Source organism: Quercus robur, chromosome 8, assembly GCF_932294415.1.
Source record: "Quercus robur chromosome 8, dhQueRobu3.1, whole genome shotgun sequence".
NCBI classification, from domain to species: Eukaryota; Viridiplantae; Streptophyta; class Magnoliopsida; order Fagales; family Fagaceae; genus Quercus; species Quercus robur.
The window spans coordinates 43,264,143-43,408,321 of record NC_065541.1 but is presented as its reverse complement, the minus strand read 5'-3'; the positions used below and the strand labels follow the sequence as shown (position 1 = coordinate 43,408,321).

At 36.0% G+C, this 144,179-nt stretch overlaps 11 protein-coding genes and 2 long non-coding RNA genes across 17 annotated transcripts; 8 read left to right on the top strand and 5 right to left on the bottom strand.

Annotated features, from left to right (window-relative positions):
- Positions 1-23,775: 23,775 nt before the first annotated feature.
- Positions 23,776-24,226, bottom strand: LOC126693988 (uncharacterized). The gene is made up of 2 exons (XR_007645588.1): positions 24,165-24,226; positions 23,776-24,007 (listed from the first exon to the last, which is right to left on the bottom strand). It is a non-coding gene; the product is annotated as an uncharacterized LOC126693988 (long non-coding RNA).
- Positions 24,227-28,218: 3,992 nt separating this feature from the next.
- Positions 28,219-29,305, top strand: LOC126695615 (uncharacterized). The gene has a single exon (XM_050392437.1). It carries the CDS (start codon positions 28,309-28,311, stop codon positions 28,993-28,995), a length of 687 nt encoding a protein of 228 aa, XP_050248394.1. The 5' UTR covers positions 28,219-28,308; the 3' UTR covers positions 28,996-29,305.
- Positions 29,306-32,198: 2,893 nt separating this feature from the next.
- LOC126696321 (F-box/kelch-repeat protein At3g06240-like) lies at positions 32,199-32,804 on the top strand. Its single transcript, XM_050393083.1, has one exon. The coding sequence runs from the start codon at positions 32,199-32,201 to the stop codon at positions 32,802-32,804; it is 606 nt and encodes a 201-aa protein (XP_050249040.1).
- A 9,514-nt stretch (positions 32,805-42,318) lies between these two features.
- LOC126695611 (F-box/kelch-repeat protein At3g06240-like) lies at positions 42,319-45,602 on the top strand. The gene is made up of 3 exons (XM_050392429.1): positions 42,319-43,767; positions 44,070-44,100; positions 44,968-45,602. The coding sequence occupies exons 1-3, from the start codon at positions 42,451-42,453 to the stop codon at positions 45,117-45,119; spliced, it is 1,500 nt and encodes a 499-aa protein (XP_050248386.1). The 5' UTR covers positions 42,319-42,450; the 3' UTR covers positions 45,120-45,602.
- Positions 45,603-47,268: 1,666 nt separating this feature from the next.
- On the top strand, positions 47,269-54,422 carry LOC126695614 (uncharacterized). The gene is made up of 4 exons (XR_007646059.1): positions 47,269-47,474; positions 52,544-52,813; positions 53,383-53,887; positions 53,992-54,422. It is a non-coding gene; the product is annotated as an uncharacterized LOC126695614 (long non-coding RNA).
- A 10,447-nt stretch (positions 54,423-64,869) lies between these two features.
- LOC126695612 (F-box/kelch-repeat protein At3g06240-like) lies at positions 64,870-68,046 on the top strand. 3 transcript variants are annotated; one of them, XM_050392430.1, is made up of 3 exons: positions 64,870-66,347; positions 66,701-66,731; positions 67,801-68,046. In XM_050392430.1, exon 1 carries the CDS (start codon positions 64,982-64,984, stop codon positions 66,332-66,334), a length of 1,353 nt encoding a protein of 450 aa, XP_050248387.1. In that variant the 5' UTR covers positions 64,870-64,981; the 3' UTR covers positions 66,335-66,347; positions 66,701-66,731; positions 67,801-68,046. The 3 variants fall into 3 exon arrangements, with proteins under 3 accessions (XP_050248387.1, XP_050248388.1, XP_050248390.1); XM_050392431.1 differs by having other exon boundaries at positions 66,845-68,046; XM_050392433.1 differs by lacking the exon at positions 66,701-66,731.
- A 3,601-nt stretch (positions 68,047-71,647) lies between these two features.
- On the bottom strand, positions 71,648-77,795 carry LOC126695610 (F-box/kelch-repeat protein At3g06240-like). Its single transcript, XM_050392428.1, has 3 exons — positions 76,264-77,795; positions 75,908-75,938; positions 71,648-72,416 (listed from the first exon to the last, which is right to left on the bottom strand). The coding sequence occupies exons 1-3, from the start codon at positions 77,631-77,633 to the stop codon at positions 71,829-71,831; spliced, it is 1,989 nt and encodes a 662-aa protein (XP_050248385.1). The 5' UTR covers positions 77,634-77,795; the 3' UTR covers positions 71,648-71,828.
- Positions 77,796-82,297: 4,502 nt separating this feature from the next.
- On the top strand, positions 82,298-85,404 carry LOC126695613 (F-box/kelch-repeat protein At3g06240-like). 3 transcript variants are annotated; one of them, XM_050392435.1, is made up of 3 exons: positions 82,298-83,766; positions 84,777-84,945; positions 85,048-85,404. In XM_050392435.1, exon 1 carries the CDS (start codon positions 82,515-82,517, stop codon positions 83,688-83,690), a length of 1,176 nt encoding a protein of 391 aa, XP_050248392.1. In that variant the 5' UTR covers positions 82,298-82,514; the 3' UTR covers positions 83,691-83,766; positions 84,777-84,945; positions 85,048-85,404. The 3 variants fall into 3 exon arrangements, with proteins under 3 accessions (XP_050248392.1, XP_050248393.1, XP_050248391.1); XM_050392436.1 differs by having other exon boundaries at positions 82,298-83,741; positions 84,777-85,404; XM_050392434.1 differs by having other exon boundaries at positions 84,777-85,404.
- Positions 85,405-90,011: 4,607 nt separating this feature from the next.
- Positions 90,012-95,147, top strand: LOC126695608 (F-box/kelch-repeat protein At3g23880-like). Its single transcript, XM_050392427.1, has 3 exons — positions 90,012-91,368; positions 91,620-91,680; positions 94,913-95,147. Exon 1 carries the CDS (start codon positions 90,078-90,080, stop codon positions 91,356-91,358), a length of 1,281 nt encoding a protein of 426 aa, XP_050248384.1. The 5' UTR covers positions 90,012-90,077; the 3' UTR covers positions 91,359-91,368; positions 91,620-91,680; positions 94,913-95,147.
- A 7,818-nt stretch (positions 95,148-102,965) lies between these two features.
- LOC126695607 (NAC domain-containing protein 73-like) lies at positions 102,966-105,540 on the top strand. Its single transcript, XM_050392426.1, has 3 exons — positions 102,966-103,398; positions 103,524-103,713; positions 104,594-105,540. Exons 1-3 carry the CDS (start codon positions 103,282-103,284, stop codon positions 105,121-105,123), a joined length of 837 nt encoding a protein of 278 aa, XP_050248383.1. The 5' UTR covers positions 102,966-103,281; the 3' UTR covers positions 105,124-105,540.
- Positions 105,541-112,110: 6,570 nt separating this feature from the next.
- Positions 112,111-113,889, bottom strand: LOC126695606 (F-box/kelch-repeat protein At3g06240-like). The gene is made up of 2 exons (XM_050392425.1): positions 112,545-113,889; positions 112,111-112,326 (listed from the first exon to the last, which is right to left on the bottom strand). The coding sequence occupies exon 1, from the start codon at positions 113,798-113,800 to the stop codon at positions 112,577-112,579; it is 1,224 nt and encodes a 407-aa protein (XP_050248382.1). The 5' UTR covers positions 113,801-113,889; the 3' UTR covers positions 112,111-112,326; positions 112,545-112,576.
- Positions 113,890-124,356: 10,467 nt separating this feature from the next.
- Positions 124,357-124,758, bottom strand: LOC126696320 (uncharacterized). The gene has a single exon (XM_050393082.1). It carries the CDS (start codon positions 124,756-124,758, stop codon positions 124,357-124,359), a length of 402 nt encoding a protein of 133 aa, XP_050249039.1.
- Positions 124,759-129,677: 4,919 nt separating this feature from the next.
- On the bottom strand, positions 129,678-132,300 carry LOC126695605 (uncharacterized). The gene is made up of 2 exons (XM_050392424.1): positions 130,770-132,300; positions 129,678-130,172 (listed from the first exon to the last, which is right to left on the bottom strand). Exon 1 carries the CDS (start codon positions 132,139-132,141, stop codon positions 130,969-130,971), a length of 1,173 nt encoding a protein of 390 aa, XP_050248381.1. The 5' UTR covers positions 132,142-132,300; the 3' UTR covers positions 129,678-130,172; positions 130,770-130,968.
- Between the last annotated feature and the right edge of the window lie 11,879 nt (positions 132,301-144,179).

The following is a 144,179-nucleotide window of genomic DNA, read 5'->3' as shown; positions in this document are numbered from 1 at the left end:
TGATGTGCCATGATCCGTTTATATCGTGTATCATTTATGTATAGGTAGGATGTCTTGGGAAAAGAAAAAAATTGTCATCAAGTGTTTGTCGTGTTATCCTCGTGTTTATGTTTCCCACGTCAACTATTGTCAAAAAAACACAATGGGGGACCTTCAGGATTGCCAAAAACCTACAAAAGAGAACAAGGGGATAAGGGTTTTATCTCCTGGCTTATTTAGGGTGACCCCAATCTGACCCATAATGGATTTTTTTTTTTTTTTTAATTTTAGGAACGATCCATAATGGATTTTGTTCATATTTCTTGTCTCCTTGCACATGTTTACAAAGCTTAAATTACTTAAATTTATTTAGTTATCTCTTACATATTATAGAAAACTCAGTGTAAGGACACTTTTTGCAGGCCAAGCTCAAAGTGTGTGGGATATTGGTCCAGTGAGCCCAGTACAATAAATTTGTAGAGAGTGGGTTAAAGAACTAGGTTTTAATGAATTGGACAATGGCTTGAATAGATTTAGAAGATGGTCAAGTAAGAACAAGGAATACAGAACAAAATGAATTCACTGTTCAAGGAGGTTATTTTTCACATAAATCAATTAAACAAAGTACAGGTACAATTTTGATTGCTATAGTATTCAGTTTCTGTTTTTCCGATCCACTCTTCATGGGAGGTCTCTTACATTATATATCTCCCTCAGGACTATCTTGATCCTACACTTGTTGATCATTTGAGCTTTCACTTGAGTACCTGTCCCATCGGACACCCTCTTTAGCTTTCTGTGAGTTGTGGTTGTCAAGGCAGCACTGTTTAGAGGTCTTCTCTACATAAATGTAGCTAGGAAAGTAGCTGCAGAGTATTCAATGCAGTGGTAGCAGCTTTTTCTTGGATATTTTGGATTCCCCTCCTTTTCGTATGTTCATGATGCACGTCTCTATCACTAGAAGGTCACTTTGATCATTGGAAAACATATTTGAGCTGTACTTATCGTATCCGAGGAGATATTCCTTCTCAAATAACCTTCCTATTTGCATCTTGCTCATTAAATCCTGAGCCTGAACCGTTCTTTACCATTTGTTCCTCCTCAGACCACCCACGCTCTCGGACAAGGTCCAAGGCCCAATATATAATTTGGGCCCTTAATCCTACAATAGCTCCTCAAAACTTCGGTTTTTTCCTTTTATTCGAGAAAACTGGGGTTTTGAATTTTTAAGAGCTAATTCTACTTTATCCTTTGATTTACACGTGTGGGAGTGCCGTATTACGCGCCCCATAATTGCCGCTGACGCTTCAAAGTCCGCAAGGCGCCATTAATTGCTCCAGGTTGCACTCTATTTCCCAGATCTAACAATGAGGCGCAAATCCAACAGTTGATCTTTTTCTTGAAATTTTGAGCGGGATAACTCCCACTCATTTTCACCATCTATATAAAGCCTTGAGAGAAATCATTCACCCCTCATTTTACGAATTTTCAAGCTCTCCAAAGATCTCAAGCACTCCGACTCACTAAAACTCCACACTCCTAAGTTTCCTTAACTCTTTTCCTTTAGAAATTCCTAAAAGATAAAAGATTTTTCTAAAGGTTCAGGATTTAATACACTTGTTTTCGTAAGTATCTATCTCTTTAAACTTTCTTTTTCCTCTCAGCCAACCTCCTCGGCCATCTTTCTTTTTTAGAAAACTTCCTTCGTGTCACCTACGTTTGCTTAGATGGGTATATTTAAGCACTTAGTAGACTCTCTAGCTGGAATGGAGGGATTTAGGGCTAGATACCACATTCCGCAGAGAGTAGCCTTGCAATATTGTGTCCCAGACCAAATTCTTACTAATAGAGAAGTGGGTGAAGTTGTCATTCCCATGATTTCTTTCATAGAGGGAGGAATGACGCTTCCTATGGGTAGGGTAACTAAGGATTACCTGATTAAACATGGACTGACTCCCTATCAGTACGCCCCTAACCTATTTAGGGTCTTGGGTTGTGTAGATGCTCTCAACGAGCAAATGGGCTTGGGGCTCACGTGGCATGATGTGGTTCACATGTACGAGTGCCACAAGCTTGCCGGCGTGGGATACTATCTCAAGTATTGTTCCGACATTGTCAGACTGATATCGTGCCTTCTTAAGTCAAATAAAGGCATGAAGGATGACTACCTTATTGTCTCCAGGGAGTGGAACGATGGTCTTTACTGCCCAACTTGGGCGGGAGAGCTAGGTGGGGTACCATAAGATTAGTCCCTTTGGCAGGGGATTTAGCACTCTCAATTTTATCCTCTTTCGCTTTTAACACTTCATCTCATTTTGATGGTAGTTTTTATTGGGGTGACCATGATTTCCTCCTCGGATGTTTTTGCAAATAAAAATCACGTCGCTCCGAGACTCAGTTTCATCAACATACTAGGTCTCAACAAAGTGCTGAGATCTGAGATATTCATAAGCGAAGACAGACAGCTACGGGCCGCTCATTTAATTTTGGAATACGAGCCCTTGTCTCGCTCATTTCAGGACGCAGGCCAAGCAATAAAGGCTGGTGACCCTAAATTAAATCACATAGACGTTTCTAAGCTGGGGTTTTTGGCTCTGAGAGACCTTCCACCCGTGGTGTTACCACTTCAGCAAGTCCCTCAGGAAGTAGCCGCTCTGAGAGAAGAGACAGACTCTACACATTTATCCCTCGAGGTCGAGATAGACAAATTCCGCCTTGACGAGGGAGGTGAAGTGCCAGAAAGGCCGATAGAGCTCTCAAACTCTGAGGTCGATTTTGATAGATTCTCCGCGGCCAATCCTCCAAGACTTGTGGTTGCCTGGATTGACTCCAGTTCAGAAGAAGAAGAAATGGCTTTAATCTAAAGGAGAAGCCTGAGGGACCTTATGTCTGCCAGGAATAAGGGGGTAACTTCACAAGAAGTCCCCAAGTCCCAAGTTCCTCCAACTCTTTCCCCTTCTCCCCCTCCTCTCCCCATTGACCTCGGATTGCATGCGATGAGAGATTTGAAGAGGAAAAGGCCAATACAAGAGATTGAGGAAGGGGAGTTGCCCCCTTAGAAGGGCGCAAAACAACAAAAGACTACCAAAGATCCCAAGGACAAGAGGTTCTCATTCATGGACAGTAGAGAGGAACAGAACCTAGCCGAGGTATGCCTACAACAGCGTACTTGGTCTCCTTGGCTAAAGGTGGACAAGGCCGCCAGTCCTTGGAATGCCTCCATCAGGGAGTACCAAAGAGGTCACTCTGCGCATGTGGCTGAGGCCTTAGAGCAGCCACTCCTTTTACCCAAGGATATGGATGCTGTGAGGAAGCTGAAGCAGCATGACCTCTTCCTGTCCCTAAAAATGGACTTTGCTATGGTAAGTTCACAATTTCTCTCTTTTTACTTATTTTAGTACTAATAGGCTTTCTCGTCTATTCACATGGGGTTACAATATTGTTTTTGTGCAGATTACCCAGAAGGTCTTTGTGGCCGAGGAATGGGTCAACAGGGCTCGGAATGATGTCAAGAATGAGGCCCACCTTCACCTCAAGACTGAAAAGGCCTTGGTGGCCGCAAAGGAGGAGAATAAGGAGCTGCTCTCCAAGCTAATTGCATCAGAGAGGGATAGAAAAAGCGCTCTAGCAAGGCTAAAAAGTGCTGAGACTCAAGCCAAGGACCAGCACAAGTTGCTTTATCAAACAGAGATAGAGCTGGCTACTTCTAAGCAACTTGTGCTGGATCTAAGGGCAGAGCTGCAAAAGGCTAAAGAGGCAGCTCAGTTGGCCAAGGAGGCAACAGAGGCCGAAAAACAAGCAGCCTACAACCTCGGCGTGAAAGAAACATAAGCTAGACTGACTGAGGAGCTGGCCGAGGCATGCAGGGATTATTATGATGCCACGTGGGCAGAAGCCCTCAACATTGCAGGAGTCCCTGCAGGCTCAGAGTGGAGACAACCAGGAAAGACATACTACCACCCTAATATCCGTGAAATCCCGGGCGGCCTCCCATCTCCCTCTGCCACTACTCCTAAGTCCTTAAAGCAGCCCCTGACTACTCAAGTTGCTCTCCCTCTTCCCGTGACTTTGAAGGGATCCAGCCAAGCTGGTGATCAAGGCTAGGGGGTTGAGGGGGCCAAAGACAAGGGCAAGGGCAAGGAGAAAAAGTCTTTTTCTGAAGCCAAAGACGTTGCCAAGAATAAGGAAAGCTGCAGCAAAGATAGGAAGCAGAGGCCGAGACTAAAGAAGCTGATCCTAAGGCCAAGGACGCCCCTACCTCTCAGTCGAGCCAGAAAGAAGACCCTTCTGCTCCCAAAGCCAAGGCTTAGCACTTAGGATTTTCCTGTAGTGTTTTTTTATTTTATTTTTTATTTATCTCTTGCACTTTTACTTTGTATGCTTTGAAGCTTATCACCATTATAAATAGCGTTGAACTGTTGCTACTTTATACTTTATAAAAAATAGATAACAATACACTGCTAACAACTTAATCAATTTAACTAAGTACCAATAATATAGGAGTTTACCACATACTCGCGCTGTGAATTGACCTTTCTGCAATGAAGACCAGGTCTAAGGAAGATAAGTAACATACTTTGTAAAGAGTAAAAAGGGGCAGATATCTTTCATTCTACCCAACACTTAGATAAACAATTAAGGACTTCAACTACCTCTTGGGTGTTAAGCGTTGTGTTCTTCTGGTGTAGTTGTTCCTCTAGGTCATGATTCTACTTGGTGAGGCGTTCCTTTGCTGCTGCGAGGGTTTGAACTTGTCTCTCTAGGGCAGTGGTGCACGGTTCGTCACCTTGATTGTTAGTGGTTGTTACCATCGAATGAGTAAGTACCATGCAACTTTTTGTCTGAGAAGCGGTAAGTATGGCTTATCTCCTGTTTCCTAACAGACGGTTCCAACTAATGATGTCGAAAATCGTCAGTTAGTCGCACAGTCCTCACGTGATCAAAACAACACTTGCACAACACAAAACAAGAAGACCTTAGGAGAGTACCGGTGTGGTACCGACCAAATACCCTTTTAAGGATAAGTTAGAGAACTTTTCACAATTCTAGAGTGCTAAAACTGAGGTAAATTATGCATACCTTGTTTTCTGAGGGCCTTGGGTTTTTATAGTAGTGTAGAATCAACCTCCGTTTCTTGCGTAAGGTCTTTCCTTACGGAAATGATTATCATAAATGCGCGTATATTACAGGATCCTTCTCATGTTGAGATTCTTTTCATGCTGGGATTCTTCTGACTAGGGTTAATCGTGAGATGCAAGTTATTTCCATTTAGGATTCCTTGGAGGCCACTTAAACCATGTGAATGCCATGTGGCCTTGATACCCGTCTACCTCATGTCCGTGTGTCTTGAATTCGTCCATGTAGAAGGACTAACCATCTATTACGGGGAGGAATCCACCTGTCATGTGTCCTATTCATCCGATGCCCCCCTCTGTTGCCTTATCCCTGTTAGCCCACTAATCTAGTACCGTCAGGTCTACTTAAATGGATCTGTCATCCCTAATTTTATACTCTTCATTGTGTATTATATTTAAGTTTATGTGTAATCCTATTTCCATGGTTTTTACTTATTTCTTAAGAGTTTCAAGACTTAGTCCAATTGTGTGAATGAAGATATGGATAGACTTGATATAGATTGTTGAGTTGGAGCAAGAGGGTGGCTTGCATGGTGCTATAAGGCGATTTACATTTATATTGGGAGTGTTTATTATTTTATGAAAATTTGGATGGATATGGTTGAGTTATATTTGTTGATTACTTTTTAGACTTCAATACTTGTAAGCATTCTATATTTGTGATTATGATAATTGTGTTAGGGTGGATTGTTGAGTTGAAGCAAGCGGGTGGCTTGCATGGTGCTATAAGGTGGTTTACATTCATATTGGAAGTGTTTATTATTTTTTGAAAATTTGGATGAATATTTTTGAGTTATATTTGTTGATTACTTTTTGGACTTCAATACTTGTAAGCATTCTTTATTTGTGATTATGATAATTGTGTTGGGGTGGGTTCCTAAGTTAGAACAAGTGGGTGGCTTGAATCGATAATTGTTTTGTGGTGGATTTTTCTTTAATTATTTCATTTCTTTCACATGTTGAACATGCAAACTAAATGACAATTGTCAAGAGATATTGATTAGTTACCAAATGTATTAATAAATTACTTATGAATTTAGACTCCTTATGCCTACACTTAGGACATTGGTGTGACTTGCAAGTCATTTTCTCAAATTTGGAAATTTCATCCTGTTTTCTTAGAAGCATAGGTTTGTTTTGTTAGAGTAATTGAAATATGGACTAATGGTTGGTTTATGATTTTATGATATCATGCCATAGGTATTTATTTTGTAAATTTGTTCTATAGTTATGGACAAGAGTTGGATGGACATTAGAGATAGGACATCTGTGGAAAATAGAAATGAAGTTGCACAATGAGGATATTGATAGACTTGATATGATTTTTTTAGTATATTTAAGATTATGTGTAATCCTATTTTCATGTATATGAAACTATGTGATTTTGAATATGTTGTGTACTATATTTAAGTATATGTGTAATTCTACTTCCATGATTTTGCTTAAGTTTGTAGAGATTCAAGACTTAGTCTATTTGTGTGAATGTGGATATAGATAGAATTGATATGGTTTGTTTATTATATTTAAGATTATGTGTAATCCTATTTGCATGTTTATGAAACTATGTGATTTTGAATATGTTATTTACTGTATTTAAGTGTATGTGTAATTCTACTTCCATGGTTTTTGCTTAAGTTTGTAGAGCTTTAGTCCATTTGTGAATGAGGATATAGATAGACTTGATATGATTTGTTTATTATATTTAAAATTATGTGTAATCTTATTTGCATGTTTATGAAACTAATTGGTTTTGAATTTGTTGTGTGAATGAAGATATGGATAGAAATGGATATAAATCTTCTTTGTTTATTTTAGTTCTTGAATGTATAAATGAAAATAAGAGGTTTAGTTATACGTGACGTTTCGGGTATTAAATTTTAATGTTTTAAGAATGTATTTGGTGTTTAAATTTTTTAAGTATAGCAACTATTATTTTGTTACTCAAAATGATTTCTTCATGACCTTATTAGATACTCTTAATTTATATTCAGGGTGGTTTCAGTTTAGATCATCAATCTCCAACTCCTCATAGATCGCAGGCTTCATCCCATCAAGAAACTAGCATATAGTGGTAAATGCAATGTTTTAAGGACTCCTTGGGCTATTACATAATTGTTTTCAACAACCACATTTATTTTGGAAGTATCGTACTTTGTTTATAATATTGTCATAGTTTAGGTGGGTTTTTTTTTTTTTTTTGGTGTAGGTAGAAAAGTTTTTTGTTCAATTCAAGATGATACATGTATTGGTATTAAATATATATATTTGAATTTATGGTTAATGTGTTAGTGTGTTAGTTTGAACATTTGTTATTGTGGAATATTGATGATCAATAGGTATATTTGATCTATTACAAGCTTCCGTTAGCTATTGTTGAATTTTGAGCATATTTATATAGCATTTTTAATATTAAAAAAAAATATAATGAGTAGGTTTTAGTGACGTTTTTAAAACATCACTAAAGAGTAAGAAGAAATCCTTTTTAGCAACACTTTTAAAATGCTGCAAATAATCAGTCCTATAGTGACATTTTAAAAATGTAACTAAAAAGCAAGAGGACAAATGCTTTTGCGACGTTTTTGAAACGTCGTCATAGGGTTGATTATTTGCGGCATTTTTAAAACGTTGCTAAATGTATTTTCCTACATTATTTACAAAAATTTTATATTATTTAATGACATTTTAGGAAACGTCAATAAAAGGTTTTGAATGCCATTAAAGAGTCACATATGGTGACGTTTTTAGAAACGTCACAATAGACCTATAGCAACCGCTCTATTACGACGTTTTTGAACGACACCAAAAAAAAAAATCGTTGTAGACCATTTGTGTCTATAGAGACGTTTTATAAACGTCGCCTAAACCCAGATTTCTTGTAGTGTTTGGCTAAGTATCCTCTCAAGGGTATATTAATAGAGAGGGTGAAAGTAGAGGAATTTGGAGAATCAAATGTAGATGAGTCAATTTGTTTTTCTCTAAGGTTTCTCTCTCAAAATTCTCTCTGAAATCTCTCTACATTTTGTGGGTATAAGAGTATTTATAGTAGGGTATGTGAGAAATGGAAAAGTCATTTTTTTTGCAAAATAGGGGGTTCTAGCGACTCACCTTCACGACTGGGACAAGTCGCGAGTTCCCGTCCTGAAATAATTAACTGGCCAGACTGTCTTTTTTTTTCCTGTCGTGCTCTAGCTATCGTGACCCTTTAGATTTTTGCATGCTTCATACATGTGGCATTTTGGCGAGTCATCAGTCACGAGCCACTCACGAGATCCAGTCGCAAGAATGCTCTTGAATGCACACACACTTAAATTCTTCACACTCTCTCACACACAACCCTTACATGATTCACACCTAAATACAAGGTATATAATTGTTGAATTACAAGCAAATTTGGCACAAAATAAAGCCAACACATGGTTGAATAAATTCAACTTTACAACTATTGGTTTCAAAAGTTTACCCTGTGAGCATAATTAATTCCTTAAGTTTCAAATAATCGCTTTTGATCTCTCCAGTTTCATGGGCAGAGAGAGCGCTAAGTGTTTGCTAGCTATTGTGGAGGATCTAATGTCTAATAAAACTCCTGGTAACTTTGCACGAACCTTTAGGGATGATGAGAAAGTTTTTATTTTGCAATTGGGTTCCAATTCACACGGCAGTTTTTTAATGATCTCAGAACTCATCCATGGCCGTCGGAAAGGATTTCTCGTGGTCCTAGAAGGGAAAGCTAGTAGTGGGTGGCGAGGTTTTGGATTTCATCTAAAGAAAGCAATTGCACCTGGGACATTTGCAACCAAACAGCCTTTTAACTCTATCCTAAAACCGAGAGTGGAGAATCACAAAACTTTTCTGCTGGCAGCGACGGAGGGTGATTGGAGAGAGGGTAGTGGTAGCAGAAAAGGAAAGCAATTAATGCCGGAGTTTCAAATTTCAACCGAATCAAATTTGAGCAATAAAAGCCACGATATTCGCGATTTGAATGCTAGGAAGAAACAAGCTATGTCTAAGGCTAAATTGTCGGTTGAGATTACAGAGAGCAACAGTAGTGTCAATGACTCACCTTTAACGTTGGATGTTGGCCTAAGATTGGAACGTGGGCTAGATGGTGAGTGGGAGGTAATGTGGTCCAAAGTCAAGGAAGTGGGCCGCATAGAAAAACCCAAAGACAAAAACTTTAAGCCTATTAGCCATTTTAAACCCACAACTCCCTTCAATGCAAAGCCTAAACTTAATCCCAAGACCATCAAAGTCTGGCGGCCCAAACCAAAGCAAACACTCCAAAATGGCGAGACCCACCCAGGTAACTTGCCTTCTGCTTCGAAGAGCTAAGTCAGCAATCCTCGTAGAGGCGATGTGGATTCCACCTCGAAACTTCCTCAAGCTGACTCCCAAAGCTTGTTGAGGCTAGCCCAGTCGATGAAAGCCTCCGACGGTGCCGGTATTGACCTTATCAGCGCCGATGAGCCCGATAATGAGATTCTCGGTTCCAATGAGTCCAATACAGCGTTTCTCAGCTCTGATGAGTCAACAAACACCTCCAATGGTGAAGAGAAATTGCACCAAGACATTCGTTTGATACTTCAGGAGAATTCTGGCAATGTTAGCAAGAAATGGGGGAATTCAGAACAGTGGGTGCTTGAACTTCGATATGGAAGAAGAATGGCGGTTCCGATTCAAATTTCTCTGCCTCCAGGTGAAGTCACAAAGGTATTGGAAGAGCAAACCCAATTGGCCTTGGTCCCCTTGAAGTGTTCAGATGTTGTAGAGGTGTCATCAGCCCAAGTTGATGAGAATGAAGTGCTTGTGGAGGATTGGGCCTCAGGCACTTGTTCAGAATCTTCTGAGCTACCTAATGTAAGGGGTTTGTTGCCTCTAAGTGTGGAACCACTGGCCTTTTCTCTACCCTTGGCTATGGAAGGGCAGGAAGTGTTGGGTGTGGAGAATCCAGTGAGGAGAGAAACTTACTCTGAGTAGTTCCAAAGCAGATTTAAAGGGTTTGATAACTTCCTGGGCACATCCCTAAAAGGTTTGGAAAATCAAGCAACCACCTTTTTATTGGCTGTTGAGGCTAAATTACACCGTAGGGTTGCTTTGGAAAAAAAAGCACGTGATTTGAAGAGTTCTGGAGTGAAAGGTATTAGAGAGCTGAAGGGTCTATTCAACTTGATTAATTATGGTTCTACTTCAACTAGGCACAGTGGTATTAATAGGGAGCGGGCTCTTTCTGTTCCTAAATGAATCTGAAGATGATTTCCTGGAATGTCAGAGGATTGAATGAGGCTGGGAAGAGACTTCAAATTCGTAATTTGTTGCGTGCATGAAGACCTGATATTGTCTATTTGTAGGAGACTAAACTTTAATGGATTACTAGAGGAGTAGTCAGAAGTATATGGAGTTGTCCATATGTCGACTGGTTGTACTTGGGTTCAGAAGGTGCTTCTGGAGGTATTGTATTGATGTGGGATCGGAGGGCAGTGGAAAAGGTGGAAGAAGCAGTAGAGCGTTTTTCTATTTCATGCAGATTTAAAAATATAGGCGATCAATTTGAGTGGGCTTTTACAGGTTTATATGGGCCAAATTCGAACAAGAGGCGTAGGAAGATGTGGGAGGAACTGACAGGGCTGATTAGTTGGTGGGATGTACCATGGTGCCTAGGAGGTGACTTTAATATAATTCGCTTCCCATCGGAAAGATTAGGGGCTACAACTAGTACTCGAGCTATGTATGAATTTTTGGATTTTATCTCTCTTCATGGGCTGATGGATATACCTATGGAAAGAGGCCTTTATACTTGGTCCAACAATTCCTCTGCCTCTAGAATAGATCGATTTCTTTTCTCTCCGCTTTTGGCAGATCATTTCACTCTATTTGCACAGAGAAGGTTGCCTAAGGTACTTTCAGACCACTACCCAATTCAATTGGAGGGGGGGAGTCATTGGAGAGGTAGAACTCCTTTTCGTTTTGAAAATATGTGGTTGAAGGCGGAGAATTTTGTTGATAAAGTGAAAACTTGGTGGGCATCCTATTTGTTCCAAGGCAACCCGAGTTTTATACTAGCTAAGAAGTTGGCAGCCTTGAAGTTGGACCTAAAAAAATGGAATGAAATGGAGTTTGGCAATGTCACTTTAAAGAAACAGTTGTTATGGAACAAATTGAATGACTTAGATGTTAGAGAGGAGACTCAACCTTTAATAGCTGAGGAGAAGTTAGAACAAGTTAATCTCCGTACCGAGATTGAAAGCTTACTCTTTTAGAAGAAATTAGTTGGAGGCAGAAGTCTAGGATGCTACACTTGAGGGAGGGGGACGCAAGTACAAATTTTTTTTCATAGAATGGCTAATTCCAATAGAAGAAATAATGGTATTGAGAGCCTTATGGTTGATGGAACCTTGTCTTCTGATCAAGGTATGATTGCTGATTGTATTACTCAATTCTTTATGAATTTATACTCGGAGTAGTAAGTTGTTCGACCTTTTCCAGAAGTCTTGATATTTCTTAGGATATCCGGTGATAATGCTGATTGGTTAGATAGACCCTTTGAGGAGGCAGAAATTTTTGATGTCATACAAAATTTTAATGGTGACAAAGCACCTGGACCTAATGGGTTTCCAATGGCCTTCTTCCAAGCATGTTGGGGTATTCTCAAAATTGATCTTATGGCTGTATTTCACCATTTTTTTGCTAAAGGTCAGTTTGAGAAAAGCTTAAATGCAACGTTCATCACTCTCATCCCTAAAAAAAATCCAGCAATTGAAGTCAAGGATTTTCGCCCCATTAGTCTTATTGGGGGGGGGGGGGGAGGGGGGGTTTATAAAATCATTGCTAAGGTCTTAGCAACCAAACTTCACACGGTCATGGAAGATATAATTTCTCCTTCTCAAAATGCCTTTGTGAGGAATAGGAAAATTCTTGACCCTATGCTTATTGCTAACGAATGCCTCGACAGTAGAGTGAAAACTGGTTTGCTAGGGATACTTTTCAAATTAGATGTTGAGAAGGCTTTTGATCATGTCAACTGGGGTTTTCTTATGCAGTTACTAGAATGGAGTGGGTTCTTTGCTAAATGGAGGCAGTGGATTTTCTTTTGTATATCTACTGTTCGCTTCTCTATCTTGATAAATGACACTCCTTATGGGTTTTTTGAGAGCTCCAGGGGATTGAGACAAGGTGACCCATTGTCCCCTTTGTTGTTTGTCTTGGTGATGGAAGTCCTTGGGAGAATGTTGGATAAGGCTGTCCATGATGGTCACATGTCAGGCTTTGATGTGGGTCGTTTAGAGGGAAGATCTTTGGAGGTGTCCCATTTGCTCTTTGCGGACAACACTTTAATTTTTTGTGATGCTGATTTGGATTAGGTTTTTTTTCTCCGTATGATTCTCATTTGGTTTGAGGCGGTTTCTGGTCTGAAGATAAATTTGGGCAAGTTAAAGCTGGTTCCTATTGGTATGGTGCATAATCTTGACTTATTGTTGAATGTCCTTGGTTGTAAACAAGGTACCCTTCCAATGAAATATTTAGGCCTTCCTTTGGAAGCTAAATGTAAGGATAAGACAATTTGGAACCCAATTCTGGAGAAGATAGAACGGAAATCAGTAGGATGGAAACATTTGTACTTATCCAAGGGAGGTAGAGTCACTTTAATTAAAAGCACTCTATCTAATTTACCCACATATTTTCTATCTTTGTTTCCTATTCCTGCTTCTGTGGCTAACAAAATTGAGAAACTCCAAAGGGATTTTTTATGGGGTGGCATTGGTGATGAACCAAAATTCCATTTGGTCAAATGGGCTACTGTTTGCACTCCCATTGCTTCGGGTGGTTTGGGATAAGAAATGTAAGACTTTTTAATGAAGCTCTGCTGAGGAAGTGGCTATGGAGATTTGGGATGGAGAGGGTTTCTCTTTGGAGGCAAGTGATAGCCGTGAAATATGGTTGTGAATGGGGTAGTTGGTGTACTAGGCCTACCTAATGGTCCATATGGTGTTGGCTTGTGGAAAAATATTAGTCGAGGATGGCCTACTTTCTCTCACCACATTCTATATGATATTGGGGATGGGTTTAGGGTGAAATTTTGGCAAGACCGTTGGTGTGGTGAAACTTCTCTTACAGTCAGCTATCCTGAATTGTTTAGATTCTGCCGAGATCAAGAGGTTAGTGTGGCTGAGATTATGAAGTTTGATAATGGAATCCTGTTTTGGGATGTAAGTTTCTTTAGGGGTGTGCATGCTCGGGAACTAGAGGCACTGGCCTGTTTCATGGATACCATATATGGTGCGTCGGTTAGAGGGCTTGGTGAGGATAAAAAGTGCTGGAAATCTGTTAGAGAGAAGGGCTTCACGGTTAGGGATTATTACAATCTCTTAATGGTCCCTAATGACTATTGCTTTCCTTGGAAAAGCATTTGGAAGCAAAAGATTCCTTCTCGAGTAGCTTTCTTTGTTTGGACTGTTGCTTTAGGGAAATGCTTAACGATTGACAATTTACGAAGAAGGAAGGTTTGGATATTAGACTGGTGCTCCATGTGCAAGTGCAATAGGGAATCAATTGATCATCTTTTTCTTCATTATCCGGTTGCAATGGATATGTGGGCTATGGTGTTCGGGTTGTTTGGAGTAAGTTGGGTTATGCCGCAATATGTAGTGGGGCTTCTAGCATGTTGGCAAGGCAGTTTTGGTCGTCATCGAAATGGGTATATATGGCTTATGATTCCCCATTGCTTATTGTGGTGCCTTTGGAGGGAGAGAAATAGTTGGTGCTTTGAAGATAAGGAGAGATCCATATCAAACTTGAAGCTATTTTTCTTTAGAACTTTAATGGATTGGTTGGCTGCATTGCGGAACCAATCCTTTTCATCCTTTCTTGATTTCTTAGATTCTTATAATTTTTGTTCTTGATTGTTTGACCCCTTGTACACTCCCTGTGTACTAGGATGTTCCATTTTTTTGAGATCAATAAACTTTTACTTATCAAAAAAAAAAAAAACAATTGGATTTCTTGCATGGGGCCAAGTTTTAGTCAAGAAAGTGACCAAGGGTCCCATATATGCAACCATTAAAATTAACAAAACAATAAATATATATAAAACAGCTACAATTACTAACTACTTGATAGCTTGCAAACAATGTTTAAACTGGATTGTGGTGTTTGGAGCCTCATCATCACCCATCTTAAGTTCTTCAAATCTGGTGGTAAGCATTTGGAGATTTGTGTCCTTGACTTTCTTGGTACCCTCATAAGTAGTCTCAAAGATCTTCCAAGCTTCCTTGGCTGTCTCCACATGCGATATCGTGTGAAACTCATCAAGGGACACACCATAGAATATAGCATTAATGGCCTTACTATTCGCATTAGCTAAAGCAAGAGCTACCTTGTCCCATTCGAACTTGGCTGTTGTGGGTTTGACATACCCATTTACAACGGAATCCCATACGGATTCATCTATAGCACATAAGAAAGCCCTCATCCGGACCTTCCAAAAGGCATAATTGCTCCCATCAAAAAATGGTAGGGCATTGAGAGATTGTGATCAGTCCATCACAAAGGGTCAAGGATCACACTCAGGTATTTAAACCAAAATAAGTGTACCTGCTCTGATACTAATTGAATGCTCTAAAATGTGTGAAAACACAAGAGCTATTTAGACCCCCAAATTAAAATTACGGCTCGATAGATTTTACTCTAACTTATACTAAGTGCAAAAAAGAGTAAATGTGAGCGTATAAACAAACAAGCTACTCTAACTCATATTCATAATAACACAGCAGTAAAATGAAAGGTAAAATAGTAGGAAAGAAAGATACAAACACAAGATAACACACCGATGTGTTATCGAAGAGGAAACCGAAGAACTCGACGAAAAACCTCTCCTCCACCTTCCAAGCGGTAATCGATCCACTAGACAAGCAGTTAAGATACATGGGTTACCAAGAGACCCTCCAAGCCTAATCTACCCGCTGTACCTAAACCTTCCAAGCTCCTACTCCAACAAGGCTTCTCGGAACCGTGTCTTGTCTAGCTTTCCGGATCCCGCAATACGCCCGATTACATTTGCCAAAGTCTAGCTTCTTCCAATACTTCCCAGTAGCACCAAATCCTCACTTGACACTCTAAAAGGGTGTGGTAAGTGTTTGGGCTATCAACCTCTCAATGGTATGGAAATGTAGAGGTAGGAGTTGAGGAAAATCCACAAGCAATTGTGTAGAGATATGTGGGTATAACAATCTCTAACTCTCAGGGTTTATGGTTAGGGTTTTCTCTCAAAAGCATTCCTCAACATTTGTGGGTAATGTGGGTATATATAGTGTGGGTACAAAAAGTGTGTATCAGATAGGACAATCTGGCAAAAGAGAATGTTTCGTGAGTGTCTCGCGGGAAGGCCTTACCCGCAAGCTACTCGCGAAACACAACTGTCTCCATCCTGCCCTGACTCTTCGCATTCTAGTCATGTGTAGGGCACATGCATCATTTCGCGGGATGCTTAGTCACGAGCTACCTGTTAAAACTCTTCAGTCTTCAATTTGCTTGAGTCTTCACACACTCTCTCTCACACACACAACTCTTACAATTAAATCCCACAATAAATACATGGTACAAAAGATTGAATAAAATTATAATCAAATTTTACAAATATATATTTGGTATCTTGCCAACCCTTAGGTGTTATTCTTTTCCTCTCTCTTTGTGGTTGTGAAATTCATTTAGGACTTGTATGAAATTTTGTGTTTTTGTGTCTTTGTCAGATTACGAAGTTACAATTTTGGAATATCAATAGAGACAATGGCTGCTGCAAGTGAGATCCAAAAGAATTACAAAATTTTATAAGAATGCACAACTGCAAAAGTGTACGACATTTGTTATGGTTAAATGTGCAGAATTGAAGGTGCTTATGGAGATAAATGTGTATTTTGAAGTGGATGGAACACTTAGATATTTTTTTGTTATTGTTTGAAATAGTTCATGGATTACTACTATTTGGAACAATTTGAAGTATAGGTTATTTAATGTTACTATTTTGAACATGTTAATCAGTGCAATTTAATATGATGTTTATTAGAAACCTTGTCAAATTATGCAGTTGGCTAGTCTTTCATTTAAAATTGATCAATTGTTTATATATATTGTTATGCCCTAGAATGGTTTAATTTGCAAGACTCTTGTATGGAAGAGCATATTGGACAAAACTATGGCAATCAGATTTCAAATATACCCAATCCAATTTAGTACAAAACTACAGTGAAATCACTATTGTCTTGACTAAGATTTATACTTTGATAGTCTCACATTTTAAAGAAGGCAGGAGTTTTTATTGAACTTTGCTTTAATCAACAAGTTTGGGGTTTTACCCGTTGTACCTCTATTTTAGAGTTTCACAATTCTCTTAGTTTTATTGAGTAATTTTTCTTAATCTTGTGTTCATCATTGTGAACATAACATGTTTTTATTTCAATAAAGCAATTCTACTTATAAAAATTAAATTAAATTAACAAATTTGTAAGGTTGAATTTATTCAACCATCTAATTGGCTTTATTCCGTGCCAAATTTGCTTGTAATTCAGCATTTAGTAACCTTGTATTTAGGTGGGTTTGTTGTAAGGGTAGTGAGTGAAATAGAGTGAAGATTGCTCAAGAGTGTGCAAGAAAACAGAGACTCGCGGTTGGGACTCGCGGGTGACTCGCGGCTGCAAGCCGCCAGAAGCAGCACACGTGCCAAGCATGCTGGAAGATGAACAGTCATGCTAGCTGGAGCACTACAAGACAAAACAGGACAACTAGCCATACGGTTAACTCGCGACTGGATCTCGCGACTTAGTCAAGCCGCGAGGTCAAGCCGCGAGGTCAAGCCGTGAGCCACTTCTGTTTTGTAAAACCTGACGTTTCACATTCCTCTCCCACTCCAGTATAAATGCCCCTTTTACCCACGATTGAAAGAGAGCTTCCAGAGAGAATTTTGAGAGAGAAACCCTAAAGAAAAACAAGATTGTTTCACCCACAATCTATACCTTAGAGTTTCTTCAAATTCCTCTACTCTCTTCCTCTCCATTGTCAAATCCTTGAGAGGCATTATACCAAACCTGGTTCTCACCATCATCATCACTGTGAGACAGTTGTTTGGATTTCTGGGAAGCAGTTAGGAAGGAACCAATCTTCATTGGTTGATGCTACGGTCTAGTAGCGGAATCCGGGAAGCTAGAAAAGAAAAAGGTTCGGCGCAACCTCGTTGGAGCAAGAAGCTTGGAGGGCTTAGGTGCACTGGGTAGATTAGGCTTGGAGGGTCTATTGCTGTCCTTGTATCCCAACTGTATTTTCTAATGGATTGTTTACCGCTTGGAGGGCGGCGGAGAGGTTTTTCGCCGAGAACTTCGGTTTCCTCTTCGATAACACATCGCGTGTTGTCTTTGTGTTTGCATCTTCCTTCCTCTCTATCTTTGCCTTTTTATTATCTGCTGTGGTTTTATTTTGTTATGGCTTAGATAGTCTTTAACCAATTTCGTATTATAGCATGTGTTAAGTTTCTGCACACTAGTTGTTTGACATATTGCTTGTATTGGTTAAGTTGTAATTTGGGGGTCTAAACGTTCAAAGGTGTTTTGTACATGTTTTTGAACTTTCAATTGGTATCAGAGCGGGTACACTTGTTGTGGTTTAAATACCTAAATGTGATCCTTGACCTCTTGTGTGTTTTGTCATGGATAATGCTTTGTATGCTTCTATGGATATTGTTGATTGTAACATGCCATGTGTTTGTGAAAATGCCTCTATGAGTGTTAATCCTCATAATTGTGATGACATGTTACTTGAATCTATGGGTGTTGTTGACAAACTCTTGAAGAAAGGAGCTAAGAAGTTTCAAAAGAATTTGAGCAAGTTAGTTTGTGAAAATGATGATTTGATTGCTAAACTCAATGAATCCAACAAATTGGTTGAGAAATATAAAAAACTTGCTGAAATTTCTCTTGAAAAGATGAAAGAGTTTGAATGTTTAAATAGGGACTTGGATGCCAAACTTGTTTTGTCTAACAAACTTGTTGATGATCTTAAATCTAAAAATGAATCTCTTAAGATGCATGCCAAGTGCTTGATTGCTGAACCTGTTGCTAAAATGGAAGAAAATATGTGTTGCAATCATGTTGTGGTACCCGATTTTGTGCCTATTGTGTGTTCTATCTCAAAGGACAAATCGGTGTACATTCCTCCACATAAAAGAAATCAAAAGGTGGAGAGAAAGGTTGTTAAGTCAAAGCCTCTGTTTAGGTCTCAACCTAAGACTTTGGATAGATCTAAGTTTGTTCCAACTTGCCACCATTGTGGTGTGATTGGTCACATAAGACCTCAATGTCATAAGTTGAAAAGGGAACAAAACCATATTGCTAGATCCCTTCCCAAAAGGCCTAGTGGACCTAAACACATTATGTGTCACCATTGTGGTGCCTTTGGTCATCTAAGATCTCAATGCTCTAAGTTTCATGCTTTTAAAAGAATCAAAAGAAAAGAAAAACTTGAGCTTCTTGGAAGTTGTGCTAAAAAGGATAAACCGGATTTGAGTGAAAATAGCATGTTGTTAAAGAAAATGTTTAATGCTCTTAACTCCTTGACTATGTGCATCACCGGTTCTCATTCTTCCAACCCTCGTCTCACTTCTCTTGAGACACTCATTCCAAACAATCGTTCCGTTTGGATGAGGAAGGGTTCCTATGGTTGAGCTTTTGCTCCTTTGGTCCTTGATCTAATTCTTTCGATCTTTGTAGGACCCTTCATGCATTAAATGTTATATCTTCATGCATTTTGTGCATCTTGCATTTATTTGTATGCATTGTTTTGTTTTTTATCTTACTTTTATATTTCAGTTTTGTGTGAGTAAAAAATCCAAAACCACATAAAAAGTGAAAAATTCAAAAAGTTTGATCGTATTTGTTTGAGCACATATCACATGTGAGTTTGGCCTTGTACCTTTGTACAAATGGCTTTGTGCATTTACGAGCTTAGCTTGTTATTTTTGCACTTATATCTTTGTGGGAAAAATCTTGACATCTTTGTGTGATTGTTGTAAATCGATCTTTAAGCTTGTCATGAATGATTTGTCAATAGTCATGTTGGTTTTGATACATGCGTAGACTTGTGCTTATATCTCTTCCCACTCTTTTATTTTTATTGCTTAAAGAGCTCAATAAATGTAAATCTCAAAATGAAAGAGATAATGAGCTGCAAAAGCCGTCGCATATACTAGTATTTGACTAGGAAAAAGGGAAAGCGACTTATATGAAAGTGTATGATGCCCAAAAAGCCAAAGGCTTGTTCATCAAATTAAGATATCACAAATTTCAGGCATCGATCTCAAAATGAGGTGTTTTGATTCAAAATGATCAAATGTTAAGAATTGTAAAGAAGCCAAATGAAAAGCTTCATTGTATGTAATCATTTTCTTGTGGGAGGTCTTATATATTCATTTCTATAATTGAGATAGACCACTTGACTTAGTACTAGTTGTGTATGACTTGATTGAATTGATCATTGAAGCTTCATTCTAGACTAAGGACTATTCCACATTTGATACACACACACAACATACATGCCTAATGTTCAATGAATGTCTTATTCATTTGTTAGATTGTACTTGTCTAAATGTGATGTGTGTGTGCTCAATCATATATGGTTCAATCCAAAAACATTTTTGATCATTTTATATGTTTTTGGAAGTGATTTTTATCATTTTTTGTGTTTATGTTTAATACTTACTTTATTTTTCAATGTTTAAACATGTTCTGTTTTGAAAAACAAGTGTCAGATTTTTTGGCTACTCATTTTGGCTACTTGCGCGAGCTGCCAGTAAGCTGCCAGTTTTGGCTACTCAGTTTGGCGACTTGCAAGCTGCGAGTTTAAACTGCGAGTTCATCCAGAGAGGTTTCGCGGCTCTCTCGCGACTTGGCTCGCGACTCGCCAGTCGCGAAGCGCCCAGAATCAGCTTTTTAATGAGCTTTTTCGTGGGAAACTTGTTTTAAACCTCTCTCATTCTCTCTAAAACCCCTCTTTCAATATTTTTACATCAAAACCCAACCAATTTGAATGATTTTTCATTCCCTTAACATCTCTAAGGTAATTATAAACTCTTTTCATTAATTTTGATTCTTAGATTATGTTTTGGAGAGTTTTGTGCTCTTGGTTGGGATTTTTATCATAGGGGTTGGGAAAACTTATTTTTTTTGTCAATTTTCTTCATGGGATTGGTTTCTTTTGATGATTTGCATTGGATGTTGGCCCCTTGTGGCAAAAAGATCATGTATTAAGGGTAGATTTTATGATGTTCATGCATTGTTTCACATTATTGTTCATGGTATGCATGCTAGGTGTTTGATAAAATATCTCTTAGGCATTTTCTCGCTTGTTTGGACTCCGATGAGTACCAAACTTTGGGGTTTCTCATGTTTCCTCATTAGGAACATGTTTGGTTCATTGGTTGTGTATTTAACACACCTTGCCCCACATGTGCATTTTTCATGCATTGGTCATGCATTGCACTTAGCCACCTCTTGCACACACCTTTGCTACCCTTGTCATGCATTGGTCTTGACCTTGTTGTTTCATCCTAGCTTGTCATGTTTACCTTATGCTTTGTAGCATGTTACTTTGTCTTAGCTTTAAGTTTCATTTTTTCATTTATCTTGCACCCCTCATGCATCATTATCATTGTTCGTTCTTTCATCTCTTGCCCTCTTTTCTCCTTAACCCTTTGTCTATTCCTGACAAAAAGGGGGAGAGTATACTCTAGAGAGTATTCCGGAGTGTTTTGTCATTTCTATATGACTTTTGTGCACATCCTTAGGGGGAGAAATTCTATTTCTCGTGCACATTTGTAGGGGGAGAGATTTTCCATAGTGGAGATGCATATACCAAGGGAGAGAAGACTTTGTGTTAATTAGAAAACTTTGTTCTGCTTGTTTTCTTGTTGGCTTTATGGTGCTTTGAGTTATGCTTTGTTGTTCTCATTGCATCATGTTTGTGCTTTGGACATGCATATATCCCTCTGCTATTGTGTTTTTTTTTGAATGCATGTTCGGATGATCAATTGATTTGCTATGTAATCATTGTAGTCATTTCTATATGACTATTTTGGAGTTTGATCAAGTTGCTCATATGTTTCACATCATATTTACTTGATCGCAATTTGCTTGTTACATTATACTTGTCCTTTTATTACTTGCTTTACCTTGAGGGTCTAATGTGTTTTGTGCAAGTGTTTCAGGTTACAAGTATATATGTTCCAAGTGCATCATAGCTTCTCATCACTTTGAAGGGGAGAAACTTTATGCACTTTTAGTTTATATTGTTTAAGTTTTTATTCAATATAATGTGTTTGTACCCTTGTGCTTTTGTAAGCTTTTAGGGTTAATGTTTTATGCATAGTTTGTAGGCTTTATGGTATGTACCTTGCTTACTGCAGCCTTTATGCTATGTTGAAATCAGTACTTTAATCTAAATGTTCTGCATTTTGGTTTATGTACTGTCACTCTTGTGCCCTTGTAGAATTGTTCCTAGATGCATATGCCTTGTGTGTTATGCACTGGTTGAGTGTTGAGCATACAAGTATCTTGCCTTGTGCTTGTTAACTTGTATGTTCTTGTGTTCATTCCAAGTGTGAATGAGCACTGTGATCACTACCTTGTGGTGTTCACTTGGTTGATCAAGCCATGGTTTATTTCTTAACTCCATCTTTGCTTGATCACATATTGCCTGTTTCATATGCATTTATAATTTTCTGCTTACAATGATCATGGTGTATTGTTGTGTTTCAGGAGTATTATGTTCATATGATTCAAGTGCTTCACAGCTTCTAGAGTTAGGTGTGAGTGAGTTTTGTTCAACTGTTCCCAACTCACATGTTAAGTCTAGAGTCTGTTTTAGGGTTTTGTCACGGAATAGCCAAAGGGGGAGATTGTAAGGTTGAATTTATTCAACCATCTAATTGGCTTTATTCCGTGCCAAATTTACTTATAATTCAGCATTTAGTAACCCTGTATTTAGGTGGGTTTGTTGTAAGGATAATGAGTGAGATAGAGTGAAGATTGCTCAAGAGTGTGCAAGAAAACAGAGACTCGCGGCTGGGACTCGCAGGTGACTCGCGGCTGCAAGCCGCTAGAAGCAGCACACGTGCCAAGCATGCTGGAAGATGAACAGTCATGCTAGCTGGAGCACTACAGGACAATTGGCCATATGGTTAACTCGCGACTGGATCTCACGACTTAGTCAAGCCGCGAGGTCAAGCCGCGAGCCACCCCTGTTTTGTAAAACCTGACGTTTCACATTCCTCTCCCACTCCAGTATAAATGCCCCTTTTACCCACGATTGAAAGAGGGCTTCCAGAGAGAATTTTGAGAGAGAAACCCTAAAGAAAAACAAGATTGTTTCACCCACAATCTATACCTTAGAGTCTCTTCAAATTCCTCTACTCTCTTCCTCTCCATTGTCAAATCCTTGAGAGGCATTATACCAAACCTGGTTCTCACCATCATCATCACAGTGAGACAGTTGTTTGGATTTCTGGGAAGCAGTTAGGAAGGAACCAATCTTCATTGGTTGATGCTACGGTCTAGTAGCGGAATCCGGGAAGCTAGAAAAGAAAAAGGTTCGGCGCAACCTCGTTGGAGCAAGAAGCTTGGAGGGCTTAGGTGCACTAGGTAGATTAGGCTTAGAGGGTCTATTGCTGTCCTTGTATCCCAACTGTATTTTCTAGTGGATTGTTTACCGCTTGGAGGGCGGCGGAGAGGTTTTTCGCCGAGGACTTCGGTTTCCTCTTCGATAACACATCGCGTGTTGTCTTTGTGTTTGCATCTTCCTTCCTCTCTATCTTTGCCTTTTTATTATCTGTTGTGGTTTTATTTTGTTATGGCTTAGATAGTCTTTAACCAATTTCGTATTATAGCATGTGTTAAGTTTCCGCACACTAGTTGTTTGACATATTGCTTGTATTGGTTAAATTGTAATTTGGGGGTCTAAACATTCAAAGGTGTTTTGTACACGTTTTTGAACTTTCAAAATTAAATTCAATTAATGAAATGAACAAAAGAGGGGGAAGGGAGTAGCAAAGAAAAGGTTAAAAAAAAGTTGTATAAGCCATGGATTCTGCATTTGTAGGTAGGAGAAGTCCATGAGTTGCTTTTTCAAGTACTTGAAAATGAAGAAGATGTCATAATGAAACATGGAGCACCACCACAAACTAATAAGCGTTTAGCTTCGCAAGGGATGCACTCATCAAAGTTCTGCTTAGATCCTACCGGTTCCACGAGAGCATCATGCCGGCTTTTTGATGCTATAGGTGGCATGTGTGTCCAAGTAATAGTTAGTGACAGAAATATAGAATTGCTTTTTGAAAATGTCATGGATTAAAGAAAAATTGCAATATTTGTAGATTCCACCTCTGCTGTAAAGTAGGGATTTTTAGTTACAATGCTAAAAAATGTCACCACAGAAAGGATTCTTGAATACCAGAGAGAGCTAAAACTACTAAGTTCAATTTGCATAATTTTCAGAAATTTTCATTATGATATGGGTACTAAAATTTTTTAGCACCTCTAATTTGCCATAAAAAGTCAAGGAAATTACAAATATCAAGCAATCCATTTACACATCACTTTGGAGTTCAGAGATACATATATAAAAACAAAAGAAATTATATAATAATCCATGTCTCTAGTAAAAATCTTCTACCTTACATGAAAATTTTCCAGTCTCTTAACTACACAAAAGCTAATACATATCAAAAACACATATAGGTTTCTAAAATAGAATACCAAACTTCAAATTCTTTCAAAGCTTTTGATACTCTGGAAACACCTCCCTTTGGTCTTTGTTGATACTTCCACTTTAGTTAGGGTTCTTACACTTCTCCATGGCCCTTGGAGCTGCAATCAAAGCATATTTCTTAGATAATTTTGAATGTACATTTTACTACAGAAACAAAAATCGACGATTACGCTGATAAACAAGTCCATGATATTCAATCACACTATATATTAAGCTGACAAATTATCACACTAAATATATTATGATAACACATACCTAGCCCAATTGCCTCTGAGCCCTTTATGATCCTTAGCCTCCTACAGGAGTCGGTGAATATTCTGTGACAACAATCAACAAAACAATAAGGGAATATATTCATGGTTGAAAATGACAAATCTTCAATAATCCAAAGTAAGATATCATATCAGAACATCTAGATCAAGTTGGCAATATCTAAAATAAAAGTAGAGAATTCAATGCCAAACCTGTGTTAACATTCATAACTGGTAACATTTGGATAATCATACACAAATAACAAATTTTTATAGTTTTTAACACAAATAACAAATTTAAAGGCAATGCTTTTAAATATTAATCCTTCTTGAAGCTGAATTGGTTTGACTAATAATTCATGAACAATTTTTTTTAGAGGACATAATATTACTTGCACATTGTGAGAATTAACAGCTTGTCTTTTTTAGGATTATGACAATGATGAGGTATTCTCAATCCAAGATGATCGCATCATGCACTTGCTGCCTGCATTTTACCAAGATATGATAGTGAGGGTGTACTCTAAGAAGCCTGAACTGGTTTGTGGAAAATAAAGACATTGATTTTGTTAAGTCATTTATATAATTAGGATATTTCTTTATGACCATGAATTATATGCAAATGTTACATACATCCATACAGGTGGAATGAAAGCACAGGTTCATTCAACTCCTGACTCAAAGAAACAGTGCCAGAGATAACATAAGGAACAGGCCTCACGTAGCCAAACCAAGATCAAAAAAAAAAAAAAAATTTCCATAAAAATTTTTAAAATAAAATAAACACTTACCAAAAAAAAAAAAAAAAAAAAAAAAAAAAAAAAAAAAAAAAAAAAACATAAGAGGACTATGACGACCAATAGTAAAACTAGTAAAAAAAAAAACAATCCTTGAGCATTGGTTTTGACTTTAATCTATCTAAATCTATTAGAGCACTGACAACGTTGTTGTTAAATTCACCAAGTCCAAATCTTATGGTCACCAAACTATACCTGAGATGAGATACTATAGGAAAAAGTGTTATACCTGAGATGGGAGGAGGGAGGCGGGTCAGTGGATGTGTGAAGGGAGGATAGAGGCGGGTCAATGGTTGTGCAAGAGAAGCAGGGATGCAGGTCAGTGGTTGTCGCCGGCGACGGGTCAGAGGGAGGCTAAGGCTTTGGATCTCCAACACCAGCAGCTAGGCCCTTTCTCTCTCTGGTGCCGTCGTCGTGCATTTGTGTGAAACAAAAATTAGATAATAAATGGGTTTAATTTGTAATCGGGTTATAATTTAAAATTTGATTTCAACCAGGTCACTAAAATCTTATGTGAAAATTAGTTATTGTAATTTTTTAATTTAAAAAATGTTATGTCATTTTAAAAAATGTCAAGTCATTGTTCCGTTAGTCACGTAAGTAACATTATTAATACAACTCATTTTTTAAACTTGAGGAACCAATTGTACTCAGTTGAAACTTGAGAGACCAATTGCACACACAGAATAAATTTGAGGGACCAATATTGTAATTTCGCCAAGGATAAAAATCAGCACTTTAAAATTTATATTTTTTTGTCAATCAAAAACAATTTGGTTTCATCAAGGAACAATTTTCAGAATGTAGAATGTAAATGGAGGACAATAAATATTTGGTTAATCTAATTGGAAACTCAACTGATTTGCCGTTTTAAATATCAACATTAATGTGAAACTCCCTTCTAAAAACTTAAACCTCGGCCTTTGCCCCCTATCAAAAACAATTTGGTTTCATCAAGGAACAATTTTCAAAATGTAGAATGTAAATGGAGGACAATAAATATTTGGTTAATCTAATTGGAAACTCAACTGATTTGCTGTTTTAAATATCAACATTAATGTGAAACTTCCTTCTAAAGACTTAAACATTGGCCTTTGCCCCCTACACCCCACAAGTACTCTAGCCTAATTTAAGTGTATATTGTTCTTGAGATCCAAGTATATATTAGATGATATTAAATTTTTTGGTGATAAAAAAAAGAAGAGGTTTAAGACTTTCTTTTTATTGCTGATTTTGATTTTTTTTTTTTTTTTTTTTTGTGCAAAGAGAAAAAAGAAAGTGAGTGATTCCAGCTTCTGTGTGTGGAAGACTATGATATGCACACATAAATAAAAAATAAAATAAAAATTTATTAGGGGTACCGCATTTATTACCAAATCATTTATTTGGTGGTTGATAAAAGTTAAAGTAGCTTTAACATTTTCATTTTTTAAAAAAATATTAATTTTTATTTATTGACTAATAAGGGATACATTAATACTTTTACAAGTAAAGACACATTCTTATTGATTACTACTTAGGGCCTTTTTAGTTTTTACATTTGGGGCCTAGGACAATTCCCTCACTTACTTACTATGTAGAAGATGAAACAGAATGCACACTTGCAAATAATCAAAATGTAATTAATACTCACTAAATCACTAGTGAACTTTAGGGTTTCCTTTTCTTTTGCTTCATTTAGAAATATAAAAGGACTATAAACCTTGATATCCCTCTTTTTTTTTTTAAGGAAAAATTTGTTGCACAAAACTGAAATTGTGATTTGAATTAATAATTTTAGTTTAGCTATTAAAAAGGAAAGTGTGCAACAAACAGTACCTTTTATTTTAATGTGATATAGAGTTATATAGATGACAATCATCTGGACCTGGCCAAGACTAGCCCTATCCAATAAAGAATAACGTCCAGCCTAACCTATTAAAAAAGAAATCCACTATATAAATATGTGATGGTTAGCACCATCCACCCCCAAACCAAACATAACACTCTTCTCTCAAGTTGCATCGCACTTCATATTCGCGATTGATCTCTCCTGCAACCCATAACCACAACCACCAACACTGCAACCCATAACTGAAACCCACTAGATTGGACCACCATCGACAATTCATAAATTACTGTCAACAACTCACAAGATCGGCCATGCACTGCCACTAAAAACCCACTGAGAGAGAGAGAGAGAGAGAGAGAGAGAGAGAGAGAGAGAGAGAGAGATTGATAATAATAAAATTATCAAGTGGCCTTTACTTTTATTGGTAAAAATATATTATAATAGTTTTTTTTTTTTCACATCAATTGTACATGAAATAATAAAAGAGGACTATTTGTATAATTTGGCTCTCCTAGATGAAATCTCTACTTTTATATAATCGCTACCTACCTTTATTTTGGGAGTATTTGAAATTAATGTTGTACTCAACACACTAGCCTGAAATTTACCCCCATTGGACCATCTTTTCCTTTTGGCAAATGAGACAGTTGTTTAAGAGCATCAACATCAACTCTACTAAAAATAATGCTATTTTGAGACACAAAAATTATTTGATTTATTTTAACACACCACTTTACGTCACATCTCTTATTTTAACACATCACCCATTAAAATAACTTTAAAAAACTCAAACCTTTTATTAAAAAACAAACAAAAAAATAAATAAATAAAATTACCACCACCAATAAGCGGTAGCCGGCCAACCACCACAGTAACCACCCAAAACTCATTGGAACCCACCCAAAATCAGAGCAAACCAACCCAACCCAAAATTATCCCAACCAAAACATTGTCAGCATTGCCACCCCTTCTCCTGCAACCCACAACCCCAACCTCTAACACCGCAACCCACCTCTAAAACCAACTAAAACCCACTACATCAAACCATTATCAACAAACCATAAACTACCGTTGACAACCCATAAGATTAGCCATGCATGCACCACCACCAAAAACCTAGAGAGAGAGAGAGATAAAAGTTTTAGAACATTTATTTGTACCATCTCATTTTTAGAACAACATTGCAGCTCCATGCCAATTTTTTTGAGATTTGAAACATTTAATGTAGTTGAGTTTTTTGTGTTTCCTGTGTTAAATGCTAAAAATAGCCTCACCTGATCTAATATAGAAAATTTGAAAACTCATTTTAACCTAGTAACCGACAAGCTACAACCCAATTCCCAAGCCCATCTCTATAATCTCTTTCAAAACCCACATCAGAATTGGGCCTAACTATACCCCACCCTAATACCCCCAGACCCAAAAAAAACACGGAGAAGTCAGTCCGAACCCCTTCGAACCTTATTTTTGGTCGAACTCGGCAAAAGCATCAAAGCTCTCGAACAGGGAAACGCACGGTAATGAAGTTCACAGACTCCCCAGTAATCGAGCTCCCAGTGCGCAACTCCCTCATTTCTCTCCAACAAGACAATGGGTCGATGCACGTGGGCACTTCCGTGTGGCCCTGTTCCCTCGTCCTCGTCAAATTCATCGACCGCTGGGCCCCGCCAATGCCAAACCCTATCGACCCAAACCCTTACTCCCAACTCCTCGATTTTCGTAACAAGCGTGGAATCGAGCTCGGCGCAGGTTGCGGTGCCGGAGGCATGGGGTTCCACCTCCTCGGACTCACCGACCTCGTGCTCACCGACATAGCCCCAGTCATGCCCGCACTCAAGCACAACCTCAAACGCAACAAACCCGTCCTATCGAAAACCTTAAAGCACTCGATCCTGTATTGGAACAACCTCGACCAAATCAACTCGCTTAAACCTCCTTTCCACTACGTTATTGCTGCTGATGTCGTTTACATCGAGGAGACCGTGGGCCCACTCGTGTCCACCATGGACGCTTTAATGGCTGACGACGGTGTCGTTTTGCTTGGATACCAGTTGAGGGACCCTGAGGCGGATAAATTGTTCTGGGAATTGTGTGACAAAACGTTTGACATCGAGAAAGTTCCGCATGAGGATTTGCACCCGGATTACGCGTATGAGGAGACCAGTGTTTATGTTTTCAGAAAGAAGAAGAAGAAGGAAGAGTCGTAGATTCGTTGTCTTGTTTGGTATATTTTGTCAAATTCTTGGCTTTGCTTCCAATTCCCTGTTTTGATTTGGTTTTCATGTTATAACTGTGAACGGGTTGATATATTTAAGCTTTTTGATTGGTCAGTTCAGTGCTTGAATTCAATCAAAATGTGGGTTTTCTTGGTTCACTTGGTTTGTGATTTAAAAAACTCTCATTGAATGTGTAATTGCAATTTGATTGCGGAAAACTTCTAGAAATTTCAGTTAGTGGGGGCAGAGTGAATGAAATAGCTGCCACTATTAAAGTAAATTCCAAAGCTTTTTTGCTTGAGCTCTATCTGATTACAAGTGAAATTATCTAAAACATTCTTAAAATGTATGCTCCACGTATCAAAGTGCATTGTTTTCTATTGATACTCCGTGAATTCATGTGTTTCTGTTTAATTATTATTGTTATTTCTGTCAACACACGCAAGATTGTCAAATAAATAAACTCTTTGCCGTCTCACATGGTGAAGGATAATGTAAAATTAGCTTGGAATGTCATGTTCTTATAACTTATCAGTTGTTACTCTTTAAGTAAAGACTAAAGAGACACTAACAAATTAAACTAGAATCGAAGTAATCATGGCTTATCAAAGTTTATGATTATGACTATAAAATAATTTATAAATTTAGATAGTACATTTCAAATGGAATGGTTTGTTCCAATGTTGAATTACGGTTTATAAATTAGAAATAGAAGCAGTTTGGCACATCAGTGATTATTCTTACCTGAATGAACAACCACGACATCCGGACCTCATTGACATAGTTTGGAAGATTGTGGAAGACAAAGGAGAAGTAGAACTCTTCTTTGTTATAGCATGAACTATTTGGCATGCGAGAAACCAAAGGACTCTGCCTGGGAGAACAAGAAAAGCCACCAAAACAGATTGTAGCACGTGCATCAAAAGACCAGAACATGAGAAAATAGAGGTGGAAGTAAAATGGACTCCCATGGGTCCAGGGATGTACAAAATAAATTTCAATGGGCTGAAGTTTGAAGATCAGAGAGCATCTGGTATTGGGGTTGTGATGCAGGATGAAACAGGCTTTGTCATTGCAGCTTTGTCCAAGAAACAGCAAGATTTAAGGGGAACAGATGAGATTGAAGCGTTAGTGGTGGAAACAGCAGTCCAATTAACATGGGAGGTAGGCCTTCAAACAGCTGAATTGGAAGAGGACTCAATGACGGTGATAAAGAGCAATTCAAAAGGAACATCCAGATGAGTCTGCAATAGGCCACCTGATAGATGGGTTGAAATTGATGTTTTAGAGGTTTAGAAGAATGAAGATATGGAATGTGGTCCGGGAGGGAATGGTAGCAGACTTGTTAGCTTGTCATGCCAGAAGCGTGAAGAACCTTGTTGCCTGGTTAGAGGAGACTCTTGATATCATTATGCAGCTGAGCAGGTGAATGTTGATGCACAAATACATTCAATCAATTGAGTAATGAATGCAGAATTTATACTTAAAAAATAAAAAATAAAAAATAAAAAATAAAAAATAAAAAGGTGTTTTATGGTATCTGGTCTCCCCACTTTGTAGATATTGAACCTTAAGAATTGTCAATTATTTACCATTGCCCAACCCTGCTCCCTGCAATTGTTAATTTGAATGATAGAATGTGTTTTGCTGAGATACAAAATCATTAGGAAAATGCTACTACCAATTGTACTTCAAAATTGTACAAACTGATATGATAATGAATGTGATTAATGTTACATCAACTAAATAAATTTTTTAAATTCTTTTTTTGTTTTCTGTTTAAGAGTTGACATACAAATTTATGTAGTGAAATTTATAATATTGCTAATATCACTTTGGTAGATAAACATATGTAAGGCTAAACATGTTGAATTTGAGACAGTTCATATTATGATCGTATTCGTGTCAATGAATTAAAATTTTGTCAAAAAGCAGATGTTGTCTTCAGCTGGTGTATTTCCTTTGTCTTGCCTGGATTATAATGGAAGTTTTGTTTTTGTTTTCCCAACTCAACTTATAGCTCAACTTTGTGAGAGTTTGGGGTCAGGGGAGAGGCTTTGTTTAGCTTATGAAATTGATTTAACTTTCTAATGTCTCTGTACAAGTGATACAGTAAGAAAAAATTGATTGCTAATGCTAACTGGGTTATAGTTTTAGAATTTAGACCTGCAACTACAAGTGATACTGCCAAAGACGCAAAAATCACTTTTATATTTTTGTTTAGTACTTAAGAAACAAAATATCATCAACCAAAAGCAATTGTTGGAAGAAGAACATTCTCATTCTCACTATTTTTCATGCTTTCTAGAGTGGCATATTTATTCCCTCTTTGCGGAGTGAAGAATCCAAATAAAAAACAGTATATATGCCTGCTCACTATTGGATTTAGACACTTAATTTTTATTTCACACCTTTAAATTATGCTTTTGCTTTTGCTCATTAAAAAAAAAAAAAAAAAGCTTTTGTTTTACTTTATAATCATATGAGCTGGAGAACTGATGCCTTGCTTGGGTTCAATGCAACGCTCTGCCTTTTACAAATGGAGTCCACTTCAAAAAAAAATGCTACGGGAAATTGCAACCCCCATACATGTCTATTTTAGCTCAACAAGTTTAAAACCAGAAAAAACTGAACTGGCTTGTAATAGCAAAGTGAACCATGTTTTTGTAATGCACATAACCAAATCAAACTGAAAGTGAAACTAACCGTGAAAGTGTTGGCTGCTTGGCAAAACTCTCTCAGAATCTTCTCCAAGACTAGTGGTTCAACTTCACTCTCTTCAATTGCCTGAGAAGGAAACCATGTCAGACCATATCCCAAAAGAAATTATTGTCAAAATCCTCTCACAGCTGCCCGTGAAATCACTCATCAGATTCAGGTGTGTTTCCAGGACCTGTTTCTCTTTAATTTCCTGCCATGATTTCATCACATTGCACCATAGTCGTGCTCTCTCCAATGCCCAAAACCCACCCTACCTACTTTTTCGTCATTATGATCAGAAAATAGGGAAAGATTGCTTCACTCTGCTCTCTTCCGATAACCCATTCCCTCTCAATCTCAAGGAAGAGTATTTCACATGGCCATCAGATTTCATAGAAATGCATTGCCCACACAAGAGCTCATAAAGCGATTCTTCATATTTGGTTGATCCAACGGTCTAGTCTGTCTCTTGAATGATTCTACAGTTACTGAGGATGACATTGCTCCACTTCTATGGGAACCCTTCTATTCGTAAAGCCATATTCCTTCCGACCCCTGAATTCCCATTTTCCTATATGCCTATGCAGTATTATGGGTTTGGCTATGACCCCACAACTGATGACTATATATTAGTAAGAGTTCTGTATCTTGAAGAAGAAGAAGGTGATGATCTCAAAAATGATCAACTTATGGTTCAGATTTATACACTTGGCACTGGCACGTGGCGCAATGTTACCAACCCTGGCCCTGGTTCTCTGTCTGCTTTTCCAGAAAATCACTTATCAGTGTTTGTGAACGGGGCAGTGCACTGGATTGCGTCCATTGAAGATGACTATATTATCTATGTAATCTTATCATTCGATAGAAGGAATAATTCTTTTCATGAGATGGCTTTGCCTGGGAGTTTGGATGATGTGAATAAGTTAAACATTAAAGTTGCTGTACATGATGGGTCACTGCGCTTTTTTAAGTCCGCATTGACATGTTGCTCGTTGTGGGTGATGAAAGAGTTTAGTGTAGCTGAATCTTGGACTAAGCTATATGATATTGATGTTGGGGTAACAATATGGCAGGTTTTACAAAGATTGGTGAGGTTCTAGTGATCAATACTGTCAATGGTGAGTTGCTGTCTTACAATCCCAGTAGCCAACAGATATCATATATTGACATCCCCGCCCAATTAGCGCCGTTTTATTTGGATACATATATGGAGAGCCTTCCTCTACTGAATGTCCAAGATTGTGCTTCAGCAAGGCGGGCGAATGAATTGAATTTGTCTAATGCTAGTAAGGGCAAACGTAAAATATGTTAGTTTGGCTGTGTTGTATTAGCACTAACACAATTAATTGAGTTTTCAACAAGTTTATGTTTCTTGTTTTGGGATATGTTTCCTTAACTGAGGACTTGTGTGAGAATCAACAAAAAAATCTTGAAGAATTTGATACAGTGATCTGTTAGCTAATAAGAAGAATTTGATTCACTGTCTGATGCTGAGACCTTTTACTTGCAAGTGTTGTTCACAATGTTGTTTATATTTAATTGTTAATCTTTTAGCTTCCCATCATCTCTTAGATATTTGAGGCAATTTATCTGCCTGTGGGATTTCATAAACTGAAATTTGTTTATCATCCAATCGTACTTATATTGTTTCCCATCTGCCTGACCATGCTTGCATACACACCCATGCTCCTATGGCTATGATAATCCCCGTCCTGAAGGGTTAGTATCCATTTGGAATAAATGGAGTGTTTTAATGCATTTCTGAATTACAGTGTATAATTAGAAATTGAAGCTGGTGCATATTTAACTTTTAAATTCATCTACCATTTCCTATCCACTTCTCCCTACAACTATTAATTTGAAGGATGAATATCTTCTAATGAGGATAGAACTAATATTGGAACTATTTTAGAAAACCTTATATTAAGGGAAAAATTTTGAACGTACAACAGTTCATACTATGATTGTGTCATCCTATTGGAATTATTTTAAAAGCAGATGCTCTCTCTAGTTGGTGAATCTACTGGTCTTTTTTCTTGCCTTGTTCTCTTCAGCTCAACTTGGGTCAGAGTTTGGGGTCAAGTTAGAAGCACTGAATAACTTATCAAACTGATTGAACTTTTGATGGTGAACAATAGACTAGGAGATTGCTGAATCAAGAAACTGACCAAGTAGGACCTTGAGACCTAGTTTGTCATGATGGATGTGAACCCCTGTAACTGGCTAAGTTTTCAAATTTAGACCTACAAAAGGGGCCACCAAACTCACCAGAGCATGCATCGTCTCAACTCAAGTCCAATCTCAAATTAATTAAGTATATCCTTGCCGACAGTTCTAGAAATATTTTTTTAGAGTGGTCACTAAAAATTTTAAATTATACAAAATTTAATAAATAAATAATTTGAATATATATCAATGTCACAAAAAAAAAAAAAAAAAAAAAAAAAACACGCAAATACATGAAATATTACAATTTTTTTGTACTAACAAAGAGAATAAGAAAAAAAAAATAAAAGATAAAAGGGGAAATTACAATTTACCACCCTAAACTATAACCTAGATTACACTTTGCACCCTAAACTATTCGATTGCACGCTTTGCACCCTAAACTATGACCTTTGTTACACTTTGCACCTCAAAGTTAATTTTACTGTTAAATTAGATGGAAATTTGTAACACATAACTTGCACACGATTTTTGCTTAAGTGACACACAGTTTAAAGACAAAAACACCCTTTTTCCAATCAGTTAAAAACAAAATACCTCTTTCTCATTTGCATAGCATCTCCTACTCCCCAAATCAAAATCTGTCTAAATTCCCAATAGCTCTCATGCGTTAACTCCTCTCCTTTCTCTCATTGTTCAGTTGCTCCACTAAGTAAAATAATACTAAGCTGCAAAAAAATGGAAATCTACATCAAGTTTTTTTTTTTTTTTTTTTTTTTTTTTTTTAAATAGAAAACTATCTAAAACATGAAGTCCAGAGACAGTTTGGGGAATAATATAAGGTAGACAAGACTAATATGAACTTTTAAAGAAGTATGTCAAGATTGAATCCATTCAAATTTTTATTTTAATATTGATTATTATAGATTTTTACTGTGTTATACGTATGCTTTGACCACTCACCAAGTGTTGTAAAGAAAGCCATATATATATCTCATATGGTAGGCACGGACTGGGTTTTTTTTCAGATGTTGGTTGTATGTGTTTGTATTAATTATCTCTCGAATTTTATCATAATTATCTGTATTCTAAACAAACAAAAATATGTCAAGATGATGACCATCATGTTTTAAAGGAGCAACTGAAGAATTTTTCAAAAGAATAGAAGAGTTTGTTGGCGGAGAGAGAGCGGAAAAGCTGCTGCTAGGCACACGTGAGAACTATTGGGGATTTAGGGTTAGGCAAAATTTGATTTGGGGAGAAGAAAATGCTAGCATGTGAGAGAGAGCTTTTGTTTTTAATTGATTGGAAAGAGGGTGTTTTTGTCTTTAAACTATGTGCCACCTAAGTAAAAATCACATTCAAGTCATGTGCTATAAATTTTCATCTAACTTAACAGTAAAACTAACTTTGGGGTGCAAAGTGTAACAAAGATTATAGTTTAGGTGCAAAGCATGCAATCGAATAGTTTAGGGTGCAAAGTGTAATCTAGGGTATAGTTTAGGGTGGTAAAGTGTAATTTCCCCAAGATAAAATGCAAATTGAAAATGCTGATATGAGAATAATAAAGTGACCACAATAATTTTATAACAAATCTTATGCAACAAGTTGTTAGCCTGTTATTGGTGGGTAAAATATGTCAATATTAAACCCAAATTAGAATTAATAATAACTTACTATATAAGATTTATTGTAAAATTATTATAAAAATGTTGTGGATGTTGCATTACTCTTATATTTATTGAACTCAAATTCTTATAATTCTCAAGTAAAAGTGTTCAAAAATTTTATTAGAGTGGTCAAAATAAGTTAATTTAGTATATAATATATTTTTTTAAAGTATATATATACATTTTTTTCAAGTCAGGGTGGTCACTGAACATATTAATTTAAAATAATTATTTATATAAAATATGTTTTGCATGTATAAAATTTTTTTTTTTTGACAAGTGAGGGTGGTCCTAGGACCACTCTCACATACAAGTAGAGCCACCAATGCTTACAGGAGCTAATGGATTCGAGAATGTGTGAAGGATACGAGAATTTGACAATTGTAGGTAGAAATCTTTATTTAAAATCCAACCAGATGCTTAGATCATCCACATTGGTGGAGCCATAATTTTAGCTATATGACTCTACCAAAAGTTATTTTATCTATTTTACCTCTTATTTTACAAAACATCTAACATTAGTGGTTTTATTTTAGTTTTCAATACAATAAAATAACAAAAACAACACAATAAAATATTATATATACTACAATGAACAATTCATTTATTTATTATTTTTTTCTATATTCTTCACTATCTTCAAGCATTCACAGCACCACCACCACCAGTGTGAAACTTCTATGAGAAGAAGAACCAAATAGCTAGCAACCACACCCTAAATCAGTCGCAACACAAACACAAACACAAACCCAGCAACCCCAAATCAACCAAACACAGACCTACCACACCCACGTCAGAGAAAATAAGATAGCAGAGAGAGAGAGGGGCGGATCAAAGTCACAGTCGGAGCCAAACTCAACGCGAAGGCAGCAATGGCTGGAGGTAGAGGATTTTCTGAGATGGGTTGGCGAGCTGGCTGGGCTAGGCGAGGTCAGTGATCGGCGATAAGCAGGGGTGGGTTGAGTTGGGCGAGCTGGGTCGGTGAGGTTGGTCGGAGATGGGCAGGCAAGTGGCTAGGTAAAGCGAGAAACTCTGATTGCTGGGCTAGGAGAAGAAAATGGAGGAATGAGGAGAGAGAGGGCACAGGATAAACTAAAAAGGAAAAAAAAAAAAAAAAAAAAAAAAAAAAAAAAAAAAAAAAAAAAGGAAAGGAAATGAATAAAATATTTAAAGTAGTGTGAACACCACTGAAAGCTCAAATAGAGTAAAACACTATAATTTGTTTAGACCCCCCCCCCCCCCCCAAAAATTTTAAAAACACGACTTAATTGCTTTTACTCTAACTTATCTAAGTGCGGAACAAGAGTAAATGATACTCAATAACCGGAACTACTCTTTAAGCCATAACCACAAGCATGCAGCAACAAATATAAAGCTTAAAGAGTGTCGGGGGTGGTTTTTGCGCATAGCCACATGTCTTTGGAGGTGTGGTTTTGCTAGGCCCAGATTTGTTTTGGGGAGGTCAACCTGGAACTCGTCATTGGGCCGCATAGACCAATGGCTTCCGGTGTATTTTAAGCCTACAAAATAAATAAAACCCAAAATCTTAGAATCATAATAATAGTTGATTTATGTGTGCAACGGTAGTAGATTGATTTATTAATATGTATGTTCATCAATGAAGTATTAGTGAGATCATGTTCATTAAATAGTGAGATGATATTAAAATAGCTTGCATCCAGCGGTAAAATAATAATGAATAAAATATATTTAATAATATAAATTTGAAGATAAAATATAATGACTTATCTTCATATTTTGTAGCTCCAGCCGTAACATCAATGGACTTAGCATTTCAACAACTTTCAGACTTTACAGTTCCAGCCGTACAATACCAGTGGATTTAACACTTTAGCAGCATGGTGAAGTGAATCCTTTCATGTTAACTTCATGTTTGAAAGGGAAAAATGGGTGCAACTGGAGGGAAAGAGAGCATGTCTAGCCGTGTGCATCGATTGGTTAAGCTTGTCCCCTTAATCATGCACTTAAATGATTTTCCCCATGTAATGCCCTTTTAATTTTTAGTCAAACATGAGTGAGTTTGTGCTTTTCATAAGAATAGCTTTAAGTATTAGAAATGAATGTCTTCAATGAGAATGATTTTAATATGAAGTCTTTGTGCCTTTTAAAAGAAAGGCCTTAGTATTGATGTTCATATGTCTTCCATGAGAAAGGGCTTTTGTAGTGTATTCTTGGAATTAGAATAGCTTTAAGTATTAGAAATGAATGTCTTCAATGAGAATGATTTTAATATGAAGTCTTTGTGCCTTTTAAGAGAAATGCCTTAGTATTGATGTTCATATGCCTTCCATGAGAAAGGGTTTTTGTAATGTGTTCTTGGAAGAGTATTTTGATATGTTTTAAGATGTGTAGAGATGGTAAGAAATATATATATTGTGAGATATCATGTTTGTAATATGTATAAGAATTACATGTAGATACTTTGTTGGACATGGATCTTGTATATGTATACTTTGTGAGACATGGAGTTTAAAGATATATGAGAAGTATGTATGGGTATTTTGTGAGGAATGTATTTGTAAAATATATGGAAGTATGAGATAGATAATATGAAGGTTAAATATAGTGAATACATGAGATTATTTGTGTTATGGGTTATGTTGCTTTCTAAGAAGGGAGATTTTGTATGAGAAATAAAAAATGAGATGGAGATGTGTTTTGTGCAGCAAAAATGATGGAGTTTCAGAATAATGGAGTGTGGGAAAGATGGGTAATGGATAATAGTATGTTGTAATATGTGTGTTGTGTTGTTATCTATGAAGAGGGACTTTGTAAGAGAGATGGGGAAGTGTGAAAATGTGTATTTTGCAGCAAAATGAGTGAAGTTTCTGCATAAGAGAGTGAGAGAGGGATGGATCGGTCTCCCCTTAGTGTGTAGCTTGGTCCTCTTTATATAGAGCCAAGCTATGTAACTAGATCAGAACTTAGTTGAAGGAAAAATAGCAAATAAGGAAAACTCCTTGACAAGGTAAGTGGTTCCATTAGTAGGACTTTGTTTTTTAGCCAAAAGAAGAAAGTTAGAGGTTTTAAGGCTAATGTTATAGCTATAAAAGCTGTCAATCACAGTTTTCACAACTGAATGATATCATCCAAATGACATCTTGCTTAAAGGAAAAAATATTTGGCATTAAAGTCATGGTTTGGCTAAAAATGGCAAGATAATCTTTATGGGATCCTCTTATTTCTTTGGGTATGACAGCCAGCTGCTGGGATTAGGCATTAATGGGCAAATGACATCATTTTAGGACATGTGTCAACTTGATGGAGCTGTTTCTGCAGAAGCTGTTTTCTACTTCTGCAGAATCTGTTTTTTTGCTTCTGCTGGAGCTATTTTTGCAAAATAGTTTCTGTCGGAGCTGTTTGCAGCTTCCGTTGGAGCTATTGTTGGTATTTTCGACTAAGTTTCCTGTCTTGGAAAAAATTATATGTTTAGTCCATATATAATTTTAGTAAGTAATAGACCAGTTGGTTGATTTTTTATGAAGTTTTAGAGATGTAAATATGGTCTTTTTGTATTTTAACCAAATCTTGGAGAGTAAAGAGAGCATTTAATGCTAGATATGAGATACTAATATATATTTAGCCATGTGCTTGGAATTGATTTATATGAAAATAATAATATAATTAATATGGAATGATATAATTATATTTTAAAACTTATATTATATGGTGGACATTAATTTTTATGTAAAGAGCATAGAGAGTTTTATCATTTTAAGTGTTATGTGATATAAGGGCTTACCAAATGTTACCTATTGCACACTGACCTGTCAGAGTTTAGGGAATTAGGGAAGACATGCCAAGCAACATGATTTCCTTTATCAACTTTGAACCACTGAAGCTTTACTGAACATACTTTTTGGCCCTCCAAACCACGACTCCCAAAATTCCCCCGATGAGACTCATAAGCTTGGATCATGAGCAAAAAATGAGATGTTGTGCCATGAGCTCGAACTATGGGCCTTGATGAGATTATATCGCCATGAGTTTTGGACCATGGGCTTCGGCATCATTTTTGTGAATATGGACTCTTTTGGGCTTTAAAATAGATTTTCCCAAAATCCATAATAGTGTTGATGTGGTGCGGGTCGCCAATGAAATGAAGTCATGTGGTGTGAACAATTTGTCCTCAACAAAGAGTAAGGGAAGAGACATACAAATACAAGATAACACCGTAATGTTTTATTAAAGAGGAATTCGAAGAACTCAGCAAAAACCTCTTTGCGACCCTCTAAGTCGAAATGATCCACTAGTGAATAAGTTGGAGTACAAGGATACCAAAAAAAAAAACCCTCCAAGCCTAATCTACCTAAAATAATTAAGCCCTCCAGGCTCTAACTACCAACGGACTTCTCGGAGTCTTGTCTTCACAAGCTTCCTAGATCCCGCAATATCGTCCGATTGCATCCGCCAAGCCTCACCGGCTTATTTTGGCAAATCCTCAATACTTCCCAAGCTCCAAACCACTCTTTACACTTTGAATAGGTGTGAGTTGTATTTGGATACAAATCTCCTCTCAAAATATAACAATGGGAGATGAAATGAGAAGAGACTACAAAGATTTCTCTCTTAAGGATGTGTAGCTCTCTCTAACAAGGTCAGTGTATCTCACAGGTCATCTCGCAGGTTGGCCAAGTCACTAGTGTCTCGTGAAACACACTGACTATTGAACTTCCTCATGTGCTCCTCACATGACCTTTCGCGGGTGCTACATTCCTAAGCCAGTCGCAAGCCAAGTCACGAGATCAATTGTCTTGAACAATCTTCACCAACTTAAAACTAAACCCATTACAATTAAATTCCACAAAATACAAGGAAATAAATTAATACAATTACAACACTTTTTGTCATGGAATAAAACCAACATAAATGTTATGTGAAAAACCATAACTTAACAATTATAATAAAATACCTTTTTTTTTTAACCTTTGAGCTACAGTGCACAGCCATTTTTGGTTATGCACTATAGCTGAGAAGCTAATTCTTTTAGCTATAGCTCCACCATTGCAACCCCATTTTTGTGATTGGTAGTGCTAAAAATAGCAATATGACTTTTTAATACTACCAATACTAATGCTCTATGTGTCTATTTTACAAAGTTGCAACAATCTATTGGGGGTGGGGAAATGTCATAATAGACTTTATCCCAAAATGGTATGCTGGTATAGATTGGTACCAAGATAAACCGAAAACCGGAATGGAATTAACAATTTTTGTTCTTTTTGTGCTTGTGCAACACAAGTGTTAGTCTTTGCATAAATTACACCAACCTTCCTTTATGTTTAGCGAAATAATATTCCCCAAAATACTTGTATAAATGACACTTCCTCCTTGAGGTTTCTATAAATGCAACACATAAGTCCATATTGGGCTTTCTTAATAGAATATTTCCTTTTAAAAAAAAAGAGAAATAGAAGAAAAAAAATTCTAATGCAAACTATGAACGAAATGACACTTCTTTTCTTTGAGGATTATAAAAATGATATACATGATATACTCCTTGAAGATCTACAAATGAATATGATTTTTTTTTAGTAAAAAAAATTGAATACTTTTATAAATATTTTGCTAGTGACGTAACGTGGAAGTGGACATGGACTTAGTTATTGTATTTATAGAAACCTTAAGGGGAGTGTCATTTTTTTTTAATGGGAAATAGGAGTATCATTTATACAAATATTTGGGAGGTCTTTTGATAAATCTTAAGAAAGATTGGTTTAATTTGCCTCAATTATTTTTTCATAGTTCATGACTTAAATTGTTGTGATGTAAATTACTGGGGAAAATATTCGGTGAAACCGATCAACTATATCTTCCTCTCACATAAATGTGGATACTATATGTGTGACTCATATGTAAGTGGTATATGATGTTTCTACATCTCACAAAAAAACTCACAAAAAATGGGTCCACAAGTGAATGAGACTCATCTATTGCGAATGCTCCACTATGTGTAGCAAAAACGTGGTAAAGATTGGGTTCAGTACTTCTGTGCCTTGAACCTATCAAAATTATGATACTTGTCCATAATTTTGGGAGGTCATTTGATAAATCTTTAGAAAGATTGGTGCAATTCACCTCAAACCTTTTTCATAATTCTTGACTTGATTTTGTTGTTTTGTAACTAATGGAGAAATTATTTTGTGAAACCATTGACCTATTCATTCTTTTCACATAAATGTGGATACTATATGCGTGACCCATACGTGGGTGGTATATGATGTTTCTACAACATGCCACAAAACACACACAAAAAATGAATTCCACAAGTGGATGAGACTTATGACTTATCTATTGTGAATACTCCACTATGTGCAGCAGAATCTTGGTAAAGATTGGGTCTAGTACTCTTGTGCACTAAGCAAATCAAAATTATGACACTTATTTACTTTTGACCATGTGTCATGATCTTAACAGCTTTGATGCAGAAAAGTACTAAACCGAAACTAAGTCTTAAAAATACTATATACTGTTTTCCTATATAATCATATTCAATGAATCTCATTCTTCCTAATATGTAGAAATCATGATAATGAAGTCAAGTAGTGACATGCCCTAACGTGCGTTGGATGCTGGTTATACCTATAGGCTTACCAAAAAGGGAAAATGATTACACATGCTAGCTTCTTTTTTTTTTTTTTTTTCTTCCAAAAAAAAAATTAAAATTCTATGAATAATTTCACCAAGTGAGGCCCATTCGCAATACTCCATTTTCGTGCCATGCGTAGCAACAAGGCCTGGTGGCCCACTCACAAAAGGCAAAAACTACCCCATTTTTCCCTCCTCTCAGTGACTTTACTTTGAGGGAAACAGAACCAAATCCTTCTCCAACTCCAAAAACTACTGGTCCGACGCCTCCACTTTCTTCAATCGCCAGAGAAGGAAAACAATGTCAGACTATATGCCAACGGAGGTTGTCGTGGATATCCTCTCACGTCTGCCTGTGAAAACACTCATCAGATTCAGGTGCGTTTCAAAGACCTGGTTCTCTTTAATTTCCACCCATGACTTCATCACAATGCACCTCAGTCGAACACTCTCAAACCCCAAAGACCCACCTTACCTTCTCTTTCGTCATTTCAATGAGGAAACAGAGGAAGAAAACTTCGCTTTCCTCTCTTACAAGGACCCATTTCCTAATGACCATTTTTCCAAACACACGAATTTCGTCAACCCAAAACCCTATTGGCAACATTATGAGTTTTTCGATTACCCATCAGATTTCATTGAATTGCATTGCCCATATAAGAGTTCTAATGAATTCTGGTTCATAGTTGGTATATCTAATGGCCTAGTTTGTATGGTGGATGATACTCCCAGTAACACTCCCTATGACATTGTTCCAATTCTCTGGAACCCTTCTATTCATAAATCTGTATTCCTTCCGAGTCCTGGTGTTAGACTCCCATCTTCCTATGAGCCTATGGAGTATCTTGGGTTTGGATATGACCCCATAACTGACGATTACAAAGTGGTGAGACTTGTGTATCTTCATGGTTGGGATGAACGATCTTTTCAGGGAGAAGAACCATCTGTGGTTCAGATTTATTCGCTTCGTACCAATGCGTGGCGCACTATTCCCGGCCCTGGTCATCGGTATATCATTAAGGAGCAGTCCTTATCTATGTTTGTGAATGGTTCGGTCCACTGGCTCGCCCATGTTGGAAATGTGGATACTGATTCCGAGGATGATTACTCTGATGATGATCCACCCTGCAATGTGATCTTCACATTCAATATTAGGGATGAGGTTTTTCGCAAAATGGATGTACCAAAGTATTATGAAGATACTTTTGATTTGAACATGATGGTTGCGTTGGTTGGTGGCAAGCTTGCGCTTGTCCCTGGTAACTTTAATTTATGGTCTTCAAAAGCACGTTACTCGGTGTGGGTGATGAAAGAGTATGGATTAGCGGAATCTTGGACTAAACTATATAATATCCGTATTGGCCCAGATTTAGAGAATGTGGTAGGTTTTGCAAAGAATGAAGTTATAGTGAACAAGTATGGAACATTGCTGTCTTACAATCCCAGAAAACGAGAAAGATCAGATCCTGGCATTGAGGCCCTATCAACATCGTTTTATATGGATACTTATATGGAGAGCCTTGTTCTACTGAATGTGGAAGATGATGCTTTGAGAAAGCAGGCAAAGTCATCGACTGCTAGCAAGGGCATAAGGGCAAAGGTGAAAAGGAAGACAAAGGCAAGATAAGCTATGCTAGTTTCTCTTTATTGTATTAACACTAACACAACATCATTTTTTACACAAGTTTCTGTTTCCAGTCTTGGGCAATGCTTCTGTGTTGATAAGCTTATGTGACATAGAACTCATATGGAATGCTAATTAGAATATTTGTTTCTTAGTAATTGTATCATTATGCATCTTGTATTCTAAATAAATTTATAAAGGGCCCAGCAATATATTCATCTTCATTTTTTAGACTTGTTTTCTATTGTTAATATTGGCATTCTATAGTCTCTCACATGAGTTTTCTGTCTCCACAGGTTGGGGTCAGTTTTAAGCAAGCAGGAAAAGGTAAGTTATTAATAAACAAGTGCTGTACTTATTCTAAATAGTTGGTTATTTCTTTCCTTATCATTGACAGATTTGTTATCTTTTTATTTATTTTTGTTCCTCCTTACTATTGGAGATGGGGTGAGATGAGTCCACTCTTGTTCTGTTTTCACTCTCGAAGCATTTGCGTTGAGTCATTGACATTTCCCTCAAAGTTAGACTTAAAAGAGTAATGTGACTTGTCTCTGAATATTATGCCAAATGTTTGTGATATTAAATCTGATTACCTCCTGAGTTTATCATGGTTGGGGTCATTCTATGTTTTGAAAAGTAGGTTAAAAAAAAAAAAAAGCTTCCTATATGCTCAAGCATCTGCTTTTAAGGTTAATGCTTCACTGGTTTCTGTGAATGACCGCGTTAAATTTTCCTTTTTGAATGCTTTAGAGTGTAACTTAATTCTACAGTGGTTCTTTAATACACTACCTGTGTACTTGAGTCACCTTTCATTTTTTTTTTTTTTTTTTTGGGTATAGTAGGTAATAAATTCCTAGTTTCTAGAATGTTTTGATGTCTGTTTGTTGGTCAAATCAAACGTGTTATGTTCTTTAAGTGAGGAAAGCTGCACTTGAGAATGACAAGAAGTTAAATGGTTTTGGAACTTTGAAGAAAGTTAAAAAGGGGTAATTGTGTTCAATTTGTTGCTAAGTAAATAAAAATGCAAAAAAAAGAAGAAAAAAAAAGATTATAAAATGAAAAATTTCCACTACGTTACACACATATACTGTGAAGGTGATCTTCACTACCTTCTGGGCCTTATGGATACACAGAAACTAAGTCATCTTTGAAGGCAAAAACAAATGCTTATGAAAAAAAACATTTGGTTTACAGGTTCTGCAGGACTTATGCAAAAGCTCATGATAAAACCAAGGAAATCAAGGAAAAGAGAAGGTTCGGCAACACGTACACATACATTGCAGACTGGAGAATCCTCATCAAAGCAGATGAAGAAAGGAAAAAACAAAACCAAAGAAGTTTCATAGCCTTTGAAGCCACATCTAGGGAGACGTTTTTGTAGGCTATTGTAGCACCAAACCCTCAAATTTTCCAAGTGGCCATATGGGTAGCTGTCAGGGAAGTAGAACTAAAGGCAATGGAGATGGGTTCTACAAGATTTTGTTATCTTAGTAAGGCAAGCGGAGCTGGAACAAGCCTGGAAACAGAGTTGGCAGCCACTATGGAAACCCCAGTAGAAGGCATCAGGAAAACACAGCAGCAAGGTCTCCAAATCACTCTGTGAGTAGTACCAACAACAATCCTCACAGAAACCACTGGCCTAGCAAAACTAGCTCTTAAATGCCCTATACATGACCTACAGACAAAAAATTGGTTTTGCTCTGTTGTGCTGTGATTTGCACTGTTATTTTCTAGTTCTACATATTTATTCTATCTTGTAGTCCTGAACTTTTGTAATCTTCGTTTTTCAATTATTTTAAATGATGCAATTTAAAGTCCATTTGTTACCATATGACAACACCATTTTGAGTATGAACAAAACTTAGATACAATTCTTTAAGTGTGGTACATTAAGTTCCCAATTGAATTGAAACACATGTTGAACAAACCAATGAAACACGAAAAAAGTTTTCTTTTACAAAGACAATTAAATTTAATGCAGTTATGTGTTTGAATTTGTAAAAAAAAAAAAAATTGATAAGTAAAGAAAAAATATGTTTGAATTTAATTGAAAAACTTGATGAATTGCACTTAGGGAACTATATTTAAGTTTTATCCTTTGAGTAATGTGACAGTGACTTGTCCATTCCTCCCTCATCTTCACTAGGCATGCATGCACTCACACACCTCATAGCCTATGTGAATCCCCCCCCATCAATTACCCATGTTTGGCACTGTTTACTTTGCATACTGGTTATTTCTCACCCAGGCAACTAACAGCCTGACAAGCCTCTAATAAACCCTTTGCAGTCCAACTCTCAGTCTCTTTTATGAAGTTGCAGCTGTATATTGGTGGGAAAATGATCGTGGTAATAATTCTCCTTTGGAGGAAAATGCAGGTTATAGTAAAGACAAGTTGAACCATATTCCATGAAATAGCAGGTACTTCTGGGGGAGTATGAGATTTTGTAATCACATTCACCTAGATTATCAACAACTGCAGTAGAAGCCTTGACAGTAAAACAGGGCAGTGGAAAGCGCAATTGAAGCTCCACAGTGTGATATAGAAGGAGATGCACTCTTTGCGTTTGAAGCAATTAAAACCTGCTGTGTATCATTTTGTTGGTGTTTAATGAAGTTCATTTTAGTTGAGAATAAATAAATAAAAAGGTAAAAATTAAATTTCTAATAATAAAAAATAAAGGAGAAATGCTATGTCCACAACATTTTCACAATAAATCATATGTGGCAGGTTATTACGGGTTGTTATTGATAGGGTAGAAAAGTAATTTCAGTGATAGGTTCAAATTAGAACCAATAACAACTAACCACTTATGATTTGTTGTGAAAATATTGTGGACATAGCACCTCTCTAAATAAAGAGAATAGTGGATGAGAGACTTGTAATTCAATTAGTTGGCATCTCCTAATTTTTTCAAGACTTAACTGAGTTTCAATCACTCTTCCATTGGAATACAAATCATCTGTATCATTTTTTGTGTATCACTCTATGTTCCACCAATCACGACTTGCTATGTGTATGATTTTCTTTTCCATTTTCAACTCCAGTAATTTTATAAGAAAAGTAAAATCAATACATGACAAGTTGTGATTAGTGAAACATAAAGTGGTACACAAAAAATAGTATAGGAGATTTGTATTCCCTCCATTGTAGCTATTAAATTAAGAAGAAAAAAAGATACTCATTAATACTGACATTCTAATTAAGGTTCCATTCATTATCTCTTATTTATGACATTTCATACTTATTTCTAAACCCAAAAAAGATATACATTTACTACCGCATACATTTGGTACGATGGTCATTCCACAAGTATAAGTGTTTGTAGGATGTGAGGGATAAGAGTCGGGATTCAAGTCTACAGGAGAGTAGAATTTTTATCTTGTATTAAATAAATAAAAAAGTATACATCTCTCTCTCTCTCTCTCTCTCTCTCTCTCTCTCTCTCTCTCTCTCTCTCTCTCTCTCTCTCTCTCTCCATTGCCATAGGGATCCACTTCAACAGCCAGGTCGCCGACAGCAAAAAAAAGCCACAACCTTCGGTTGCACATTGTGCACGGACTTGAAAATCGATTGGAACGCTTTAGTTAAGAATACTTCAACTAGGATTTTTGATGCTAGGGAGTATCGCATGTTATGGCGCCATTTAGCTTATCATCACGCTTTGCTTGATACTTTCTAATATACCCATCACCCTCTGGTTAGTCTCCCACTTTTTTCCCCTTTTTATAATTTCTTAACTAGAACTATTTTATTGTGTGCAACTATATTTGAATGCTAAAGTTAAAAATTTTGGTGGGTGTAGTGGTTTGTTGTCACTATTTATAAATTTCTTTCAATTTCAATTTTTCTGAATTTTCCTTTCTTTTTTGGTTGTGCGTGCATTTTTTTGCATTCTCTGTTTTGCTGTTCCTAAACTACTTGCTATTGACCAAATCTATTGGGTCTATTAGTTGTTTTTATATGCACTAGTAGATATAATGTATCAAAATAACTACTGCATGTGTAGATATAATCTCCGTTTTTCTATTGGGTCTATTTGTTGTTCTAGAGTTTATTGTCTCACGTGTGGTTAAGGAACATACATTTTGTAGCTACATGTTTAAACCTTGATGAGAGGGAACTTTGATTTTTATATTGGATCTATTAGTTGTAGCTATAGATATTGGCTACTAAATCTTTTATGGAATAGTACTTAGCTCAAAGTGACTATTGCTTTAGATATGGAATTTTATTCAAATTTTTATTTCTGTTTTGTAGCTCCAATTGGTAATAGGTCTGCATATTTTATATTTGTGTTCATTATTTATATTGGTTCTTATAGTTACTAAATTATGAAAAGAATGTGAAGAGTTATATGATCTCCTAAATAATTCAGAATTATCAGAGCAAGATTTAACACTTGAAGATTTTGGTGATTAATTTTCAGTTGAAATCCAAGCCATATGTAGATTTTAGTGATTGTGAGTTGAAATCCAAGTCATATATCAGAATGCAATTTGGCTCCCTTGATGGTGTTGAAACCTTTTACAAAGAATTTGCAAAAAAAGAAGGTTTTGGAATCTATGTCCATACTAGTAAAAGAGCACCCAAAAGTGATCATGTAACAAGTTGTATTTATGTATATTATAGTGAAGGGCAACACAAAAGAAAAAAGACACTTGATAATTGAGAGAGCAGAAATAATGAAAAAAAAAGGACCGTACAAGTCGTATATATACACGCGCAAACAATTAAGAGAATAGTGAACAGGGGTCTGATAAATACGGACTACACACTACCAGGAAAAAAAAATCTATACACACTAATTAGCTCACCCAATCTCTCAAAAGATATTAATAACTCAACATCAATCAAGCCAAACTGTCCACCACCACAGATAAGACATTATCAATCAATTCTAATCACTAATTAGCTCAGTACCGAAGACACTCCCTACATACATATCATTAGTTTGTGTTGAGAGAAAATTTGCTCCTGAATTATCTTTCAAGACAAACATCTGAGCCGCAGCTCCATGAAAATTTCTACATCTGATCAAGGAAGAAAATGTCATTTACATATGCCTAATTCAAACAATCAAACCTACTCTACCATTGTTCCAAGACAATTCCAAGGACAATCAATCACGAGTTTGTGACCATTTCTTCTAAATAGAGCATGCCTGGGTCTGAAAACCAAGGCACCTAACACACAATTCAAAAACACTTCACCAATGATACACAGCACAAATATACTTACAAACATATATAGCAACACCAGTCCTGTGGGGTTATTCGGGTAGTGATTTATTGGTTTGAGGTGGTGACATAAACCCAAAAATGACAGGTTTAAAAATCCACCCGAAGTTAGAAACTAGAGATATGTCTTGAATGTAGCCTCATAATTAGCAATGTATCAAGGCTTGTTATCATAGGTCCATACTCCATATATGAATCCTAAGGCATAGGATTTTCATTCTCTCTTCCTTTTTGCGTTGCTGCATATCGAGGACCATTTAAGTTTAAGATATATCGTATGTGCAATAGGATGAACCTTAAGCCACGTCCTTGAAAGACCCTAATCATTAACTGATTCATGGGGTTTTATTGTTTTTTTTTTTTTTTTTTTTTTTTTTTTTTTTTTTTGAGTAAAATGGCATTATAGTATTTGAATGGGAGGACTACTAGACATTGATGAGGTGGTCCTCCATATGCACTAAATAATATTTACGATTTTAGAGTCAAATAACACAAATTTACATCAAATTCATAATATTCTCAAATTAACCTTTCACCTCACACGTGCTATTAAAAAAAAAAAAAAAAACTAAATGGTAGATTGTGGTGGACTCATGTGTGGTGGTAGGCTAATTTAAGAATATTTTTGTAAAATGGTTGTGAAATTTAGTTGTCTCCCTAGTTTTAATGTTAATTTCTTTCCATTTGTCTAAGAAAATTCATTATTAAATGCAAAGAAACTATAACAATCAAGTAGTAGTAGTAGAATATATGGGTTCAATATCAAAACTTTTTGTTTTTACCTAACATTCCTTAAATTAGACTACCAATTCACACAAACTTGAATTTGGAAGCTATAGGAAGGTAAGCAAGGTTTCTCTGTGTCTTTAGAAGTTAGGTTTCTCTCTAATTTCTCTTCACAATAGAATTAGTGTGTCCATTCGTGGAAGGTGCTTAGTATCCTAGGAGTAACACTGTTATTCCTAGGATTGTTGGGTTATTTTTTGGGGTGGGGAAATAGTTTTGAGCGAGTGAGAGGATGGACGATTTGGCTCAATCTTGGAATCGGCTCACTCTTTTGGATAGAGAGGGGCCAGGTTGTTGTTTACTTGATGATGATAGTAGTCAGAAGTTTGCCATTGTTGCAAAGTTTTTGACTAAGCGAGCAATCAACATGGAGGTCATAGCTAAGACGTTTAACCCGTTATGGAGAGCCAAGAATGGTTTCAAGATTCAGAGTTTTGGAGACCACAAAATTCTATTCACCTTTGACAACAAGGAGGATGTGGATAGAATTTTGGAAGGCGAACCTTGGACTTTTGACAAACATTTGGTGGTAATGAGTCGATATGAGAACGAGTCCCCGCTTCAAGATATAAAATTTGAGAAGACTAAGTTATGGGTTCAACTTCATGGGATTCCGATTAAATATATGACAGTAGAGGCGGCCAAGAAAATTGACAATGTTTTGGGGGAGGTTTTCATGCCGACGAACCCAAAATTATTTGATGGTGGTCATTTTATACATGTTCAGGTATCCATTGATCTGTCATTACCATTGTGTCGTGGTAGATTGGTTTCAATTGGTGAAGGAGGTAAACAGGTATGAATATCGTTCAAGTACGCGAGGCTGCCAAACATGTGCTTCTGGTGTGGGTGACTTACTCACGACGATAGAGACTGTGACTTGTGGATCGACAGTGAGGGCACCCTCAAACCAAAGCAACGTGAGTTTGGACCATATTTGAGAGCACCACCTTTTGTTACTGCAAGATGAAGTGCGATCATGGTTCCTGGATTCTATGCCAAAAAGAAGGAGATGAGTTCAGGTACATCAGGGGTTAGCAATTCAGGCCGGAATTCTGGTTTAGGCAGCGAACACACACCGGAGCAGTCATAAGGAGTAACGGCTAGCATTAATGACAGCATTGAAGCCGAAGAAATTATCTCATTAAGGCATAATGAAGTGGATGGGTTTATTAGGCAAGATACGGCTTTTCAAAACAGAGTTAATGAGAGAATTATTAGGGAATTAAAGACTCCTAAGGAAACCGAAATTGGTGTGGAAGTGAGTAATGAGGAGTTAAGTTTGGCACAAGAGTTTGGAGTGGCTAAATTGTTGGGATCAGGAAGGAATGCTACTAAAAACCCTATTCCACGTGACAACTTAAGCCAATCAAGACGTGATAATTTAAGTGGTAAATCATCACTTAACAAGTTACGTGACAATGAAGGAATTAGGGTTCACAAATCAAAGACTCCATGTGCATCACGTACCTGGGCTCGCAAAGAAAGAAGTAAACCAAGGGACAACATGGCAGCAAGTTTTCAGACACAAGGAAAAAAAAAGAATGGCTGGACTTGAGGCAGACAACTATGCAGGTTCAGTAAAACGATTTCAAGTAACCCATAGTGAAGAGAACAAATCTTTTGTAGTGGCGGGAGCTGATGTTTAGCCCTGCCAACAGAAATGAGTTGTTTAGCATGGAATTGTCGTGGGCTTGGAAACCTACATACAGGGAAGGAGCTCGTTGAAATCATTCAGGCAAAAGATCCCACTGTGGTATTTTTAGCCGAGACACTTACAGATGATGCAAGGCTAGAGTTTGTTCAAAGAAGCATTGGTTTCGATCATAGATGGGTTGTACTGAGAGTGGGAAGGGGTGGTGGATTAGTTCTTTACTGGAAAGCATCGATCAATCTGAAGGTGGAAGGTTCAGATAGATACTATATTGATGCGATAATTGATAAAAATACAGAGAATGAGTGGAGATTAACGGGGTTTTATGGGGAACCTGATACAGCAAGAAGACATGAAGCGTGGACCAAGCTAAGGGCTTTAAACTCACAACTAGGAAAGCCATGGCTTTGTTATAGGGACTTCAATGAAATTATCAGACAAGATGAGAAGCTTGGGGGTGCAAGAAGGCCTTATAATCAAATGCAACAGTTTAGGGAAGTGATTGATGAATGTGGATTCATGGATTTGGGATTTGAGAGCTCTAAATATACATGGAGTAAGCACTTCGAAAATGGGGTTTCAATTTGGGAGAGGCTTGATAGGTGTCTAGTTAATAATAGTTGGTTCATGAAGTTTGGAGGTTCAAGAGTGTACCACTTGTCATGCACTTCATCGGATCACATCCCAATTTTCATTTCACTATCGGGTTTGATCCCTCCAATCCGGAAGAAAATTTTTTGATTTGAACAAATGTGGCTCTCAAATTTGAGCTGTGAGGAAGTGGTGGTTTCGGCATGGGGTAGTGGAAGTGATGTTGGGTTGGAGGTGATATCTTGAGGAAAGTAGAAAAATGTGGGAAGGAGTTGGGATGGGAGAAAGATGTTTTTGGTAATGTAAGGGTGCAATTGAACCATTCGAAAAAGGCCCTCGCTAATTACCCCTCAATATAATTAATTTTTTCTTGGATGAGTAGCATTAAGCATTCTAACAAAAAAATATAATTGTTTTATCATTTTTTTTTTTTTTTATTGTGTGAGTTTGTCTTTGTAGGTTTTGAAAATGTCTTTAATAAAGCTTGTCAATCTGAAGGAAGGAATCTTGTATTAATCCCACGAGGAACATATATATTGGGGCCTACAGTGTTGAAAGGACCATGCAAGGGCCAAGGGAATTTCAGATCATGGGACACTAAAAGCTCTTACATATAAAACATCTACTATTAATGTTAACCATTGGATCACCTTTCAATACATAGACCGGTTGGTACTCAGGGGTGGTGGAAAATTTGATGGCCAAGGTCCCTCTGTTTGGGATGACACTACTTGCAGTAAAATTCCGAACTGCAAAGCTCTTCCCATTGTAAGTTCTTGTTTCAACGAATCCATCTTAAACTGGGCTAAAAAATGGAGCAGCCCATGATCATGTGCTTGGGCCATTTTCTTGAGTCATTCTTAGTTTTCTATATTACTATGCTTACATTTAATAGCCTTTTCTATCGGGTCATATAGCTTCACAATTCTATAATCTATATTTTTTCCCTGTACTTAAATTATGTTCCTTAAAATAAAAATAAAAATAAAAAATCTTTCCTCTTCCACAAAATAATAATAAAAAATAAAAATTACAATTTAATTTCTTTCTTACTATCTCCAATGTTTAGAGGTTGTCTAACCCCTCCCCCCCCCCCCCCCCTCTTTTATAAAAGAAGACTTATTTAGTATATTTATTTTTAGGTATATTTTTTATTTATTAAATTACTAGGTACTTTTTTTTTTTTTACAACTAATAAAATTCCTAAAACAAATCCAATTTTTTTTTTTAAAAAAAAAAGTCAAATAAACCAAAAAATTTAATTTGAACAATTTTAAATTGTAATTCTGTTTGAAATGCATATTGTTCACATTGTGTGTTTCCCTTATACTTTTCAGTTGTTGAGATTTGATTTCATCACCAATTCAAGGATTACTCAACTAACTTCAATCAACAGCAAGAATGCCCACATCAATGTTTTCGCATGCAAAGATATGAAATTTGATCAGATCCATATAATAGCACCCAAAGATAGCCCCAACACCGATGGAATACACATTGGTTCATCTAGCAATATTGAAATCATGGATTCAACAATAGCCACCGGAGATGATTGTGTATCCCTGGTTCTAAAAACATAAACATTAGGAATGTAACGTGGGGCCCGGGTCATGGAATCAGTGTTGGAAGCCTTGTTGGGGGACCTAATGAAGAAGATGTTAGTGGATTAACAGTGACTAATTGCACATTCATTGGCACTCAAAATGGCTTGAGGGTCAAAACATGGGCTAGGTCTTATGCAAGCAATGTTTTCAATCTTACCTTTGAAGACATCTTATGGATAATGTCAACAACCCAATCATCATTGATCAACAATATTGTCCATCTCACAATTGTGAAACGGTACCCAGCTCTTGTTCAAATATTGTTATGTGTTCTTGTTCTTGATTAAAATATATGTTGTATAAAACTTGATTTATCATGTTGGTGATTTTTTTTATGTACAGGATGACTCCCAAATTCAGATTCGAGATGTTTAGTACAGAAACATTAGGGGCACCTCTAGCTCAAAAATTGCAGTTGCTTTTGAATGTAGCAAAGGCAAACCTTGTGAAAAGATTGAGCTCAACAACATTAACCTAACTCACCATGGTGCTGAAGGAGCTGTAGCATCCTTATGTTCAAATGACAAAGGTATTGCTAATGGTCAACAACAACCCGGATTTTGCATATAGCACTCCTGCTTGTAGCACAATTCTTGAAATCAAGACAAATTCAAGTTTAATAATCCAACACTCAACCTACGTTCTGTTGACAATATTTTTTTGTACTTGATATTAATGCTTATCTACAAGAAATGTTGTAGCTGTGATGTATTCCACTTTCGTACTTGTAAGTGACTCTAAAATTTGATTCTAAAAAAGCAAGTTCCATTGAAACTTATAGCTATATAACCTATTTAAGGAGATGTGTCCATTCTATGTTTAATGTGGAGTAATAAATGGCTTTGTGTCCATGTAATAATATCTTAAAGGGAAAATTGCCCTAATCTCTCGTAAGGTTTTTTATATTACGCAATTAGACACTTAAGTCCTTTAATATGCGAACTATTTACGCTAATCTTCCCTAGAGTGGTTTTAAGTAGATTTTTTTTCCTTTGGTAGTGGTTTTTGGGTTTGTGTAACATTTCTAAATTTGTAATTAAAGGAGAAAACTTCCAAGTATTTTTTTTTTTTTTTTTTTTTTTTTTTGAGATCAAATATAGAAAACTTTATTAAGATAGTAGGAGTACTACAAGCTGAGTTACAAAGTGGAAACAGTGGGCCCCCAGAGAGTAAAACACAAATCTGTATTCAACAAGGCAGGGGCCACGAACTGGGAAAAATATGCCACAGTGAACGGATATGCTGTGTTTTATGTGCTGTCTTCGTGCTTGTATGTGCTATTATTTTTGTTTAGGACTTCCACATTATCAATTCATAGACTTTTTGAAATTTCTCTTGAATAGGGAATGAAATGACCAGAGTAAAGATTGAGACATCATTTCCCTACAAAAAAAGGCCTATACATGTGCTTTAAAAACACGGGTATAGCTCCTAAAAGCGCCGACTTATGTCTATTTGGGCTATACCCGCGCTTTCTAAAGTGTCTTAGGTCCATTTGGGCTATAATGACATTTTTTATAGCCAAAAAAAGGTCAGCTTAAACCATGTTTTTAGTAGCGCTTCCACATATATGTATAAAAAAAATAAAAATAAAAAGTATTGGAGAGTCCTTTGGAGTTTGGACATAATAGCAACTTATTGAGTTGTCTTAAAAATTATTTTTAGTAACGCATTTATTAGGAAAAAAAAAAAAAAAAAGAGAGAGAGAGAGAGAGAGAGAAGCATTTATTAAGTCTATGTTAGGGACATATTTGATGTAATTGGCTAATCTTTTGACAAAACACACTTTACTTGTAATTTGGTAGATTTAGAATGTGTTTAGTACTTTAAGAAACAAGTGTTTCAAGTTTAGTATTGAAACCATGCAAATCTGACCAAGAAACAAGTGAAGATTGTGCTGCTCATTAAAGCTCGATAGAATCCTTTCTATCGAGAATTACTGCTGAAGCTCGACACAAGCTATATCTGTCGAGAATTATAAAATCAGGTTTTCCATATTTGATTACACTCATATCCTTGAGTATTTGTGTGGGATTTCTTTTCTCACAACCCTAAACATATATAAGGATTATTTTAAGAGCCGTCACAAAGATGCAAAGTGATTATACATGCATATTGTGATTGGAGACGGAATTGCTCTAGTTCATCATATTCTCTGTAGAAGTTACTGCATCTTTACGCCAAGGGTTTTGTGACCAAGGAGCTTCCTGATCTTTATTGTTGGATAAACGAAAGAACTTTTCAGCCAACATCTTCCTCAAGTTGGTGTGTTAGTCACGTACTGAGATCCATGCATCATTGGTTAGTCACGTACTGGGATTCGAGCATTGAACGGAGAGATTGCTGCTACAATACAAGTCCAATTAGGTATTGGGATAAGGGTTCAATTGTAGGTTGGTATTTGGTACTAGGATTCCTTTTACTTGTAACCGCTTGTGATTGATAATAATGGATTCTCAAGAATAGTAACCTTAAATTCACCCGGTGGGGTTTTGCCTTGATGGTTTTCCCCATTTGTAAACAAATCACCTATGTCAAACTTCTTTTCCGCTGCATTTAACTTAGTTGATGATTTGTTTGTGCTACCATGCCATTGCATGTTAAATTGACTTAATTAATTAACTTTGATAATTAATTGATTAATTTACCAAAGGGGTCAATACATTTTTGGCCTACAGTCTATTTTGTTTGCCTTGAAAACTTTTAATTTCTGTCACTACAAGTATACCACAATGATTTAAAAAACAATGAAAAGGTTACGGCTTTACGGAATAAAGGGTAGGCAAAAGCAACGGTTTTGTTGTTCACATCCAATTCACCACGTGTTACCCTTTCCATGCAGCTTTTCTTACGTGTCAGTTCCTACTACAAAACTCAACGCTTTGTCTTTCTCTCTCTCATTCTCTATGTGCATGTGATTTGTTGCTCACAATTTCACAACATGCTGTTGTAAGGATTAAGATTGCAGAGTTCAGAGAACCAAAGGAACAACAACAAAATTGAAATGATGGTGTTTGATTATGTAAGAAACCTTGGTGATCAAGAACATCCACAAGTGGTTCTCACAACGGAGTTCATGGCCGCTCTTTGTCTTTGCTTGATCATCGCTCACTTGCTTGAAGAAAATCGCTGGGTTTCCGAGTCCATCACTGCCATTTTGACTATAACCTCTCTCTCTCTCTCTCTCTCTCTCAAGTTGAATTATTATATGGTTGGCCTTTTAGATAAGTTGTATTGTATGGTTGAATTTAATCTTTGTTAGATGAAGATTTTTGCTACATATTGATCAATTCTACCATATGGTTGAATTTAATTAAAATATGCATAATACTTACAAACTAAATCTAAGCTTTGTCCTTGCATATAAATTACAAGTGCTTAACCAATTAGAAAATAATTATTTTAATTAATTACTCAATAATTCTCATCAACTTAACATTTCTCTCACATTTGAGTATAAATTCTCTCCTTAATAAATGGATCCAATGTGCTGAATTTTTAACTTTTTAAATGGGTGGTAGAGTAAAAAGATTGTTCAAATTTTGATAATAAATAATCGATTGTTCTAAGAACTTCAGTTGTTTGGGTGATGAATTTAATAATTTAATCATGATTTTAATGTTGGACAATGGGTCGATGTTTGTTAGGGAAATGTTACATCTGTTATATGGTATGATCATATTTTTTATTTAAATGTGTTCGTCTGTTTTTAATTTGGGAATAAAGCTTGTTGAATTTTTTTTTTCTTTTTTGTTGGGAAAAACTTGTTGAAATTAATGTGATGAGATTGTAGAGATATACTGAGGCAGAAGGAAAGAGAAAAGAAAGAATAATAGTACACAAGAACAATTCATTTCATATTTTGTACCATTAAAGGACTTAGGAGATGAAAAATTGTTCTTATAGGAATATGAAAGTTAGAGGAGAAATATTTTTGCTTTTTAATGTGTTCAATAAATTCAATAGTAATGTGAAAAAATGGTTACAATTTTTTTTAACCTTAATAATCATGTATGTCACTAAATATGTTCAGTTTAAAAATAGAGATGCGTAGCTAGAACAGTAATCTTGTTTCTAAGCAAAGGGAAAAGTTCTCACATCCTTACCTTCAATGATGAATTGTTCTTCATATACCTCCTTCCACCAATAATATTTAATGCTGGATAATGTTATGATATCTTTCTTTTAAGCCAAACTCTTGAATGATAAAGATACAATCAATTTTACTACAAAATATTTACAAATTGACGTGCTAATGAATGTGATTAGTATCACTTTAACAACATAATAAAAAAATGTATGAATTACATTTTTATGATTAATTGATTAGTGATATATTCATAATTTGTAAGGCTTATGTAGTAATATTTGAAGTGTCGTAGCATTACTCCTCTTCAATTACTTCGGATGAATTTGTAAATATATTAAATCGCTTGACTCTTCTATATACTACAGATTTTAGGTCAAGAAAAAACAGTTCTTCCAAAACTTCCTTACTATCATATTGTTTGGGCTGGTAACATTTAAATCTTTCATTTCTCAATTCCATGTTCTATTTCCTGTGCGAATTTCCATGAATTCACTACCAAATTTCTGCAATAGGTAGACAGCTGGTGGCTATTTCCTAATCAGGGATTTGTTGGTCTGACTGCACGAGATTATTTGGGTGAGATTATTGTCTTTGTTACCTCTTATATATCTATAACATGGAACACCTTTTTATTATGCTTTTTTTTTTTTTGGTAGTTAACAAACATCACTTGCAAATGAATTTTTTTGTTTTGATTCAACCATAGGAACAATATTTTCATCAACTAAATCAACTGGTACAATGTGTACACTACAAATTGGTTGGATTTTGTAATTATTCACTTTGTTTTAATTGAGGCGGGTTGCTTTGAAGGTTGGATGTTCTATGATACTATATATTCATGTAGGCTATTTATCAAGATGAAACTACTTTGCTATATAGCCTAGTTTTCGGGGAGGAGTTGTGAATATGACATGACATCAATTGTTTTGTTTAATGCAATTCAAAAGCATGATGTTTCAAGAGTATGATGATTTCTTTTACCTTTTCTCAACAATTACTTCTCTTGGAGTCATTGTAAATCTCAATGTTTGAAATGTACTATCATGATGTGAAATCTGATTAACGAGTTCACTACAAGAAAAACAAGCTATTGTGGTGGGTTTTTTGCAGAGGACACAAAAACTGCTGCTATATGTCACATATTGCAGCACTTTTTTGAACCGCCCCTGTACATGAGATATATTGCGGCGTTTCATTGAACCCCCGCAATAAATATAGCCTTTTGCGGCATACTACAGCGGCTACATATAAAACCGCCGCAATATATGTGTTTTAGCAGCGTTTGACTTAGTTTTAGCAACATTCCATTGAACCGCCACAATAAATATAGCCTTTTGCGTGTACTATAGCAGGGGTATATAAAACCAACACAATATATGTATTTAAGCAGTGTTTGAATTAGTTATAGTGGCTTTCTATTGAATCGCACAATAGATATAGCTTTTTGTGGCGTTCTACAGTGGTGGTATACAAAACCGCTGCAATAAACTATGTTTTAGCGGCATTTAACTTAGTTATAGCAGCAGTATACCAAACTGCCACAATATATACCTTTTTGCAGTACGTTTTGTTAGTTATAGTGGCAGTTGGGTGATCGTCGCAATAGACCTTTTACGCTGTGTTTGGCTATGTTTGGTTGTAACTAGGGAAAGAGAAAGAAAAGAAAAGAAAAAAGAATGGGAAAAGAAAGGAAAAAGAAAATGTTTCTCTCATGCATGTTTGTTATAAAGGAGGGAAGGGGAAAAGAAAATAATAAAATTGTAAACACTTGATTTTGCACCTATAATTTAATCAAAAAAGATGACTGGAATGACTATCCATGTACCCCAAAAATATTATTGCATTACATGCATTAATTCATTCATTTCATATCATTAAAATGACCTTTAGGTTTTAATGGTCGCGACGGTATGCCCGGTTTCCAAATCGGACCGTCGGATCGAAAGATATTGCATGATCAAGTTTGCACGGTCAACATGCATTGTATGTGGTGAAGCCGATCACATATGATTAACTGAAATTAATTTTGATTGGTTAATGATTAAAATTAATTAAATGCATTTATGTGATTAGTGGAGTATTTTTCTTAAAGTGAGATTTGTTGCATGGGATTAAAACAAATAAGCTGATAGTAGTTTAACTCTTTTGTTGTATAGGAGAAATCAAGATGTACTTGATCCTTTTGAGCACAGATGTATTTCTAAACCTTAGTTTGTTTTGAACCCTAGTGTGTGTCTTTGGGGTTAGGCTTGTAAATAAGAATTTTATTAAACGTTTAGTTATGTAATATTTACACGAATATCTTAAGTTACAGCTAAGTTGTAATCTTGCAAAGTTCAAAATGAAATAAAGTTTCAAAGTTTTTAATCAACTTTGTATATTATGGCTTTTATGCATGGAAATAAAAATGAATACAAGAAACGAATTTTGATAAGCACTTTTAGCTTTAGTTGGTTCATGTTAGCATTGAGGTAAACTTGATATTATCATGCCAGTCATGCTCTAAATTTTGAAGTGCAGGTTTGGGTCGTGACAGTCATAAGCCATCCTTAGACAAGGAAAAGGCAAATTATCATATATGAAACCTTTAGGTAAAAACAGAAGTGCAAAGGGAAGGAACAAACACCTCCCTGTACACTCGTCCAATAATAAAAGACGAGGAAAAGCAGGCATGTGATAAATAGACGATCTAAAAAGGACATCAAATGTCCAAAGTCACCTAAGTAGTCCAAACCATGGACGAGTATACACTCAGTCATTCTAAATTCCTAAAAGAAGTCCAAGTTATGGGCAAGGAAATACGTAGCCATTCCAAAGTAAAGTCCAAACTATGGACAAGAAAATGCTTGGGTATTAAAATTGGCCACAAAAAGGAATAAAAATAAACATTCACCAAGTATGGCTCTTAATAATTTGTCCCCAGGAGTATACGACAATTTTTTTGCCACATGAGGCGTTAATTTACCTACTAAAATATCGCCCGTTTCAACCCAAGACCCCAGCATCACAATTCCATTTTTGTCTAAATTTCAAAGTAGGTAGGCTTTGAGATGCGGTATTTCATTAGTGATTCTTTCAGGGCCGTAGCTTGTCACATGAATCTGAATTTCATATTTCTGAATGTGAAAAGAAGTACAAATATCTCCATATACTAGACGCTCGCTAATGAGTACCGCATCTTTAGAATTGTAACCCTCCCATGGCATATAAGCTACTAATACATTTTTTCCCAAAGCAAGTTCGCCGAATAAACATTCAAATATGGACGAAAATATGTTTATAAATAAACTTAAGAGTAGACGACCATCGTCCGAAAACCCTTTAAAGTAATAAGCTTAAAAAGGCAATTGTATGAGATCTCGTCCTTAAACATGGACAAGATAATGTACTTGAAGAAATTAAAAATGGTCCAAAACAACGGACCCATAAAAATAAAAATAAAAAATAAAGAGAGAGAGAGAGAGAGAGAGAGAGAGAGAGAGCAAAAAAAAAAATAAAGACAAAAGTAAATTCTTTCTTGAAATTTAATTTACGGGGATAAACCACTAGGGGCAGTGCCTCCAGACTTTGAGTCATCCTTCATAGGATGAGGGATAGAAGCGTCGTCCTCGATGTTCGCATCTGCTGAGCCCGTCTGGAGTAAGGGACTCTTAGCTGGAATAGGGAGCTTGATAGAATCAAAGTCCACCCCAGGAAATGATTCAATGGCATCCATGCAGAAATTCTCGAAGCTTGCAGCATTGTTTTTGTCGAGGAGGTCAGTGAACTCGCTAGACGTCTTGAATTCCTTAATCACCTCATCTCTAGATTTGCTTAAAGAGGAACTAAGCTCATCGTTCTGCTTCTGAAGATGGTTCAGACGAGTGTCCTTCTCCACGATATCTACCTTCAGCCCCTTAGCTAGGTTCTTTAGTTCCCTCACCTCATCCTCTAGTTTCATTCTCTCCCCCGTCTTGCGGATAGATTCCTTCTCCATGTCACGAACCTTCGTCTCTAGCCTGATCCTCTCCTTACCCAACTCATAGGCTTACCTAAACGCCGCCATAAACTTGGTCATGGCCTATATTAGGAAACATGAACGTGAGATAAAAAAGAATAAAGTTCAATTTTTGTATAGCTAAGGACGAGTCAAAATACCTTGAAGAGGTCATGAATTGTAGATCATTCAAACTCCTTCAGGGACATGTCATAGCAAATGGCAATGTCTTTATCAGTCACTTCCTGCTTAAACTTATCCCAAGCAAGACCTTTACTCCTTAAGAGGGTCATTGGACCAATATTAGGAGGCCCCATAAGAGAAGGCTTGGATGGATTCACACCAGGACGAGGAAGGGAATCTTCAACCTTAAAGATTGTAGGTTTGGCCAAAGGAGTAGCAGGGTCAAGAACCCCAATAAGAGTGGTAGACGGCATCGAAGAGTCAACTTTCTGTTTCTTGTTGCATCAATGGCTGGGGAGATTACCCGTGTCTAATTTCTTAGACACCGTCTTCCTCTTCTCTGATGAGACTGGAGGGACAAGCTTTAGCATAGGCGAGGTGGGGACAAGTTTGGGCAGGAGCCTCGTCCCCAGGCTGTACAACCTCATCACCAGCAACGCCTTTCCCTTTATTCTCCTTCGTAGTTGCCATTCCTATAAATATATATATATATATATATAAATAAAAAAGGGGGGAATTGTTAGAGTCTAGACGAACTAACTAGCAAAAGTACAACAAAATGAATAACTTATGTCGACGGGTGGTAAGCTTGTGGGCCAATGCTTCTTCTGTAAGCTCAGGTCCAAGCCCCTAAGTCGCTAGACGACAAAGGTTCACCAAGAAGTAAAAAGTCTTGTCTGCAAAGAGCGCGCTTGTTGGACGCAATCTAGGAAGAAGTTGTTCAACGAGGGTTGTCTTACAACTAAAAAAAAAAACATTAGATAAGAATAATGGAACAAGCAAGACTAGTTATAAAAAGTAACATACCCTTTGGATGCAGACGACCCATCTCACCAGTGTAGGAAGGGAAGGGGTCCCTACCTACCTTAACAGGGTTCCCTACCTAAAACCCTGAGACGAAGAAGAATTTCGTCTTCCACTTTCTATTAGACGAGGGAAGGGACCTTATCAACTTACAACTAGAACCCCTGACCAAAAACTGATAGAAACCAAGGGATTGGCTTATTTCAAAGGGTTTATAGCAATATAGGAACCTATCCACAGTAAGAGGATGATTCCCATCAAAGACCTCTCTCCATAACACTTACATGGATACAATGAGCCTCCATGCGTTGGGATTAAGTTGGTTTAGACCTACACCCAACCTATAAACGATCTCCCTAGTAAAAGCATTGAGAGGCAACCTAAGACCCCCTAACAGATAAGCCTCATATATGCCAACCCTTGATTTTGGAGTATCAACCATTCACCAGGAGCAACTAGACGAGGATTAAGCTCGTCCGGAATTTGATATTTGCCCCTAAGAGAGCAAAGTCTTTTCTCCTTTATCTCCAAAGGAATGCCTACAGTGCAACAGTATAAAATGTCCTCCTCACTAGGGGAGGGGATGGACGGTTGAGTACTAGTGGACGGACCAACGAATGATCCAGATGCCACCCTCTACCTCAACTCCTCTTGGAGAACCTTTAAGGAAACCCTAGGAACCCCAAACAAGTATTGCTCGTCCGTAGAACCACTATCACTACTACTACTACTATCACTACTACTATCGCTACTATTACTCTCATTATGGTACTCGTCTATCTCCCTCTTTTCCCTATCGCTAGACAAAGACACCACTATCTCAGCCATTTTGTAAAGAGTTCTAAAGAAAAACTGACAGGCGAAGAAAAGAGAGGATACCTGATTCTAAATAGAGATGACTAAAGGCGAAAGAAGACTTCTAGACGATGCATAGGACGACTGAGGTTAGAGAAGAAAATATGAGAAATGTGAAGGGATAGGAGAGGTATTGCCCTATTTATAGGCAGCAGAGTGGGACACTGAAACGACACGAACCAATCAGGGTGCACCACATGGCAATTTTTTTGAAGAGCGAAACGATGCGACTTGTAAGTCGTTGGGATTACACCACGTGTCAACATCCAAGACATCTGATCTCAGATCACCCTGACATGCCACCTGGGGAATCCTTCAGCCAATAAAAAATTACCACATGTAAAGCCAACGGTAATATGGATGACACAAGGACATGGGGGCAACTAAAGGGGTCTAAATTAAGTTCAGGTCGTCCATGGTAGTCATCCATAACCAGGCCACGTCCACAACCTTTTAAAAAGAAGAAGCCTCGTAAGCATGGGTAAAACTTGTCAAGCAAGAGCACGATCATCCAAAAAAGAATAGTCATCCACGACACAAGGGAATGGACGACTAAACAACACTTAGCTAATTTTAAAGAAAACTTTCTAATGGTTAAATATAATTAGACCATGATTCGCCATTCCAAGAACGTGGGGAGGATTCCCCATAATTTGCTCCACTTCCTCCATTTTATCCATTAACTCCACACATCCCCCATGATGATAGTGGATCCGAACAATTAGACCCACTCCTAACTCTCTATAAAGGGATCAAGTCACATTCAACCAAGGTAAGTTCTACCATTCATAAAATCACCATCCTTGTGTTCTAGAGAGAAAAATGACTTAACGGTCGAAGGGTCCTTGGCCGGTTCACAACGGTCACCCTTGACAGTCTTTCTTTTTCTCTTTAGGTCATCAAGTCATCACCCCAGCTCGGAGCATTTAGCCTACTGATTTTCGTGCATCATTAGAAACTTTTAGAAATTTTTCAAATTTTAGAACCATTTAGGGAGATTTAACTCATTGAACATTTTAATTTAGTTTTATTTTTTTAAATCTGATACTGTGGTACAGTTGGCAATTGATGTGTCATGGAAACTTATTTTTTATTATTTCATTTGACACATCAGATTTTTTCATCCAGAAAATAACAGCAGAGACTAAATTGGTACAATACTTAACAGGTTAGGGACTAGATTGACACTATTGAAAATTTAGAGACCATAGTGACATATGATATAAATGATATAAACTAATTATGCAATTTACCTAAATAAAAATATAGGGATCAAAGTCATCAAACTAACCACGACCTTATAAATGAATGATTTTTACTAACCTTTACCTCCCCACAAACCCTCTCTCGCGCCGTCTCTCTCTCAGTGGCTATTGGTCCGACTTCACTCTCTTCATTTGGCAGGGAAAATTTAAAAAACAATGTCCGACTATCTCCCTGACGTTGTTATCTTCGAAATCCTCTCACGGCTTCCGGTGAAGTCGCTCATCAGATTCAGGTCCGTTTCTAAGACCTGGTTTTCTTTAATCACAAGCCATGACTTCATCGCAATGCACCTCAATCGGACTCTCTCAAACACCAAAGACCCACCCTACCTTCTCTTTCGTCATTACGATGAAAAAATGGAGAAAGAGCACTTCGCTCTGCTCTCTTCCAATGACCCATTCCCTCGCAACCATTTTTCCAAACACCTACACTGCAAGCTGAACCTGAGTGTCAGCAACAGCGACCCAAACCCAGGCCCTCCCAATCGGCTTGTTCTAAAGAAACAAATGAAAGAGAGAGGCTTTTTCGCATATCCATCAGATTTCATTGAATTGCATTTTCCATTCAAGTACTTGGAAAAGGAATTCATTGACATTGTTGGTTCATCGAACGGCATTGTTTGTCTACTGGATGCTACTCCCAGTAACACCGACTATGACATTGTTCCAATTCTCTGGAACCCTTCTATTCGTAAAGCAATATACCTTCCGAGACCTGCCGTGAAATTCCCATTTTCCTATTTGCCTATGGAGCATGATGGGTTCGGCTATGACCCCATTACCGACGATTACAAATTAGTGAGAATTGTTTACCTTTATGGTTGGGGTAATCAACATACTAGGGAAAATATTTCACCTTTGATTCACATTTTTTCGCTTCGCACTGGTGTGTGGCGTACTATTCCCGACCCTGGTTCTCAGTTTCATATTGTACAGCAGTCTGACTCGGTGTTTGTGAATGGCTCCGTCCACTGGCTCGCGGAAACTGAAAAAAATATCAGACTTTATTCCGATGATTCCGATGATGATGATACGTTTCGCAATGGGATCTTCACATTCGATATCGGGGATGAGATTTTTCATGAAATGGCAGTGCCTAAGTGTGTAGAATTAGTGTATGATTTGAACATGAATCTCGCGGTGCTTGGTGGGTCGCTTGCGCTTATCCCGTGCAACAGATGGAATTTAGGAGTAGAGCAGTACTCAGTGTGGGTGATGAAAGAGTATGGAGTAGCAGAATCTTGGACTAAGATGTTTGATATTGATGTTGGGGAAGGATTAGGGAGGGTGGTCGGTTTTACAAACAATGGTCAAGCTCTAGTGACCAAGGATGGAAAGTTGCTGTTTTACAATCCCAGTAGCCGAAGGACTTTGAATCCTCACATCCATGCCCAACCAGCTTCGCTTTATTTGGATACTTATATGGATAGCCTTGTTCTACTAAATGTGGAAGATGGTGCTTTGGGAAGGCAGGAGGATTCGTCTAGTGCTAGTAAGGACAAAGATTAACAGGAAGTAAAAGGTAAGATACATTATGCTACTTTTTTCTTTCTTACATTATGCTAGTTTGGCATTGTTGTATAAGCACCAATACAATATTGAGTTTTCCACAATTTTCTGTTTTCGGTAGTGGCATATGTTTTTGTTATTGATGGACTTATCTGCAGATAATCAGCATGAAACTCATATGAAATCCTAATTAGATTTGCTGTTGCTAAGTGACTGGATTACTTTGGTAGCTTTGCATCTTATATAATAGAAAAATTTTAAAGGGGCCTAGTTGTGTATTCATCTTCATTTCCTCACTTGATATCTCTTTTCTATTATAAATATTGGCATTCTGTAGTCTCTCACATTAGTTTACTGTGCTTCCAGGTTGGGGTCAGTTTTAAGAAAGCAGGAAAAGGTAAACTATTGACAAACGAGTCCTGTAATTATTTATAGTAGTTAGTTACTTCTTTGCTTATCATTGACAGATGTTGTCTTTTTAATTTTATTTTTGCTTCTCCTTCTTATTAGGGTTCGGGTGGAGGTGAGTCCACACTTGTTATGTTTTCACGCTCTTGAATCATTTGTGTTGAAATTTTCCCTAAAAATTAGATTAAGAGCTATGTGGTATACCTGGCCGCCTGGGGATACTGTGGCAAAAATATAGTGTTTTTATCAAATGCCTCCCCCCCACCCCTTTTTTTCACTGGACTTTGATTAGTTGATTCTTTTCTGATTGAGACGTATCAGTCAATGGCTTTATGTGTCTATATAGATCCTGTTCATGGATTAATGAAAATTTGCAGAAGCTCAATTTACCATGGTTAAGTCATAATACTATATGAAAGAAAATTGTCGTGCTGCTATTTCTTATGAATCCATGACTTCACCCTCCTCCTAGCACTTGTAAGAGGAAGTGCCACTTGAGCTAGAGCCCATTGGCAAATTGCAGGGGTAGTTTTGCTCAAGCTTAGTTTGTATTATGTGAAAAATGAAAAAGACTATAAAATGTAAAACTTCCACTATGTTACACACATATGCTATTGTTCTATTTCCATCTAGTAGTTCATTCTGTAGCCTTTTTTTTTTTATTTGAGTAAAGATTAGATGCGTAACACATGCATTAACTTGGGGCTACGGTGGACACCATGATGTAGAATATTTAGAAACTAATTAGGATTCTTGATGAGATATAATGCACGCTATCATTCAACATGCTTTAGACTTCTATTATTGTGCATGTGATATTAATTCTCTTCACACCATTATTAGAGATCACTTTGGCCATTGGATAATAAATTTTTCTATAAATTTAGGACATTCAACTTGCATTATTGCGGAATTAGGGCAGTTAGGGAAGGCTTAATTCTAGCTTGGAACTTGGTTTTCCCAATTTTTTCTTGAAATTGACTATCTTCAGGTATATAATTTTCTAACTAATCATTCACAAATCCTGCCATGTTACAACACTTTGGTTTTGATTGCAGGAAATTACTTGGTACGAACTGACATATTTTTGTGAAGCATATATGCAGAGAAGCCAATAGGTGTGCTGATCACTTAGCTCCATTGGGCAGCCAACTTTTGTACCCCTTTTGTATCCCATAGTTTTGACTATCTTTAGGACACTCAAACAATTAGCTACTTTTAAGCTTGTTTGAACAGTTTATTAGGTATTACTTTTTTACTTCCTCTACTTTGATCTAATATAATGATTGTGTCCTCCTATCCTATCGGAATTATGTCAAAATCAGATGTTTTCTTCAGTGGGGAATCTTCTGCGTTTTGCCTTGATTCTTATGCAAGATTGGTTTTCAACTAAAATTGCAGCCCAACGTCATCTGCCTTTGCGTTGAGGTGATAGGCACTAAAGAGCTAATTTAATTGATTGAACTTTCTAAAGAAGTGCTGAAACATGAAATTTATCAAGTATTCAAGTGGTACCTTTAAATATATTTTGACTGTAGGCACAACCAGGAATGACACTGGCTAAGTTTTTGAATTTAGACCTAGAAATGAGGGCTAAATCTGCCAAATAGCACAATTTTAGCAAAAATGCATCATGACAAATTAGTTATGTAGCATATTTTTTGGAACTTGAGTTTGAGAAATTGAGGGTCTATTTGATAATGTTGTTTTAATAACGTTGTTTATATTTTGTGGAAATACGTGTAATTAAAAAGGTGTGCAAAAATACGTGTAATGTTGTTTAAACACCAACAGTAATAAACGGGCCCTCGAGTTTGTCAAATTTGAGTTCCAAGCAACTCGCAAGCAGTGGAGCCCATATTACTTGGAAATAGAGTTTGTGCTATTTAGCAAATTATGAAGAAGCATCCCTCAATTATCTTTTAGATTTTTATTTTTTACAAGTGCTTCAGTAATTTGCAAATAGAATAGGGAAAATACAAATATACAAATAGAATAGACATTTAATAGGAAAAAAAAAAAATCTAGTCCAACATAAAATCACTTGGGAACAACTAGCCCCTATAGAAAATCTAGTAATGTTTTTAATCCCAAAAAGAAAGAAAAAAAAATCTCTTATAAGTAATATTTTCCTTCATCCTCAAAATTGCAATCACATTCACAGTGATAAGCTCTCCCCTCAAATGCTGCTAACAATTGTTTACCTTACTCAACTCAACTACATTGATTGAAACTAGAATTTGAAACCCACCAATTCCAATCCATTTGTGTGTCACATGACTAGGATGTTAGCTTCTTGGACGACGTTCAAAGATATTTGGCACATATGTGAAGTTTCAGTAGTAAATTAGTTAAAATAAAGATACATGAGGTGTAACTGCAACTACCCAAATTTGAGGGGGTTTATGTGCATTCTACTCAATATGTAATTTCTTTATTTTGTTTTATATTCTATAAATTTTATTCCATTTCTTTGTAAACTATTAACTCCCAAACATAGGAAAATTTCATTGTCTTAAATTGCCTATATCGTAAAGTGCCACCAACGCCACAAATTGATGAGAAGAACAATTTTAAACACGTCGATGGTGAACAGTGCTTGCAATATGGTATAGTCCTCTCCTCTCTCTAGTGGCCTATGTTTTTCCAAAATGCAACTTGCTTTTGTGTGGGTTCAGGGACCAAATTGGTTGTTGAAGAGATGGTCTAGTTACCATGTTGAGCTTTTCTCGGACTCATTTTCAGCTGGCCTTTTGCTGCAATATAATCAAGATCATCCGAAACTAGCAACACCAACGTGTGTGTGTATCAGCCGGAGGCCATGCAATAAACAAAAACAAAGAATTTTTGTCATTACCATAGATGGGATGGTATAGTTATGTGATTATAGCATCATTTAGGGTTTGTCTGGTTTGAGGGGAGAAGGAGCGGAGTAGAGGGGAGTGAGTAGAGTTGGCTGAAAATAAACTAATTTTGGGTAAACTCTACTCTACTACCCCTCCTTCCCCATCAATTCAAATGGACCATTAGTCCCACATATTCCTTTGGATTTTTTAGAGATTTACATGGGGTTTTGTAGAGTTTGTTGATGGATCTTGATTGGTGGGATGAAAAAGTGAGTGGATTGTTTGTTACAATTCGCATCAATGGTTGGGGGGGTGGGGGGGGGAGGAGGAGATTTTAGCCTTCATTCTCTCCATAATATATTGTCTATTTTTTTAATAATAATAATTAAAAAATTAAATGCCAAAGAAGATGTCACTTATTTTAAAATAGTCATTGTTCTGTTTATGCGCTTACACAAGAAAATTAACATATCAGATAGAACATTGTGTTTCTCTGCTCTCTCTTTGCTACCGATCAGGCAATAACAAATAAAAGGTTCTGGGTGGCTTTGGTTAAAAGCAGATAGGTATGGCATGCTATGGTACAATGTTTTGTGCGTACTAGGTTCCTCTTTTATAACTGACAAAATAATAACAGTAAGAAAGAGAATGGTTCCGTACCTTGAACAAACAAATAACTCCAACCTTAGCCATTTGATAATAGGTGCAGTACCCTACTACTTCGTACTTGAAATTTAGCAAAACAAGAAGATATAGATTTTCTTCATTTTTATTTATTACTCCCTAAATATTTCCATGAAGTAAGTACTAATCAAGAAAGTTCTTTCTGTAAGTCTTGCTTGGAGGAGGTTGGTGATCTTATCTGTTTGTCAATAGGTGGAACAAGTATTCTCATATTAGGTTTACTGGTTTTGCATTTTATTTATTTTTTTAGTTTAAATTATGGGTGATCTCCTCTCAAGAGAGAATTTGATTACACTATGGAGGTTGAAACATGAAGTATTTTTGCAAATGACCAGATAACTGTTAAGTGTTAATGAAGGCATATATGATGTAATTAGATTCCGTGATGTTAGATGCCACTGTGGAGTTAGAGCATCTATAAAGCCCTTCGAAACCGCAATGAACAAGCACAAGCTCTACTACAGTTGTGACGAAGGGAAAAGTCAATTCTTTGAATGGTGTTTGCCCCCATCAATGCGCCTTCCACTTTCGCAAGTAGGGATGATCCTGAGGAATTGTCAAGTGAGCTTCATCTAATTAGAGAAGAAATGAAAACCTTGCATGATATGGTCCAAATTAATGCAAGGCTAAAAGAACTTCATATTTAGAGGGGTTGCGGTAATTGTGTATGTTATGCTTCTATTTCCGTAATCCATGTAGCAATAATTTGAACTAGGCCTTTGTATTTTATACACGGACGGGTTGTACTAATTAGAACCCATGGATATTAGCATGAACTATGAATGAGTAAATCTCAAATGGAGGTGTGGTTATGTAAGCCTAAATTTATCTTGTAAACCTCTTTGATAGTATATTTTAAATGGACAATTAGTTTGATTACAAAAGGTCTATGTACAAAAACATGATTGTAAATGTAAATTCAACCCACATTAGTTCATTTGATCCACATCAGTTCATTCCAGTCCACTTCAATCTATCTTGGTGATGATTTGGGAGGAGAGGTTTGTGTAGAAGAATGAGTTGCTTGATTAACAATTTTGTCACCTTCTCCACATAATGTTTCTTGATAAAATTGCATTTTTCTTATATGTTATTAACGTCTTGATAGGCAATATTTACTGTGATAATGTAAAATGTATAGATGACATGAATTATAAACTCATTTCCTAACATACAGAGATACAAATATACATAACAACAAATGAACATGACAAACCAATGCAAAGAGTTCACTACATTTAGCAACAAATAACATAAATATAAAAGCGTTCAACTTTCCAATCCAAGAAATAAACAACAATCCAAGTTTATTCAAGAATTATTAAATCACTTCCTAATATACATAACGAAAAATATACATAACGGCAAATGAACATGACAAACCAACGCGCAAAGTTCACTACATTTAGCAAGAAATAACATAAATATAGAAGTGTTCAACTTAGCAAGAAAATAAGCAACAATCCAAGTTTGTTCAAGAAACAATACATATGTTTTAAACAGTACATCTAAATCCATGAAAACCAAATTACATAACCAAACAACAACAAATGTAATCAATCCTTTGGGTGCGCAATTTCCTCCATCCATGCCTTCCTCCTATGCTCTGGCATGCCCATGAACACCAGTCTATCCTCTTTCTGTTGAAGAACCTTGGTGACCTTAACATATGAGTAGTTATCAAGGTATTCGTACTGATTTAGGACGTCAATAGCTTTCGATAGGGAGTAAGGATCACCACCACCGACTGATTGAGCAAAATGCTCAAAGCTACTGCTTGCCTTTCCCCTTCTAGCATGAAACCTTTCTGTTGTCATTGCAGTATGTTCCTTTATAGTAGTCACCTCACTTATCCTATCCTCTTTCTTGGCAACCTTCTTCCCCTTGCCACTTGTATCTTGGATGGGACGTTTTTTAGCATGTTGGATTTGGTTCTCAATATTTGTATCATTCACAGTCTGAGGTAGACTGTCCATGTTTGGAGTGTAGCAACCATCACTATCCAAGTGAATAGGAACACCATTATTGGCAGATTCCTCATCTAGGGCACGCTTTTCCTCCCTGTTTGGGGCTGGTGTGTTAGAAGAAATTTGAAGGGCTTTCAAACATCCATTCTTCTGTAAGTTTGATGCTTTAGGATTTACCTACAACAAAAATGTATAAGACTAAGTCAAAAAACAGGTAATTGACAAAGATTTAAATGACATACACCAAGATATGCAAATACCAAATGCAGTAATGAACTAATCACAACCACATTCCCCCACACCTCATCAGTGCCAATAACAATCTGTGTTGTTTGTATTATCTCATCCCACCCCAACCCTGTATGATTCAACAATAGAGACCACTTGCATTGTTTTTGCCTAAGCCCATTATGCTTTTGAATAACTTTCTTAGTGACGAAATTCCCAGTCTGAGCATTAAGAGCTCTTGTGACTAATTCCCAAACAGGCCCCTTAAAAAAAATATGTTCCATATTCTCTGACTTGTTCTTCCAACATAATGTCAATAAAAATCTGTTCTATATGGAAGAGGCCACATTTTCTCATCTGCATCCTGTGATTCATGTGTCATCTAATACAAATATCCCACATGGTCATTAGAACGTCACAACCACCACATAGACAATCATGTGAGAACTCACCATGGACAATGACAACATAACCATGTGCATTTGATTTCTCTCTAGAAATCCAAGTACTTAAAATGATGCTGCACAATCCAGAGACGATACTCTCTACTCTAAAGAAGACAATTAATGTATATAATGCTATATGTATACACAAAAGGAATACAAACATTAAATTGTGGTCTGTAATCCTTTAAGGAAAAAAAAAACTACCAAACAGACTTATACATAGCAGTAAAAGAGATGATAAACCTTTTCCCTTTTCATTTTGTAATTATTCTTAAATCAACTAATAGGGAAAAAAATAGTGCAGTAAAAATTATAAACATCACAAATTTATTTAAATGATAAGCCAATTACAGTGAAATTTGTTGTGGCATTAAAACTTATTGAAACTCAAAACCACGTAAAGTTCGTGTGTGGCAAAATCCTAGATTGATCACAAAGAGGAAAAACTAAAACAGGGCATAGCCATCAAAGCCATCATTAACCCTGATAATTCCATTAAAATACAAGCTCCATGCAAGCAACAAGAAGGAAGAAATAAATAATGGAACTTCACAGAATGGGAAAAAAGGAGCTGGACAAAAACACACAAATTAAGGATCCCTATCAATTGTATGGACAAAACAAAAAGGACAATTCTTGATTTGGATCTTATGATGTTCTCCACATTTAACTATAATGGTCATTTGTATTCACATAAGATCATAAAAATCTATTTAACATTATATGGCTGAGATTGCATCAATATAAATATAAGGATTGGTGATATTATTTTAGTGGAAGAGTAAATCATGGGCCACAATTCCTTTTACAGCATTTTGTCATATGAAATAACCATTAATCAAACAATTTTGTTTAGTTGTTACAAAACCCCTCCTTTCATAGTTGGTAAGGGGTAGTTCTAGTATGGAATTCCTCTATTCTTTTAAGTCAAAAGAAAGTGTTATGAAATTTTGACAAATTTTTATTTGGTAAGCACATTAACAAAGCTTAAAACAGAGGAAATCAGCTTTTGGAAGATAGTACCACCCTACAATGAAAGTCCCTTTTTTTTGGATTTTACCTGACGATAAAAGTTGTAAATAGCTATGACAATATTTCCTAAAAGTACCTGTATTTCAATAAGTATATTGAACATTGTAAAACTATACCAAAGCTGTAAATGATATGAAGCACACAATTAGTTAACCATTCACCATGTATGACTAAAAAAGACTAAAGTTTTAATCAAATTTTAACAGGACTTCATTGTCAATGGTCCTTTTCCAAATCATGTGTTGCATGCTTATTGCTTATTGCTAACAACCTTATACATGCCTTCTACGTGTTCTTGTAAATAATACATCAGGTCCCTTATTCAAAGTTAGTATTTTATTTTTGCCCAACTTGTCTTGTTTTGCTTTCTTCTTTTCTCTATCAATTACCAGTTCCTATTTCACTATAATTCTCTGTGAATTGTTATTTCAGTTCTTCTTTTAATCTCTACAAGCTCATTCTCTATGACAAAAACACACAAATTAAGAATCCCTAAGTACGTGGGCATGCCCTTTTTTTGAGAATTAGTAAGTGTTATCAATAGACAAAAAATAAAGAACAAGAAAAGTGGGAAAAAAAATCCAAGTGTAAGATACACCAATAGATTAACCAGATGCTTTTGTTAAAATCCATTTTTCTGATCATTAATAAGCCAAGTGTACGATACAGCTGAAAGAAGTGCAGAGGTATTAGTCTATTTCAATTCTTAGAAGGGTAGGACATCAAGAAATACAACAATAATTGGTTATCAAAAAACAAAAACAACAATAATTGGCCTCATACAATTATATGGCCATCTTCCCTTCCCCCTTTCAACTACATGGCTTAATTAAAGTAAGCTTGGTATTATCTTGCAGCTCATAAACAACATAAAAACATTTCAGGCACTCCAACATACAGCTACCTATTGCTTCCCTCATATGGTGTTACAAAGAAAAGGAGAGAACCAAAAGAAAAGGAAAAAATTAAACAAACCAGTAGTTGATCACATGGGGAAAAACATAATGAAAACTAAAAGCATAAACTTCAAATAAAGAACTTTTAAAGAGCCTTAAAGTTAAAGCACAAGGAGCAAACAGAAAGAAACCCCAAAAAGAAATTATCAAAATAAGAATCAAGAAATTAGATAGAGCAACAGATCTCCGATTTCAGAAATTGAAGGCGAGTAAGAAATTAGAGGGAGAGAGAGCGCGCGAGAGAGAGAGAGATTTGTGTTCACCTAAACTCAGATGTCCGAAAACACTGCAGCTGAGAGAGATGAGAGACCAAGAGATCAAAGAGAGCTTGATAGGGAAGACCGCGAGACCGATAGATTGAGAGATCGAAGGGAGGAGCCCCTCTTTGGATGCAAGACCCAGAGAGAGATGAGATTTCTAATTTGTGTGTGCAATGAGCAAGGCTATAGTCCTCTGAGGTGAGTAGAGTGTGTATGCTTGGAGTAATGAGACTTCACTAAGTTTTCAGCAACTCCAAAAGAGTCATTGGGGCTCCTAAGTGTGGTCTAACTTGATAGAGGAAAGTCATGAGTGTGTGTCCCAGCGGTTTTATTTTTTTTACAAGTTTGCCACTGTAACTTAGTTCTTACTTCTTATAACCCGAAAACTCACAAAATGTGCTCTCAGTTTCCATGATTTTAACTCAATTTTTTGAGTAATAAGTTATGGGAATTGAGAACAAAAACTAAACCAAACAAGCAAACTTGAGGTGGCACGGGCCTACAAAATTTGGGAATTGAGTGATGGAAATAAAAAAACCAAACATAGCCTTACATACTCTTTAATCAAGTTTTAGGGAAAATCCAACACAAAGGCTTCAATAGTGTGAAAACATAACAAGAGTGGAGTTGCCTTCACCCCAATGGGCGAAGGAAAAAATACAATAAAAAGGACAACATCTGTCAATGATAAACAAAGATGTAACCAACTATTAAAAATAATTACATAACTTGTGTTGATAGCTTACCTTTTCCTGCTTACTTAAAACTGACCCCAACCTGGAAAGAAAGTAAACCCATTTAAGAGACAGCATATGCCAATGTTAACAAAAGAAAAGAGATACTCATTGAGGAAATGAAGATGAAGACACTGTTAGGCCCTTCATAATTTGTTGTTTTAATCTTATAAGATGCAAGGTTATCACAGTAATCGACTCAATTATCAACAAAAATTATAATCGGCTCAATTATGATTCCATATGAGTTCTATGTTGATTATCAATAAGCCCATCAGTCTCAAAAACATAGCCTAAGACCAGAACAAAAACTTGTGGAAAACTCAATATCGTGTTACTGCTAATACAACAAAGCAAAATTAGCATACCTTATCTTGCGTTTTTCTTCATGTTCACCTCTTCCATTACTAGTACTCAGTGAATTTGCCTGCTTTCGCAGAACACCATCTTCCACATTCAATAGGACAAGGCTCTCCATGTAAGTATCCAAATAAAATGACACATATTCAGAATGAATGTGAACATTCAAAGTTCGTTGGCTACTGGGATTGAAAGAAAGCAACTTTCCAGCCATACTCACTAGAACTTCACCATTCTTTGTAAAACCTACCACACTCTCTAAGTCTTCGCCAACCTTAATATCATATAGTTTGGTCCAAGATTCCACTACTCCATACTCTTTCATCACCCAAACTGAGTAACAGGGGACTGAAAAATCTAGATCAGTGTTACAGGGGACAAGTGCAAGCAACCCACCAAGCACCGCGACCTTCATCTTCAATTCCAACCTTCCTTCAAGACACTTAGGCACAGCCATTTCATGAAAAACCTCATCCTTTATGTCAAATGAGATGATCATATTGCGTACCATGGCATCGTCATCATCATCATCGTCACTGTCATTATCGTCCTCCGCAAACCAGTGTACTGATCCATTCACAAACCCCAAAGAGAACTTCTCTACAATTATAAACCGAGAACCACGGCCGGGAATGGTGCGCCACGCACCAGTGCGAAGCGTATAAATTTGAACTGTGGGTGGATCTGTTTCATATTCATTATGACTAAAGCCACCTTGAAGGTACACAAGTCTCACTAATTTGTAATCATCAGTTATGGGGTCATAGCCAAACCCCAGATGGTCCACAGCCTTATAAAAAACTGGGACATTAACAACAGGGCTTGGAGGAAGGGATATGGCTTTACGTATAGAAGGGTTCCAGAGAATTAGTAAAACGACATGGTCGCCACTGGGAGCAACATCCGCCAGACAAACTAGGCCATTACATGAACCAGCTATGAACAATCTGTTCATAGGGCTCTGGTATGGGGAAGGTAACTCTACAAAATCTGATGGGTATGCGAAAAACCCTCTCTTTTCCGCTTGTTTCATAAGAATACGCCGATTGGGAGGGTCTGGGATTGGGCCGCCATCGCTGACACCCAGCTTCAGCTTGCAGTCTATGTGTTTGGAAAAATGTTTAAGAGGGAATGGATCATCAGAAGAGAGAAAAGCGAAGCGCACTTTCTTCATTTTTAGATCGTAATGACTAAAGAGAAGGTAGGGTGAGTCTTTGGTGGTGTTTGAGAGAGTCCGATTGTGGTGCTCTGTGTTGAAGTCATGGCTGGAAATTAAAGAGAACCAGGACTTAGAAACGCACCTGAATCTGATGAGAGACTTCACCGGCAGCCGTGACAGGATATCGAAGATAATAACATTTGGGTAATAGTCTGACATTGTTTCTTTGTCAGCCTCAGCCAAATGAAGTCTTGGTACAAAATGCACAGACTGTAGAGGGTTTTGTTTCCGTTTGCCGGGAAGAAGGACAACAAAAAGAAGGCTAAAGATAAAATATTTGACACTTGCGGGTGGCGGGATTGTTTGTGAATTGTGAGAGGAAAAGGTGTGCCAAAATGTGCATTTGTTCCTTTTATCCAACCCAAAAGATACAGTAAAATGTCTCCATTATGAAATTATCTAGTACTTCTGTTTTAAAACTTAATTTTTAAAAAATTGAGTTTCAATAAAAAAAACTCAATTTGATGAAAATCAAGTAATATAAGGAATTTTACATGGAACTTGAGTTCCTTTCTTTTTTCTTTTTTTCTTTTTTTAGTTTGATTTCACATGATTCGATTTTCTTAAAATCAAGTTTTTCATTAAAACTCAATTTTTAGAAAATTGAGTTTAAAACATGGGCATTTTACTGAATAATTTTAAAATAGTGACATTTTGCTAAAAAGTTTTGGCAAAAGGAGCAAATACTCATTTTGGCCGGTAAAAGTGGTCTCCATGGTTATTGGTTGGCTCATGTGTGAAAAATTTGTCCAATTTTTTTTATACTTAACATTACTCTAATTTAAAAAACTGTTTTTTGCTTTTTAAATGTTAAAATGGTGGGTTTTACTTTTAAATCATGTGTCTGATAAGTGTATTGTGAATCTAGTATTATGCTCTATTTGTTTCAACATCTTTCTAGTTGTTTTTCAAAAAATATTTTTTGAAAAGCTATTTTATTTTCCTATTTTTAGTAGTGATCTTAAAAATGAGCTAATGAAACATTTTCTAATTTTTGGTGCCAAAAAATTTTACACTTCTTGTATAATTTAAAATATTTATAAAATGTATATTGTGTAAACCAACTAATACAATCAATATAAATTGAAAATCCAAGTATGAAATTGGTTTTACAACTAAAATTTTGAAAAAAAAAAAAAGGCTTGTTATTCTAATGCTGCAATAATTTGTATAATTTAAGTTTTTGATAAACTAGATAGTATCAAAATTAGTTGCCCTCCCTATTGATGTTCATCTTCAAACAATCCAATTTTCATTTATAATTTTTAAATTTTAATCAATACCAAGTGAGTGATAAAAATAAATACTTGCCTACGTCCACGTAGCTCTTGGTTTCATTTCAATAATTTCACATTGCCTCTTGGCTTCCTTCGTTTCACACGGTATGAAACATAATTGTTTTCTATAAAATTTCAGGATAAAACACTTCCTGATAAATAACCATAGTTTGAATAGGATTTTCCACTTATCAAATGTAGTTTTCTTTTGACCTGTCTTTTCTAATGCTAACAAACTCAATAAGACACAAAATACTATGTTGTGGGTTGCGTTAATTTGATATGAGAATAGTTGTGGTTGCGTTAGAGTTGGATTGTTTAAGTTTGGAGGAGTGAAGAGAGACAGGATGAGTAGAGCCTGGTTTGGATACAGCGTCCACGTTCACATTTGTCCCTCTTGTGCGTTTTCAGCGCTTTTTTTTTTTTTTTTTTTTTTAGACCAACGCCTAGTGCACTATTCATGAGACATCAACAGTACACCAAAGCATATGAACAGTAAAAAAAGAGTGAACAGTAATTTTTCACACATTTAAAAATTGTTTTGCTACAGTGTTTTCAGTTTTCAGCAAAATAAATTGTATCCAAACAGACCTTTAGAGAGTCTCCCAAACAAAGAGGAAGCAGAGAAATGGAGAAGAGCTGTTGTCTTTGCTTGAGAGTTTTTTCTCACTTCAAAAATAAAGATTAATTTATTGTTCATGTTAGAAAAGTAACAAACATTTTCTAAAAAATATATACTCATACTAAAAACTCAATTATCTAATTTCATTTTTAAAAAATTTTATAAAAATATGGTACTAAATACATTTGCTTACATCATGAGTACTTAAAACATGTGTTTTTCCAACATTTTTTAAAGTACAATTTTTTCTTTCCAATTTTCTTTTGTTGTGTTTCTATTTTTTTTTTTCTTTCATTGCGGCATTTGATGATTTTTTTATTATATAAAAATAAATAAATAAAAAATTGTCCAATGTGATTGACTGATTTCAGTACTTCAAATCAGCTTTAAAAAAAAAAACTGCAACTTTTAATAGTTGAAAATTTATATATATATATTCTCTTCTTTCAACTTTACTTTTATATGGTTCAAAAATACCTTCATTAATGAAGGATACTTTATTTAGAAATAATGTCATAAATATCAAATGTCAAATAACAAATTTCATTTTGAATTCAAAAAGAAAACTTCTAAAATTTAGAATTTTTTCCCCTTTACGCTCAAAAAAGAAATTACAGTTACTGCTCATTTCTAGGCTCTAGAGTTTATCCTTTTTATTTGTTTGAAAGATAAAAATATATATTTCTAAATTATAATAGATGCAAATTATTAACCTTTACAAAAAAAAATAGAAGAGCATCTGAACTTGCGCAATGTGCATGCTTAGAAGATAGTATGTATATTGTAGGTGGGCAAAAACACTTAAGCCCTCCTAGAATAGAGAGTCTATGTATGATGGCCCAATACAATTAATTTGTTAGAGAGTAGGTTTCCGAAGTCAACCTTGATATGCTTATATGGTTTAACTTTTAAGTGAATGGAAAAACATTACATAAATTACAATAGAGAAGTAGATTTTTAAATTAACACTTCCTCGAGTTAGGTTGAGGAACAGCAGTTCATATAATATTCAAATTTTAGTTATAGGGTAATGTTGCACAAGGTATATTTTCAATTTTTCATCCCTCTATTTAAAGGGGTTTCCTCTTCTTATATAGCTAACTGGATTGCATCCTACCCTTCCACTTGTACGGCTATTGATTTTTTTTTGGGATACTTGTCCAATCAAGGTTCTGCTAAAGGTGGTAGAATGAGCTGCAAGCTGTGAGGACACTATTCAAGAGTCATTCTACCATCAATGCAGCCAATTGAGTTGGTATAGTGCATTAAATGCGGTGATAATGGGTACTTTATCCAGTTATTTCCTTTATTCTTCGCATGCATGTCTTTATCGTCTTTCTCAGTATTTTGTCTTTTGGTCTAATGTGGCCTGCTTGACGCTTCTCGAGGAACGCTTGCTCCTTGGGCAATCGACCTCTTCGTTATTTATTCTCGGGCTCTCATTATGTATTGGGTTAGGACTAATGTAGGGATGGACCCTTCCACCTCCTCGGACTGGGCCCAAGGGCTCTATTCTGTACTTGGATCTTAACCCCCCCCCCCCTCGATACACACACACATTTGTATTTGTTGCTAATTTTCAAATTGGAAAAATGTTGTTGAATTTTTAAATTATTTATTTAACAGTATAATGTACGGTGTACCGTTCAAATTATTAATTTCGAGCATCCACAGTAGTGGAGCTAAATATTTAGCTATTTAGCTTCACCAAAAATTACTTTATCTATTTTACCTACACACATGCTGTAGCAGGGGATCTATTTTAAATTTCAACACAATAAAATAATATAAACATTACAATAAAATATTATAACCATTACAATAAAATAATATATCTCACTACCCAAAAAAACCAACCACAACCACCTCTACCATCAACCACAGTCACAACCACCACCAACACTACCACCACCAGTCCATGGCAGGAGAAAAAAAAAACCCAATCTCCAATCTTTTTCCTCTGCCACTGCCACAACCACAATCACAACCACCACCACCACCACCAGTCCACAGCAGGGAAAAAAAAAAAAACCCCAAATCTCCAATCTTTTTCCTTAGCCACGGCCATAACCACAACCATAACCACCACCACCACCACCAGCAGGGAAAAAAAAAAACCAAATCTCCAATCTTTTTCCTCAGCCACGACCACAACCAAAACCACCACCACCACCAGTCCACAGTAAAAAAAAAAAAAAAAAAAAAAACCACCACGAGCAAGCACTTCGATCACGTCGTTGAGCTAGGTTGATAGAAAGGGTGGATCGGCGGCTTGGGAGACCGAAGTTAAGAGAGTGAGAGACTGGAGTGAGAGGCCAGAGTGAGAGACTGGAGTGAGAGACCGGATAGAGATGTTCAAAGATGAGATGAGATGAGAGAGAGAGAGAGAGGCATTATTTTAATCAACTGGTTGATTAAAATAATATATATATATATATATAGCTCTCATGAACGGTGCACATCTATTTGTGGAGCTAAAAAAAATAGATTTAGCTCCACTGCTGGAGCATTTTTTTGTGACTGGGGAGCTAAAATATATCAATATACCTATAATAGCACCACTGTTGTGAGTGCTCTAAATGGAGTCTAAATCTTCTGGACCACTTTTTGTGTATCACTTTATGTTCTACCAATCACTACTTACCATGTGTATGATTGTTTTCCATTTTAAACTTCAACTATTCTATAAGGAAAGTAAAATGAAAATATGGTAAGTAGTAATTGGTGGAACATAAAATAGTATACAAAAAGTGGTATAGAAAATTTGAACACCTCTAAACGACTGTGCATCGGACAAACTTTAAATTCAAGTTTTAAATTTTACCCCTCAAAAAAAAAAAAAAAAAATCAAGTTTTAATAATGCCGTCTAATCTTTTAAAAAAAATTAAAATCTTCAAAACAATTCAAAATTTCAAAAACACACTCGAACGTTTCTGTCTCCGCATTCTGCACCAAGACATAAGGTCCAACACTCCAACTTTACTCTCTTCCATTTGTCAGAGAAAGAAACAATGTCAGACTATTTCCCAGCTGAAATTATCGTCGAAATCTTCTCACGCCTGCCTGTGAAGTCGCTCATCAGATTCAGTTGCGTTTCTAAGACTTAGTGCTCTCTTATTTCAAGCCATGACTTCATCAAAATGCACCTTAATCGGTCTCTCTCATCCACCAAAAACCCACCTTACCTTATCTTTCGTCATTACGATGACAAAATGGAGAAAGAGTGGTTCACTCTCCTCTCTTCCAATGACCCATTCCCTCACAACCATTTTTCCAAACACCTAGACTGCAAGTGGGTTTTTCGCGAACACAATCGCCGTGTTCTTGAGAAAGAAATGAAAAAGAAAGGATTTTTCGCATACCCATCAGATTTCAAAGAATTGCACTTCCCATACAGGAGCTTTATGAAGCAAAACTTGTACATTGTTGGTTCATCCAACGGCCTAGTTTGTCTCTTGAATGATACTCCTGATGACCAAACTGACCTTGTTGCACTTCTCTGGAACCCTTCTATTCGCAAATCCATATTCCTTCCGTGTCCTGGCGTTAAATTTTATCCTAGCCTTCATCCTATGCAGTATATTGGGTTCGGCTATGACCCTATAACTGATGATTACAAATTAGTGAGACTTGTGTATCTTTATGATTTGTTTGATCAATATTCGGACGGAAAAAAATATTTTCCTGTGCCTGACTTTCAGATTTATACGCTTAGGACCGGTGCTTGGCGCACTATTACCGGCCATAGTTGTCAGAATATTGCAGACCAGAGCTTTTCAGTGCTTTTGAATGGGTCGATCCACTGGTTCGGGCACACTCGAGAGCACAATGGCGATTTCCATAATGCTAATAGTGCGTCTCACAATGTGATCTTGTCATTCGATATAGGGAATGAGGATTTTCATGAAATGGCCGTGCCTAAGAGTTTGGAAGAAGTGCATAGATTCAATATGAAGGTTGCGGTGCTTGATGGGTTGCTTGCGCTTGTCCCATATAGGGATCAAGCTTTTGGCGGGTTTTGCTCAGTGTGGGTGATGAAAGAGTATGGAGTAGCTGAAACTTGGACTAAACTATTTAATCTCAATTTTGGGAATGTGCTAGGCTTTACAATGAATGGTGAAGTTCTAGTAACTAAGTCTGGGAAATTGCGTATTTATGATCCCAATAGCCAAAGGACTTTGAATCCTCACATCCATGCCCAACCTGAGTCATTTTATTTTGATACTTATATGGAGAGTCTTGTTCTACTGAATGTGGAAGATGGAGTAGAGGAATCTTTAGTTCCTCAGTTTGAATCTCTTTTCTATGGTCATTGACATCGGCATTCTGCAGTCTCTCACATGGGTTTACTGTCTTTCAAAATTGGGGTAAGATTTAAGCAAGCATGAAAAGGTAAGTTCTTGACAAACAAGTGCTGTAATTATTTTTAGTAGTTGGTTACTTTTTTGCTTATCATTAAAAGATGTTTAGCTTCCCTGCAAATTTTCCCTTTTTGAATTTCTTACACTGTAATTTATAATTCTATGCCAAGAATCTTGTAGCTCAATTGGTTAGCATTTCTTGATATTTTTAATGAATATATCCAAGGTTCAAATTCCCCTAGACCCAACTATCAAAATATATATATATATATATTTTTTTTTAAAATTATAATTCTATGGTGGCTTGTGTGCTTGAGTCATCCCCTTCTTTTTTATATGAAAAATTATTAAAATAAAGAAGAAAATCTCAGTTTTCAAAACTTTTTGATGCCTGGTTGTTGGTTGAATGTGTTATATTCTTTTGAATGAGGTAAATGTGCTCATAATTGTTCGTCACTCCTACCTCATTTACAATGCTGCCCCAGATGTGATTCTCTTGAATTTACCTTACATTTTTTAAGGCAATGCTAATGGACACAATTGCCTTGGCATCAATTACAACCTGCAGACTTAATCATTTTGTTTTCCTTGTAAACCATTTTTTATTGGTGTCATTTTAGTATGAACTTATATGCCACTTCACAAATAACACAGACTATCATTCAAAATGCCTTAAGAGTTCTATTATCGTGCATATAATATAATTCTCTTCACACTAAAATCACTTTTTGGACCCCTTCTCCCATTAACAAGCACTAAATTGAATAGAGATGGTAGCTTGAAAGGAAACCCAAGCCCTTCAAATACAGGAGGCATTAATTAGAGATCATTTTGGCCATTGGATAGTAGTCATTTTCATAAATATAGTACATTCCACTGGCGTTACTGCATAATTATAGGCTGTTAGGGATGGCTTAATTCCAGCTTGGAACATGGTTTTACCAATATATTTCTTGCAATAAACTCTCTTTAGGTATATAGTTTGCTAAATAATCATTCACAAATCCTGCCTTGTTATGACACTTTGGTTTTTGATTGCAGGGCATTACTAGCTAGGGATTGACATGTTAATGTGAAGCCTATATATATAGGGAAGCCAATAGGTGTGCTGATTGCTTAACTCCATTAAGCGGCCAACTTTTGTAGCCTTTTTGTATCCACTGGCATTATCCATGGTTCTGTATATTGACTATCTTTGGGACACTCAAAGGTTAGCTACTTGTAGGCTTCTTTGAACAGTTTATTATGTATTACTTTTGTACCACCTCTACTTAATGATTGTGTCACCCTATCGGAATTATGTCCAAAGCAGATGTTGTCTTCAGTTGGTGACTTTTCTTTGTCTTGCCTTGAAAATATTATCCAAGATTGGTTTTCAACTAAAATTGCTGCTCAACTCGGTTGGAATTTGGAGTGTGGTGAGAGGCCCTAATCAACTTATTGAACTTTCTATAGATGTACTAAGCATAAAATGGATCAAGTATTCAAGTGGGACTTTTAGATCTACTTTGACTATAGGCACAACGATAGACCCCTTTTTACTGGTAAGTTTTATAATTTAGACCTAGAAATGGGGCCATCAAGCTTGCTAGTGCATGCAGTATCTCAACTCTGATCTCACATTATATAAGCATATCCTAACATGAACTAATGGATTCAAGAATGTGCCAAGGACGGAATTTTTAAAAAATTCTAGCCAGTAGTCTTTTGGTCTTTAAATCCCTGCCTGGCTGCTTATATGTGTAATTTTACAAAGTTGCAGCTTTATATTGGTTAAAAAAATGATCATGTTAGAACCTATTTGGCATTAGCTTTAGCTTTAGCTTTTAGCTTTTAATTTTTATGTACAGCTTTTTAAAATCTTATTTTTATCTAGCATTTTCTCACTATCAAATGCTGATAGATACAATGCTTTATGTTAATGCTTTTGATGCTTTTGGGAGTGAACGATGAATAACTTCTTAGTTTGGACACAAAGCACTAATGATTATAAATTTATAATCCTTATGAAAGAAGTTCCGCAAGTTCCTTGCGGTTTACATTCACCACATCTTCATTTGCAAGATACAAAGTAGGCAAAAATCATGAATTTTCTCTTAATCTAGCTGGCCCCAATTTGGAAAGCAAACATATAGCTCCTCCATCGTTACACCTTGACATTTTCCCAAACCCTTTTTAAGCCAGCTTGAGCTTCCATGATCCTTAACAGCAGATATAGTAACCAAAGGAAGATTAAGAGACGGGGTTGATGAAAGAAGTAGCAAACATTGCAAGCATATCTTGCCCTTGTTTAGTTTGTATTTATGTCTATATATTTCTCAAAGCAGATTGTGTCACAGTCATAGTGAACGAAAGTTTGAAGGTCTGAAATGTAGGCCAGGGAAGAGCAAGTGTTGATTGAACCAGAGCGGCATACTCAAGTGAGTTCGTTAAAGAGGATCCTTGTCGAGATTGGATTTGGCATTATTGATATTAGAGAGATTGTGGATTGATGATGGTAGATGAGAATAATAAAAGATTTCTTATTAATAAAAATTTATTATTATTATTAGACTGTAGAGTAGGATATTGTTATCATCTTAGAGCATTCCCATCTGGAAATGTCATCCTATCCTATTTTATCATCCCAAAAAGCTATTTTATCAATTATACCATACCATTTTACAATACACCCAATATCCCATTTCTTATTTACATCATCCATTCATTAAAATATTATTTTCACAATCTCTTTCTCTCTCTTCCTCTCTCTTCTCTCTTTCTTTTCCCTCAGTCTCTCTTCCTCTTCATTTTTCTGGGTCTAAAAGATCACCACCATCGTAAAATCTTGACTTAAAAATCTAGCCACCACTAAGAAAACAAAAAACTAACAACCATTGTCACTCACATCCCAGCAAACCCACCACGCCACTAGCTAGCAACCACCACCACAACCACAATAGCCACCACCACGCCACCACCATGCCAACCACCAACAACAACCACCAGAAGAAACAACCACCACAAAAACCATCAATAAAAAAAAAAAAAAAAAAAAAAAAACACAAAGAAATCGCCAAAAATCACAACGAACAACCACAACAAACAGCCACTACAAGAACCACCAAGAGAAAAAAAAAAAAAAACACACACACACACACACACACACACACATACACAAAGAAACCCACAACATTGATCTCATCGACAACAAAGAAACCCACCAAGAGATCAGCCACCACTGTTGTTCTCGTTGACAACAACCACAACGTCAAACCCAGAAACCCACCATCGTCGATCTAGAAACCAACCACGTCGATCTCCAACTCAACCGCGCCACCACGTCGATTTTGCCGATCACGGTGGAGCTTCGTTGATTATAGAGTGAATTTGGAGTCTAGACTATGGTAGTGGTATTAGGGAGAGACAGAGAGATGATAGAGAAGAGGGAGAAAGAGAGGAAAGTGAGTGAGAGACAGAGAAAGATAGAGAGAGATGAGAGACCGTGAATGAGAGAGAAAAGCCCGATATGAATAAAATATTAATATAATCTTTTGGCATAGTGCTACAGTACCATCATACATTTACGATGGTACTGTAGCACTATGCCAAAAAAAATTACAATTTTTCAAGTTTAGCCTTCCGGCTAGTGAGACAAATTGGGCCTTAATACTAAAATATGCTTACATTTGGCACTTACAAGCCCAGCTGTGAATGTTCTGATTATATTAGACAAGATTGGATGAGGTCCAACTTGTTTCAATATGAATCTAAATTGAGTGAAAATGCCTTTCAGGGATCAATTAACCACTAGGCAGCTAATTGAGAGTATGTTTTCAAATAAATATTTAGATGTCTAAATTGCCAAAGCCTAAATGTATGCCACATGCTCACACTTCATATTGTATGCCACAAGCTCATGATTAGGTGTGTTATTCGCACTTCTATCTATATTTAGCTTAACTGATGTGTGCGGAATGCGGATGCTACCAATATTATTATTATGATTTTTTATTATTTGGTTTTTCATTGTGATGGAACAAAGATGAAAAAATAATTATAATAAAATAATCTGCAACATTATTTATAATTGTGGCTCTGATTTTTCCAGTGATAATTGTTTATTTTGGAAAATTAGTGAGTTTCTTGCAAATCATATTTTCCAAATGGCAAGATAAAACAATTTGTCCTAAGAGATTGTAGCAGCATTTAATTTGGGCATCACATTAGTCTTACACCAGATGGATAGATTTTGCCCCCTCCCCCTCTAGTCTAACAAGTTGCTACTTACAAAAAGACCAAAAATGGCCCTTAAGCCTCTAAAGTTTTGAGGGGAATATTTATGTGATATTGTTATATGTATAAAAATTAAAAGAATTTTTAAGTATTGAGGGGAATATTTATGTTTTGTGTTGCCCTAAAAGTCTAAACACCCCCCCCCCCCTCCCCACCAAAAAAAAAGAGATTTAAGTGTTAGACTCAAAACATTAAATAGGGTTAAGAGTTATCCATTTAACATTTTACACATAAAACAATACCACATAAAGGTTTTGTATATTTTCCCTTGATAATATGAGTTTAATGATATTTTAATAAATGTTCAATGTTATATCTACAAAGATTTTGTTGAATAGATACAGTAGTTTTATTCTTATAACTAATGCCAATCTCTTCAATTTATTCATAAAACTAAGCGCATTCATATCAATTTTTACAAATTTTTAGTTAAAATTTAGCTACAAGAAATTTTTAATACATGTTCAATGATGATAGCTATGAAGTTTTTGTTGAATAAATACGATAGTTTTATTCATTGAACTAAGAGCACTTAAATCAACCTTTTCGATTAAGATGCCATCATCGTCCGACGAAGTTGAAGCTCTTGCAGCGGTTCGAGCTATCACCCTTGCTATGGACCTCAATCTACCCTCTTTTATTGTTGAGGGAGACTCCGAAGTGGTTATTTCGGCCTTAAGGAAAAAAGAAGACTCTTTTTCTTCTTTTGGCCATTTGATTTCTTCCGTCAAGCAAATTTTAGTTAACTGTAACTGCATTTCTTTTTCTCATACCCGTAGATCGGGGAACTCAGTTGCTCATTCTTTAGCTAAATTCGCAAAAACTATTGATGGTGTACTAGTGTGGATGGAGGATGTTCCACCACCTATTTTGGATGTTCTCTTAGCCGACTTTGGCTGATGTTTTTAATAAGATGAAGATGGATTCTCAAAAAAAAAAAATAAAAAAAATCAACCTTTTCAATTTTTACATAAAATATAACTAAGATCATTCATATTAACTTCTTCAAATTTTTGGTTAAATTTAAGCTGATTTTTTTTTCTTTATTAGTTCAGTTTATTTTTCACAAACTCTGTTCTTTTATTCTCTATTCTTTTTCTTAGACCCATTTAAATATTTGTTTTATCATTTTCTAAATTCAGAAATTAAACAAAGTACCATGAAAAAAAAAAATCTAACAAAGTTTAAATGCAACTAATTCACAGCCAACATTAACAACAGTAAGCTTTTCTAATACTACAAATTTTCAAACATGAACACCTCAAACGGCAAGCTTCTCACTGTTCTCTACTCCAATCTCCGCTCAACAATCTCCACCTTCTCCCTCCATAGCACCCAAACCCATATGAAAATGATTTTTTTTTTTTTTTTTTGATGATTTGTTTTAGTTCGTTTCACAGAGTTTGTGATTTTTGGTACTCATGTACTCATCAGTGGATAAATGAAACCGGGTAGGATATAATGGAAGTAGTTGGGTGGGCCGGTCCGTTGAACAACCTTAGCCCAAATTAAACTCCTAGGTAAACTTCTTTTAGGTTTTCACTTAGCACAGTTCATACTAAGCTAAGCTAATTAAGAGCACTCACATTGAAGATGCTAAAAATGACCTAAAAGTTATTTTAACAATCAAAACACAAAAAAAAGCAAGCTATATCAACGGTGCTAAATTTAAAAAATTTAGCAACCAAGCTACAGTAAATCTTTGACACTTTATTGTAGCTCTAAAGTTATTAAAATTTTTTTTTTATTTTAATGTGTTGATGATTGTGATTATTGTTTATTGTTTAGATATATTATTTCATGGTGTTGTTTATATTATTTTAATGTGTTGAATATTCAAAATAAAATATTTGATGTATTATAAAATGGGGTGTTAAAATAGATAGAATAGTATTTTGAGTCATTAAAAACTAATTTTTAGCAATCTTGTTGTGAATGCTATACTACATGGTATATAAGTATAAGAGTACTGTAGGATTTATACTACATCCCTAACCCTAACCCTAATCCTGATCTGCACAATCTCAGATTCTCACATTCTCATACGCAGAGAAGTAGAAAAGAAAAATGTCGGACTATCTGCCGGCGGAGCTGATTGTTGAAATCCTAATACGAGTACCAGCGAAGATAGTGCCGAGGTGCAAGTGCGTTTGCAAAAGATGGAACTCTCTCATCTCTAACCCTCACTTTGCCACCACCTATCTCGCTCACAGCAAACAACGCCCATATCATCTGTTTCGTCGTTTGGACCAAGAAACCGGGGAAGAACTTTTCACTCTGCATCCTTCTGATAATCCAGATAATCCTTTCCCTCGCAACTATCACCTCAAGAATCTGAATCGTAGCGACCCGGCCTTTCATATCAATCTCCTTCGTCTTGCACAAGAAGTAAAAGACAAAGGAGGCTTCTTTGGATGCTCATCAGATTACATTAAGTTGAATTGTCCATACAAAATTAAAGCCAGATACGGCCAATACTTCCACGAAATAGTAGGTTCAGTCAATGGACTAATTTGTATGGTTGATTCTTCTTATTTTTCAATAGATGATAACTATTATCTCTGGAACCCTTCAATTAATAGATCCATGCAACTCCCACGTCCCAAATATCATGATCAGCCAAAAAGTAATTCTTTTTTTGGGTTTGGATATCACGCTCCAACCGATGATTACATATTGGTGAGACTTACGTATTTGAAGTACTGTTATTCACCTGTGGTTGACATTTATACGCTTAACACAGGTGGGTGGTGCTCTGCTAAAGCCCAGCCAAGTGCTCAGTATATAATTGATTCATTCGGGTCCGTTGTTGTGAATGGAGCGCTCCACTGGCTTGCCTACACCCCAGAGTATGCTTACCACAATTTGATTGTGTCATTCGATTTGGGGAATGAGGGGAATGAGGTTGTTTTTCATGAAGTGCCTGTACCTAAGATTTTAGAAGGTGCCCCTCCATTATCGATGATGAATATAGCAGTGCTTAATGGATTACTTACTCTACACGGAGGGCAGCCGGAGCAGTCTGTCGACCGTGGTGGCCGTGAGGATTGGTTGGTGAAGGAGCATGCTGTTTGGGTGATGAAAGAGTATAATGTTGTGAAATCTTGGACTAAATTATATGTTATTGATGTCGGTGAAAATTTTGTAAGGGTGGTAGGTTTTAAGAAAAATGGTGAACTTCTAATAACTATGGAAGATGATAAAGATAAAGGCTTGCTTTTGTACGCACCAAATGGCCGCCGTGGAAGACCTTGTACTGATCTTTACATCTCTGGCTTATCAAGATCTTTCTATTTGGATAATTACGTGGAGAGCCTAGTTCTTTTGAAGAAGAATACAGAGAAGTAAAGCCGTAAAGGTAAAGAAACATGATGCCAAATTTGCTGTCAGTATCACTATCAGTTTCAATTTTGCTGTAACGCATCCCTTGTGCTTTAAGACAGAGTATACTACTATTCTATACTCTGATAACCTTGCTTTTGATCATATAATAACAAACAAAAAGGCCTCAGTAATGTATTTATTTTAATTTCCTCAGTTAGTATCACTTTTCTAGTGGTAATATTGGGCATTCTAAAGTCATTAACATAGGTTTATTGTTTAATCCAGCTCGAGGCTAATGTGGAGGATCATTTCATACTGTCTTTCAATTAGGAGCAAATAGAAAAAGGTATTTATCAATTATCGATTGCAGTGTGTAATTTGGTTACATCTTTTCTTATTATTGGCAGAAATGTTAAATATTCTTTCTCCCTATTTCTTTCCATTTCCAGCTGGTTACACTGTTAATTTGTAATTCTTTGGTGATCCTTTAGTACATTGATTGTGTAATGGACCTTTCCTGTCTATTAGTTTCCAGTTCAACTTATTAAACAAGCGCAAATTTAACTATCTTATATATGCCCTCCAAAAAAAATCTAAATAGTAAAAAAGATAAATAATAATAAAAAAAAACAATACAATATATTCTCTCTCATGTAAGATAAAAAGAAAAAATAAAGTACGAGATTGGTCCGTCCGGAGGACGAGCTCCCAGGACTTGACCAAGAGCAAGAGAAGATCAAGCAGAGGGCCTTCCCTTCCTTCAAGTGTGCATATCTATAAGTAGTTTCTAGTATTGGATAGGAAAGCAAGACAGTGCATTGTAATGCCATTAATTAATTAGAAAGCCCGACAAAAGCTAGATAGATCGATACTAGAACTCAATTGAGGTCCCCGAAATGTTTATGTGTTCTTCCCAATAAATGAAGGGAATAACTGGATTGAAAAGGAATGAAGATTCGAGCCTATGACCAGTTAGTTAACAGCTAGCCGCTCCACCACTGAGCTAATCAGGAACCTCAGGAGATTAGAAGTTCTATTTGCTCCATAAATTTCCCACCTTTTTTTGGTTTATCCATTACTTACAAATTTTAAAAATTTTCTAATAAACCTGGAAAACTTTGAAACTAAAATTAGGATCTTTGACAAAATGGGATCAAAATAAAAAATCATTAGTATTTCACACAAGACAAATTTATTTCGAGTTTCCATTCAAAGCTTATAAAACTTCTCCTTCTAGCATCAAGCAGGTGTCGGACTATACATCGTGCTACAATTTAGCAAAATCCTGTTTTTAATAAACAATCACTAGTATCTACACTTGAGAATGGCAAGAATCAGAACGTTAAACTGTTTTACAACTTGGAATAAATTTAAAGTGATAATTATGCTAAAACTTAGGATGTGTCATGTGTGTGTATCTCAATATAAAGAAAGAGGGGAAAAAACAAACAAACTTCCACTGATGGAGTAAAACATAACAACTCCATCAAGTAGTTTACGGCTATATATTATTTTAATTTGAGTATGGATAAAGTTGGGTGGGCAACAATGAAATTACTTGGGCTACAAAGGGAAGCAGAGGTTTAATTTCTTTGCAGCAACCAGGTAGTCAAGTTAACTCTTCTTGGGGTTATTTTGAACTTCGATACGTGAGAGAAAACGTAAGACTGCCTGAAGGAAATTGTTAACAAACAAAAATTAGCTATGAATAAGGTTCAAGTGATAGCCTAGTACTAGTAGTAATGACATCCTTTACGGTGTTTTATGTTTTTACATCTGTCTTTTTGGGTTCATATTTTAACTTGGTTTGCATCTGTCTACCTAAGCCTTCTTAAACACATTGTGTCTTTGTTCGTGCTGCCAATAGTCACAGCTTTCACATCCTAAAGTATTAATACTCGGTATCTATTCAGACTAAATTCTCACAACCATGCACATTGAAATTCTTCGCATATTAACAGAACAGATCATGAACTTATTGTGAATTGTGAATGTTCTCTTGAGGATCTGTGGTGATTCAATAGCTATAGGGTGACACACATAAACCAAGATGAACAAAAGGTAAATTATTCAAAATTTTAACTCAAGAAACTTAATCTTCAAGTTTATTATATCTTATGAAAGCTTTCCAAATATATAGTAAGAGTGTGAAAAATCCCGTATGACCTGTATGTAATTGCTGTCATCACTGTTGCCAGGACCTCACCTAGATAATTTATTAAAAGAGAATTTTACACAATCAAACCTGAATTCTTTGGCTTCTATGGTTCCACATCTAATATGCATTGTTTATAAATACTGCTGCTATATGCAACATCCACCATGCATTAAGATCGAGACAATCTTGGATCAACTAATTACAAGGATGGGGAGATAGAGGAACTTATCAAGGAAAAAACAAGGATGGAGAGAATGAAGAGGATATGGTTCATAGAATAAGAGTAGCCTAGGGAAAGTGAAGAAGTGTATGGGGATTATTGTGTAACAATAATGCCTATTAAGTTAGATGAGAGATTCTATATAATTGCACTATAAGACCAATTATGCTATATGGTACAAAATATTAGGGGTGTTAAGAAGCAACATGTTTATTATATAATTAATCATAATTGATATTAAGAATACTTAGATCAGTAGGGATAAGGGATGAAGCTATACCTATAAAGCTAGGCATGACTTCTCTTGAGGAAAAAATAAGGGAGAGTCGGTTAAGATGATTTGGTCATGATTGCAATGAAGACCTCTTAATGCACTAATAAGAAAGAGTTATATAATTCAAGTTAAGAGAGTGAAAAGTAGAAGGGAGAGACTTGAAATAACATGTTTATAAGTAGTGAAGAAGGGTATGTTGATTAGAGATCAATTGAGAGTATGATTGTAAATATGATAGAATGATGGAAAGGAATACATATGGGTGACCCTAATTAGTTCATTTGGAAACATAGTTGATACCAATTTAATTAGGATCAAGGTTTAGTTGATCATTTCACTCTAGTCTACATTCCTTGGTATGTTGTGGTCGTAATTCTCAACATCTGTCTTCTCTTGACACTTGAGAAAAACGTCATTTTATTTTTGTGCTTGGGGCGTTGAACTATTGATTCTATTGAGTAATGACTAGGATGAAGGATAATTTATATGCTTAATCTTAATATTATACTATTACTTTTGTAAATGGTTTTATGCTCAGAGATCGAAATTTTGCTTCGCAGGAAAACTACTGCATGCATGGATTAGACCAGATAATTCATAATAGTCAACTAATATATAATTACGTAGCATATTCTTTTTTATGTCCACCAAATCTTGCCATCAAAGTGTTGAACTCAAGTAACTTGCATAGACCCTTATACGATAGAGCTTGTATTTGATGCCTTTTTTGTAAACCAACTTGCAAAATGTGCTATCGAGTACTGCTTTCATGTCTGTAGCTCTGGTCTTCTATTCAAGTAAAATTCCAATTATGGCCCAAGGGTATTTGTGCTATTTTATACAATAGAGCTTGCATTTGGTGCCCTTTTTTTGAACCAACCTGCAAAATGTGGTATTAACATTATTTTCTGTTTTCATGTCTGTAGCTCTGGTCTGGTCTACAGTTCAAGCAAAATTCCAATTACGGCTCAAGGGTATTTGTGCTATTTTATAGCCCTCAGAAAGTTTTTGCTGAAAAACTCAATACCATCTGTTGAGTGTATATGAATTTCATATTTGAGGATGAGCTCATTTTTACCAAATTAATTAGCTGACAGGGATCAAAAAGGTTCTTGCTGAATTAGCATTTTGTTGACCATATTAATTATATGCTTGTCAAGGTTGGGCTCTACAGTTTGGCTGCGCGAAGTTGATTAGTTTAGTTGATTAGCTGTGTTTGAATGTGAAGCTTTTACGGGCTGGTTAGGTGTAGAAAAGATGGAGGATAAGAAGGGGGGGGGGGGGGGGGGGGTTTAGAATTTTAAAACTGTTTGCAATATTAGTAATTACTAGTTGCATATTCATGTGATGCATGTCAATATTTTTTGAAAAAACAAATATAGGTAAACTAGATTAATAGCATATAGAATTAGTAAAAGAACTTAGAACATCAAATTTAAAATCTTAAGGCTAGATTGAAAAAATGAAACTATGCTCGTGTGATCACATTAATCCTTACCTTAAACCATTTTATGGGGCTAGTTTAGTGATTCTTAAAACCTTAACAAACATTAACATTTTGGAGTACTCAGGTTTTAGGGCCATGAGTCCTATAGTCACAGGTTTTAGGCCACATTAGAAAGCACGGCCTAAAAAAACGCGGCTATAGACTATGGCCACGTTTTTTTGACATATAGTCGCGTTTTAAAAACGTGGCCATAGAGCATTTTTTTTGTAGTGGGTAACTTTTAAGGGATTTTTCTATGTATATGCTCAAGAGAATTGTAAAGTAATCGAAGAGTACACCAAAAAAGAAAAAAATAGTTAGATTTCACCTGATCTAATCAATTTTAATGTGCGTTTGGTATTGACTTAAAAATCCAGCATTTTTTATTATTTAACTTATTTTTGCTACTATTCATAAATCTCATTGCACTTTTTGGTACTATTTATAGATTTTATTGTATTATTTTAGATACCTTTTAGTTTTATCTATAGTACTTTTCGTAAAAAAATTTCAATTTCAGTTAAATAAACTGTTTTCAAATAGACTCTTAATCTTACACACTATCAATCAATGCTCCATTTATGGATGTGAAAGGATCTTTAAAAAAGATACCTCATTTAAAAAATTGCCAATCCGCAAAATATTTTTCCTCATCAAACAAAAACTTTCTAAAACGAAAACCTTTTGACTTTTTATAATTGGCGAAAAAAAAAAATACATTTAATAAAAGGTATCAAGTAAAAGAGTTTAGGATAGCAAATAACCCAAACATCAGCCAATAGTTGGCATAGTATATTATTAGAAGGGTCTGACTGCAACTCAAAACAACTTCTAGTCTTCTACAATTACGTACGCCTTTTCTTAGCCACAAGTTTTGTATTGGAGTTTCTTTTGAGATGCCAAAAGATGTGCACTAATCTATGGTTTCCTTCATGATGCACATGCTCTAGCTGATAAGACTTCAATATTTTTCAGAGAAACCTGCATAAGGTACAATATGGTGAGAATTGTGATCAATATTGTTGGATTCTGGAGAAACCTCTCACCCATTTGCCGGTACTACATCTGATGATGATTCATCCAGCTCCAATTGGCCCTTAGTTACAACGAATTTAAGCATCCGTACTAAGCCTAAAAAAGTTTTCATGATAGTTAACATTGTCCACTTAGGAATTTACTTATTTCCAGTAGCTTATTAGTATAATATTTATAAGAAGATATAATTTTGGATAACTTTTATGTTTTTTTTTTTTTTTTTGAGAAACAACTTTTATGTTAAATGTGTTACAAAAAAGTTAAAAGTTAGTTTATTTTTAAAAAACTAAAAGCTAGATTATTTGAAGGAAAAAATAATAATTTTGATAAAAAAAAAAAACAAAAAGCTAACATTTTTTAACAATTCTCAAACGCACACTTAAAAAGTTTGTAGTTGTTATTTATTTATTTATTTTTATTATTGTTTTTTTCTGGGTAAGCTAAAGCTAAGTTGAAGAAGTGTAAGAACTTGTTGAATTAACTGCTTGTTTCTTGCTGTTTAAACCTTCCAAAATAGGGTAAGAAGCCTTCTATGGCATCACAGTTAACATTAGGACAAATTATATTATTTAGATTTAGAATCAAGGTGCATCGTGGATGGGATAGAAGGTAAACGAGAATAAGAAATTCTTTATCCTATTCTGCTAACTCTCTTCTTGTTGCTCGTGTTCAAGCTTGTGCTATTTACATCTTTGAAATTTGGGTTCACGTCTAAATTGGTTATCAACTATGGAAACTTAATTTACACCTTCAAGTATTATAACAATATCAAAGTGTTCCTCCCATCAACATTCATTAGAATTTTGCTAATAACCCACCTGTACCATGGAATTATTTTGGATAGAAAATAGAAGAAAAAAAATGATGTCATTTTGAGGTGGGCTAATGACAAAAATTTTGCAGATCATAACAGAGGGGATACATTGACATTGTTTTTATAGTTGAAGATGTAAATTACAAATTTTAGAATTCGAGGAGTAAATTTAGAAATTAGAAGTTAACCTAAACTTGTAAGTATATGAACTTGTTTTTAAGTTCAGGTGAAACCATTGGGAAATGGATCTAAGGCTTGCTTCATTTTGGGTCCTTATTTTAGTTACGGTATGTATGGTCCAAAGCCCAAAGGCCCCCATAATTAGGTCGAAAAAAGTTCTTGAAAAAAACGTATGTGAATAAATTTTATAGCTGTAATTTAGAGGGAAAAGAAGGGAAAAATTCGTAGGATAATGAGGAAAAAAAAAAAGGTTCATTAGGCCCTAAGATTTTATTATATGACTTTTAAGATTATGGAAAAAGTTAACGGATATCCAAGGGTATTGATTTTAGAAATTTTTATCAAAAAAGAAAAAAGTAGCTAATTTTTTTTTTAACAGCTTTTTATATTTTACATAAAATTAGTATCAAAATTTTCTCAAAATAATTTATTAACGAATATCCTAAAAGCATCCGTTAACTGAACCCTAACATTATAAGGGAAAAATGACAACTATTTAACAAATACACTAAAGACACCAGTTTATTTTGAGGTTGTTGTGTTAAGAACGACAACCATTTAACAATAGTTATTAGAGAAATGTTATATTTTCACAATAATTTCACAATAAATTTTAAGAGGTAGGTTATTATTAGTTGTTATGGATGGGTAAAAAAGTAATTTAAGTTGTAAATTTAAATTATAACCGAGAACAACTTACCACCTATAATTTGTTGTAAAAATGTTATGGATGTGGCACTTCTCATAACTATAATCATGGGTTTCAATTAGCTCATCTGATAAAATCTCTAAGGGTTAAATAAGAAATTTGGTGTTCAATTCTTATCTATACTAAAAATTGATTGATGTCTTGGACTAATCATAAAATGTACAATTATTAGAAACGGATGTCATAGATTGAAAACATTATTAAAAGAAAGAATAAATATAATCAATCTAGAGTAATTATTCAGTATTTTGACAATATATATAAAATAATAATATTTAGAGAATGGAAACTAGTTGCCCTTGGTATAAAACCAATGGTACAATTAGGTAGGCATTATCTATATATATATATAAAACCGAAGTCTCTGCTGGCACCACAATTTTTCACGTCAACACAATATTTAAAAAATAAAAAATAAAAATAAAAACATTATAACATCTCAAAACCCTAGCAACCTTACCCCTCTCTCAAGTTAAGAAATATAAAGCCACAGTTTCTGCTTCCACGTCAGCACAATATTTAAAAAATAAAAAATAAAAATAAAAACATTATAACACCTCAAAACCTTAGCAACCTTACCCCTCTCTCAAGTTAAGAAATATAAAGCCACAATTTCTGCAAACTCTCTCTCTCTCCATATGTAAAAATTCAACCCCTTTAATTTCTCTTTATATTTTTGAGGCTTATATAGAGTAATAGTGAGTTATGCTGATTTTGTTTTTTTTTTTTTTGTGTATAGATGGTCATAATACTCCGGTATTCCAAGAGAAGTTTGTGTTTTCGTTAATTGAAGGCCTTAGAGAGATAAGTGTTGCAATTTGGAACAGCAATACAAAAGACGATTTCATTGGCAGCGGAAAGTAATTACTTTGTCTCATATTTTTGTTTTTTGAATTGATTTTGTGTGTTTTTTAGACCCTTTTGGATCAATTTTGTTAATTAGGTGTTTTTTTTTTTTTTTATAGGGTCCAATTGGGGAAGGTTCTTTCAAAGGGTTACGACGACTGCACTTGGTGTCTGTATACTAATAGTGGGGGGTAAGTGCTATAAATTACTAACCCTTTTAAGTATATAATCTGTTTCTAAAATTATCTATAATATTTTGTCCTCCAAAAATTTTATCTCTTTAATTTTAGTATATTGTATTTCTTAAGTTATAGAAAGATTTTCTTTGTTTCTTATTTTCAATAATAAATCATTTTATTACAATACCGGTAATTGTTTGAGAAATTCAATATGTTCATATCTCTATAAAATAGAGAATAGTAGAAGCCAATTTTATTACAACTACTTAAATTGAGTTGACTTAATTCCGTACAATTACAAAGTATAGCATGAAAGATAATGGAATTAATTGTTGTAATTTTTATTTTCTTTCCATGTTTTAAATTTCCATGTTTTTATTGTTGATGAGAAATTAAGAGTCAGTTGCACAATATGCGTAAATTCTTCAGAAGACTACTTTAAATAGTAAGTCAATGTGTCTCTTACATTTGGGTATTAATTAGAATTATTTTCAAATGATTGTACCAATAAAAGTGAATGTGTATAAATTTTGTTTAACTATCCCGTGCATCGCATGAGTTAGCGACTAGTTATATATAAAAGAATTGAATAAATAAAAAAGAAAATCCATTGCATATGTATGAGATCATTGAAGTTTTGTGAGAAATTCAACAACCCTCTCAACTATAAAAGGGAACTAGTAGAAAAATAAAATAAAAATAAAAGAAATCATTAACGACGTCGTTCAAAGTTGCATGAGCAAGGCATTGTGCAGTTGGTACTTTGTACTTTGTAGGATATGAATCATGAGTGGGTGCTTTTGCTTGTACATTACCTTTACGCTTGGAGGAAGATTACGCAATAAAAAATGGGTTTTTATTTTATTATTATTATTTTTTAACATTTTTATATCTTTCTGCTCTGTTCAAGCTGACAATGATGTATCACATAAAAGCTACCTAACCCAATCTTATATTTTGTTTTATTTTTATTTTTATTTTTATTGTCCTTTTTTGATTAAGGATTCGGCGTTAACCTACAAAGCAAAATATTGCTGAAGTATTAAAAATTCCATAAGTTGGGGTCCACGTACGAGTTGTCTATATATGGGAATTTTGTTTTTTTCCTTTTGGCCACATTCTGATTCTCAGCAACTCATGATACACGGTGTAATTAACTAATTATAGATCAATATCCGAAAATGAAAAGCCGATTCTATTAAATTAAAAAGCTGATTAGGATCTATAGTTAGATTACTCCTTTGCTTTGTCAGCACTCTTGCATAGGTTTTTTATTTTTATTTTTTTATTATTATACTTATACAAAAGTTATTTAACAATGTGCACCTCTTTTTTCTGCTCATGTATGAAAAATCCAAGTGAACTTTACATTCATGTGAAAGAAATGTTATCTATTACATTTTCACAAGATACCACTCTTGTTTAAGACACAAAAACTTATAATATGATTCTCTCTAATTACTTTGAAACTAAATAACGATTTTTTTTTTATGAATTAAATTTAGTTTTCAATGAATCTAAAGATAAATATAATGTTATGTCAGTTAGACTGAGTTATTATTTGATAAAATTGAGTTTTAAATTGCGTGACAATATATAATCATATATTCATGAAAATTAAATCTAAAATCATGAAAAAAATATCTGATCTTGAAATTTTGTCTACAAATATCACCAAAATTTAAGAAAACTAAATGTCAATTAATGCTACAGGGTGATGGTGATAACAAACAATATTTAAATAAATAAATAAAATTCCACCCTCCTACCCATTTTAACTCAAGGGGAAAAAAGGAAAAAAAAAAAAAACATGTAATATATGTGTGCATATATATATATATATATATCATGAAATTCTACCAATACCTTGAGTAAAATGAAAAAAAGTGTTTTTATTTCTTGACCGTATGATGCTACTTTTTTTTCCTTTTTCTTTTTCACAGTATAATAGGGTTGGTTTTTTTTTTTTTACTCGAAAAAGTTAATCCATAGCAACCGTACTGAAATATGAAGTAATCATCCAGTCCGGTCCCGCAAAGCAACTTCGAGCAATTAAATTTTCAGATTATCTGCACAATTTTTTTATACACTTCTAGTTCAACCTAAAAAATAAAACAAAACAAACAAATAAACAAACTTCTGAATTTGAAAGTTAAGACAAAAAAAATCTTCTGTATTGTAACATTTCTAGACCAGGGATAGATTTAGGATTTTACATTTGAGGGGGGAAAATTTAAAAGTAATGAGTGAAGTATAAAATGATTTGATTCACATGAAACCAAGAAGAAAAATGAATAATCAAAAAAGAATTTATTTAATTATATTTTTCTGCATCGTTTGTAATTTAGATTAATCTCATTTAATTCTTGTAAATATATCTTATATGTGAAAAAAAAAATTAACATCTTTTAATACACATATATGCAGCATCATAAATAAATAAATAAAATCAGCAGTAGTGGTTCTAAATTATAAATGAGCTTAAGGTTTAACATAATATCTAATACTAGTTTCAACTTTCAAAAGTGATGATTAACAGCAAAAACTAGTCATTAATAATGATGATTTAGTTCTTCAGCAAAAAAAGAATTATTCAATCAACTATGAATTGTTATAGAGACTGCTCAATGGCTAAAAATTACCACCCCCCCCCCCCCCCCCCCCAAAAAAAAAAAACCAAAATATTCTATAATAATTATAATTTCGACAACTTTCTTTGTATCATTGGATTTTATTGATGTGATATAAACAAAACTCTATAGCATCTTTAACAAAGGCTATTAGGAAATTTTCCAAAAACACACACACGAACTCGCTAGTTAATTATGCTCCTAATTAAGTTTTAGGGGATAAGAAAAAAAAAGCAGTGAAATAATATTCTTGGGCGCCTTAGACATTCTTATGCTATATATTAACTTCTATAGCCAAAGACAATCTTTATTGAACCTTTTTTTTTTTTTTTTAAACACATAATGAGGGGCACTTTCGTTTTTAAGTACAGATTATATCTTGAGATAAAATTAAAATTAGAATGCCATAAAATGAGCTCCTAGGAATGCATCATAATATAGTTGGTTGTAGAATATTCATCAGCATAATTTTTTTCTCTTTTCTTGGTCCTTAATTGTATGACACGGCAAATTTATTTGCCATGTGAAATAAAATGGCAAATTTATTTTCCATGTGAAATAAAATGTGTCTATTCCAACATTATGAAGATGGAGAGTGGCACTGTCAACTGAGGTAATGAGAGAGCGAGAGAAATAGAGGTTTCTTGCTTTGCATGAGAAGTCTACGTGAAGGAATAGAAATTGTGGTTGGCCGCTAAATATGAGTTTTTATTTATTTTATTTATTTTTCTTATCCCGTTTTATTAAGAGTGGTATTTATATATACTCTAGCTTTATGTACACTCTAGGGCGACATTGGACCTAAAATCTCAATCTCTCTGTCATACACACAAATATTTGGTTGCCCCATCGCCACTCAAACTCTTTCTCCAACTTTTGGTTGTTTTCAAGATTATAACCCATGTTTACAAATCTAATTTTCCTTTAATTAGTCAAATTAAAAAGTACCCAAAACAACATTTATTCTTCTACAAGTTTTCGTATATATATGCAAGCACCACAAAACTTAAGATCCAAGCTACACTTTTTTATTATTCTTTCCTTTTTCAACTTGCTATATTTCTGACAATTTCATTCTCATTTTGATTTCCTCTCTTTTTATTTCTCTCTCTCTCTCTCTAGTAATTAAGAACAAGAAGGGAAAGAGGGCTACTGTATTCATTTATGCAAAGTAAAGGACTAAAAAGAGAGGAAGCATTTAATTCCTTACCAACACTCAAGAATAACATGCATGAGGGGAGCAGGCTTTAGAAGAGACAAGTTTGCTTTTCATTCCTTTTGTTTCCTTTTAATTATCCTTTCTCTCTCTCTTCCTCTCTCTATTCTTAGGATTTTGTTTATCTTGGAGTAGCAGTGGTGGAACCAAGAAAGAAAAAGCTTTATTGTGGGATGGGCACATAAGAGGAAAACAAGGAAATGACTCAATGCAATGAGCGTGGTGACAACCAAACAATTCTTGACGCAAAAAGCAAAGACAATCCGATTAGAACTTGTCCTTCATGCGGTCATCAGATCAAATGCGAAGATAAGCAGGTTTTAAAATTTACAAAAGTTTTTTATTTTTTATTATTGTTATATCATTGTTTTCTTTCTACTTTAATAAGATCTTTATGTGTTTTATGTTTTTTGGTTTGCTCTATTAAAAAAAATAACAATAGGCTGGAATTCATGATTTACCGGGGCTACCTGCGGGAGTGAAGTTTGATCCAACTGATCAAGAAATTCTTGAGCATTTAGAGGGAAAGGTGCAGTCTGATGCTTGTAAGCTTCACCCTCTCATCGATGAGTTCATCCCCACACTTGAAGGAGAGAATGGAATTTGTTACACCCACCCAGAGAAGCTGCCAGGTGAACAGTACGTTAAGGTGTAGGATTTTGAGCAAATGCATGGTGTTGTGCATCTGGCCCATGCAAAAATAAAAGTAAAATATGATAGTGTTATCATTTGGTTTTCTCAACAAACAATTTAATGATAATTTTGAAAACAATGAAACTAAGACGACTTTATGTAGCTCATTGTTTTTGCTGAATAGTTATGAATAGCAACGATTAACTATCCGGTTATATAATTGAGTTATGTGATATCAGTCTTTTAGGTTCAAATTAAAATAGACTGGTTTGAATTCCACATCCAGCGGTATTAAGTACAATTTCTTGATAGTCAATGGAATTCTTACTGAAGCCCTTAGGCACAGTCCTATATATAGGGACCTCATATTTTTATCTTAGATCATATTAGAGTACGAATAGTGAATATATTACCATGATTTTTTGAAAGAATACACCTCTACTCTTTCTGTCTTTCAAGAAGATATGGGAACACATTCAATCAATCATGTTGATGAATAAGTTAATCCATCTCTTAATTTGTTTGAAGAAACCCTCCAACTAGCATTAATGCATCTGTGTGGCATGTACAACTAGAAATGAAGAAACCTTCCAACTAATTAACCACGTAGTATATACATAGCCTTCACAAATGAAGAAACACTTCAACTAACCCTATTAGGGACAAAGGCAGTGTCTTGGACTTGGAAGCATTTGTTGAACGCTCTTTTTCCCCTTGATCATTTTGCATTATGTATGGCTTCAACAAGACTCTTTCAAAAAGAACTGAAATAATTGGGATATATCGAGTTGGCAGTTAGCTAGATTTCATGTTAATTAAAACACATAGTTAATGTATATAAATTAAAATCTCATTTGATGCTCCATTGGCATAATGCAGGAGTAAGCAAAGATGGTCTAGTCCGTCACTTCTTTCACCGACCTTCCAAAGCATACACGACAGGAACTCGGAAAAGAAGAAAGGTGCACACAGACATAGAAGGTGGCGAGACCCGGTGGCACAAAACAGGAAAGACAAGGCCAATTTTTGTCGGTGGGAAGGTGAAAGGGTATAAGAAGATACTTGTGCTCTACACCAACTATGGGAAACAAAGAAAGCCTGAAAAAACAAATTGGGTGATGCATCAATACCACCTTGGTAATAATGAAGAAGAGAAAGATGGGGAGTTGGTGGTGTCAAAAGTATTCTACCAAACCCAACCAAGACAATGCGGTTCGTTCATTAAGGAGTCCCTTTCTTCAAAATCAAATGGACAAAATGGACATGAGGATGGTAACCTTCGAACCAATGCGTTTTTTGAGTACTATAATTCTTCTTTGATAGCCTTCGAACAGGGCAACCAAAATAGAGCAAGCACTCCTCAACTACTCTCTCATTTCGCAGTCCACAATGGGTCTTTCATTTCTTGAAAGAAAGAAAGAAACAAGCTGGATGACAATAAAGAAGAATAGGCTACATATATATACTATGGAGGCGCCAAATGATGTTTCATATTATTATGCACTGATAAATTAATATATCGATATCTTTAGGAGGGACTAATAGTAATAGGTGAGGAATAAGGTGGAGGATGATTTCTGTAACCAAAGACTAGGACCCTGATTCTTCTTGGAGCAAATTGAAGATTTGGCTATAGCATATCCTCTCTCTCTCTCTCTCTCTCTCTCTCAGGGTAATTCTTGTGTATGCTTTGTACAGTGTCGGGAAATGTATATATTCAAAGGGCCATGATCCTTGTGATGGTAGTGCTGACTTTATAACTGTACAAAGACGAGTCTTACCTTTGGTCAAATGGTTATTATCTTGGGACTTTGCTATTTGATCCACACTTTGTTATGTGAAACTTAATAACTATCAAAAACAAGTGTCAAATTAATGTACTTTATGCAAAATTGACTGTTTATTTTTTAAAATTTTGGAAGTTCTTGTTCTTTAAGCACGTTTGGTCATTGGTGACGATAGCCCTTTTTTTTTGGGTGCGCGCCAATGCAAATTATGTGCAATAAGTTTGAGCAAGCCTTGTTTGCTTGATAGGGTGAAAATATATGGATTTTGACGTTAACCTAGTATTACCCTATATTTAAATAAAGGAAAAACATGTTACATATGTGTAGATCCACACACTGCTAGAGTGTGAAGTTTAAACATAGATCATAGGGGAATTTTTAATCTTGAAAATCCAAAACCAGATAGCTCTATCAGCCTTAATAAAGGATAGATTTTAGCTCCAACCATATTAGGAAAATTACATTTTACCACCTTAAATTATACTTCACACCCTAAAGTTTCAAAATGCAAAGTTAGTACCCTAAACTGTAGCATGTGTTATACTTTGCACTCAAATTCAATTCTACTCAATCACATGTGATCATGACTCTTGCTTAAGTGGCACAACCAAGTCAAAATACCCAAATGAGTCATGTGATTTGCATGTGATTGAGTTTTCTATTTAAGATAATGGCAGAATTGGCATCTAAGTGCAAAATGTAACAAGAATTATAGTCTAGAGTGCTAACCAAGCATTTAGAAAGTTTATAGTGTAAAATGTAATTTGGGGATATAGTTTAGGGTGATAAAGTATAATTTTCTCAAATATATTTGGAATTTTGGGTTTCAACCATCAATAGAAAGATGATATTAGTCATTGTCATGTGAAATGCATATGACTCACTTAATCCAACTAACCAAATAAGTTGTGTGTATTACACATGACGAAACACATGTCATCTTCCTATTAATGGTTGAAACGTAAGAGGCTGTTTAGGTCACTCTTTTTCATCATTTAATTTTCGTCACTCATCACTTAAAATACTCTACCCATTTGGCACCATCACTTATTACTCATCACTCAATTTTTTTCACATTGTTTGTGGGCCCTATACCTATCACTCGGTGCTATTTTTTTTTTTCAAGTACCCAAACTCACCGAACCCAATGAAAAAAAAAAAAAAAAAAAAGGAAGAAGGAAACCCAGAAACCCGAACCCAGTGAAAGAAGAAGAAAAAAAAAAGTAGAAACCCAGAACTGAAGACAGAACCCAGTGAAAGAAGAAGAAGAAAAGAACTGAAAACCGAACCTAGTGAAAGATGAAAAAAAAAAAAAAAAAACTGAAGACCGAACCCATTGAAAGAAGAAAAAAAAGAAAAAAAAGAAGAAGAAAGAACTGAAGACCAAACCAAGAGGAGGAAAAAAAAAGGGTAGATTGGTCAAAAGTTGTGGTTGAGTTATGACTAGTGGGTCCCATGTGTGTTTAATTACAAAAATGTCATTGAGTTATGAGTTATGCTGCAATCAAACGGACTTCTAGCTATGAATTCCACCATTTTTGAGTTATGAATTATGGAAACAAGTCGTCCAAACAACCTCTTAAAATTCCAAGCATGTTTGCAGTCAAACCATCTTAGTGTGGGCACACCTTCTATCGATAATTAGCCCCCACTAACACTCCAATCAACTAGCTTACACACGAGCCGAATCCCAAAGCTAGCGTATGAAATCAAACCCAACTAAAAGTAGGGGATCCCGTTGGCTTAAATAGCAACCAAATCCCTCTCACAAAGGACGAAAGTATTGTCATTTTGAACCAAATTCTCCTGACCTCCTATTGGAATCTTTTCAACTGACAAAGACAAACCAAGACATTCAAGTTTCAAAGTCCTGATTTAAGTCCCATTTAATCAATCCAAATTCACTGTTGATATTGGGCTAAATCATCCTCTCCACCAATAATTTTTACAGTCAAGCCTCTCGCCGGCCCTAATTTTGAAATAAACAAACCAACCCAAAATCTTTACAAGTTACAACCCATGCTCTCACTTCCAATTGCTCGATCTGAACCCAGCCCAATTCCTCCCCTAAAGTCCAACCTTTATGCTGGCCGGAGTGGTTTCCAATGAAAAGCCTTATTTGACCCATCCTCTATTGAAACCCAAGAAAAATCCAAAGGCGTCTCTAACATCCAGCCACATCTTGTGGAAAACCTCTAACCCTGCCATAACTATCAAACCTATGAACCAACTTTTCCTGTAGTAACTTTTTCAACTGATCCCCTTCTTTCAATCACAATTAAAGAAAACCGTAATTGAAAAACCAACCCTGTTTGATCAACCAATAGAGTGTGGATTTTCGGGAAGAATTGCATATTTTCCCCTTCCTTCATTTCAACCTTGGTTGTTGACTCGCCCCCATGATCAAGTTAGTAAAGCTTCCTTTTTTATTAGTCTTAATAAGATCATTAAATCTTTCCCTGGACCTTGGTTGGGTATAAGGGATTACAATACCCTACTATCCCCTTTTAATTAAGAAAGGAGGAAAGGCTTTTGCAGCTTCATCAAATGGAGGAATCAAGGTTTGGTGGATGGGGATGAACATTGATCTTGGTTTCAATGGAGATCCTTTTTACTTGGTCCAACAATGACATAGTTAAGCTCGTATGAAAGAAAGGCTGGATCGAGAACTAGCAAAAATGGATTGGATCCCAAAGCTAATCTATTGCGTGTTCCGTTTAAGCTTCAGAGCATAGTCCAATTTTCTTGGATGCTGAGGGGGAAAGTCAATACATGCTAAGACCATTTAAGTTTGAAATGGGCTGTACTAGGGACATCATCAGTAGTCGTGTGGTAGCTCGAGCTTAGAAAAAGTCTGTACAAATAACTCATGCTTATAAATTACGAAACAAGTTAAGAGCAACCAAAGCAGCCTAAGTATTTGAAATAAAAATTGTTTTAGGAACAGTCACTTCACAACTCAAAATCAGGTTGTTGTAAGGCATGATCCAAAATCTACAAAACCATGATTGGAACAGATTGAAGTAGAAAAACAAAACCAGTTAGAATCTAAGCTTCAGGATAATATATGAGAGGAGAACTACTCTGGAAGAAAAAGTCCAAAATTCAATGGTACACACTCACACAGCCTCAGACCTCAATAAAAGATTCTTTCACCTCATCTTCGTCATAAGGAGGAATGCAATTGATTTCCTCTAAGAAAGTGAAAGGAACATGCTATCCTCGGGTTATAAATTTTGTGATTTTTGAAATGCTATTGATTATGTATCAACTTTCCCTTGTCTCATTTCGGGTTTGCTTGCTTACTTTAGATCTATTTTGCTATGTGTTTGTAGACAATTTGTTTTTGTTCCTAGATCTATAAATACTCTGGCGCATAGTGTACCTTCTTTTGTATTATCTTTGGGTTATCGACTCTATCCACACTATTCCCTTCTCTCCTTTTGTTTCTTCGCTGTGAAGAGAGATGGGATTGGCACATTTGTTTTGTTGTGCTATAAAGCTTTGATTATTATTATTATTTTTTTTTTAAAGTCGTATATAATGCACAAAACTTCCACTGTCATAGGGTCTAGAGAAGGTTATGGTAGTAATTAAGTCAGCAGACTAGTTGTTGGCAACTCATGACAAAAAGATTGAGTCTTTTTGAGTTTTTAATCTAAATTTATATGTCCAAGACGAAAGCCCAAGATTTGTTGAAGAAAACCAAGAATCTACAAGTCCAACTGATCAAGAATTGCAAATTTAGATTTTCAAATCTAACGTAATTTATTTAGTCGGTTGTACACACGGGTTTTTGTAGCCTTAATGGAGAGCCTATATAAAGGCCCATTAAGCATGACTTATGAAGAGGTTAGAGAAGCAAAAACCCTAAACTTTTTAGAGTGTAAATCTAAACCTCCACCTATTCAACATGTTAGAGTTCAAGAGAAAATAGAGAAAAATCAACATGAAGTTATTGCTACCACAATGTAGATCTTGTTTGAAGCCATAAAGCAATCCAATCTTTGTCAAAGTTGCTAGTTTAAACCTTCAAGAGTTTTTCTTGGACTCATAAGTGGAGAATTCGTGTAATACAATTTAATAGTAAAAGACTATGTGGATTCATAGCTGCGTGTAGTCATGTTAGTAAGTACTACACTGCGTGTGGATTCAAAGCTGTGGTCTTTTGTTATTTCCACATAATTTACTATTTTATTGCTTTATTGGGGACATATTTAATCTATGGCAATTAACCTGGAAATTAATCTAAATTCATAACTGGTTAATTATTTAAAGTTAATTAATTCTGTTGTAAAATCAAGCACGAGTCTAGAAAAACCTTAGCAATTGTTATCAGAGCAGATACACTTTGATATGACTATTTGTTTTGAGTGCGATCCATGTTCTTTACTGTCATGGATAGTTTTAAGGACCTTACTACTCATGGTTGCAAAAATTTAAATAAAAAAGACAAATGATTCTATAGATTTAATTGATGTATGTGAAACTCTTCTTAAAGAATTACCTAAATCTTTGAAAATTGCTAAGATATTCTAGGAAGAGATAAAAAGGGTTAAACTTAAATAAGAGGCATTGGGTATATGTTTGGATGAATCAAATAGATTGAATGAGATTTTCAAAAAGAAAAATTGCCTCTGAAGTTGAAAATAACAAAAAAGAAGAATTATCTGGGTGTTAGGTAAACTAGAAAAATTTTCTACTTGAGCGCAAGTCAGTTTTTGTATCCATAAAAGCTTAAAGATGACGAAGTGTATATCCTTCCATATAAGAGGAATCATAAATAGTTAGATTATAAACCATCATGGCTCAAAATTACAATATGCTAACATGTTACCTATCGTAATTCATCTCTAAATCTTAACATAATACAACCAATCTTCAAATGGCTTAGCCTACAACTTTTTTCCCATTCTCTAGCTTCAATTAACTTAGTAACTAATCCATAGTTCACAAGATGAAGATCAAAATTACACAATAGATAATGAATCTTTGACATGATAACAGAAGACGTCAAGGACCTTATAGTTCAATGACATGACATGCTCTCATTTATTAGGATATAACCAAGTTCAAATCCCCTCCCCCCCATATTATCAAATTATCAAATTGAAAATTGACAATTGACAATAGAAGAATGAAAAATGAGAATGCAGAGGTTCAAAATACGATGTCAATAATTAAACTCAATAAATAAATAAAAATTAAAAATTAAAAAATAAAATAAAATATATAAAAACTCTCTCTATTATTAGGAGCACAAATCTAATAGAAGCAAGTAGTTTAATGTGATAATAGCTCACAAAGCCAGACATAATTTATCTTGAAATAACCTTTTAAAAAATTACATTAGAAATTCCAAACTTCCAATATCCCCACCAACATTAAGATGAGGTCAAATTTTCACCATCAATTTTCCAATGGGCCAAGTATATACCATATGACTAGGTTCCAATTCCTCACAAATCACCATCACTTCAAATGAGGCCAAAATCCCATTTGCCATTTTAAATAAGAGGTTTGGCTTACCTCTAGTACTTTTTAAAAATGAATTTTTTTTTTTAATGAAAGATTGTCACATCACCCACTAATTAAATAAAAGGTGGAGATTATGACTCACTATCACTTGTCATTATATATTTAAAATAAAAGGACATGTCCAGTTAGAAAGGTATTAGAGGAAAGCCACACCCTTAAATGAGACTAAGGGTCCATTTAAATTGAACTTATTGTTGCTGAAACTGAAAACTGAAAACTGAAAACACACTAGCAAAATTATTTTTAAATATGTGAATAGTATCATGAGACCCATTTTTAATATTTTTTAACTCGTGAACAGTGTCAAACAGTATATGAACAGTGTTCAACAGTGTATGAACAGTGTTCTTGTCCCCCTAAAACAAAAACGGTGCAGAAAAAAAAAAAAAAAAAAAAAAAAAGTAAAACGCAAACTTGACTTTCAGCTGGATCCAAACCGGCACTAAGGGTCCGTTTGGATTGAACTTATTTTTGCTAAAACTGAAAACACTATAGCGAAATAATTTTTAAATGTGTAAATAATGCTGTGGGACCCATTTTTAATGAAAAAGTTGCTGAAAGGTGTAATTTGTGGGTCCATGAACAGTATACAGAAGCACTGTTCATAGAAAACCTGGTCAACAACTGCAACTTTGGAAAAAAAAAAAAAAAAAAAAAAGGAAAACGCAGAAAGAAAAAACGTGGACGCGCAAACGCGCAATCCAAACACAATCTAAATATTGCCATCAGAATCCAGATGGATCAAAACAAATTAAATTTCGAGATGCTTAAATTCATGTCTAAAGAAAAAAGTGACAGGTAGGAGCAATAACTTCACAAGCATACTCTATAGAATTTAGAAATAAACAAGAATTAACCTAAAAATTCCAACATGAGCAAAGCATGATTCATTAACTTCAACTAGGAATACAAAGGCACATAGGTGAAACAAATTAAGTGCGGCTTTTTTTTTTTCCTCATATTTTTTGGTAAGTTATACGGTGGTATTGAATCTGAGTACACCCTCCACCTTTCTTTTTTAAGGACAAGGAGTGTCATTTGAGATATATATAACTCATTATCAACTTCTGCTAACAAAAATGAACTTAGATGATATATTTGATTTATTTACTTTGGAGTTTTGATACAACTCTTTCTCATAAAATAAAATAAATAAAAATTGATACAGTTCTATATATAACATGAGAAGAGTTTAAGCAAATCCAATAAACCATAAACCACTGCAGTCTATTATCAATAGGTTACCTTTTCATCATTTCATGCTTAGTCACAGCTGATCAATTTGCCCTATCATGCAAATAAAGTAAACAGTGTGAGATATTGGATAACCACAATGTTAGCATTACTTAAGCATTCTGATTGAGGAATGTAAATATGTATATGCTGCACCCTGAAGGTTCACTACAAAAAAGAGGCAGGAGTAACTAGGCGGCAATTTGATTAATTAGCATTCTGTATTAGTGTAAAATTAGCATTATATTTAAAACTAGTTTCATGTATCTTACCTCACAAACACTAGACGAATTAACCTGCCTTCTCACTCTCCATCTGCTCCATTCAGCAAAACAAGGCTCTCCACATAAGTATTCAAATAAAAGGACTCAGTTCGACTTCGAATGTGAGGATTGAAAATTTCTTGGCTACTAGGTTCATAAGAAAGCAAATTTCCATCCTTTATCACTAGAACTTCACCATTCTTTGTAAAACCTACCACCCTCCTTAATCCTACTCCAACGTCAATATCCAATATCTTAGTCCAAGATTCCACTACTCCATACTCTCTCATCACCCAAATGCTATAAGATTCCTCCCCCACATTTCCATTACACGGGACAAGCACAAGCAACCCATCAACCGCAGCAACTTCCATGTTCAAATGTTCCATCCCTTCCAAACTCTTAGGCACAGGCATTTCATCAAATACCTCATGTCCAATATCAAACACCACAATCAAATTTCGAATATTTCCTTCACCATTTGAAGTTTGAGCCAGCCAGTGAACCACTCCATTCATGAAAACCGATAAGGTCCGGTCAGCAATTACATTGGCAGGACCGGAGGCAGTAAGGTATCGCCACCCGCCACTGCGAAGGGTGTACATCTCAACCTGAGGCGGAACACTGCCATCAACGTACACAACCCTCACCAATTTATAATCATCAGTTGCAGGATCATATCCAAACCCGTGAGAAAGTGCATAGTGACGGTTAGAATTTAATCTGAAGTCAGGTTCCTGAAGGAAAATCGCTTTATGAATAGAAGGGTTCCAGAGAACATAGAGATTTTGATATTGGGAATCGTTTCGATATCGATCTGTGAGACAAAGTAAGCCGTTAGATGAGCCTACAATTGTTGAAATTTGGTTGATGCGTTCGTATGAGCAATCTAACTCAACGAAATCTGATGGGTATGCGAAGAAACCGCCTTTATCTTCTACTTCGCGGTCGAGACAAAGGTGACTTATATGAATGGCTAAGAAGCTATATTTAAGGTACTTGGAGAAATGGTTGCGAGGAAATGGGTCATTGGAGGAGTGCAGAGTGATGCGGTGTTTGTGGAGATTATGGTCGAAATGGCGAAAGAGAAGTTGGTGTTGGGTTTTGGGTTTGGAAAGATTAAAATTAAGGTGGTTGGTGATGAAATGAGGAGTGGAGATTAGAGAGTACCATGACTTGCAAACGCATCTGCATCTGATGAGTGAATCCGCAGGCAGTCTCTTCAAGATATCGATGATGACCTCGTTTGGAAGATAGTCTGACATTTTTCGAGTGGGCTGCGGCGGAACAGAACTTGAAGAAATGCTCTCCAGTTTAGGGGAAAATGGGAATAGATGGTGGGTCTCTCTTGAGGAGTAAGGCCCACTAATTATAGGAGAGAAAAAACATATACTTTTTTTTTTTTTTTAGATTGAAGAAAAAACATATGCCTGATGCAGTGGATAAAAGCATTCGCATCAAAAGTTTTAAAAATTTTAGTATTTATTATATTAAAATATTATTTTATCTATTTTAATAACTCACTTTACAATTTATCTTATAATAAAGATTTTATTTTCACATCTCAAATAAAAATTATTCATTTTTTTTATTGATTTCTCTCTCTTCCCCCTTTCTGTCACTCTCTCTCCCTCTCTCTTTTTGTATGATCTGATGCCCACCCTCACAACCCACCATTCACCATCTCCACCACCCATAATCTATCAAACCCCATGTTAGGTTCTAAAGTTTAGGACTTTATGTATTTAGAACTCTAATTTGTATTGTTGGCAAACCATGATCAAAACAATGTGTTTAGAAGTGTTTAAAACTAGCTCAAAGTTGTATGATAATGTAAAGTTGGAATCGAGTGTAAAGCAGAAAGCAGTGTGGCTTTCGACCTGGCTCGATCGATCGAAGCTTAGGCTCGACCGATCGAACGTCGGGCAGATTGCTTTTCTGCAGATTCGTCTAACTCAGCCCTATGTGTTTAAAACGTTTTTAGGGTTTCTTATTTGTCCTAAGTATAAAAGGCAAACCCTAATCACGTTTTAGTGTTGCTCATATTGCGGTTTGTGTAAATCTCTTATGAGATCTAGAGGAGCTTTTCTTTACACAAATTTAGGGTTTTCAAGGAGGATATATTCTCTAAACCTTGATGATCAAAACAGTTGCTGTCATTAAAATTTAAAGAATACACAAGCGGGGGTGCTTGTAGCTGGTGAAATCCAAAGAAAGAAGGAGTCCGTGGATTCGGAGCTTGCACGTGGTCGTGTCAGTAAGTTCTACTGGTTGGTAGCATTAGGAAGTCGAGCAGGGGTGCTTGTAAGTCCTTTTGTATGAACTTCGATTCTTTCTGATAATGGATTCAAGTTTACCTTGAGGATAGTTAAGTCAAATCCTCCCCAGGTTTTTACCGGTTTGGTTTCCTGGGTGATCATATCTTTGTCTTATTTATTTTCCGCTGCTATGCATGATATGATATATTTGTGTTAACCTAAACTTGTTAATTTGACTAAGTAACAACTTGGCTAATTATCTAGGGTTAATTCGATTGTTTAAGGGGTCTAAAAACTGTCAAGTGGTATCAGAGCGGGTAGCTCTTTTGTTGTTGATCTTTTGATCACTGAGCTGATCCTTGACCCTTTGGTATGGAGTTTTGGAAATTCTTTCTGCTTCTTCTTCAACTTGCTTACTTTGTATGTTTGTCTCTTGTTGAGTGTGTTAAATCTTTTCTTGAACATCTTGGTCTTATCATATGTGGTAATAATTATTTGTGTTATACTGCCTTAACCGCCTTAAAGGCACGTGATTCTTGTCTTTGGTATTTGGATAATGGTTGTTTCAGGCATATGACAGGAAACAAAGGATTATTCAAGACTCTTTTTGAAGAAAAGATTGGTACAATCACTTTTGGAGATGGAAGCAAATCTGTCATCAGAGGCATTGGAACTATGGACATTCCAGGGTTACCGGTCTTTGAAGATGTTTGGTATGTTGATGGACTAAAGGCAAATTTACTCAGCATCAGTCAGATTTGTGATAATGGACTAAATGTTCTCTTCACTAAGCATGAATGTGAAATACTTGATGGTGGAGGTGACTGTATGTGTGTTGGTGTACGAACGGCGGACAACTGTTATGGATTGACACCAAGCATAAGCAACAAGTGTTTTAGTGCAAAGATTGATCAAGTTGATTTGTGGCATCAACGGCTGGGGCATGCAAGTCATAAGCAGTTAGAAAAGATTTCAAAATGTGATGCTGTTGTTGGTTTACCTAAGTTTGAGAAGATAGACAAATGCATATGTGGACCATATCAGATAGGTAAACAGATAAAATCTAAACATCCGTCTGTGGCTAGTATTCAAACTTCAAGACCTCTGGAGTTGCTACACATTGATCTTATGGGTCCTGCTAGAGTTTAGAGTTTGGGAGGAAAGAAATACATTCTAGTGGTTGTGGATGACTTTACCAGATATACTTGGGTAGTTCTCTTGAAAGATAAAGCTGAGACTCCTGAGAAGATGATACATCTGTGTAAGAAATTGCAGGTTGAAAAAGATACAGTGGTAGCCAGAATCAGGAGTGACCATAGAAGAGAATTTGAGAATACCAAGCTAGCTACTTTCTGCAATGAACAGGGCACACATCAAGAATTTTCATCACCCAAGACACCGCAACAAAATGGAATAGTTGAACGGAAAAATAGGGTCGTTCAAGAGATGGCACGTGTGATGTTACACAATACAAAATTGCCAAAATCTTTCTGGGGAGAAGCAGTTAACACTGCTTGCCATACACTAAACCGGGTGTATTTCAGACCTGACTCCAAGAAGACTCACTATGAACTCTGGAGAGGGAAGAAGCCAGTTGTCAAGTATTTCAGGATTTTTGGTAGTGATTGTTACATTCTACGTGATAGAGAGCACCTAGAGAAATTTGATGCTAAGAGTAATAAAGGGTACTTTCTAGGGTACTCCTCTACTAGTAGGGCATATAGGGTGTACAATCTGAGAACCAAAACTATCATGGAATCTTCAAATGTTGTGATCAATGATGAAGTATGTCCAGAAGCACATCTAGAAAGTACTACTCAGGTTCAAGATAAGCCAATGGAGGTTAATGACTCTCTCCCAGATGATTATGTTGTGAAACATAGTGATGAGGAACTAATGGTGTTGAATGATGCAATATCTGTGCCATCAAGTCCTGAACCATCCACTCCAGTTCATGAGACTCAACAGGTTCAACATGAGTTTAGTCCTTCATCAGAACAGAGAGGTACATCCAGATCTCTGGTTAAAGGTCCTTCCTCTAGAGTAAGACTGAATCATCCCTCCTCAAATATATTGGGAAGTCTGAATGACAATATGAGATTAAGGTCAAAAGCCTTAAGTGTAATTACACACTCATGCTATCTGTCCCAATTTGAACCGAAGAAGGTAGATGAAGCACTTCAAGATGCTGATTGGGTGAACTCTATGTATGAAGAACTTCATCAATTCGTTCGGAATAATGTGTGGGAATTAGTTCCTAGACCAAAAGGTGTGAATGTAATTGGAACTAAGTGGATCTTCAAGAACAAGTCAGATGAACATGGCACTGTCATCAGAAATAAATCAAGACTTGTTGCTCAAGGTTACACTCAAGTGGAAGGGATTGACTTTGATGAGACCTTTGCTCCAGTAGTAAGATTGGAATCCATTAGGATATTGCTGGCTATAGCTAGTCATCTAAACTTCAAGTTATATCAAATGGATGTCAAAAGTGCTTTCTTGAATGGCATGCTGTAAGAAGAAGTTTATGTTGAACAACCTAAAGGATTTGTTGACCCTCATAGACCGGATGATGTGTACAAATTGAAGAGAGTACTGTATGGTTTGAAACAAGCTTCACGGGCTTGGTATGATAGATTGACTGCATATCTTACTGAGCACAGATTCAAAAGGGGATTTGCAGACACTACTCTCTTCATAAGAAAGGATAAGAATAGTTTTGTTGTAGCTCAAATTTATGTAGATGACATTGTTTTTGGTGCTACTAATGACTCTCTTGCTTATTCTTTTACAGATGAAATGAAGGCAATGTTTGAAATGAGTATGGTTGGTGAACTAACATATTTCTTGGGATTACAGGTGAAACAAACGGATTCAGGAATCTACATCAACCAAGCTAAATACGCAAAGAATCTAGTCAAGAGATTTGGACTGGACCATGCTGCCCATGCTAGAACACCAATGGCCGCTAATGCAAAACTAACAAATGATCCATCAGGTGAGTCTGTTGATGTTACACTCTACAGAAGTATAATTGGATGTTTGTTATATTTGACTGCTAGTCGGCCTGATATTGCTTTTAGTGTTGGTGTGTGTTCTAGATTTCAGTCTAATCCTAAGGTTTCACACTTAAATGCTGTAAAAAGAATAATTAAATATGTTGCTGGAACTTGTGACTATGGATTATTTTATAGCAAAGAGTTAAATCTGTCTCTTGCTGGTTTTTCTGATTCTGATTGGGCTGGTAATGCTGATGATAGAAAAAGCACTACTGGTGGATGTTTTTATGTTGGTGCTAACCTTGTTGCCTGGATAAGCAAAAAGCAAAATTTTGTGTCCTTGTCTACTGCCGAGGCAGAATATATTGCTACTGGAAGTTGTTGCTCACAACTTCTTTGGATGAAAAAGGTTTTAACAGATTATGAGATATCCCAAGATACTATGGTGGTTTATTGTGATAACTCTAGTGCTATTGACATATCTAAGAACCCGATTCAGCATTCTAAGACTAAACACATAGAGATTAGATATCATTTCATTAGGGATCTTGTTGAAAGAAAAATTGTGTCTTGAGTATATTCCTACAGAGCGTCAAAATGCTAATATTTTTACCAAACCTCTTGATAGAAGTAAGTTTGAGACTATTCGTCAAGTGATTGGTGTGATTCTGTGTCCCTAATCTGTCTTTGGCCTTATGGTCCTTGTGCTTCATTGCTCTACCCTTTGTGACCATTGTTCTTTGTTTTTTTTTTTTTTTTTTTTTTTTTTTTTTTTTTTTTTTGTTTTTTGTCTCTAGGATTTGCATAGCATAACATTCATGCATTTCATTCTAGGTGTTTTTATTTTTAATAAAAAAATAAAAAAAAAAGGAAAAGAAGAAGCACATTTTGTTTTTGCACTATTCTTCTTGGTTTTTGAGAACAAGGTTGGTCAAAATATTTTCACATAACATGTTGTTTGTACCTTGTTTAGCTTTGATGAGCTTATTTATTGCACTCTACTAGTTGAAGATTTGTAGTGCATGTTGTGTGGGAAAGATGTGTATAGTTTTTGATTACTATGTCTTAATCTTGAAGTCACTTGTTTTTTTTTAATGACGGACTTGAACTTTTAGAGAAAGGCATAAATAACCATCTCATCACTGTTCACTAGCCAATCATGAACACCTTAGTGCATATCATAAGATTTTGTGCTCGAGAAAGTGTAGCACATGCACAAAAAGAACATAAGGTGAAGCCTCGGTTAAAGTGCTTAATTCTTAAAATCTAATTGGTGTGTACTATTAGGCTTGAAGCCAAACTCACAATAAACTTAAAATTGGAATGTATATTATGAGGCATAAGTACAAGAAACTTACATGATTGCAAGCTTATGATCTACGAGATGTGGGAGTTATATGATGTAATTCTTTAGGTGATAGTCTCTTTTAAAATTCTTTGTGATGAATTTTGTAGACTTTGTGATTAATTGCTATTCACATATCATCTCACATGTATCTCATGTCTTTGCTAGTCGTACACACTACACGAGTTACTCGTTGCTAAACATTGTACATGTTATTGTGTGTGTTTATGGTCTGACCAACCAAGTTTTTGCAATCACTTTGAATTATGTGCAAACTAAATTTCTTGCTTAAAAATTTGTGGAGAATGCAAAATTTTGTTTTTGGGGATATTGGGTTTAAAATTCTTGTTTGGAAAAACATATCATCTCATACTCATGCATTTTTGTTCTTACATTTCAATGCTTTGAGTTAAATCTTTTTGTTTTTCAAAAATTGTGTTTTTCCAGAAAAATTTGGTGAGCCTCTGCCTGATTCGATAGGTCCATCCTGTTTTTCGACCGATCGAAATTTTTAAAATTTTAAATTTTTTGAGAAAGGGAGCCTCTGTTTGTTTCGATCGGTTTAGGCTGATTTTCGACCGATCGAAACTCGTGTTTCTGGTTTTTAAAAAAGGCAGAATAGGACTTTTTCAAAGTCACTATTCAAACTTTTTCAAGTTCGTCTCTCTCTCCGCGTTGGCTCTTGGCTCCACCATCTATTTTTGTCGTTTTCCTTCAAGATTCTTGCAAGGTTTTTGTCCCTAGAAGCCGGTAAGACCCTTTTGCCCTTTGTTTTCAAGTTTATTTCTTATTTTCATGCATTTTTCATGCATTCTCATGGGTATTTTCGCCATCTTCAAAATTATTGGGGTTTTTGATGATTCAAGCCAATTCTTGTGTAATTGATCAATGGGTTTTTGTGCCATGATGTTATATTGATGTTCCCTATGATTTAATTTGATCAATTTGGTAGTTTTTGAAAAATTGAAAATTCTAGGGTTTTGAATTTGATCCGAATTGGGGATTTTGTCAAATTAGGTTTAAATTGATGAAATTGGCTTCTCCAATTGATGTAATTGGTCATTATTATTGTTATTCTATCATGTGCAATGATCAATTCGTCAATTTTTTAAAAAATTGATCAAGTGGTTTCTTTAATTTGGGGTTTTTGTGTTAAAAACCTTTATGTGCGAGCCATTTTTGTAATTTGAATCTTTTTGACTCAATTCACTGCATTAGCACATGCATCATGACATTTTAACTTGTTCATGCATCATATAGATTTTGATTTTTTTGTTTTTGTGCTAACTTGCAGTCTGCCCTTGGTTTTTGTTTTGTGGTTTTGTTCTTTCGCTTTGTGTTTTGATTCTTATCTTAGCACCATGCCTAGGAAAACTAGAGCAAATAGGACCACTTCCACTTCCTCTGAGTCTCCACCTAGAGTAGAGCTGTTTAAGAATGATAAGTGTAGAGAAGCCTATGACACCTTGAACTGTAGGCGTAAGATCTGGTCTGAGCGAGCTGTTGTGTTAGATGCGCTTGATCCGGCCATTAGGGCTAATTTTGAGTCTAGGGGTTAGTTGCCTCTCGTACAGATAGATCATCCACCTCTGACCGCCCTGATTAGAGAGTTCTATTCGAATCTCTCTTGCCACATCTATGATTCCAACACCCTTGTTAGGAGTTGGATACGAGGTGTAGAGTTCACCATTACCCCTCGGGTGGTGGCTGAGGCTCTTGGGGTGCCAGTAGTTCGGGATGCTGTCTATCCCTATGATGAGTCACCCTCTTTAGATGTAGTCATGTCTTACATCACTGGGTCATCTATCCAGTGGGGTTATGATCCTCGGATCACGTCCGCTGAGCTTACCGAGACTGCCTATCTCCTTTTTAGGATTGCGTGTCATTCCGTGTGGCCTATCTCTCACTTCCACACCATCCCTTTAGAGCGATGTGTGTTTTTGTACGCCTTTGCTTCTGGAGCGTCTATCAGTTTTCCTCACTTGTTCCTTCGCTCTTTGAACGAGGTTCATAGGAGTTCTGCCGTAGGGCATGCGCTGATTCATCCTATTTTCATTCATAGGATTCTGCTCTATTTGGGTTTAGATGGTTTTCCCTATGTTTTAAAAACCGGACCGAACCGGCCGGTTCAACCGGTTCAACCGGGAACCGGACCTTAATCCGGTCCGGTTACTAGTTAAAACCGAAAATAAAAGAAAAACCGGATGAACAGTGAAACCGCCGGTTCAACCGGTATAACCGGAAACCGGTGCAGTTAAACCGGTTTTAGCATTTCTACCTAAATACTTCAGCTGTTAACCCAAAAAAAAAAATTAAAAAATTAAAAAGAGAGATGTTATTTCAGATTTAAGAAGAGAGATTTTGATTTTAAAAATGCTCTTTCAAGTATGAAGTGTTGAAGCCTAAGACACTTACAGTAAACCAAAAATATCATATTTACGTTACTTACCTTTTGCTCAAAAGAAAAAAAAAAAAAAAATCAGATTTATTATATTATGTTGAGAAAGAATCAAAGAAGCCCAAAGATAAGCAGATTTGTAATGATCTGGCTGCTTCAGTTGAGGCTTATTTTTTGCTGCTCTTGCATCTTGCTTGTCTGCTTCAGCTGAAGCTTATTTTGGCTTATTTTTTGCTGCTCTTGCCTTGCGTCTTTCCTGTCTGCTTCAGCTGAGGCTTATTTTTTGCTGCTCTTGCATCTTGCACTGCACTTATTCACGCCAGAGAGAGAGAGAGAGTATTGAAGAAAGAGATGAAATGTAAAAAGCAAAAAGTGAGGTGGGTACTATTGTTGTTTGTTGGACCAAAACGTGTGGAAGTAATTTCAAAATGTGTGGTTGTTGGGAATCTTGGGATACGTAGAATCAAGAATGTGTGGAGGGGAAAAAATATCAAATGGGCAATGATATTGTTACTCATGGTGCACTTATTTTTTGTTATTTGAAAGGTTAAAAAATAACTAAAATATTTTATAGTAGACTTGTAGGCTATGAATGTTTGTATATGTTTTTTTCTTTTTTTGGTTGAATTGTGTTCAATGGTGTTTAAAAGTTGATAAGCCAAAGTTTAATGTTTTACTATTGTTTAATTTTTCAGTTAAAATGATTAGTTATAAAATTATTTATTTATTTTTATAATTATTAATTAAATTATTTATGACGTCACCGGTTCGACCATCGGTCGGACCCCGGTCCGACCAGAAAACCGTTAATCAGTCTCTTTTCCGGTTCTTTCATCGTACCGGTTTTTAAAACCATGGGTTTTCCATCAGGTGAGCCTGTTCATGTGATAGCTCCTATAGGTGCCACCTTTCTTCGTCAGAGGGCTGCTCAGTTGAGGGTTCCTCCTTCTCGTCCTAGAGGTGCGTCATCTAGTAGTGTTCTCCCTCCTCCCTCTTCTACAGGTACAGATGCTGCTGAGCCTTCAAGTATTGCTGTTGATGCTGATGCTGCTGTTCCTCCACCGACTGCTACGGATGATTCAGACATTCGTCGCACGTTGGATCATCTCTTGACCGTTCAAGCGGCTCAAGGACAGATTTTGGTGGACGTGCTTGATGAGATCCGTGCCTTGCGTGCGGAGTTGGCGCAGTTTAGATCACCTCCCTTTTGATGATGGATATCTTGTGTGCCCTTTGGCATTCCGTCACAAAAAGGGGGAGTACTTGTAGAGTACTTGTAGAGTTTTTGCTTAGGGGGAGATTTTTTTTTGTTTTTAGTTGGAGCTTGTGGAGTTTTTAGATTGTATCTAGGTGCTTCACTGTGTACTTAACTTTTTTAGCTCTTTCCTTATTTTTGATGGATATTCATGTTAGGGGGAGTTTTATGTTTTTGTTAGTTCTTTATTTGTTTCTTGTTTCAAACTGCTTATTGATTTATATTTATGAGTTATTCATTGATATATGTCTTTATTTGTGTGTTGTTTGAAATCAAGAAGTTATTTTGTTTACTTGTATTATTTCCACACATGCGGTTATGCATTTTGTTTAGTGTTTCAGGAAATATACAGGTTGATTCAATTGAGCTGCTGTCTACACTTGCAACTAATGGATAGTAGTTAGGATTGAATTTGGTTTATGAGCATTATTTTGTAAAGGGCTTTTTCATTTTGTAAATTTTGAGCTTATATGTTGTGTTTTGTCACAGATTGCCAAAGAAGGAGTTTGTTAGGTTCTAAAGTTTAGGACTTTATGTATTTAGAACTCTAATTTGTATTGTTGGCAAACCATGATCAAAACAATGTGTTTAGAAGTGTTTAAAACTAGCTCAAAGTTGTATGTTAATGTAAAGTTGGAATCGAGTGTAAAGCAGAAAGCAGTGTGGCTTTCGGCCTGGCTCGATCGATCGAAGCTTAGGCTCGACCGATCGAACGTCGAGCAGATTGCTTTTCTGCAGATTCCTCCAACTCAGCCCTATGTGTTTAAAACGTTTTTAGGGTTTCTTATTTGTCCTAAGTATAAAAGGCTCTTGTTTCTTTACTTCTTGAGATATTATAAAATTTTGATTTACAACTATATTTTATGTTGGCTTTATTCCATAAAAAAAAAGTATTGTAATTGCTTTCATTTATTTCCTTGTATTTTGTGGGATTTCATTGTAAATGCTAAGTCAGCATAAAATAATAATAAATGCCACCTTAAATCCATGTCAGATTAGAATTTTAAATTTTAATTGATCAATTTTTTTTTTAAAAAAAAAACAGAATTAAAAATAAAAAACACATGAATTTAGATCTAACATCCTCTTCATCAAGAACACAGAAGAGCACAACCCAGAAAAAATCATACAAACCTAGAATATCAAACACAAAGAACACAAAAAAATCAAACTCAGAAAAATCATAAATGAATATTGTACAAAACAAAATCAATCCACATATATACATAAACCAAATTAATAAATAAATAAAACTTGAATTCAGATCTGGTAATTCGTTGGTTTCTCCATCTTCATCTCTCTTTCTCTCAAACACAGAAAAGAAACAAAAGAAATCTAAAGTTGGGCTTTGAATCTAACAGCAACCCATGAATACAACAATTACAACCAAATCTGAACAAGGTGGAAACCCAAATCAACAAAATCATAACCCACAATTACATAGAGAAAATTTCAGAACCCAAACCCAAAATTTTTTTCATATAATTGAACAAAGTAGAAACAACTACATATAGAACCCTCTCTACAACATGAAAAATCTTTGACTAAGAATCAAAGTAATCCATTTCAATGAGCGAGGAGAATGTCATTACTGAGCGAATCGGGCGAGTCTTGGACCGAGTTAGGGATCGGGTTGAGGAAAAGCACAGACTTGGCCGCCACGAGCTTCTTCCTCTGGGGACAGCGCGGGCCGTAGATCCTGCCGGAGAAGCAGGGGATATCGTCAGTGAAGGCGTTGACCGGAGTTTGTTGAGCGGTAGCGTTGGAGGACGGTGGAGATGACGTGCGGTGGAGAGAGATGGAGGAGGAGAGGAGGTAGAGTGAGTTGAGTCGGTGGGCGATGATTCGGGAGTCACGGATTTGGGCTAGGGCACCTGGTTTAAGGTAGTTGTGGAAGTGGAAAGGCTCAGATCTGGTTGGAGAGGAAGAGGAGAAGGGTTTGGTAGATGCTCTGATTCTACGGTTCATGGTGAATGAAGAGAGAGAGAGAGTGGGGCATTGAGGAAATGGAGTAGTGAAAAAAAACTGGGTTAAGTTTTGGGTTTGAGTTCTGAAATTTTGTCTATGTAATTGTGGGTTATGATTTTGCTGATCTGGGTTTCCACCTTGTTCAGATTTAGTTGTAATTGTTGTAATCATGGGTTGCTATTAGATTCAAAGCCTAACTTTAGATTTGTTTTGTTTCTTTTCTGTGTTTGAGAGAGAGGGATGAAGATGGAGAAACCAACGAATTACCAGATCTAAATTCAAGTTTTATTTTTTTATTTTTTTTATTTGGTTTATGTATATATGTGGATCGATTTTGTTTTGTACAATATTCATTTATGATTTTTCTGAGTTTGATTTTCTTGTGTTCTTTGTGTTTGATTTTCTGGGTTTGTATGATTTTTTCTGGGTTGTGCTCTTCTGTGTTCTTGATGAAGAGGATGTTAGATCTAAATTCATGTGTTTTTTATTTTTAATTCTTTTTTTTTAATTTGATCAATTAAAATTTAAAATTCTAAACTGACATGGATCTGAGGTGGCATTTATTATTATTATTTAATTATTTTATGCTGACTTGGCAACGTTAGTATTTACTGTGTCAACAGTGCACTCCGTTTGCCACGTCAGCTTTTTCTGTTAGTTGAGTGACGGAAAGGACTAAAATAACAAGCATTAATTGGATTAAGGACTAAAAGTGGTAAAATAGAAATGTAGGGACCAAAATAGAAATGACCCCAAAATGTAGGGACGAAAAGAGCATTTACGCCTTAAAATTAAGGTGGGTGGTGATGAAATGAGGAATGGAGATTAGAGAGTACCATGACTTGCAAACGCATCTACATCTGATGAGTGAATCCGTAGGGAGTCTCTTCGGGATATCGATGATGACCTCGTTTGGAAGATAATCTAACATTTTTCGAGTGGGCTGAACAGAACTTGAAGAAATGCTCTCCAGTTTAGGGGAAAATGGGAACAGATGATGCTCTCCAGTTTAGGGGAAAGTATGGGTCCGTTTGGTCATAGTTTTCAAAAATTGTTCTTTAAAAAGATGTAAAAGCTGTGGTTTAAAAAGTGTTGTATAAAAACATATTTTTAGTGTGAATATGAAAAAAAAAAAGTGTTTGGTATCATGATTTAAATAACATTTTTCAGTGTTCAAAAAATATAAAATATATGTTTGGTATATGTGTTTTGAATGATAAAAAAAGCTGACCAAAGTATAAAATAAATATATTTTAAATCAGGAGAGAGAACATGGCGGGCCCATAAATCAGGAGAGAGAATATGGCTGACCAAAACATTTTTAAAAAAAACTGACCAAAGAACGAAAAAGCTGACCTGAGCACTAGTGTTTGTTGTTTAATATAATTACGGAATTGCCACTGAGCACTAGTATTTGTTGTTTAAAAACTGTCCGGAGGTGATTTCAAAAATGGGTTTTATAACATTGGTTTTTGAACAATGTTTTCCAAACAACAAGGGAACAGGACTGGTACACCAAACACATTTTTTTTTTTTGTTTTTGGACACTAGTGTTCAATGTTTAAACACTGAACACTAGTGTTTAAACATGGTGACCAAACGACGCCTATATAACCGGGTATATATTTTCTTTCTCTCACAAATGGTGGTCCCACCAAGGTCTAAGGCCCACTAATTGTGAGAGATAAAAAGCATATATCTAACATAGTGTATAAAAGCATTCGCATCAAAAAATTTAAAAAATTTTAGCATTTAGGGTTTGTTTAATATTCACTTATTTTATTGAAACTGAAAACTTTTAATTGAAAGTACTGTAGGTAAAGATAAAAGTTAATTGAAATAGTATAGTAAGATCCATGAATAGTACCAAAAAGTGTAATGGAGTCTAGGAATATTAATAAAAATAAGTTGAATAGTAAAATAAGTTGGCAAAATTAATCGTGCCAAACGGACACTTAATATCTCAAAACACTACTTTACCTATTTTAACAACTCACTTTACCATTTATCCAATAACAAAAGTTTTATTTTCATGTCTCAGTTAAAAACTATTCAATTTTTTTTTTATTGATTTCTCTCTCCCCCCTTTCTGTCACTCTCTCTCCCTCTCTCTTTTTGTACAATCTGATGCTCACCCTCACAACCCATCATTCACCATCTCCACCATCCACAATCTGTCAAACCCCTCGCCACAAACCATCAAATTGACAGCCCTTTATTTTAGATTAACTTCAAGCAACAACAATCAATTTCCTAATTTTCTTAGCAACCAAACAAACCCCCAAACATCAATGAAAAACACACACACACACACACACACACACACACACACACACACATATATATATATAGAGAGAGAGAGAGAGAGAGATCGAACCATGCTCCTCTGCTCCTTTGTTAGAACCAAACCAGCCCGATCTCAATCCCAACTCGATTTCAGCCATCCACAAAAACAAACACCACCCACCGGCCACCACAGCCTCTCCAACCTCAACCCAAAAATGCCAAGAATGACCCAAAAAGAGGGAGTAGATAGGCACTAGAGAGAAGAAAAAGAAAAGAGAAAGAAGGAAAAAAAGAGAGAAGAAGAGACGTGTTGGAGATTGGAGAGAAGGAAAAAGAAAAAGATAGGGAGATGGAAAAAAGAGAGAAGCTAGATTGAGAGAAAAGGGGAGAGAGAAAAAATATTTTATTATTGAGAGAAGAGAGAGAAATATAATATATATTTTTTTAAATGAGATTGTTGCTGCAGTAGGGTGTCAAAGATGACACTAAACTATAGAGGATGAGAGCTAAAATCAGGATTTATCATTTTTCACATCTTTGATGTGAATGCTCTAACTATGCAAAAAGAAGGGAAATTGGGAATAGATAATGCTCTCCAGTTTAGGGAAAAATATACCCTGCATCGGGTATATATTTTCTCTCTCTCACAACTAGTGGGTCCCACTAAAGAGTGGGACCCATTAATTGTGAGAGAGGAGAAGCATATACCCGATGCAGGGCATAACTTCTCCCAATTTAGCTAGGACCTAAGAAAGCCTGTGATGTTAAAGTTAAAGGATTGTATGTTTGGGAATTTGGAAGAGTCCCTACTGATATGCTTTTTGTACTTTTGGAAGCACAACCAAGATTGTCAAAACCGAGATATTACTTACTTTAATCATATTAATAGGTGCACTTAGGGTAATTGTTAATAAACTATATTAAAAAAGTTTTAATACCATTTTCATGGGAAATATAAAAAACTATCAAAAAATTAAATTTTTTTTTTTTTGAGAAATAAAAATCATCCACAACTTTTGTCAAACAGAACAAGATTGATAGCATCACTATGGATGCCATTTAACCAACAACATGGTGAGAGGGACTCTCTAGCAAGCTTAGCTAACTTATCAGCTACCCTATTGCCCAAACGTTTTACATGGCTAAATGCAAAGGCATTGAAGCTTGCTCCCAAGTATCTAGATTCCTCTATGATATGACCAAAAGGTGCCAAGCAGTCCTCCTCTGAGTTGAGGAAGTCTATAATTCCTGCTGCATCCCCTTCAAAGATTACTTTTGGGAGACCAAGTTCTTTTGCAAAAGAAATTGCCCTTCTAGCCGCCATAGCTTCAACTTCTTCTATAGTAGGAGGTAGAGCAATTCTTTCAGACAAAGCTCCAATCACAGTACCTTCATGATCCCTTACAACCACCCCCAAACCTGCTTCTCCTAGTTCTTGAAAGACAGCCCCATCAAAATTAGCTTTACACCAAGAATATGAGGGAGGGTACCAACGGATTGGTTCAGCAACTTGGCTAGGAGCCGTGGGTGTTTCTTGGACCCTTTGGAATTCCTGTAAACTTTCCAAGGCCTCAGTATGGATCATTGAATAGGGTAGAGAGGGAGAGCCGGTTCTAACTGCATTTCTTTTATACCAGATACTCCAGGCAATGAATGCAAATCTTTCCACTAGGTGAGGGTCATGAGCCTTAAGGATTCCCAAGAAAAGATCCTGAAAATTCACAAATCGCTCTATTAGAAATGGTTTACAAACCTCTTCCTTCCACCAAATTTCTTTGACCCCATAGCAATCCCACAGTGCGTGAATGGCATCTTCCGGTTGGTCCCGGCAAAGGTCACAAGTTGCATTAGTAAGAATTCTCCTCTGTACTAGGTTCCTTTTTGGAGCATGCTCTCCATAGGAAATGCTTCACCTTGTTTGGAATATTAAGCTTCCAAATGTTGTTCCAGAAGCTATTCAACACCGTCGGATTCGAAGTGCCTGGCTGGTTGCTTTTTGCTGTCTTGGTCAGTAACCTATAGGCTGACTTCGTGGAGTACACCCCATTTTTTGTCTCCTTCCATATTCTGCGGTCAACAGACCTTCTTGAGCTTAGCGGTATGCTAAGGATCTCATTAGCCTCAAAAGGTAGAAATTCTCCCCTAACTCGATCAGCATCCCAGCTAGTACCATTTTCATTCATCAAAGCACAAACCTTCGTATTCATAGGGAAGTGATTTTGGGGAGAGAGAACTTTGCTGTGATGTAAACCTGGCAGCCACTTATCCCCTCTGATCAGTACATTACAGCCATCTCCAATCCTCCAATAAGATCCCATGTCCACTACTTGGCGAGCCTTAAGTATACTCTGCCATGCATAAGATCCCTTGGTCTTGACCCCTTCATCCATGATTGAGTAGGTTGGGAAGAACTTGGCTTTAAAAACCTTGTAGAACAGAGAATCCTGATTGTGTATTAGCCTCCATACTTGTTTTCCAAGGAGGGCAAGGTTGAAATTTTCAATGTCTCGAAATCCCAACCCACCTTGGCATTTAGGGAGACAAAGTTTATTCCATGCCACCCAATGAGTTTTACGTTGCTCTCCTCTATAACCCCACCAGAATTCGAATGAGAGACTCAATGTCCTTATATAAGCTTCTCGGTAGTTTAAAGCAATTCATGGAGTATGTTGGCATGGCTTGCAAAATAGATTTGATCAATACTTCCCTACCCGCTTGTGAAAGTAGTTGCTCCTTCCAACCTTGAATTTTCTGCCAAATCCTCTCACGAATGTAGCTAAAACTTTGCTTCTTCCCTCTGCCCACAAAGGATGGTAGTCCTAAGTACTTATCAAATTGATGGGAGACCGCAACACCCAATCTGCCCTTAATTGAATTTCTGACTTGCTGGTTTGTATTGGAGTTGAAAAATAGTTGAGTTTTATCCCGATTGATCCTTTGACCCGATGCTCTTTCATACTTCTCTAATAACTCCAGTATAGAATTGCATTCATGGCTATTTGCTTTACAAAACAGCAAGCTATCGTTCGCGAAAAATAAATGAGTCACCTTAGGACCCTCACGGCATAAGGAAACTCCAGAGATGGTACCATTGGCTGCTGCTTGCCTAATAAGGGCATGTAATCCTTCTGCGCACAAAAGGAAAAGATAAGATGACAACGGGTCCCCTTGTCGGAGACCACGTTGTGGGTGGATTAAACCATATGGTGCACCATTAATCAGAATCGAAAAGGAGACAGTGCTGATACAGGATTTAATCAAGTCAATCCATTTCCTAGCAAAACCTAATTTATCCATTAGATTTTCTAGAAAAATCTATTCTACCCTGTCATATGCCTTACTCATATCTAGTTTTAAAGCCATGGAACCTGTTTTCCCCGTCCTCTTATTTTTCAGATGGTGTAAGGTTTCGAATGCTATCAATATGTTGTCTGTGATAAGTCGGTTGGATAGGAATGCACTTTGGGAGTCAGAAATTAGTTTTGGTAGGCACTTTTTGAGGCGGTTAGCTATGGTTTTGGAGATTAGTTTATAAATGACATTGCAGAGGCTTATGGGTCGGAAGTCTTTGGCTGTAGCAGGGGATTTTATTTTGGGAATGAGGCTTATAAATGTATGGTTTATATTTGGTGGGATGATTCCTGAGTTAAGTACAGATAGAGTAGCAGAGAGGACATCAGGTCCAACAGTGTTCCAATAGTGTTTAAAGAAGATAGGGGGCATACCGTCTGGACCGGGTGCTGAAATGGATTTCATTTGTTTCAATGTAACCTCCACCTCTCTTGCCGTGTATTCTCTGGTCAACTCTTGATTCATTTGCGGCGTGACTTTCCTTTCAATCCCTTGAAGGATTGGATCAAGGTCAGAAGGTGCTGCTGTTGTGAATAGTTCACTAAAATAAGATGCCATCATCTCTCCAATTTTCTACTCATCCTCAACCACCTGACCATCTTCCCCATTCAGCTTAGAGATGAAGTTCCTCCGATTTCGTTGGGTTGCACGGCTATGAAAATAGCTAGTGTTGAGGTCACCAGCCTTAAGCCACTCCACCCTCGACCTTTGGTGCCACATTGCGTCCTCCTTGATCATTAACTCATACACTTCCCCTTTGAGAGTCCATAGTTGCTCCTGATTTCTTCCTGTCATTGATAAGTCTTCAACTTGAGCAAGTAACTTCCTTTTCTTCTCTAGTAAGCTTCGGATATGGCCAAAGGAGGTTCTATTCCAAGTTTTCAATTTTGTGCAGCATGCTTCAACCTTTGTAACTAGTCTGTTGATAGGATTGCCCCAATGTTGTTCCTCCCAAGCATCCTTGATCACCCCCTCACACCTGTCATCTTTCATCCACATCACTTCAAATCGGAACGGCCTACCTCTCTTGTAGAAACGAACAGTCTCATCATCAGAACATATCCACAATGGACAGTGATCAGATAGGGAACCCGCAATGTGATGAACCCGCACTGTGGGAAATTTTTGAAGCCAAGATGCAGTAGCCACTCCCTTGTCTAGTCTGATCCATGTAACAACCCCATCAAACTGGTTGTTGCACCATGTAAACGGTGATCCAACAAAACCCAAATCCCTGAAACCACAGAAATCTAACGCTCCTCTAAATTCCACCATCTGCCTCTCACGCCGCATTGCCCCACCCATTTTTTCCCCTGCCTTGACTATTTCATTAAAATCGCCTACACACAGCCAAGGTAAATCCATTTGAAGACAGAGATGCTTGAGTAGCGCCCAAGAGTGTTCCCGGTTGGCTGTTACCGGGTCTCCGTAGAAACCGGTAATTCGCCAGGGGTCATCCACTCCTGGGTCTACTATAGCATCAATATGTGATGGAGATGAGCTCTGTACTTTCAGATTGAGGCCTTCCTTCCAGTACAGTGCTAATCCTCCACCAGTGTTATTCCGAGGGACAATAAAAAGATTTTTCAAGTCTAACTTACGACAAAGGTTTTTTAGAAACTTATCTTTTGCTCTGGTCTCCATTAAGAACACGAACTGTGGGGAGTGTTTCTGCACCAAATCTTTGAGCTCCATGACTGCACGCGGCCTCCCCAAGCCATGGCAGTTCCAGCTTAGGCCGTTCATGCTGTCCGGCGTGGTTGCTCATCAGCCACCGCCGCAGGGATTGAGACAAAGACATCATCAAGTGAGGCATTTTGACGTTTGAGAGGGCGTGGGTCTGTGCTCTGCAGCGCCTCTCTTCGCGCATCAGATGGGTGAGCTTCTGGAACTTTACATGAAGCTTTTGTTACTCGTGTATATCTAACCCACGTGCCTTGCTCTTTGCATTTGATTCTATTTTTCTTTTCTTCCTATGGGCTACTCCTGGCTTCAGCTAAAGTAGTGGGCTTAATAAAATGGGCCGTAACATCAGCTGGCTTAGTGTTTTTGTTTGGGTAGAGCACGTGATGGATTGGCTCACTTAACAAGTCACGTGATTCCAAAACTGGTTTCTCGTTTCCTACTTCGTGCACCACCTCATTAATCCCACACCCCTGGCTTTTTGGTGTTTCATCAGTAACATTATCTCCATTCAACGTATCCTTGTCCAGTTCAAATTTCCTTAACTCCTCATCAATTTCATTTATCTTCTCCGTGAAATACTCTCCTTTATTCCCGGCTGTGATTCCGATTAACTGCAAATCCAGGCTAGCATCCGTTTCCTTATTAATTTCAGTAACACCCGTGTTTATTTTTTCCTTAAATGCAGGATTTTGTAACTGAAACTCATTAACTCCGCCTCCCTGACTCTCAGTCTGCGCCACCGTTGTCGGTGCTTTCGAACCAGAGGTCCCTTGCTTCTTTCCCTCCGCCTCAAGCTCTTTCTTTTTCGCTTCATAGTATCCTGGGACTACAATGATAGAATTTTTGTGAGTGGGCAATGGAGCAGCACGTATCCATGGTCCATACTCTTGATCTTTTGGCTGTAAGGTTCCATTACTCTGTATCCAACGTTCACAGTCTTTGTCGAAGTGGTTCAGACGGCCACACCAGTAACACACATTGGGGAGGCGTTCGTATTTGAAAGTAACCCACCCCTTTACTCCATTCTTTCGTGTGAAGACTCTACCACGGCATAGAGGAAGATTGATATTAACCCGAACTCTAATTCTCATGATTTCGCCCCGTTCAACTTCCTTTTGGCTCACCTCTATTTTGACTTCTCCCACAGCTTCACATAACTTCTCAGCTACCTCCCGACTCAGAAATTTGATCGATATATCATGGACTTGCACCCACAATGAGACTTGATCAAAGACTAAGTCCTTGGCAGGTATGCTATGGTCATATCGTTGGATCATCACCAAGTGTTTATCAAAACTCCATGGCTCCCCATCGAAGATTTTCTCAACTTCTTCTTCATTGTCGAACATGAATAATAGTATGTGGTTTCCAACATTACGCACCTTGAAACCATTTTTTGACCTCCAAATGGGATTGAAAGTTCTAATAATAGCCTCTGTGTTCAAAGCTCGTCTTGTGAGAAATTTTGCTACGATAGTACAGCTTGACCATTCTGTTTCCTCGTCAAATTGAAATTCGCCACCTTCCCTATCATTCAGAGACAAATTCTCCCAACATTGCGTAAGCGTTTCCATTCGCACCCAAAGCAAAGTTACAAAACCACTCAGTGTTTCCCACACCCCCACAAGAAATTCCCAACAAACCTACAAGCAACAGTGTTACTTGAGGGACTCAAAAACCTTACACAAAGGAAAACGACTAATTCTACGAGCTAAGACAGAGGGGAGCTGCTCTCCTTAGTACCGAGAAACTCTCATCAATTCTGTCAAAAATTAATTATTTTATCATTTTCTAATAAAATATTTCTAAAAATAGTTTATAAGCCAATGCTCTTAGAGCATTCGTTAACATTTCCCTACTTCAAAATCTTAAAAAGGTGGATCATGGATAAGATTATCAAAATGTGAATAGTAAGATTCTATGTATTCTATAACTTAACACACACACACAAAAAAAACATTTATTGTAACTTTGTATATTTGAATAATCACCTAAATTATGAATTTATCCATATAAAAAAACTGCATCAATATGATATAACTTGTATATCATATATCATTACATATATACTAACAAAACAAATATACTTAAGTTTTAATATAATGTGATTCTTTAAAAAAAAAAAAATGTTTTAACATAATGTATCCAAAAGTTTAAAAAATGTTTAATTAGCAACCAAATATCAAAATAACTATCAACATTCTATAACGCCATAATCTAAGCAAATAATTAGAATACTAAACCTAACCAGATGCATCAGTTAATGAATGATAAACACCGATTCAAATTGATTTTATAGGATAGGATCCCTTGGAGATCGTAGGATCTTATATTCCATCATCTAGGATCATAAGGATCCTACCCCATATGAGATTCTACACTAATCTAGATCATTTTTATGGGGTAGGATCGTAAGATCTTAGGATTATAAGATCCAAGATTGTGATTTTGATAATCATGAGTACAACTTTGACTATTATGAATTAATAACAAAATTTCATCGTTTTCTTAAAAAAAATCATAAATAAATAAATTTAAGGGTTAGTATTTCATATTTTGAGTGGCAAATCATTTAAAATTGGCATTTTTTATGGAGCATTAAAATCCTGCTCAACTATGGATTCTAACTAGCCCAATTAGTAAAATCTATCGGCATAAAGCTTACACAAAAAATCAATTGGTGTCTTAACAAAAACTTGTCAATTAACCAACCTGCTTAATTATACACTATTACACTGCACATTTTTAGTAATAACAATTTTTAATTAAAATTTATGCATATATTTATCATAAGGACAAAATTTGGCCACGTAAATGCCCTTTAGCCCGGAAAAGTTTATACAATTATCTCTTTTTTGTCACCCTCTCCCTTTCTCTCTCCCCTTAGTGGTGATGGAGTTGAGTGTGTCTTTGATTTGGGAGTAGAGTGCATAGGTGCATCTGGACGTTGCAATATTGGACTCACACTCGATAACCCAACCTAAACTCGAAGAAAAATACTCAACCGACTTGGGATTTTTTTTAATCGCACAAATTAAAAAAACTGGTCATCCCGTACCCAACCTTCTTAACTCTGGGTTAGTTAGATCAACTTGAACGTAATCCATTTATAAAGTTTTTTTTTTTTTTGTCACATATCAGATTCCAATGGGAGAATACAATATATTCATTCTTCGCAATTTTACATGCACATTTAGTATTTATAGTGATGAAAATCATGATATACCACACCTAAAAAATTTTTTTGGTCCATGACATTTAGTCTTGGTTTTCCGTTCTTTTATGGTGGTGAAATCATTAGTCAACTATAGATTGTGTAAACTTAAAAATTTAAGTATTATAAATTTTATTTTTGAGCGATTTGTTATTTGGTCTCTTATTTGTATTGAAAGGAAGACGAAAACATTATTATTATTATTATCTACATATGAATAAATACGAGTTTCTAACCTGAATTAAATTTGATATATAAGCCGATAAACCCAACCCAAATCCAATCCATTTGTCGAATCTAGGTGCATCTTTGGTTTGGGATGGTGGTAGAGTTGACTACGTGTCTGTTTGGGACAAGTTGAAAATTTCAGCTTATTTGCAATTTCAGTTTATTTTTGCTATTATTCATGAGTCCCACTGCACTTTTTGATACTATTCATGAGTCTCTTTGTACAATTTCAGTTAATTTTTACCTTTATCTACTGTACTTTCAACATAAAGTTTTTAATTTCGACTAAATAAGTTGTTCTCAAATAGACACTACGTATTTGAATTGGGATACTGAATAAGAATTTAAAAGGCTAGTGCTTTGCATTATGGGTGGAAAGTTATTTTTGGGTTTTGCGTAATACTCAATTTTTTCAATAAGCTTGTTTGATATTATTTTTTTTAATCCAATTTTCAAAAAGTTTGCGTTATGGATGGAGTAGTATTTTCTGTTATGAGTGCATCTTTGATTTGGGATGGTTGAAGAGTTGATTGTTTTCAATCAAGTGCATTGGATAAACCGTTAAGCGAATTCATGTAGTAATTTAGCGGCATATTGTTTATACACACAAGTTTTGTTGGATATATTTTAACAATTTACCCTTTCAAAAAAAAAAAAAAAAACAATTTACTTTTGTGATTAACCAAAAGGAACAACATACAGATCTAAATATAAGCAATAACACAAATAGATGTGATAGACAAAAGCAATAAATAAATATTGTATATATATAAGAAGAAATCTGCAAATAATTAAAAACTCACAGACCAAATGCGTGAATGATAAATAATTTAGATCAAGTCTTGTGTTTGACACAATCTCCTTAAAGCAGATTTCACCCCTCACACGATCTGTGATGCTTTGAGACTCACAGACGTCTGCCTCCCATGATAAAATGATCTACAGCAAGGAGAAGAAGCACACAAGGTCCGTGCTCTGTGAACTACTCTATGTCTCTTTCTCTCTCTTTGACTCAAATGAATGCACAAAAATTTTCTCTCTGGGAGAGTTTCTCAAAAAGATATTTTTCATAAATGAGGGACTATGAAAATATACGTTACTAAACAGACATACTATTTTAGAAATAACTGTTGCATACAAATTTACTAGCTCAAAAAATAAAAATAATAAAATATTATTATTAATTGGATGAGTTGGCCCAGTCCACACATGCCTAAGGCCTAACCCAATATCCAACCAAAAACTCATATTCTTTATTATTTCTTATGTGGGACTCAAAGATTCTCATCACTTCAATATCATGTTTAAGTGGACACATTATGAGTCAATTTCTTATTCACTCTATAATATTTATCTAATAGTTTGTTCTCATTCTATGGCATTTGGCAGAATGAGGAAAGAAAAATACAGTAATTCGATAAAAATTAATGGCCATTTGTAGGCATAAAGGATTCCCCCATGTAACTACAGCTTCTTAGTCTATCTTTGGTGGTCAAGTATATGAACTATGAAGGCACGTCTAAGAATAGCCTTTGAGAACCATGTTAGTATCCACTAGCAAACTATAGGTGCTTTGTATCGAGTTGGCTCCCAAGTGTTTGTACAAAGATAGGTACTAGTCTTGGAGGAGACCCATGTGATTTTATCATACTCCCCAATGGGAACCTAAGGAAGCTTGCTCTGGATAAAGGCTAGAGCTTCTCGCCTCGCAAGTTTTCACATCCAATTTTCGTTGTTTAATACACTTGACAACTTGGTATTGAAAGAACCCACATCAACATATATCCCCATATGTCCATACTTGGAACATAAATTATTCTGAAAAAATAGTCAAATAGTCAAATAAATTCTGAACGAGCTATCACAACCTAGTGAGTAACTCATCCAAAGTCCAGAAGAGGAAAAATCCGAATTATGCAATAGATAATGAATCCTAAATATGATAACAGAAGAATGAAAAATTATAATGTAATAGGACTGAAGCGCAGAATACAACATTAGTTAATTAAATTGTTATATGTGCAAAGCAGCAAAGGTAATAGTGTTATAACTTATATGTGCAAATATAATGGTGAATCTTTTTTTTTGAGAAGGAATATAATGGTGAATCTGTTGATCACTTTTTACTACATTGCTTTATTGCTTTAGACTTACGGTCCATGATTTTTGGGTTTATTTGAAGTTAATTGGGTGATACCAGAATCTATTGTTGAGCTTTTAGTTTATTGACAAGGTCAAATTGGTTGTCATCAAAATGATCATGTTTAAATGGTTATCCCTCATTTCTTGACGTGGTACATTTGGAGGGAAATGAATAGCAGGCGTTTTGAAAACACCAAGAGTTTTATGTCTGATCTCAAGTTTTTCTTTTTCAAAACGTTATTAGATTGATTGTCAACCTCAAGGATTCTTTCTTTATTTTCTATTGTTGGTTTATGAAACATTTTGTAATTAATTGTTTACTCCAGTGCACTTCATGTTTTTCTGATTTATATATATATTTTTACTACCCATATATAAATATATATAAAAAAAAAAAGAAAAAAAAGAATACAACATTAATTAATTCAATAACAAATACTCTCAAATATTCAAAGAAAATAATACCTACGTTTTTTCTTTTTCCTTTTCTTTTGCTAAATCCACCTACTCTTCTCATTGCCAATTTTCAAGTGGGCCAAATATGCTACTTGATTTTCCAAATCCATATCCTCACCAGTCACCACTATTTCAAATATTGCCATCAGAATCCAGATGAGTAAAAAAGACTTCTCGTGATACTTATTAAATTCATGTCTAAAGCAAAAAGTGGCAGGTAAACCCATATATCTTCAAAAGCATACTCAACAGAATTCAGAAATAAAAAAATAGAAACCTATAAATTCCAACATGATTAAAGCATGATTTATGCTTCTAATAGGAATCCAAAGGCACAGGTGAAACAAAACAAGTGCGGCTTCAACAGCAACAAAGCATGATTCATTAGCTTCAAATTACTGAAGTCTATCATTAATAGACCTTCTCTTTTTCATGCTTACTCAGCTGATTAGGGCAGTAAACAAGTTGAGTATTAAATGTTTAAGCTCAAGTTGACAACAAATATAAAATGTTCAAACTTTATTTGAGCTTGAACTAAGCATACAAACTATGTTTGAGCTTGAGCTCGACTTGACTTGACTTGATTCGTTACTCAAGACAAGCTCGAGCTCAAAATCAAACTCAAACTCATGTTTAATATCAAGATTTTGAGCTCGAGATTTAATACAAGTACATTATCAAGCCTATATTAAGCATATTATTAAATTCATTTGATTTAAAAATATGATTCCAACTCCCAAACAATTAAAGGCTTAGAGTTACCAAACCCATAAATCAGCTTAAACTCGATCAGCTTATTTTTCATCAAGCCCTATTGTTCATGAGCTTGTCCATGAATACTATTTTTTGCTTAAGGCTTAAACTTGGTTCATTTATAAATAAACAAACATAAATGAACTTTTTATCAAGCCAAGTTTGAACTGTTTATGAATGACTTAGATTATATACAGCCCTAAAGTTGATTCCCAATTTGTAGCCATCGATCATACAGAGATGAGACCGAATAACCACAATGTTAAGTTGCTAACATTACTTCAAGCATTTTGATTGAGGAATGTAAAATATGCATATTGTTGCACCCTGAAGTTTGTTTGAAACAATACACAAAGAGTTGATATTAACCACTGGGCAAGCAATTTGATTAATTATCATTCTATGTGGAACTGAAAATCATCTTTAACAAACTAGTTTCACGTATCTTGTCTTTATTTGATTTTCTTCTTGCCCTTATTAAGACTAGAAGAATCCTCTCCATTCGCTTCATTCAGAAGAATCCGCTCCACCTGCTTTATTGAATAAAACAAGGCACTCCACGTATGTATTCATATAAAATGATTCTGGTTGGCCACGAATGTGAGGATTCAAAGTTCTTCTACTACTTGGTTCGTAAGAAAGCAAGTCTTCATCCTTGGTAAAAACTATACCATTCTTTGTAAAACCTACTACCCTTCCCAATCCTTCCTCTTCCTCTTCATGGACATCAATATCAATATCAATATTCCCTTCCCCTTCCCCAACATCAATATCTAATAGCTTAGTCCAAGATTCTGCTACTCCGTACTCCCTCATCACCCATGTTAACGTGTAGAGTGTTGTGGGCTTTTGGCCCAACTAGATTACTTGTATAGTATACATTTTTGTACTACACTCTTACTTGTACTGCACTCATATGCCTCCTTTATAAAGGCACTCATGTATATTCTTTCATTTGAGAAATACAATACTATTGCATTCAGTATTTCTAACAGACCACTGCCCTTTGCATCACCATTGCAAATATTGCTCCGATTACATTTGTGAAGGTACCACTAAGATCGGCTTGTGCCGATCTACACACTCGTGGAAGCCTCGACGCCATCGGAGACTGCACGCGCCACCACGCGCTGCATCTTCAGGTCATACGCCCCTCACATGCTCTCATGCGCCTCAACCCTCCCGCTGACGTCAGCCCTAGTTGCGCCGTTGCTGACGTCACTTGCTTGTGTCAGCCGCTGATGTCATTGTTTGACTTCTGAGGGTTTGACCGTTGACTTTTGTAAGGTTGATTGTTGACCTTTTGCCAGGGTTGACTATTTGCAGTTCAGGTGCTCCTTACCCAGTTTATGTGTAAATTTCATTTGTGCAGTCTATTTTTGCATATTTTGCTTCCAAATGAAGAATAAGGACAAGTTTTCTTCCTTTTGCAACAATTGTCATCGACAATCCAGCAAACGTTTTTGTAATTTTTGTAAATGTTTTCGCCACAGTATTAAGACTTGCTATCATCGCAATAAATCAGCTGTTTCAATTTCTTCAGCTACTATTGCTAACACTGAGAGTGTCTAACCAATGGCTCCCGTCTTTGCACAATCTCAGTCTTTTGGATCCACTTTCACCATTTTCAGAGATGACCTTATAAACATCATCGCTAATGTCATTCATATGGTTGGTAATGCATCTTATTCCTCTTCTCTCTCAATTTTATCTGGTATGTCTCCTACCTCTTGGCTTATGGATTTTGCTTCTTGCAATCACATGACACCTTACTCGTCTTTATTTTTTGAACTTAAACCTGCACCACACCCTTTTAATATTCGCACGGCAAATGGTTCCACAATGTCTGGTCATAATATAGGTTCCATTTCGACCTCCAACCTCTCGGTTCCTGGGGTTTTTAATATTCCTAACCTTTCTTACAATTTATTCTCTGTGGGACAATTAGTTGAGTTGGGTTATTGCATTATCTTTGATTATTCTGTGTGTATTGTGCAGGATTTAAGGACGGGACGAGAGCTTGGGACCGGACCCAAAGTTGGGTGTATGTTTCCCGTGGACAACCTTTGTCTTCCACTTGTTGCTCCTGTTTCTGTTACTACAGCTGCTGCAGTTTCTTCTGTTCCTTCCTTTGCACTTTGGCATGCTCGACTTAGTCACGCATCTTCCTCTCAGGTACAACAATTGGCTTCTAGAGATTTGTTAGGTTGAATGTCTACAGAAAATTTTGATTGTGTCTCATGTCAGTTAGGAAAACAACCAGCTTTGCCTTTCAATACTAGTGAATCAATATCCACTGATATCTTTGACCTTATTCATTCTGATGTTTGGGGGCCTTCCTCTGTCTCTAGTTGTAGAAAAGGAAAATTTCTGACCTATCACAAGCTGACACATCATACTACCAAGTCCACAAAATATAGCCAATTACAAAGCGCCACGTATTGCTGCTAGGTTTTGCTATCACTACTCACAAACCAACAGAAATTTGCCAAGTGTCATGCAAAAACCAATCACACATCAGCGCATATAAGCGATGACGTAAGCAGTCTAGTGCGTGTAAGTGATGACATAAGTGGACCAATCAGGTTGTGACATGTGTCACCAATCAAACTCCACCACGTGTTGCTCACCCACCCACCCCTAAACTCCTATAAATAGAAGCCTTCCTAAGGCATTTAAGAGGACCAAGCCATCTGGAGCACAAGCAACATCAGAGAAGGTTTAAAAGCACTCAGAAAGTACAGAAACTCTGCAGGAATCAAGCCTCAAAGCCTTTAAGAACTTCAACCCCAAAATCGAAGAACATTCGAAGCAGAATCATCCAAACTATCTACCTAGATCTCAAAGTTCATTGGAATCAAACTCAAAAACCTCCAGAAACCCCAACAAATCACAAATCAGCAAAGCTCTACGGATTCAAGCCTCCAAAGCCCCGAAGAACTTCCACCACAAATCTTCAAATACGAAAAACATTCGAAGAGGAATCATCCAAATCATATTCCTAGATCTCAAAGTTCACTGGAATCAAGCTCAAAAGCCTCCAAAAACCTCACAAACCACAAATCAGTGAAGTTCTACGGATTCAAGCCTTTAAGCCTCGAAAAACTTCCACCACAAATCTTCGAAGACGAAGAACATACAAAGAACAAAGGATTTCTAACAAGCTCATAGCCAGAGATTCATTGTAATTCTATTTCAAAGATCTTTGATCCATTCTTCAGCCAAATTGAAGTATATTTAGTGTTCGAATCAAAATCACATTACTACAAATCCAATCAACAAGTCTTTTAAGGAGATCAAATCAGAGGATAACTCTTTTGTAATTATAGAGAATTGTACCACACAATCATCAATACAAATTCGCATTTGTGAAATTATTTTACTTGTTTGACTTATTTCGAACCAAGAAATTTAGTCGTCCACACTAGTATTAGTGGGTCTCAATATTTTGTTGTCTTTGTTAATGATTACTTTCGCTATAACTGGATTTTTAATATGAAACATCGTTCTGAATTATTGCAAGTATATTCTAATTTTGTAAAAATGGTTGAAACTCAATTTTCCAAACACATCAAAATTTTTTGATCTGATAATGCTCTTGAGTATACTCAATATGCTTTTCAAGCTGTTTTGCATTCCTATGGCATTGTTCATCAACTAACTTGTCCAGGTACCTTTTAGCAAAATGGTAGAGCCGAATGAAAATTTCGTCATAATCTTGACATTGCTCGTGCTTTCCTTCTCTCTGCCAAAGTTCCTACTCCTTTTTAGGGTGAAACTGCTCTTCATGCTATTCATATTATTAATCGCATTCCAAGTCTTGTTATCCAAAATCAAACTCCATATGAGCGCCTTTTTGGGTCACTTCTAGACTATCACTACCTTCACTCTTTCTGTTTTGCTTGTTTCGTTCTTCTTCAGCCACATGAGCATAACAAACTTGAGCCTCGGTCAAGGCTTTGTTATTTTCTTAGCTATGGTGAAACACAAAAGGGGTATCGGTGTTATGATCCTATCTCTCATCGCTTTCGTATCTCCCGCAATGTTGTCTTTTAGGAACATCGCCTCTTTGTTGAGCTCTCTCACTTTCGTGCCTCCCTATCTTCCTCCTCTATCTTAGATCTTTTTCCAGATGAGACACATATTCCTTTTGTAACTGCTCCTGATCCTCCTGTAGTTGCTCCTGATTTTCCTGTAGACTTCTCTATTTAACCACCAGATATCATTGATCCATTTCCTAGTTCACCCTTTAATAAACAGGTGGAAGATAAATAGGTCGAAGACGAGCTACCTAACCCCAACCCTGAGCTTAGGTCCCTTGCTCCTGCTCTGCCAAAAGATCTTGCACAAGATATTCCACCTCGTCACTCAACTCGGGTAAGATCCATTCCTGCACATTTACTTGACTATCATTGTTGCACTGCCCTTGCTACACTACATGACCCTCACACCTATTGTGAGGCTTTCACTGACCCTTTATGGCAGATTACAATGAAAGAGGAACTTAATGCATTATCTAAAAACCATACTTGGGATTTGGTGACACTCATCTCTAGGAAATCTGTGGTTGGTTGTAAATAGATCCACAAGATTAAGACTCGCTCTAATGGGTCCATTGAAAGCTACAAAACTCATCTCATTGCAAAAGGTTTTACACAGGAGTATGAGATTGATTATGAAGAGACCTTTGCTCCGGTTGCTCGTATCTCATCTATTCGTGCCCTCTTAGCTGTTGCTGCTGCTGCTAGAAAATGGGATCTTTTTCAGATGGATGTAAAAAATGCATTCCTTAATGGGGATTTAAGTGAAGAAGTTTATATGCAACCTCCTCCTGGTCTCTCTGTTGACTCCAACAAGGTTTGTCACATTCGACGTGTACTTTATGGCCTTAAACAAGCTCCACGAGCTTGGTTTGCCAAATTCAACTCTACCATCTCTCGCTTGGGTTACATGGCCAGTTATTATGATTCTACCTTATTTCTTTGTCGCACTAATAAATAAACTATTTTACTTCTCCTATATGTGAATGATATGATCATAATTGGTGATGACCTCAATGGCATTTAAGAACTCAAGGATTTTCTCAGTCAGCAATTTGAGATGAAAGATCTTGGACATCTCAGCTACTTCTTAGGTTTTGAAATCACTCATTCTATAGATGGACTTTATATTACTCAAGCCAAGTATGCCTCTGAACTCTTGTCTCGAGCTGGACACACTGATAGCAAGACTGTTGACACTCCAGTTGAGCTTAATGCACATCTGACTCCCTCAAGGGGGAAACCATTGTCTAATCCCTCTCATT

Excerpts from the sequence above, each read along its gene's own strand:
- LOC126695608 (XM_050392427.1), top strand. The coding sequence starts at position 90,078 with ATGTCGGACTATCTGCCGGCGGAGCTGATTGTTGAAATCCTAATACGA.
- LOC126695610 (XM_050392428.1), bottom strand. The coding sequence starts at position 77,633 with ATGTCAGACTATTACCCAAATGTTATTATCTTCGATATCCTGTCACGG. Across the intron at positions 75,939-76,263 it reads GAAGAAAAACGCAAGATAAG|GTTGGGGTCAGTTTTAAGTA; the intron begins GTATGCTAATTT and ends CTTTCTTTCCAG. Across the intron at positions 72,417-75,907 it reads TTTTAAGTAAGCAGGAAAAG|GTAAATCCTAAAGCATCAAA; the intron begins GTAAGCTATCAA and ends TTTTTGTTGTAG.
- LOC126695613 (XM_050392436.1), top strand. The coding sequence starts at position 82,515 with ATGCACCTTAATCGGTCTCTCTCATCCACCAAAAACCCACCTTACCTT.
- LOC126696321 (XM_050393083.1), top strand. The coding sequence starts at position 32,199 with ATGACATTGCTCCACTTCTATGGGAACCCTTCTATTCGTAAAGCCATA.
- LOC126695612 (XM_050392433.1), top strand. The coding sequence starts at position 64,982 with ATGTCCGACTATCTCCCTGACGTTGTTATCTTCGAAATCCTCTCACGG.
- LOC126695606 (XM_050392425.1), bottom strand. The coding sequence starts at position 113,800 with ATGTCAGACTATCTTCCAAACGAGGTCATCATCGATATCTTGAAGAGA.
- LOC126695611 (XM_050392429.1), top strand. The coding sequence starts at position 42,451 with ATGTCAGACTATATGCCAACGGAGGTTGTCGTGGATATCCTCTCACGT. Across the intron at positions 43,768-44,069 it reads AGGTGAAAAGGAAGACAAAG|GTTGGGGTCAGTTTTAAGCA; the intron begins GCAAGATAAGCT and ends CTGTCTCCACAG. Across the intron at positions 44,101-44,967 it reads TTTTAAGCAAGCAGGAAAAG|GTTCTGCAGGACTTATGCAA; the intron begins GTAAGTTATTAA and ends TTTGGTTTACAG.
- LOC126695605 (XM_050392424.1), bottom strand. The coding sequence starts at position 132,141 with ATGAACGGCCTAAGCTGGAACTGCCATGGCTTGGGGAGGCCGCGTGCA.
- LOC126695607 (XM_050392426.1), top strand. The coding sequence starts at position 103,282 with ATGACTCAATGCAATGAGCGTGGTGACAACCAAACAATTCTTGACGCA. Across the intron at positions 103,399-103,523 it reads TCAAATGCGAAGATAAGCAG|GCTGGAATTCATGATTTACC; the intron begins GTTTTAAAATTT and ends AAATAACAATAG. Across the intron at positions 103,714-104,593 it reads CCACCCAGAGAAGCTGCCAG|GAGTAAGCAAAGATGGTCTA; the intron begins GTGAACAGTACG and ends GGCATAATGCAG.
- LOC126695615 (XM_050392437.1), top strand. The coding sequence starts at position 28,309 with ATGAAGTTCACAGACTCCCCAGTAATCGAGCTCCCAGTGCGCAACTCC.
- LOC126696320 (XM_050393082.1), bottom strand. The coding sequence starts at position 124,758 with ATGAACCGTAGAATCAGAGCATCTACCAAACCCTTCTCCTCTTCCTCT.